Source organism: Sus scrofa, chromosome 6, assembly GCF_000003025.6.
Source record: "Sus scrofa isolate TJ Tabasco breed Duroc chromosome 6, Sscrofa11.1, whole genome shotgun sequence".
In the NCBI taxonomy this organism is placed as follows: domain Eukaryota; kingdom Metazoa; phylum Chordata; class Mammalia; order Artiodactyla; family Suidae; genus Sus; species Sus scrofa.
Window position 1 is genome coordinate 110,694,850 of NC_010448.4, and position 144,179 is coordinate 110,839,028.

The 144,179-nt window shown below is 37.9% G+C and overlaps 2 protein-coding genes across 4 annotated transcripts; one reads left to right on the forward strand and one right to left on the reverse strand.

Annotated features, from left to right (window-relative positions):
* On the reverse strand, positions 16,589-94,956 carry SS18 (SS18, nBAF chromatin remodeling complex subunit; the record flags this gene model as incomplete). The annotated part of the gene is given in 10 exon segments (NM_001244804.1): positions 16,589-18,346; positions 29,906-30,039; positions 33,856-33,978; positions 37,542-37,646; positions 38,463-38,630; positions 58,696-58,917; positions 63,294-63,447; positions 84,400-84,484; positions 91,837-91,913; positions 94,832-94,956. Coding segments are annotated over 10 exon segments (1,164 nt in total). The 5' UTR covers positions 94,901-94,956.
* PSMA8 (proteasome subunit alpha 8) lies at positions 104,216-142,088 on the forward strand. 3 transcript variants are annotated; one of them, XM_021096196.1, is made up of 7 exons: positions 104,216-104,789; positions 114,628-114,754; positions 121,241-121,365; positions 124,658-124,780; positions 138,916-139,035; positions 139,159-139,221; positions 141,588-141,668. In XM_021096196.1, the coding sequence occupies exons 1-7, from the start codon at positions 104,688-104,690 to the stop codon at positions 141,609-141,611; spliced, it is 684 nt and encodes a 227-aa protein (XP_020951855.1). In that variant the 5' UTR covers positions 104,216-104,687; the 3' UTR covers positions 141,612-141,668. The 3 variants fall into 3 exon arrangements, with proteins under 3 accessions (XP_020951855.1, XP_020951854.1, XP_020951857.1); XM_021096195.1 differs by having other exon boundaries at positions 104,218-104,789; positions 141,604-142,088; XM_021096198.1 differs by lacking the exon at positions 138,916-139,035 and having other exon boundaries at positions 104,219-104,789; positions 141,604-142,088.

Consider the following 144,179-nt stretch of genomic DNA (forward strand, 5'->3'; position numbering starts at 1 on the left):
TACAACTTTCAACAAAATATTTATGAAATGATGTTTTTAATTTCTTTTCCATCTATGTGTATATTTTCACTTGTGCATTGAGTTCCAATGGCTGACATGAAATTATTCTCTTCTTACTGATTAAAAAAAAGTATCAAGCATTTTTCTTTTTAAATTTAAAGAACTTGGAGTTCCCATGGTGGCTCAGTGGTTAAAGAATCTGACTAGTATCCATGAGGATGTGGGTTCGATCCCTGGCCTTGCTCGGTGGGTTAGGGATCCTGTGTTACCATGAGCTGTGGTGTAGGTCACAGATGCAGCTCAGATCTTGCATTGCTGTGGCTGTGGGGTAGGCTGACAGCTGCAGCTTTTATTCAGCCCCTAGCCTGGGAACTTCCATATGCTGCGGGTGCAGCTCTAAAAAGACAAAAAAATAAAAATAAAAAAATAAAGATTTATGACTCTATAATATAGAGAGCTTAGGTTTTTCTTGAGAAGTATTCCCCATGTGCTGAAACATTTTGATAGTGTCATTTGTGTATGTTACAATTTAACACCAAGATCTGGCCTTCAACCATAGAGGTGAATTCCATCTCCACAAATTTTGGAAGCATGTTGGACTCGTGAGGAGTGGGAGGTAGCAGCCCTAGAATTTTTTTTCTTTTCTTTTCTTTTCCCCATCATCAGTATTTATTGAGCATTTACAGTATACTAGGCACAATAGAACATACAGAAAACATTGTCCCTGCTCTTGAGGAGCTTACATTCTAAGAGAAAAAATATATATATACACCTCTTTTAAAATGGTATTTTGTTTGGCATTTAGAATTTCTATACCATCTTCATCAACTCAATAAAACTTACAACAGGCTCTCAAAAAAGTTAACTGCTAAAGACACTTTTATTTATTTATTTTTGCTTTTTAGGGCCACACCCACGGCATATGGAGGTTCCCAGGCTGGGGGTTGAATCAGAGCTACAGCTGCCAGCCTACACCACACCGCAGCAACGCCAGATCCGAGCCGAGTCTGTGACCTACACCGAAGCTGACAGCAATGCTGGATCCTTAACCCCCTGAGCAAGGCTGGGGATCAAATCCACTACTAGTCAGGTTTGTTAACCACTAAGACATGATGGGAACTCCCATATAGCTTTTTTCAACATCAACAAAAAACCCTTTTCAACTATTTTCACTTTCAGTGGCCTCAAAAATGACTTTTCAATGATTTTAACTTTATCTGGCCTCTGCCAAATTCCCACATGTGCAGAAACCAAAATATTCAGTTGAGTAAAATGTGTTATTTTAAAGTCCGTGAAAGGTCCAGGGAGCCTGTACAACTAACATACTTATTCTGGGTCAGGTGCTGGATCTAAATATGGTTTGGTTGAAGTCTGTTTTGTCTACTAGTCTAGGCAGGGTCTACCTTTAACTGTCATTAGCTACAATTCTGGGCTCATGTCTGGCTAGGATTTCAAAGGCAGTGCCAACAACCCCAGTTATCTCCTGGTTAAGTGGTATCCATTTCACAGCCATGGAAATAAGTCTTAAGAGACTACTGGGAATGGCAGCATATTCTTTTTGCCTCCCCACTTCCAAAGATGAAGTTACCTGCCACTCCCCTAGCCAGGTCTCCATCCCAACCCACTGCCACCCTCTTGCCCCAGTAAAAGAGGTTATGCCCCTTTATGAATCTGGGGCTGAGTAAGGACAGGAGCCAATGCCAACCACCCGATCTGATTTTACTTACTATGAATATCTTGTTGCAGGCTTTCCCATACTTCTAAATCGCAGACCTCTAACCAGACTGCATTCACACATTTTCTTCTCCATGCTTTCCCTACACCATCCCCTTTTCATTTTCCCTTGGAGATTTCCACTACCCCCCTCCTGCCCCCACTGGCCCTTCAAGAGGCAGTTCAAATGCAGCCTCTTTATGTGAAGCCATAAAAATATCCATCTTTAATTCTGAGAAAATTCTTTGCTCTTTCCTCTAATCTTACCCACTACTTTGTACTCACGTCATTTCACTGAGAACACACTGTCTTGCCCTGGAATGTACTGTGTACATTTCTGCCTTCACGAAATGTAGTAAGAGCTTTCAATAACTCTCACCATCATCCTCATGCCTCACCCTTTTCTGTTTGCACTACACTTACGAGCAAGATCTTAGCACTGTGTGAAACCAACCACCTGCCTTTGTGCCCCTACACAGAGACTGCCGGAGAATGATTGAATAGCGATGCAAAGTGCTGTCCTTACCCACCACCGTCTCTAACAGTAACTGGACCCTGACACTGCCCAGGGCAGCCTCTCTCCTACTGCCTACATGCGGCAGCTGCTCTAAAGCTTCCCACCCTGGTCAAGCTCTCTGCCCCCACCAGGAGCCTGCCTGCCCTTAGCAGTTAATTTGGATTGCTCTTTGGCAGAGTGGGAGAGCCCATTCCTCACAACTGTCCCAATCCTGCTCCCTTTCCACCTCCCCTCAACATATATCTATGTGTGTATCCACACTACAGAGGATGCTGCTAGTTCCTAGATCCCCTTTACTGGCAGGTGCTTTGGTCCCTCAACTGCTCTGAGAGCTTGTTATTTAAAATTCTCAGATACAGGAGTTCCTGTTGTGGCAGAGCAAAAACGAATCTGACTAGCATCCTTGAGGACAAAGGTTTGATCCCTGGCCTCGCTCAGTGGATTAAGGATCTGGCGTTGCTGTGAGCTGTGGTGTTGGTCATAGATGTGGCTCATATCCAGTGTTGCTGTGACTGTGGTGTAGGCTGGCTGCTGTAGCTCCAATTCGACCCCTAGCCTGGGAACCACCATATGCCATGGGTGCAGCCCTAAGAAGACAAAAAAATAAAATAAAATTCACAGCTACTGCCTTTCCTGGAGAATTGCCCTCGGACCAACAGGACCCACCTAGTCTGGAAGGCTCTGACCTATTCCCCTGGTGGACAAGCCTTAACCAATGAGTAATCAGAACAGGGGGAAAGGCCAGTCCTCTGTCTCAAGGTGGGTAACCTTGTGATGCACCCCTCCTTCCACCATCAGACTGGCATTAATATCCAGTCAAGATCACACTCTTGTTTAGCTTTCTTCCCTAGCCTATAGAGAAGTTACATAGTAGTATCAGAAGAGGAAAAGATTTTAGGAGAAAAATTCTGTTTTTGACATGTTAAATCTGAAATGCCTTTCATATTAAACTTGAAATGTCTAGTAGGCAAATGACATTGAAGGTTTCAGGAAGTGATGTGGTGGTAAATATCTGACCAGCTCTGGGGGCGGTGGGGGGAATGCATGCATATATATGTATATAAGTTTGTATACATTTTACTGATATGAAAGGTACTGCCCAATTTACAAATAATAAAGTATTTGACACTCTTTATTGTAATTCCATATCACCAATCCTCACAAAATGTTTTTTGTTGACTTTTGCCAACTCCTTGTATCCACAGCCAACTTATAAGTGCAGTTGATGAATGGGTGCAGTTGTGATGTGAATGTGGTCGATATTTATGTAAAGAAGTAAGAGAAAGTGAAACAATGAAGACATGGGTCAGAATGTCCCTTGTTCATCAATAATAGCAGTTTCTTTGCTGAACTGGACAATAATTTTGAATATGAGAACATTTCCTCAATTTTGGGTGTTACAGTGTTACAGGTATGGACATGATACACAATATTAAATTTAATCTACATTATTAACATTCTCAATCACCTTCCTAAGCCTAGACAATCAATAAAACAATAAATTAAGCCCTGATTTGAAGCATTTCCTGATTTCCATGACATAAATATTCCCACTGTGGCAGTGGATCAACCTGACATCATTTACCAAGTTACCAACATGACATCGCTGAATGTGAGTTGGGAAACATGCAATAATACACCAACATTGAGTCCTTTCAAGATGCAAATGCACACGGCATGCAAAACCTCGTGATCATTAACAGTTTGAAAATGTAGCAGAACTGTTAGGAAGTAATGCGTTTTAAGTATTTATTACCTTTGTTTTTAATATAATTTATTTAAGTGTAAGTTTATAATAATGGCTGGGTTTAGTAACTGGCTTGCAAAATCCCTAAAACATTACAGCTGGCTCTTGTGAGCTAGTACAAGCTGGCTACAGTACAACACTGGTTTAAAGTGAAGTAGAGAGGTCTGGGCTGAGACACTAAGTGTATAGGTGGTAGGCAAACCAGGGGTATGGATGAAATTCCCCCAGGGCGAGTCAATTTAATAAGATGGTAAGAGAAGGAAGTGAGAATGAAACCCTGGAGGAACCCATTTAAAGGCAAGCATTAAAAAGCATGGGGAGGAGAAGAGAAATAGCCAATGAAGGAGCGGAAGTGGAGGCAGCACAGGGCGGTGGGGATGCAGCGAGAGAGAGGAGGAATGGAAGAAAGAATGAGGGGTCAACAGTGTGGAATGACGCCAAGGAGCGATCCTGAGAAATGAAAATTATCTATTCATTCACAGGATCATTTGTTCTTTCAACATTGGTTGAGAATTCATTTCTGCTGAGCATGCTGGGGTGCTTGGAAATCTCATACATTAAAGCAGAACTTAGCTTACTTGAGGTCGAGAACCAAAGCACACTCCAAATAAGGGGCCAGCCCCCCAGATACAGTTTCGGTACGGTTTTGAGGAGGCAGCTGAGACTTTTTTTCCCCAATACTCACCATAAGGGCGTAGAAGTAAAGTTAGTAAAAGAATGAAAAGTTCTCTGAAGAGTTTTAGCTTATATGCTTTTACTCTCTTCACTTAAACCCAGGATGCCGGTCAGAACTGGTTTGGTTCCTGATGTTTGGGGATGTAGCAGCCTGGAGGCTGACTCACTCTAGGAAAAAGCGTATTCACGGAGGCTGGCTGTGGTGATCTACAGCCACAGAGCAGGAGGCTGTTGCCCCGCCTCCAGTAAGAACCCCAGGGCCTTTGGAAGTATGCTGAGGGTTTGGCCAGAGGGCCGGGCGGTCTCTGCAGAAAGCCTGGAGGTGTATGTTTGGATGCAGAGATCACAGCTACTCATTTTGTATAAAATCTTCATTCCTTAGTTTCTGTGACCTAATTTCTCCCAGTTCTCCTACCTCCTGATTTCTTAGTCTTACTAATCCTCCTCGTCCACCCACTGCCTCCACCAGTTTGTGTCTTTAGTTCATTCTTCCTTATATTCCTGAGACTCCTTCATGAAATCATCTTCAGAAATACTTCCTAGTTTGAGCTGAATATACTGTATTTCATCTAAGACTCATTTTAGATGGGAGTTTCCAAAATGAAGTGATATAATACTGCTTAACCTTTGCAGCCTGAATTTTCATACATCTTCCTTTCGCTGTTGTAGAAACCTTACTGATGTGTCGGCCCAAATCTGTGTTCGGATCCTATACATGCTTACCCAGGAGCTCCTGCTGTCTAATTTTCATGGAAGACAAATTATTAGTAATAACTATACATGCTAGGTCAGAAGCCCATCTCCCCTCGTAGGGGAGCTGTCTACTAGAGGAACTCAGAAATGCTTCAAAGCCATAAAATGTTAGGAAACAGACTTAACAGGCAATTTGATTGAAACAGACTTAACAGGCAATTTGATTGAACATGGTTGAGTGTTTATTATGCAGTAAGGAAAGCCGCTTGGAATGTAACAGAATGTTTGGGGATGGAAATATCAGGGTGTGAGGGAGAAGGACTAGGAAGTGGAAGGAGCATTGTTAAGGGGGAAATGAGCATGCAGCCAAGGCCGCAAAAGAGATGTGAAGCAGAGAGGCGGAAGGAAGGTCTTGATGGTAAGATCATTACCGGTATCGTATGGTTGGCTATATTGGTGAAGGAGTAAAATGGCACATGTTTTCCTAGCAAGCTGTAGAATCCTGATGGTTTAGCTCTGGGCACAGAACAGAGAGTAACAGAGACCAAAGTAAAGACAGGAATGTTGTCATCAATGTCATCATTCTTCCCACGAAAATATACTCCAAGGAGAATTTTTATTCACAAGTGGATATAGGACAAAGTTAGCTATGCTTACCATTTTATAACTATAAAATTATTGCAATGCTATAGAATTCATTAATAAATCACCAGTATAACCAGGCAATTACCCCTAGCCTACTTAAAAATGATATGTATCCTTCTATTACACAGCTTAAGCACAGACACACATGTTCACAATCCCTTATCTGAAACTCCTAGGACAAGATATATGCATATAAAATATCTTACATGGCACCTCAAGGGGAATCTGCATCAAAGACAGACTATAAATAATCTCACCATAGGTCAGGCCAGGTTTTGCAGTCAGGTGACCTCAGGATAGGTCAGGATTAGGGCATTTGTGGACCTGTGTTAAAAACCTGACATTTATCTTAACACATCTGTTGTATTAATTCATTTCTAATATATGATTCCTAAATTTCTGCATACACCCTAATTTATAACCAACACTCCTGATACTCTTTCAACTAATATTTTTGGAACTCCCATTACATATTAGGTATTATTCTAGGAACTGAGTGACTAGCAGTAAACAAAAACTAAATTCCTGCCTTCTGGGAGCTGACAATGACTCCCTTTGGGCAATAGGAAAATTCATAAATGAGTTATAAATGATTAAATAATTCATTTTGATTCCTAAATCTAGTCACAGTTCCTAAAGAGGCCAGAGACCACACCACATCCTACATCACACACACACTTTTTTTTTTTTTTTTTTTTGCTTTTTAGGGCCGCACCTGCAGCACATGGAAGTTCCCAGGCTAGGGGTCTAATCAGAGCTGTAGCTGCCGGCCTACACCACAACAGCAAAGAGGCATCCAAGCCACATCTGCGACCTACACCACAGCTCATGGCAACACTGGATCATTAACCCACTGAGCGAGGCCATGGGTCAAACCCACGTCCTCATGGATGCTAGTCAGGTTTGTTAATCACTGAGTCATGATAGGAACTCCCACACCTATTATATTTTGTAATGTGAATGCCAAGTGTAAAAAGTTCATAATCAGGCTTGTTATACAGCCCTTTAGTATAGTTTTAGAAAATACGTGGAATATATAGCACACTTGCAGTCATTCTCTTTTTCTAAAACTTCTTATTTGTGCCTTAATATTTTTTGTCAGTTTTTAGCTTTATTTTCAAAAACACAGATTTGGTTCTTTTTGATAAGCCTCCTTTTTTTTTTTTTTTTTTTTTTTGGTCTTATTTCATTAGTTTATGATCTCTTCTTTTATCATTCTCTTCAAAATTCTTATAGTACGTTGTTTTATCTGCATTTAGTTTTAGCTTCCCCATCTATATTCCTGAGTTGAATTTATTTTCCATCTTTTTTGTTCTTACATAAAGGCATTTAAGGCTATCATTTAACTTCTAAGAACTCTTGCATTAACACCTCACAAGTTTTGATAATGACAACTTTTATTAGCTTAATTCTAAATGTTTTAAATTGCCACTGTAATTTTCTCTTTAACTAAAGGTATTTATTATTAATAAATTTTCAAAGTTCCTAGCATACATACTGTTGTCAGACAGTGACTTATATAATATTGATTCTTTAAAATTTGATCAGGCTTCTTTTGTAAATTAGCATAAGGTCAATTTTTATAAATATTACATGTACTTGAAAAAAATTTATGCTCCATCAGGTATAGGATTCCATATTTACCTATTAGATTTTTTTGCACCAAGGCTACCCAGTATGGTAGCCATTAACCAGATGGGGCTACTGAGCACTTGAAATGTGACAGGTGATGTAAGTATGTTATAACAAGCTAGGTTTCTAAGACTTATTATGAAAAAAAAGAATGTGAATCAGCTCATGAATTTTATATCTTGAAATAGCATTTGTGGTACATTGAGTTACATCAAATATATTATTAGAAGTTTTGCCTCTTTCTACCATAGTTTTAAATATAGCTACTAGAAAAAAAAATGTTAATTACATATGGAGCTGGCATTACATTTGTTAGAATTGTTCTCTATCCTTGTCTGTTTGAGCCAAGTTTCTGCTAGATTAAAATCCTTCCACTGTGGTTTTGGAGTTTTATATTTTTGCTTGTAATTCTTGGTTTTTGCTTTATATATTCCGAAGTTACTATATCGAAGTGGTTTTTCTTTTTCACTTTTTTTTTTTTTTTTTTTTGGCCACACTTGCGGCATATGGAAATTCCCACACTAGGAATCAAATCCGAGTCACAGCTGCAACCTATGCCACAGCTGTGGCAATGTCAGTTGCTTAACCCACTGCACCCAGCCAGGCATCCAAACCCATGCCCCTGCTACAGTCTGAGCCACTTCAGTCAGATCCTTAACCCATGTGCAACAGCGGGAACTCCATCATAAATGATTTTCCTACTTAATTACTTCAGATTCTCTTATCCCTATTGCTGCTTTTGCTTTAAATTCTACCTTGATAACAATATACCTGGTTTTTTTTTCTACCTTTGTTATATTTTGTTTTAATAATATCTTAGTAAGAATAGTATAGTTGGGTTTCCCAATTTAATGTCTTTCAATAAACAAGCTTAATCTGTTCATACTTATTGTGACTGGTCTAATTCTGATACTCTTTCATGACTTTTTGCCACTTTTTCTCTTCATTCCTTCTTTCTACTAGATTAGTTCAGAATTTCCTCTATTTCTAGTTCTTTTTTCCTCTTCCTCCCTCTTTTCTAGTCTTAACATTTATTCTTATAATTTACCTTAAAATTTTCCAACAAAGTCTAAAGATTTTGTCTTTCTATTCTAAACATGAAAACCTTCATGCTTCCTATCTTGTACCTTGTTTTTCTATCAGCTATCTATTGCTGCAATAATGCTGCATAACAAAGAAACAGACACACAATCAGTGGGGTACAACAAAATTCAGGAAGTTCCCATTGTAGCTCAGTGGTACAAGTCTTAGTATCCATGAGTATGCAGGTTCGATCCTTGGCCTTTCTCAGTGCTTTGGGGATCTGGCGTTGCCATGAGCTATGGTGCAGTTTGCAGATGCAGCTCAGATCCTGCGTTGCTGTGGCACAGACCAGCAGCCAGCTGCAGTTCCAGTTCAATCCCTAGCCTGGGAACTTCCATATGCCACAAGTGTGGCCTTAAAAAGCATAATAATAAAAAAATAGTTTTACCTAGCTTAAGATCCTGCAGTGTCTGGCTGATCTGAACTAGACTTGCATCTCTGGTCAGCTGGCTGGTAGATGAGTGGCTCTGCTGATCTTGGCTGGTGTTGGCTGAGTTGATTTGGGTTTGCCTCGTATATCTCTCACATTCCTTAAGCAGGCTAGCAGTCAGATTTCTGTGGCAAAGGCAGAGGTACAGAGGGGAAGCAGAACTGCACCAGTGCTTTTATAAGACTCTACACACAAGTCACATCTGCTAACCAAATCAAGTCACATAGCCAAACTCAGAATCAAGGAGCAGGAAAATTAACTCTGCCTCTTCAATGAGAGAAATCAAATCACATAGCAAAGGTGCATGAATTCAGAGATAAAACACTGAGATCATAAATGCAACTAATCGATCTCATTTAGCTTTATCTTTTCTTTCCATCCCAAAAAGAAATGGTGTGTTTCCTATGAATAATTACAATTGACAAATTTTATGGGGTTTTTTTGTTGTTGTTTTTTGTTTTTTGCATTTTACACCTTCTTCTGGATTATTACTTTGCTGAAGTACACATTCCACGGATGATAAACTCTCTTGGTGTTTCTAAGTCGGAAATTTTTTCTATATTGCCCTCATGAAAGAATGCTAGTTTAGCTGGAAGTAACATTTAGGCCGACTTATTTAATCTTAGCACAGGACTCTTCTTCTATCTTTTAATTGTTGCAGAGAATTCTCTTGTCTAAATTTTATTTTATAGGTAATGTCTTCTCTCTCAGGCAGTTTCCATTTTTCTTTCTGAACATCATCATAATTTATCTAAATATGGATTCATTTTTCTTTGCCGTGGTTAGATTTAAGGGAAAGTTATAATCTGAGTATTAAGAGATTGAATTGTGGAAAACTGTCAGCTTTTATTTATATACATAAATAGCTTTTCCACCAATCCCTCTTATTTTCTTCTTTTGGAACTACCTTATTAAAACTCTGCATTCACTTCCATATCTCTTCCGTGTTTTTTCGTTCATATATATTTTAACTTTTTTGTTTGTAGTGTGACAATTTCTCACACTACAACCTAATTGATATGTCCTCTTCGCTTGTGTCTAGCCTAGTTTATGCCAGTTAAGCTTGTTTCAATGATTTTATTTTTTAACTTGTAAGATTTCTAAATCATTTTTACATGTATATTTTATTTCTCCATGTTTTTGTTTTGTAATTTCAAATCCATTTGATGATGTGAATGAATATACTTCCTTGAGCATCTTAAATGTTCATATTTTAAAATGTCAGACTGTCCTATAAAATTAATTTCACATGGCAGGAATACATTCTGCCAAGAGATTTGACATATTTTGAGATTTTAGTTCATGAGCTTATTTAAAGTAGGTTTTACTTGTATTTTACTTTTCTCTCTTCCTCACCCTTCCTTCTTCCTTCTGTACTTCCAGTTGTACTCCTGGACCCCCTGCAGGAAGTCCCGAACCAAATCTTTGAGAACTTCCTTCCATACAATGATTATTTTAGAGTATTTTAAGACCTGATTTCTAAGCTTCAGAATACCTTGGCTCTGCTCCAGTTTAAGATGCTAAATATGTATTTTCTATATCACTATACTCAGCTTCCTCAAAAGAAGGCTCAAGGGAGTGGTCAGCAGCAGCAAGTTTTTGTTGTTGTTTTAATTTTTTTAAAACCCTCCTTTTATTTGTGAGAACAGTTGGGGAGAGTTACATCCCAGCTGCCTCTGATGTCAAACAGTAAACTTGACTCCAGCATCCAATCTTGTGTAATATTGTTAGTTTCCATTACATCATAGGAGCTGACTTCTTAAGCACGCCCCACTTCCAGACACAGAACCTAGGTGGCTCATGGTTTCAGCCTCACCAATTTACTTTTTTTTTTCTTTAAACTCTATTTTTGTTCCACAGAGATGCTTAGTTTGTTTGAGACTGGCTATCTTTGTTTTGGTTCATTTTTGTTGTTGTTTTATCTAACAGTAGTAAAAGTATGTGTTATATGTGCAGAGATAGTACATCAAAGCATGAACTATGCCTATTATTATTATTTGCTATTTAGGGCCACACACGTGGCATATGAAAGTTCCCAGGCTAGGGGTCCAATGGAGCTGCAGCTGCTGGCCTACACCACAGCAACACAGGATTTGAGCCAAGTCTGCAACTACACCACAGCTCACAGCAATATTGGATCCTTAGTGCACTGAGTGGGGCCAGGAGTCAAACACGCATCCCGGTGGATACTAGTTGGATTCGTAACCTGCTGAGCCACAGTGGGAACTCCAACTAGGCCTACCTGATCAGAAGTCTACATGGAATTTTCAAACACACACCAAAACCAACAACCAACCCAACAAAAACCAACCCATACACATATTTCTGGCCTTGTGGGACCGATCTTGTTCATTTTCTATTTTGAAAGAAATTTTTAAGTCAATTGACATTTTTAGTGATACCAATGACTAAACGTAAACTGTTACCTTCCAAAAGACTAGTGTAAATTATGGTTCAGAGCCATTTAATCATGGGAACATTTAGGCAGATTTTATTTCAAAGAACCAAAGAGTTAAGTGCCAGTGATTTGCAGCTTGGAATTCAATTTCTTCTTATGAAAATCCAGTTATAACTTATTAAAACTCAAAATGCTTATTTTGGGGGGGGGTATGGAGGATGAATGACTTTCAGAATAGCCTGAGAGTCGTGAATAAAGAAAAACATTGCTGTGTTTATTTAGAGAGTATTACCCCTTGGAGCCAGCGTTTGCACTAATGCATTTTACATTAGCGTGCCGCATCAGGAAATCCTGACTTTTTGGTGCCAAGGGGGTAATTAATATCAGTTCATGTTTTCAAAATGGTTGTGTTTATGTGGGAATGAGGACTGAGCACTAACATGTTGAGCTTGAAGTATGAAAGCTTGCTGTGAAGCAAGATCTTGGGAAAGAATGGAATACTGAAATTAATGAATAGGAAATAGGATTTCTATGGATAGAATAATATTAGTACTGCAAGGAGAGCCACAGCCACACTTCCCTTACTCTTAATTTACTAAACATTAACAGAAATAATTACCTAGTGTAGTCAGGTATATTAGATAAAATCCTTAATAGCTATAAACAGTATTTTGATCCATGATGTCAAGAGTCCCGAAAGTTTTTTAAAAAATCTGGTGATGTGTATGAAAAAGTGTATGAAAAATGATCATTATTCAAAATATCCTTCCATAGCTAATATAGTCACACCTCCTGTAGATACTAAATTCTTTACATTTTCAACCAAAGGTAAATAATGAGCTACCATAGGTGTAAAATAAGAATAGTTTTAGTACATCCTTTTTTCTTTTTCCAAAAGAAAAGTTGGCAGGAAAACTAGAATCAAAGTACACACTTCATATAGCGAAAATCAGAAAACTAAGGAAATAGCAAGAAAGCATTACAGAAAAAAGTCCAAAGAACAAATTAAAGCAATGAAGCCAAAATAAAGTAAAAAACCTAAGAGATTTTATAAAGTCCTAAAATAATTCTCAAAATAAGTACTTAAGAGAACATGCTATTTATAAAATTTATAACAAAGATGCCAAAAAGATGATAAATATTAAGCATATTTTATCAATACTTTAAAATTAACTAAGTCTGTTGTTATTAAATAGCATTTACTTAAGTGATGGAAAGCAGAGGATGATCCTAAAGGAAGTACAATGAATTTTATCCTACTCATTAGTCAAGAATATGAACTGAATGACTATGAAGTATACTACATACGCAATACTATTAACTTGTCATTCCTAAAAACTATGACTCCAGCTGTCAATTCTCTCATGTCATCATCAGCCAAGCAGACAGGCAACAGAGGAATGGGATTCATGAGGCCCTCCAGAGATTTCATTCTATGTACTTGCACTGCCATTCTCTAGAGTATTCTCTAATTTCTTAAGGCCAAAGCTCCCCACTCATACTCAAATGCCAGCATTTGTGGAATGGAAAAGAGAAAATGGAGCATACTTTTTAAAATACAGTCAAGGAGTTCCTGTCGTGGCTCAGCAGTTACCAAACCCGACTAGAGCCCACGAGAATGCAGGTTCAATCCCTTGCCTCGCTCAGTGGGTTAAGGATCTGGTGTTGCCGTGAGCTGTGGTGTAGGTCACAGACAAGGCTTGGATCTTGTGTTGCTACGGCTGTGGTGTAGGCCAGCAGCTGTAGCTCCGATTCCACCTCTAGCCTAGGAGCCTCTATATGCCATGGGTGTGGCCCTAAAAAGACAAAGGATCAAAAAAATAATATAATGTACTGTCTCGGGAAAAACCTCTCAGTATGTTATCACATTTAAAGATTATAGCCTAAACACAAATGTATCACTCACATACCTAACTTCTTTATAGATCAGGAAAAAGATAAAGAATATATACACGTTTGTCCACATATATGCAAATTTTAAACACACACACATATGTACATGGGTGTGTACAATATCCCCTTTCATAATCAAAAGTTTCCCAGATTAAAAAATAAATGATCACCCTATTTATAGGTCTACTGACTTGATGAAAATTCTATCACATTGTCTATTTCTAAGACTGGGAATTTCAAACAATAAAAAAGATTCTGCACTGATTTTAAAAATTTTTTGGTAGTAATCAAACTGAGATACATGGGGATAATTTATTAGGGTACAAAAAGGTCCAGAGCTTGAAAACATCAGCAAGCAAAAATCTCTTAAGTCTCTATTCGTTCTCTATAAAAACACATTTCAGTAATTCTCCTATTATTAAGAAGCCTCTCATTATTTATACCATTTTAGTTAACTCTTATCCAATTTAAAAAAAGCCCTTGTGAGGGGGGAAAATTAACATCTTTATGCCAATTAAGTTATACCTAAATAAACGTGACTAGTCTTTGAAATGGCATAAACCAAACATGCCTTAATTATAAGTAATGTTTTAAATAAACAAAATAAGGTGACATCTTAAATCAGTTGGTTTATTCAATAAATGATGTTGAAACAAGTAGTTAACCATATAGAAAAAAAGTCAATGCTCTAAAGCACACCATGAACAATAAATTTTAGATAAGTGAAAACAAGGATGGGGAATATTTTTATAAATCTGGGAATCAGGGAGGTTGATAAGCTATGAAATTAAATATATAAAGTCTTAAACTTTAATACAGTGAAAGATAAAGTTAAAGAATAAAGAACAGACTGTAGAGATGTACAATATGTAGAGACAGAGAATTAACATTTGCATTTAGAAAGAACCATTATAATGTTATATATTTGTGTATTTTTATTATTTCCTTTCTCTCTTACACAACAAACGTGCCAAAAGCAAAATCGACAAACATTACAAGGTATTTCACAGCAAAAAATAATAGTCTTTAAATATGTGAAAAGATGTTCAAACTTACAAATAAACCAAATGTAATTCAGATTAAATTCTGAGGTAGTGTTTTTTTTTTCTTTTTAAGCCTACAAGAATTGCAAAAATAACAAGGCTAATAATCTGGTGTTAACAAGTATTATCTTTTAGGAAGACAAAAATGCATATAGCCTTACACCTAACGTATTAGGAATTTACTGTGTAAACATTTACGGTATATAGAAATACCCCAACTATCATACAAAAACAAAAAACCTTGCCAGATAGGTTATGAAAGCTTTGTTTTGCAATAGTTTAAAAAAATTAGGAAGAATACAGGAATAAGGAGCATTCAAGGTTTTTTTTAACTTAAAAAAAGTTGCAAAACAATATGGCTAGTATGATTTCTATTTCATTTCAAAAGACAAAAGAATAATATGTTGGCTTATGTGTGTAAAATCAAGCTGGAAGAAATGTATTAATAAGTATTACTTTTGACAGTAAAATTATGGAGAATGTTCACTTACTATATAATCTATATTTGCTAATATTCTTTTTTTTTTTTTTTTTTTGGCTTTTGTCTTTTTAGGGCCTCACCAGTGGCATATGGAGGTTCCCAGGCTAGAGGGTCGAATCACAACTGTAGCTGCCGGCCTATGCCACAGCCACAACACCACCACAACTTACACCACAGCTCACGACCAATGGTGGATCCTTAACCCAGAGAGCAAAGCCAGGGATCGAACCTACGTCCTCATGGATGCTGGTCAGATTGGTTTCCACTGAGCCACTAGAGAACTCCAAACTGCTTTTGTTTTTGCTAATATTTTAATTATTTAACAAAATGACTTTTTTAAATGAAAGACAGCAATTTAGTGATACAAATTCTGGTTTCTAGTTCACTGTTAACACTGAAAATACAAAATTTCAAGAGCAGGAAGAGTCCTGGCATCAAGGTGTTATTTAAAAGAGTCCTTATCTTTTAGAGATACTTATTGAAACAATGAAAGGACATAGAGTTTGCTTTAATTTGTGGGTGGGTGTATAGACGACACAAGATTGGCCGTGAGTTGCTAAGTGGATAAGGTAGGTTTCTGCTACATAGGGATCATTACACATTCTCTCCACTTTGGTGTATTTTTGAAAATTCCATTAAAAAATTAAAAACAAAACCAAAAAACGATTTGCCACCATAACTCCAGGGAATATAATAACATATTCCCAAACAATTAAACGAGCACAGTAAAATATTTTTATTTTTTTAATTTTAATTTTTTTCTTTTTGGCCATGCCTGTGGCATGTGGAAGTTCCCAGGCCAGGGATCGAACTCACAACATAGTAGTGACCCAAGCTGTAGCAATGACAACACCAGATGGGGTCAACCCTCTATGCCACAAGGGAATTCCAAATATTTTAAAATGTTCATCAGTAATCACCCTGCTCTCTTTTTAGAATATTTTGCTTCTGGACTTGCATGGGATGGTATGATACTTCATAAAAATGTATGTTGATAAAATAAAAATTTCAGTTTTTGAGTATATAATCTATATGGCAATGTCAAACTTGGTAGAAAGCTACTGGTAAAGTTATTCTTCTTACTAGGTATCAAAGGAGTAAGGTAATTTTTGTCACCACCAATTAAAAACTTTTACGAAATAGGACTGTTATAAAACAATTAAACCTTGCAAATGCACTAGTCTCCAGGAAGAAAGTCCTGGAGGAAATTCTGCTTATTAAAATTGCAATTTTAGTTTCCATTAAAAGGAGAATAAGACAACAGAAGATGGGCTGGCAAGACAAATTATTTCTTAATGTCAGTTGAGCTTATTTCAAATGAGATAACATATCTACACCAGGTTGGGTTCAGTACAATTTTGTCTCCTCAACTCATTTATCTAATTCCGTCATCTTGATTATAGCCTCATGGACTTCATTTTCAGAGAAAGAATTCTGTAACAAACAGCCCACACAACATGCTGATTACTGAACAGTTAATTCTAATTAACTTGGGCATGACAAGAGAATTTTGATAAAGTCCTAGAATACAAATATAGTCTGCCTATACAAGACGAACTTATATAAAAAACCCACAGCATGGTCTCCAGACAAAACAAGAGAGTCAAAGCGATCTAATTTAAAGAAACAAATGAGAAATTAAAATCACAAATAATTTATTCTTCCGTTAGAGTTGATACAGTTTTAAATAGCAACAAAGTACACAGTGGTGGAAAGTTGGCACAGAACCTATAAGCATTTCAATCACAATAAGGCTGTCCATGCTTTATCTGCTCAAACTCGATGTCCATTTTCTACTGACCATGTTGAAAAACACCCTATTCTGACCTTAAAACACACACACTCTCTTTCATACACACACAAAGACACACTGACATTTCTCCTTTTGATTACAGTACGTTGAAAACAGTATGTTTTGCTTATTCAAATTTATGGCACCCCTTCTGTTTTGTTTCCAGTTAGAAGTGGGAAAAAACAATTCAATTATAAAGAATATTCTTATTCCCTGGGCATAGGCAACTGTGATGAAAATAGCAACTTACCTTTAGGCTAGATGTTTTCAGATTATGCTTAAATAATTGTGGTTATACACTTCTCAATGCATGATTTCCTGCCCAATGCAATATCCCTGAAATTAGCTAAAACAATCAGGCAGAGGACAGTCTCAAATATGATTAAATATGCCAACCTAATAACAAAGTGATCTGAAATGCAACCTCTCTGCTTTTAATACAGATCAGAATAAACCTCATCAATAAGCATTTTCTTAAACATCTGTTATATTAAACAAAAAAGGGGAAAAACTTAAAAGTGTTTCCTTATAAATGGCATTATTTCCAGTAGAGAAAGTTGAAATAAACGTTTGTAAGTCTCCTGCATTATCATATAAACGAATTATCCTTCTAATGTTAAAAAGTAAAATTACTGAATCAATGTTGACTCTTCTTGGATACCATTTATAAAATGTTTTGATATTCCTAAGTTCCCTGATTATTCAAACAAAGTAAAATTAACACTTTCATTTTCAGTTATTGCTATTTTAGGAAAGGATTACCACTTCATTTACATGAAACTGTTACCAAGATTCTTCAGATCCAACATGAAGTAATTCTTATTGCCTCACATTTTAAAACTGTATTATAAATGATATTTATAAAAAGGTTTTAATCCACAAAACTGGAAAGCTTTAAAAAAATGTTTTACTCAAAACTGTATCACAGTGCCCTTGATTATCTAACAGATAAAAGGGATCTGAATCTCCTCTAAAGAACATAACAGTGGACATATGGTGCTTTGTCTTCTCCCTCACTTCGTCTGCACAGAACACCATTCTGAGACCAACACAATCAAGCATCCACCATGCTCCGATCCCCAGGAACGGAGAATTTCTGATTCTGTCCAGTGCGTAGTGTACTGCCTTGCATATTCACCACATGAAATAAACATAATATACAAAATATTGCTGCTGTAAAAAGTGTACATTTCCCTCTTCCCCTTACAAAAGAATCTGTGGAAAAGTATTAAATTCCCTTAACCTTCATAAACATACAAAGCTGTTCACACCTTCCAGTCTGTAACAGTCCATTTCAAACACAGTTCCGAAATCACTGCAAATCGGTTATGTCATTGTATTTTCTGTCCAATGTTGCCATCTAGAGTAGAAATGTGAAATCAAGAGTATTTTTGAGCTACTAAAGCCTTTTATAACTAAGCCACAAAAGGCTGCTTACTGATAAAACAGCCACTTATCCACAAGGTTTTTCCAAAAACTAGATGGAATGGAAGGGTCTCTTCACAGGGAGGTGTCCACAGTGCTGAGGTGACAATATGGCTGCTAATAGATACTGGCTATTGGAATGTAAGTACTTTTCACTGCTGGTAATTCCCATACTGTCCCTAAAAGATAAATTTCAAAATATAATTAGATCATCATTTGACCATAATAGTTTGGCACAGAGAACTACAAATCAATCTTAACAATGACATACTACAGAAGTAACTACATCTACATCAATCAAATATTGTTATATATTTAGGTACACAGTATCTCTGCAATTTCTTCTAATATTACATTCAACAGCAAATGGATTTCAAAGTCTTAGAGCCTGGAACAGCATCTATCACGGAGTGAGAATTTAAATATTTGGTGAAGTTTGTTGAACTGAATTAAGAATAAATGAGAAGTTCTCATTCTAAACTCTGGCATGGTATATATTAGTGTATAAATTATGCACCAGTGTAACAAATTTGTAACTGTTTAGATTAGCATAATGACTTGTGAAAACACCGAGGGTATTTGGGATATGTAGTAAGGATGGAAAGGGATCTGGGAGATAAAGGAAAAACAACCTTCTAGCCCACAATATAGTATCTGGGCCTTTCCCTGAGGCCAATGAAGTTATCAGCAGAGGTAGTATTCAGACAGGCAAGCTGCTACATAAAATCAAAGAAAGACTGTTTTGTTTGTGCTGCTTTAAATAAGATAGACTTGAAGGGCCTACAGGCTGACAGGGAAAGAAAATAAAGTACAGATATAAAAGAGGTAATGAATGAAGTAGCAAAATTCTAGAAGGGAGGCAAATAATGTCCAGTATACAACTGTCAAGGCTAGCTTTTGGAGAAGAAAGGAACATCTTTTCATCAAGAGAAAAAAAGGGACACTAGAAAAAAACATATTTTAAGAAAAATGTCTTAAATGTGTTTACAATAGATGCTCATAAAAGCACTTATTTTTTGGAGTTCCCATTGTGGCGCAGTGGTTAAGGAATCCGACTAGGAACCATGAGGTTGTGGGTTCGGTCCCTGGCCTTGCTCAGTGGGTTGAGGATCTGGCGCTGCTGTGAGCTGTGGTGTAGGTTGAAGACGCGACTAGAATCCCATATTGCTGTGGTGTAGGTCGGTGGCTGCAGCTCAGATTAGACCCCCAGCCTGGGAACCTCCATATGCCATGGGAGTGGCCCTAGAAAAGGCAAAAAGAAAAAAAAAAAGCACTTATTTTTCAAAAATAGCACTCACTGGAAGCACACAATCAGCTAATTATTTCCTTTGGCTAAATATCCCCCTCTAAGTTACATTAATTATTTCGTATCAAGCAAGATTGTCTAGGGAGAGTATAGTAAGAGTCCCTAGACTAGAAACCTGAGCAATACCATCTTTAAATTTCTTTCTTTCATTCATCTAATCATATGAAATTTTTAAATTATTCTGTCACAATGCTTTTAGGGATTTATTTCTCTATTCTTTTTTTTTTTTTTAAGGGCCGCACTTGCGGCATATGGAGGTTCCTAGGCTAGGGGTCTAATCGGAGCTATAGCTGCCAGCCTACACCACAGCCACAGCAACATGGGCTACCAGCTGAGTTTGAGACCTACACCACAGCTCATGGTGACACCGGATCTTTAACCTAACTGAACGAGGCCAGGGATCGAACCTGCAACCTCATGGTTCCTAGTCAGATTTGTTTCCACTGCACCACAACAGGAACTCCTATTTCTCCATTTTTAAGATCACTGTTCAAATTTAGGAAGTGAAGGCCTTGTATATTCACTCCCTAATACTTACTAACTACTGAATGCGTTCTACCAGGTGATAAAAAAACAGATACTGTGAGGTTTTTAAAGAACTGACATTCTAGGGGGAACACAGTATGATAATAAATAATAACTACCTAATCCATCACATGGAGATAAATGCTATGTTGAAAAATAAAAGCATCTAACATTATATTCAACTAAATTTTCCTGCTATGGTTAGAAATTTTTTCAACACCATAATGAAATTCCTAGTTTATGCAGTAAGGAAAGGAAATAGAGTTAAATAGATTGGGAACGAAGAAATAAAAACTTTTACAGATGACATTTTATCTAGGTAGAAAAGATCAAAGAATCAACAAAAAAAACCCCGAAACTAATAAATGAGGTTGCAAGGATAAAAGGTTAACAGACAAAAATTCAATCATTTTCATTAATACACCAGCAATGACAAGTGGAATTTGAAATTAAAAATGCACTACCATCTACATAAACATCCTATAAATTAAATATTTAGGTATAAATCTAATGTATACAGATCTATATGAGGAAAAGTAAAAAACTAATGGAATAAACCAAAGTACTATATAAAGGTAGAGATGTTCTATGTTCATCAATAGGAAAATCAATATTGTTAAGTCAGTTCTTCCCAACTTGACTAAAGATTCAACACAACCCCAATCAAAATCCCAGCAAATTATTTGGGGATATCAACAAAATAATTCTAAAATTTATATGGAGAGGTAGAAGAACCAGGAGAGCCATACAATATTAGAGAAGAACAACAAAGTTGACAATATCCAACTTCAGGATTTCCTATAAAGCTACAGCAATCAAGACAGTGTAACTGGTAAAAGAAGAGAAAAACACATCAATGGAACAGAACAGAGAGCTCAGAAATAGACCCACATAAATATAGTCAACTAATCTTCGGCAAAGGAGCAAAGGTAACACAGCAGTGCAAAACACAGCCTGTTCAACAAATGGTGCTAGAACAACTGGACGTTCATATACAAAAGAAGGAATCTAGACACAAATCTTAACAATAAAGATTTTTTTAACAGAAAACTGACTCAAATAGAATCTTGACCTAAATATAAAATACAAAACTATAAAACTCCTAGAAGATAACATAAGAGAAAATGTAGATAACCTTTTGCAATGACTTTATGGATACAACAAATGCATGATCTATGAATGAGATTAACTGATAAACTGGATTTCATTAAAATTTAAATTTTTGGAATTTGCTTGTAGCACAGCAGGTTAAGGATTCAGTGTTGTCACTGCAGTGGCTCAGGTTGCTGCTGTGGCATGGGTTTGATCCCTGGCCTGGGAACTTCCATGTGCCATGGGTATGGCCAAAAAAAAAAAAAATTAAAATTTTCTACTCTGAGAAAGAAAACAAACCAAGAACACAAGGCAGTGTTTGCAAAAGACATGAAGACATGCCTGATAAGGATTGTTATCTAACTATACCAAGATTCTTAAAATTCAACAACATGAAAATGAACAACCCAGAGTTCCTGTCATGGCTCAGTGGAAATGAATCTGACTAGCATCCATGAGGATTCAGGTTTGATCCCTGGCCTCACTCAGTGGGTTATGGATCTGGCGTTGCTGTGAGCTGTGGTGTAGGTCGCAGACAAGGCTTGGATCCACAGTGTTGCTGTGGCTGTGGTGTAGGCCAGCAGCTGTAGCTCTGATTCAGCTCCTAGCCTGAGAACCTCCATATGCTGTGGGTGCGGCCCTAAACAGATGAAAAAAACAAAAAAAAGAAAAAGAAAATGAACAACCCAATTAACAAATGAGCCAAAGACTTGAACAGACACCTTACCAAAGAAGACATAAAGATGGTAAACAAGATATGAAAAGATATCTATATCATATGTTACTGGGGAAATGCAAAATAAAAGAACAAGATACCACGAAACACCTACTTTTATGACCAAAATTCTCAACACTGACATCAAATGTTGATGATGATGTGGAGTGACAGGAACTCTCATTCATTGCTGGTGAGAATGCAAAATGGTACAGAAACTACGAAAGATAGTTTGGCAGTTTCTTACAAAACTAAACATATTATTACCATATAATCCAATAATCATGCTCACTCCTTGGCATTTATCCAAATGAGTTGAAAATTTATGCTCACAGAAAAACCTACACATGGAAGTTTATAGCCGTTTTAGTCATAACTGCCAAAACTTGGAAGCAATCAAGATGTCTTTCAATTAATGAATGCTATATCCAGACAATGGGTTACTATTCAGTACTAAGAAGAAATACAAATATCAAGCCATGAGAAAACTTTAAATGCATATTAAGAGAAAAGCCAATCTGAAAAGGCTAGCATGCTACATGATTCCAAGTACATGACATTCTGGAAAGGGCAGCCTGTATAGATCAGTAGTTACCAGGAGCTAGGGAGGAAAGAGGGGAGAATAAGAGGAACACAGAAGATTTTTAAGGCAATGAAACATTTTGGATGATATTATCATGGTGGGTACATGTCATTATACAGTTATCAAAACCCATAGACTGTACAACACCGAGAGTGAACCATAACATATATTATGGACCTGGTGTGAAAATGATCTGTCAGTGTACCATTCTGGTGTGAAATGTTGATAATGGAGTAGGCTGTGCATGTGTGGGGGTAGGGAGTAAATGGGAACTCTCTATACGTCTCAATTTTGCTGTGAACCTAAAACTGCTGAAAAAAAAATACTATCTAAAAAGAAATTATGTTTCCAGTCAAGATGAATTTATATTCCAGCCTGAAAAAAAAACTACACAAAATTTATGAAATATTCACATTCAGGACACAGGACAGAAGGTAAGAAAGAATAGTAACATATGAGATATGGGAAACAAATGAGGTGAGTGCCCCAGTTAATCACATCTTACTGCACTGAGAGTTTCTGTGCTGAAGTGTATGGAGGGGAAGTGAGGCTGAGTCTGAATTAAGGAGATAAAGCTTAGAGTCTGAAGAGAAAAAAGGAGCTAGAGTTCACAGGACATAGTATCTGAAAGGAAAGATCTGCAGAGGAAATCTCTCAAGTATTCAGCATAGTACTGATATGCAAATGCATGCAAGGAAAATACTCAAGTCTGAGGAAGAACAATCGAAAGGATTAGAGGAAACAATACCTGAGCTCACAGAGAAACAGAAATAGTGTTTATTCCCACCAGCCAGAGTGAAAAACCTCATAATTCAAGGGAATTGGGTGGAGTACTCAAAAGGGTCTTACCTTACTAGTAGGTATATTTAGCCCAAGACTAACCCTGTCTGGTTCTGCCTAACAAATCTTAAAAGCAATCCCCCAAAAATCAAGCTGTTTTTAAATTACTTAATTTCATCCTCCAAAACAAGCTCAAGAATATCTCTAGGAAAACAAATATATCCATCGCTCAACATATAAAAGTAATATTTGCAATTTCTGGCATCTAATCAAAGATTAAATACAATGTCTGAAATGAAACACACCTGGGAGTGGATTAAAAGCTGATAAGACAATGAACAAGAAAAGACTACTAAACTTTAAAACATAGCTATAGAAACTACCCAAAATAAAACAGAGAAAAAAATTAAAAATTAAATAAACAGAGGATCATTAAATTATGGTACAACTCTAAGCAGACAAATATACACATAATTGGAGACTGGGCAAGAGAGAAAGGGGTATAGTGTAGAGATAGGAAAAACATTTGGTCAGAATTTTTCCAAATCTGACGAAAACCATAGAGCCACAAATTCAAGAAATTATACAAACACCAAGCATAAGAAAACAGTCAAATAATTTGATAAAGGTAAAATCTTAAAAACAGAAAAAAAGATAGACTACCATAGGAGAAATATAAGAGTAACAGCAGATGCCTCCTTGAAATAGTGTAAGCAAGAAGACAGTGGAGACACATCTATAAAGTGCTGAAAGGAAAGAAACTATCAACCTAGAATTTTATACCCAGAAAAAAGATTTTTTTTTCAAAATGAAAAATTAACACTTTTTCAGACACACAATGGCTGACAGAATTTATCACCAGAAGCCCTACACTACAATGTCAAAAGGAAGTCCTTTAGGCAAAGGAAAAATGATACCAGATGTAAATGCGGATCTACCATAGGAATGAAAAGCACCAGAAACAGTTTAACTACTTGAGTAAATATATGACTCTTATTATTTAAATATCTTTAAAGGATAATTGATATTTTAAACAAAATTAATTCCATGTATTATGGGGGTTTATAACATATGTAGAAGTAGAAATTATAACAACACAAAGATTGAGAAGAAATGAAAGTAAACTATTGAAAGTTCCTGGAGTTCCTGTCATGGCTCAGTGGTTAACAAATCCAACTAAGAACTATGAAGTTGCAGATTCGATCCCTGGCCTTGCTCAGCGGGTTAAGGATCCAGTGTTGCTGTGAGCTGTGGTGTGGGTCGCAGACACGGCTCTGATCCCAAATTGCTATGGCTCTGGTGTAGGACGGTGGCTACAGCTCTGATTAGACCCCTAGCCTGGGAACCTCCATATGCCACAGGAGCAGCCTAGAAAAGGCAAAAAGACAAAAAAAAAAAAAAAAAAAAAGAAAGTTCCTTATACTATATGAAGTGCTATAATATCATTTAAAGGTACTGATACATGATACAACATGGATGAACTCTAAATACGTTATATTAAATGAAAGTAGTCAATCACAAAACACTATATCTTAAGTATTTAGATTAGGAAAATCAGACAGAGAGAAAGCAGCTATTTCCTGGGCCTAGGTGTTTGGAGGGAAATAAATGTACTAAAAACAAAAAACAAACCCACTGAATAGTACATCTTAAAATGGTAAATTAAATGGTATGTGAATTACATCTTAATAAAAATGATTTTTTAAGAATAGAAAAAAAATTCAGAAAAATAAAACAGAAAATGAGGAAAGGGAACAAAGAACAGAAGGCACAAACAGAAAAAAATACAAAGATGACAGACTTAACCATTATCCATAATCATATTAAACATATCATTCAAACCCCCTCCATTAAAAGGCAGAGACAGTCAGATTGGGTTAAAAAAAAAAAAACAAAAACAAAAACAAAAACAAAGCAAAAAACCAAACAAGTCCTAAGTATATGCTGCCTTCATAAAACACAATTTAAACAAAACACAAATGTGTTAAAAAATAAAAACATTAAAAATTGAAAGCATTACTACCTCAGACAGGCAGACAGTGAAGGACTCCTTGAAATGACACAGTGACATGACAGATCAGAGATCTGAAGAAAGTGAGGAAGCAAGCATTGCACGTATCAGGAAGAGTTTTAGGCAGAAGAAGGGGAAAAAAATGCAAAGGCTGAGGTAGAAACATGCTTAATGTGTATGAGGAACAGCAAACAGGCCAATGTGACTGAAGCAGAGAGAAAGAGGGAAGCTATAAATACAAGTGGGGTGGTGGGGACACAAGTCATACAGGGTCTTGTAGGCCATTATATTACTCTGAGTGGAAGTGAAGTCACTACAGGGTTAGGAACAAAGTGGTGGCCTAAACTAATTTTTTAGGTCTTTTAGGGTTGCACTCAGCATATGGAAGTTCCCAAGCTAAGGGTTGAATAGGAGCTGTAACTGCTGGCCTACACCACAGCCACAGCAATGCCAGATCTGAGCTGAGTCTGTGATCTACAACCACGCTGGATCCTTAACCTACTAAGCCAGGCCAGGGATCGAACCTGAATCCTCATGGATCTTAGTTGGGTTCATTACTGCTGAGCTATGACGGGAACTCCCCTGAAGTGACTAATATATTTAATAGATCACTCCTGGTCCTATGAGGAACATATCCTGGAGAGAAGCCAGGATGCAAACAGGACACCAGGAAGGAGGACAGCACAATGATCCAGAAGAGTGAGCATTGCGAGTATGACCTGGGCAAGAGCAGGAGGCTGTGAGACATGGCTAGATACTGTGTGTATTTTCAAGGAAGAGATAATAAGATTTGCTGATTGACTAGATGTTTGATTTTAAAAAGAACTGAGTCAAGGATGACTCCAGGTGTTCCGCCTGAGGAAGTGGAAGAATCAAGGTGCTGTTCATCGAGATGGGAAAGACTGACAGAGGGGCAGCAACCCCTCACAAAGCTCTCTCTCAGTGCTCCCTCTTTTAATGCATCCTGCACACTGCTACAAGAGGCACCTGCCTAAACCACCAGTATAATTAGAATTCTACTGGGATTAAATTCTGCATTGGTTTTCCATTACCTTAACTATCTCCATTTTACTTTTCCTAAAATGACGAGAACAAGAGGTGTTTGGGTTGGGAGATACAAATAAAGTAAAACATGAGATAGATGTGGGGAGACTACTAACACTAGAATAGCTAAAATGGTCCCCTCATTTCTAGTGAAGAAGTTGTGGTGGGCAACTACCCAACAACATGGGTCTTTTTCTACAGTACAGCCCCCAAATTCCTGAAAATTTTAAGGGGTAGAATAATTATAAAAGATACAGGAGTTCCCGTCACAGCACAGCGGAAATGAATCCAACTAGGAACCATGAGATTGCGGGTTTGATCCCTGGCCTCGCTCAGTGGGTTAAGGATCCCGCGTTGCCATGAGCTGTGGTGTAGGTCACAGATGCAGCTCGGATCTGACATTGCTGTGGCTCTGGTGTAGGCCGGCAGCTGTAGCTCCGATTAGACCCCTAGCCTGGGAACTTCCATATGCCATGGGTATGGCCCTCAAAAGATAAAAAAGACCCAAAAAAAAGAAAAAAAAAAGATGCATATTATATATCTGTCATTTATATCATATATCATGTTTATCAAGTGCCAGCCACTGCTAGATACAACTTAAAACACTTAAAAGGCTCCACATCATTATCAGGATAAAGCTCAAGTTCCCCAATATGGCTCAGAAGAGCCCCCTAATCTGGCCCCAATTCACTGCTCCACCTCCACCTCTTCTTTACTGAGTCACACCTTTTGGGGGGTGGGGGTGGAGAAGAAAAAGATACTTTTACTGCTTTGCAAGGCAGAGGGGGTCACAGCCAGCTAATGCCTTCAAGACTGTGCCCCCCTGTGGAGAGATTAGGAGGTAGTTTTATAGTTTGGGGAGTGGAAAACAGGGCCACAGATACGGATCAGGGTAAAGGCAGGCTTGCATTTGTTTTTCAAAACTGGTGTTTAGTGGTCCCAGGACCAGTTCTGGTGGTCCTCCTCCTCCTCAGAATGAAGAATGCCTCATCAAGTAGTTCTTCAATTTGTTGGGGGTTTTAGTTCTACAGAAAGACTCAAAGATGTTGTTAGGTATATTCCTTGAGGATGAACCAGGACCCTGCCCAAGGCTGTACTGTCGCCTCTTGACTGCTCCTCCCTGGTCTCTGCATCCCCTCCCCTCCCTGATTAGCAACTGTTTGAACCCACCCTTTGGAACTCAGGGAGGGTCATGGAGGTTGAGGCTTATTTCCCAAAAACAAGAAATGGAGGACACAGAAAGGCCCATGTGCCCAGGAGGCTCACAAGACCTGGCTTGGTTACATTTTCCCCCCTCCTCAATCATGAGAACAGGTATTGGGCAAGAAATGGAATGTTTGGGGTGGAGATGTTAATCATAACCTCGGCACAGGAACTCAGTTTTAGGGAGACTGAGTCACACATCTTAACACTAGTCCTTTGTAAATGTACTTCTTTCTGACCGAAGACCCTTCTACCCTTTATAACCAGCTGGCTAATACACTACTTACTCTGAGCTCTTGCACTTGTCTAATACTTCCCAAGGAACAGTTCCACATACCTGGGTTAGGAGTTCTCCGTCAAAAAAAATTCCACCTTTCCTCATACAAGTATTTCTCACACTATATTACATCGTCTGCTTACTTGTCTGTACGTCACCTAACGTGCACAAAGCCAGAGTCCTTGCTGATCCTGTTCTCCAATATATCCCCATCTTAGGTACCTGGCATATAAATATTGCTCAAGAAACATTTGTTTAATGAATGATGTTAAGTTTGGGGGATTTATTTATTTATTTAGTCTTTTTTGGGCCGTACACACAGCATATGGAGGTTCCCAGGCTAGGAGTCAGATTGGAGCTGTAGCTGCTAGACTACACCACAGCCACAGCAATGCCAAGCTGGGTCTGTGACCTACACCACAGCTCACGGCAACACCGGATCCTTACTCTACTGAGCAAGGCCAGGAATCAAACCTGCGTCCTCATGAATACCAGTCAGATTCATTTCCACTTTGCCACAATGGGAACTCTCAAGTTCTGGGGATTTAGAAATATGCTGATTTAGAGATAAAATGATGAAGCTGAAGAAAATGTCAAGACACCCAAAGAGAGATGTTCTATACACAGTTGGAAAAATGGAGCTGAAGTTGGGTTGAGAAGGGGAGCTACAGATACTGAAAATGTAAGACAGGGTGAATACAGAGACTGAGAAAATCACTAAGCCAAGGGTTGGTGTTTGGGTAAAAAAACATGAGTAATAAGTAAAAAATAAAGAAGGAGTCACTGAAAATGCAAGAGGAACAAAATAGGATGGTAACATAGACGCTAAAGAGGACCACATAATGAAAATAGGAACACTGTCAAATGCTAAAGTGAAGTCAAGGAAGATCAAGGCAGTTGCTCCACGAGCCATAAGGACCAGGTCTGTTTTACTTATCCAGGTGCTACCACGGTGTCCAGAACACACAGAAAATCAACAATATTTGTTAAATTAGGGAGTAAAAGACCACCTTTCAAGAGTTCACTTGTGGATCAGAATGAGCCTAAATTTTATCTGCTCAGGTGTTTTGTCCTTAAATACACACTAGTCAACACTTATTTTACTTTTAAAGTTTAGATAAAACTTCTGCCTAATCCTTTGATTTAGTTCTAGCGTATTTAAAAAAAACTATATATATATATATATATATATTATATATATATATCACTCATTTGTCCATACGCTTTTAGTTTAAGTCTCTTGTATCTCTTGACTGGAAAGTGTCAGTACAAGGAGGTTGTTCATAGGCTTGAGGTTGTTCATAGGCTTGAGATCATTGATGAAACTGCTGGTCATGCCTCAGATTCTAATCAGCTCTGAATGTGAATTGTTCTTCAAACCAGATTATATACACTGGTCCTTGAACCCTACTTTATTAAAAAAAAAAACCTATTTTAGGTATCTTAAGCTTTAGCTTTCACTAGAAGAAAAGTCAGACAAACCTGAAATCAATCCAAAAAAACCTGCCAACATAATAAATCATTCTAATAATGAGAGGATTATAAGAAGACTCATAAAACAATGACTATGGCATAGATAGTTAAGTCTGAGAAATTTACTGATGTTGGTTCAAGAGAATATAGGCATCTTAGGATGAGATACACTTCTACATACTTGAAGGTAGTAAAAGGAAAGATTAACAGAGGAGAAAGATGATTAATATCTGGGATAATGGAAATGTGATGGAAGGAGGCAATAGAGAGAGGTGGTAAATATGAATTTAGAAAGAAGGGATATCATAGGTGCGAAGGAAGTGTGGTGAATATGCTGAACGGAAAATGAGCACTAATGAGAGCACTGACTCAGATGGACTCCACACAGCAATGGGTCATGGGTAGTTCTGAGCAATGAACATGAAGGAAATCAGAGGCTTTAGAACATGGAATAACGTTTGAAATAGCTACGTGAGTATGCCTGGGGGATAAAGACCAGAGAGAGACTATGAATGAATGAGTATGAATGATCATTGGTGCCTAAGAATAAGATGTTTAACATGTTATAGTAACTGTGATTGACTGTACCAGCATGCCCTGAAAAAGACTCAAGAGTACATGTAGTACAAACAAGAGGAGGGAAAAATGAGTCTTCAAGTGAAAAATGTTTAACCTAATCAAGAGTGAGCAAACAATGCGGCAAGTCATACAACTGGCCAAATAACATACCTGGTCATATCCGTAAGGCCTCTGCTGTGGTGGCTGTGGTGGTCCAGGCTGTGTTGGTCTGTAACCCCCATACTGCTGACCTTGTCCCTGTGGATAGTTAGGATACTGAGGACCTGGACCACCCTGTGAAGGACCTGCAAAATAATTTACACAAACAAAAGCCCAGAAAAATATATAGTAAGTCCCTTGAATTCTTAGAAAGGATTCAGCATGAGATGTTATTATACTCTCTTTTTTTTTTTCCTTTTCTCTTTAGGGTCACACCCACAACAACATATGGAACTTCCCAGGCTAGGAGTCCAATCAGAGCTGCAGCCCACCGGCCTACACCACAGCCACAACCACAGCAACACCAGATCCTAGCCTCGTCTGCAACCTACACCACAGCTCACGGCAACGCCAGATCCTTAACCCACTGATCGAGGCCAGGGATCGAACCTGCATCCTCATGGATACTAGTCAGGTTCGTTAATCACTGAGCCACGAGGGGAACTCCTATACTCTCATTTTTAAACTAAAAAGAATAGTTTTATAACTTGATTTTCCTCAAATGGCTTTTGAAGTAAAATCCAAAAGTTACAGTAAGTAAAAAAAAAAAAAAAAAAAAAAGCAAGGAGACCACCATGTACCAAGATGCTTTGATTCAGTGTAACTATTGTGCTATGTGTTAGCCATTAAAATTTCACACGTCAAAATGAGTCAAAGAAAATCAGGGAGTTCCCGTCGTGGAGCAGTGGTTAACGAATCTGACTAGGAACCATGAGGTTGCGGGTTTGGTTCCTGCCCTTGCTCAGTGGGTTAAGGATCCGGCGTTGCCGTGAGCTATGGTGTAGGCTGCAGACGCGGCTCGGATCCCGTGTTACTGTGGCTCTGGCGTAGGCCGGTGGCTACAGCTCCGAATGGATCCCTAGCCTGGGAACCTCCATATGCCGAGGGAGCGGCCCAAGAAATAGCAAAAAGACAAAAAAAAGAAACTCAGGAGTTGGAACACAGATTAACTCCATGATGTTAAGGAAATTCACCTATACCTCTATTAGAAAGTTAACCAGTATAAGCAAAAGGTAAACGAAAAAGCAAGAAGCAGACTCAAATTAACATACTGAAGTAATTTCTGAATAAAGTTTAGAAATCTGTGATAGTTACAGCTGGATAGCTCTACGATTTATACTTGTAATCACTAAAGGAATCACAAAGAATGATTTTATGTGTAAATTCTAGATTTATATTCACAATCACCAAAAGAATGTTTTATGCTTTGCACTGACAAAAAACAAAAAAAAAAAACACAGTATTTTCAAACGAAAACTAAAAAAGATTTGAAAAACCACAGGCTGAAAGTGAAAAAACCTGATTCAAAAGTTGTACTCTGTGTACTCATCACCTTTAATATTTAACCCATATAAATGAATGATTTCAAATTCCAGAGGTGGCAAGGGACTAATTTGGCTTGCCAAACAAATGTCTATTTAATAAACTCTACTATTGTCTATTGTCAAGAATGCTTTGTAAACCATAAGTTGATGCTTTGATGCTTAAATGTTTTCTATCAGAGCCATTCAAAACCTGTCATAAAAAACACTGACTTCATAGGAAGGTGTCAAAGAGAACAATAAATTTTCAAGCTTAAATAAATTCCATCTATCTACTATTTAATTATTATACATCCAATTATTAAAATTCTTAAATTTTCTATTAGAAGTAAATGTGACAACTGAAACCTTATAGAAAAGCAAAACAGGGATGTCTCCTTTAGGGTGCCCAATGTCTGACAAAATAGCATTTAAATACTGGAGTTCCCTGGTGGCCTAGTAGTTAAGCATCTGGTGTTGCCACTACTGTGGCACAGATATGAACCCTGGCCCAGGAACTCCCACATGCCGTGGGCATAACAGGAAAGAAAGAGAAAGAAGGAAAGAAAGAAAAGAAAGAAAGGAAGGAAGGAAGGAAGAAAGGAATTAACTACTTAAACCCAAAAGCATTAAATTTCTTTTTTCTTTTTTGAAAATTACTAAATTCCTTTTACTCTCTTTCCACAGAAAATAATATTTTTTTTACATCAATACACTTACCTAATTGATCATATTCATTTTCATGCAATAACAATAAAACCAGACTACTCTATTCAAATAGGCAACAGTTGTGAAATGGAAATGCCATTTAAAATGAGCATGAAAGTAACTTTGTAAAGACAAGAAAGCCATGGAATATTTCTAATGTTATATCTGGAACTAGGGAACCAGGACTCATCATTTTGGGGAAAAAAAATGCCTGACTCCCAATACCTGACTGAATTTCAATGCTTATGTTGAAGGGGTAAGAGAATTTCAGCTTGATTCTAGATCTTAGATTTGCTATCACAGATGGAGAGAGGTGCCCATAGTAATAGCACAGCTTAAACCAGTGAATAAAAATAACAAGACATTACTGATCTTAAAAAAAGAGACCATGTCAGCAAAAGATAATGTCAGATTAAGCAGCTACTTCTCCTATTGTGGGAACCATATGTTCCTCCACTTAAAGCAGTTATAGAAGCCTGAAATTTAAGACTGAGATATCAGGTCTTTATCATTCCTCACTCCCTATCTAACAGTCAGATAGCCAATTAGTATATATTATAGTGAGTATGTCATAAGAAAAGATGGCTATACTTCCTCCAAACTCTGTAAGATACATACCTGCAATAAATATAGCCCTGTGGATGTGTATACTGCTATTTAAATTGTGAATGAGAAAAACATATTCTTTATGCATTCCAAATAGATCTCATTTGTACCCTAAAAGATCAATGTTACTGTTCATGGAGATAGTCATTAGTTTTAAAAACATACCTGCCAAGTAGATTATGTAGATATCTTTAATAACCACTCAACTCATCAGTTTTCCAAGTAGCACGTACAAAGCTACTGGCTGATCATGAACCCCAAACAGGTTTAAGAATTCATTTAAGAGTTCATTTTAGGAGTTCCCATCATGGCTCAGAGGAAATGAATCTGACTAGCATCCATGAGGACGTATGTTTGATCTCTGGCCTCGCTCAGTGGGTTAAGGATCCGGCATTGCCATGAGCTGTGGTGTAGGCTGGCAGCTCTAGCTCCGATTCGACCCCTAGCCTGGGAACCACCATATGCTGCAGGTGCGGCCCTAAAAGGACAAAAAAAAAAAAAAAAAAAAGAATTCATTTAAAATGACTACATACCTTACCTTTGGTCAATGAACCATCTCTAGCTTCTGTTTCTTTTTAAATGGATCACTAGTTTAAGAACAACATTCTAAATAAACATTCTAGTAATAGACTAAGCTAAAATTGTAAATTTTTAAAAATGCTAATTCTTAGAAAAATAAACATTAAATACCCACTTCCATATTATTTTTTTTCTTTTTAGGGCCACATCTGTGGCATATGGAAGTTTCTAGGCTAGGGGTTAAATCAAAGCTGCAGCTGCCAGCCTACACCACAGCCACAGAAACACAGGAGCCAAGCCACATCTGTGACCTAAGGGGCAGTTCATAGCAAGGCTGGATCCTTAACCTTCTGAGTGGGTCAGGAATCAAACCCACACCCTCAAGGATACTAGTCAGGTTCTTAACCCACTGAGCCACAACAGGAACTCCTACATTTTTTTCTCTTTCATTTTATGGCTGCACCTGTGACGTATGGAAGTTTCAGGGCTAGGGGTCGAATTGGAGCCACAGCTGCAGGCCTAACACCAGAGCCACAGCAACGTAGGACTGGAGCTGCATCTGTGGTTCATGCTGCAGCCTGTCGTAACACCAGATCCTCAACCAATTGAGTGAGGCCAGGGATCAAACCCACATCCTCACAGAGACAACATCAGGTTCTTAACCCACTAAGCTGCAGTGGGGAGGGGGGGGACCTCCCCATTTCCATATCTGAAGAGAGTACTCATCACATTTTTGGGTGAAAGAAATAAACTGCAGTGAGCTATTACCGTAGCCCTGCTGCTGTCCTGGGTAGCCCTGCTGCCCTGGGTACTGCTGCTGCTGGGGTGGATAGCCCTGCTGGGGAGGTGGTCCTTGGTAAGCATCCTGCTGTTGGCCGTACTGTGAGTTTCCTACAGGATAATTGGAGAAGAGGAAGAAAAAACTGAGAGGTTTGCTTAATTAACTTTTTTCCTCTAAGATGCTTAGCCAACGACACAAGAACAAAATGAAATGCCATATTGATTCTTAAAAGTTAACAAAACAAAGAAAAAACTCAAACCAAACAGAAGGATTTCGGCCAAACAAACTGCAGTTAAAGCCAATTTTGCAAGGTTGAACTGCAGCATTTTCAGCGTCTCTGCCATACGAGCATTACATTTACTGGAACATCACAGTCATAAGATCATGACTATGCTAAATAAAATAAAAAAGACAAAATTAAAGACAGCTACAAGAGCACACACTAGCTACACAAGATCAGCAAGCTGTTTCCTAAAGGCACTATACTTATATGTAAAATTATACATATGTAAACACACACAAGAAAAAAAAATTGGACTGAATGGATTTATGTTCAAATAGAAAGTTTCCACTGAGGAAAAAATTATTTTAAAATGTTTTAGTCTTTTTATTGTTGTTAGAAATGGCAAGTCATGGTTATACATTTGAAATATTTGTAAGGAAATTATTTTGATTGCTCTAGGCTCCCTGTAACTTTTAAAATAGCCAGCAACTAGTATTCTACGAGAGCTTTGCATGGGTAGAAGTTGTCTTATGCAAGAATTTTGGTTCCTGTAGAAGGGGATATATATGTGTATGTGTGTGAAGGTATATAGATACCTCCTTCGTAGTAATGTTGTGAGGAATCCTCATAAGGCCTATCGTAGCCTTGTTCAGGATACGACGGTTGCTGATAACCGTAATCATTATGACCTACATCAATTCGACAAGAGACAGGAAGAAACGTTAATGGCCACTGAGTGAAAACCCTAAATATATTTCAACTTTCAGATAAAACTGAAAAAAAAAAAGAAAAAGAAATGGAAAGACATAAAAACTAATTGCAATTGCATTAGCCAAATATTTACCAAATGTGATTGTTTTCATATGAGATAACGTGCAAGTATTTTTTTAAGCAAAAAAACAGTTTTAGAAACATTACACTTAGTCTTAACTCTGATAATCCTCAATCAAGGAGGGAAAAAAACTTTATCTTCCATTAAAAAAAGAGAGAGAATGAAAGCATTTAGGCCTTTCACATGTAAATAACTTGAATTAAATTAGAATGAACAAAGGAAGCAATTATCATATTTTGTCAAACACCTGTTCTGCTGGTCGCCAATTCCACAGCATATGCTAAAACAATGCAAAATATAGAAGAGCTCCATAAGTTTTTTTCCCCTGAAAGAAACTGAAGCAATTTTTTCACATTTTCTATTCACTTGCCTAAAGTATTTGTATCTCAAAGTATTTTCAGATGAAAAAATATATTGCTTAATGCTGCCATTTAGGAGCCTTTAGAAAATATTTCTAGAGTATCATAAACTTCATAAGATTAACACTGTGTTAAGTACTAGAGTACACCTTTTATTTTAAGGCATGATAAATTATACCAGCAAGATGACTGGGCTTTCATGAAATCAATACTCTAGTCCTTTTAACTAAGGTGCCCAAAGAAATTGCAGGAAATATCCTTTCAATTAGCTAAAACCTGAACTAAATTTTAGGAGAATAGCTAATTAAGGAAGGAGGAATATACTTAAGAATAAATGTAATATTCATTGCTCCAGTATTCCAATGTTCCCAAGCCACCTCAGCAAAGTCTACATTATGGATTGGCAAACTATGACCTACAGTCTAAATACAACCAGTGGCCTGTTTTGCTTCACTGGAACAGTCATATTCATTCATATTTTCTATAGCTGTTTTCATGCTACCACAGGAGTTCAGTACTTGAGACCAAGACCATATGACTTGCAAAGACTAAAATTATTTACTCCCTGGCCGGTTATAGAGAAAAAGTTTGCCATCCCCTCATCTACATATTTACTGGCATAAGTATCTGAACATAAGAAAATATCCAATGCTGTTTAAGAAAATTGTTATAAATGAATACTCTATGTACATGTGAGACAAATATTATTGATACACATCTATGCAAAAATGATACCATTTAAGTTTTAAAATTCCATTATGTAATAAAATAAATTACTTATAGCAACTTCAAAGTTCTGCTATTTATAAAAATAAGATCTATTTTGAATAGAAAGTTCATATTTATAACAATACAAATTTCATACTTCAGGAAATATTTAGGACGAAAATAAGTGTTAAATTCAACTCAATTCCTTAAAATCTATTAAAAATTAAACAAATCGATCATTTATTTTCAGCAGACTTCCTAATGTATAACATTTAACAAACTAGATTTCATTGCTTTGAAATAGCTATAATCTATATATGAAGTTTTTCATTAAAAAAACTAAAAAAATAATGTCTACATGTGAAAGGACAAAGAAAAAAAAGCAACAGTCTAAATTAATTCAGGGTAAGTAAAACAGATTTTAATAATACACTTTTTTCTAACCAGAATTATCCATATATATATCCACTGCCACTAATGAACATTTTGTGTGCAAAATTCTACAGGTGTTTGCTCTGCCTGTATAAGCAGAATCTCTGCAGAAAACACCTATGTCCTTATATTACTTATGCTTTACCCACTGACCAAAAAAAAAACTTCCTGTAGATTACATTAACTTCTGGTCAAATGGTCCTAAATGCTTTAGCTTGAAGTTCTTAGTTTTCCCCAAGTTTAAGTAGTTTACCTTAAATATGTGAAGGGAGCTTAATATAAATGAAGATTTTGGCAAATCCTTCCAAACGAGATAAATAATTTTACCATACGATCAACCTCTAGTTGATCAGTTTTATTTGTTTGGCTTATATATTCTTTAACGTTATATCATAACATTTTCGAACATACAGGAAAACAAACTATAGGGTGAAAGCCCACTTGCATGCTTGGATTAAAACTAAGCACAGTACACTTTGTGCACTTTTTCAAAAACCACCTTCCAACTAAAAAATAAAAATACCATTAACCTAAATAACGAAGATTAAAATGTGGTTTCCAAATGCCTTTCTATTCTACTAACCATATAAACAAACAGCTGTATTTTGGATATAATTTAGCCTCCAAAATCCTTCTCAAATGCAAATGCTAACATATCTAACCACAGTTCTTTGAGACATATGCAACAATGACCAACATAGTGAAACTTGGAAGAATACTTGGAAGAATACTTTGTATTTACACAATTCATAAAAGTAAACCAACAGGTGAACTTTATGGTATATGAATTACCTCAATAAAGCTGCTATTAAAAAAAAAATCAGTAACACTTGCTTTGGTTCAAACGAACAATTCCAAATATAAAAGGATCCTCTTTTAATATAAGAAAGGATTCCAATGACAGAACATCATTCCTGATGGTACTAATATGGAATATCTAAACAAAATATACTTTAAAATAGATTATAAACTAAGGCTACCATTGATGCTTGAGATTTTCTAAATTTGGAAGAAACGGATTGTTAGTTTCTTCATTCTCATTAAGATGTTTGGAGTAGCTATCTACAGGAATACTGGGCAGGGATAGAAAATGGGAAAGTTAACATTAGGAGAGATTACCATCAGGGTAATATTGCTGGTTCATGCCTTCTGGAGGACCTTGTCCACCATGACTGTACTGGTCCCCATAATAGTCTTCCTGGCCTGAGTACTGCTGTGGTGGGCCTGAAAAACCACAACCAGTCAAGATGTAAATAGTTTGTTCTCTAGGTCATCAAAGGCTGTCTTTCTAACCAGATGTTGAGATTATTTATTTCAGCTGTAAATTCCCTTCCCATGCTTCAGCATTTCAGATACTTTTGACCTTCTTTTATACACACACACAAATACACAGCAACAACACATGCCACATGTCACAAAAATTAATGGTAAGACCATACATGCAATATCAAATGACATCAACTCAAAAAAAAAAAAAAAAAAAAAAAAAAAAAAAAAACCACTAGCTTCTTTTGGGGGGGGGCACATCTGCAACATATGGAAGTTCCTGGACCAGGAATCAAACCTGTGCCACAGCAGCAACCCGAGCTACAGCAGTGACACCAGAGTCTTAATCCACTAAGCCAATAGGGAATTCCCAAACACTAACTTCTTAAAAATGGATTCAAAATAGTATAAAATTAATTTTCCTTTTATTTTGATAGTAGAGCAGCTTGAACTAAATTAGGGTTTGTTTCTGATCATATATTTAGAAACTTCTTAAAAATAAAAGTGTATTTTCTGCTGTAAATTATAAGCTTTTGATAAAATTTTACAATGTTATCTTTTCCCAGAGAAGAATAAAAGAAAGCTATAAACCAGGAAGTTCATATCCACTTTGTGATCCTTTGTACCCACTAACTGCACTATCTTTTAAGAAAAATGATAAAATATAATTTTAAATATCCAGAAACAAAAAGCTCTGGCTTTGCCTTGATTAAAAGTTCACTAAAATGTAAAGCCTTTCAACTACTCTTAAATCTTTTCCAAATGTAGTCTTACCCTGTTGAGGTGGTCTATAGGGAGGAATCTGTCTCTGACCCATCATATGATTGCCTTGGTTAACTTGACCCATCATTCCCATAGGTGGCTGCTGGCCTTGGTAATGCTGTCCACCTCCCTGTGGCATATTGTACTGTTGAGAGGGAGGTTGCTGATGCATCATTGGCCCTGAAAACAGATAAAATATTATGCACATGCTTTTTGCATATAATTTTAACATCTGAAGAGAAATACAAAAATCTTTTATGATCATGTAATACCTAAACTATGTAATTTATTGCAATATAAACTGACTTCAAGTAATAAAAACAAATCTTTGAATACAGTTCACATGCCTGCTATAATCTGCAAACAAGGGAAAACAACTAATTCAAATTCATCATAGTTGATTTGAATTCTATTGGAGGAATAGTCTAGCAATTTCTAAAAAAACAACGAATACAATATATGAATATCCTGAATGTATATAGTTTTCATTGGTACTATATAATATTTATCTATATAATCTTTCTAGGAAAAAACAGACTCTTTATGCTACGTAAGAAAATATGCCAAACAGAGTAAAGCACAAAATCACAAAGCAGATCAGCAAACTAAGAGAAAGAAATCTAATTTCTGGATATCTATTTTTTTTCCCCTTTTTCAATGCCCACTCATTATATCATGGTAGATTATACTATTTATATCAGTAAAATTTCATAAACTTAATTTTAAAACAAAAATTGAAGGGTCCTCCCTTTTTCCAACTTTAGGATTTATAAACTAAAACGGTCTTCTTGAAATCAAAGGGCTATACAAGTGCTTCTTATATGCTCTAATGCACATACACAATCATAAACACCTAGGCAGAGGACTACATACAACAAGCCATAGACTTAGATATCAGAACCATGAAGTTTCCAAAGTAAGCAATATTGAGGCAGTCAAACTACTACTACGACATCAATTGGCAACAGGAAAAATATATCACAATATAATCAACAATGGCCATAAAGTTCTGTGTTGCCATCTACCAAAGTAAGCAGCTCCTCAGAGGTTCGCTGGGCTAAGTTACAGTATGGAGAGCTTCTCATTCTGCCATTACAACCATTACTGTCTGAGAAGTATGTATGAGTCCTCTCCCAGTTCACTGTGTAAACAGCTACACATTCCCACTTTTACTGACTTGGGGAAAATTTAAGAAGAGAGTACAAAAGGCAAAGAAACTAGAAAAGTTTTACAGGCAAAACTGCCCTGATGAGCCAAAAGCTCATCATTTATTTATATAAAAATTCAAAACAAAACACCTCAACTCTTTAATATTACTGACCTATAATAGCAGCAGCAATGTAAGCAGAAAGAATTCACTTTCCCAATTTGAAGAACTAGTTATCTAAAGACGTTTACTTTAGATAGTTAGCTTTAGTTATCAGAGCTAACTTTTTTCCTCTTTACCTTCTTCTTTTCCAATTTTTTTCCTTCTAACTTTATCATAAATATAATCATTTCAAAGGTTACTCTGGGACTTCTTTTTCAACAATGAAATAAACTCTTAACAGGAGGGATAAATAAGGTGGCTCAGTGGAGCAGGGGTGGCAGGGAGAGGAAGGAGAACTTGACACAGAAGGCACCTAACTTTACCACACATGCTTTCACATTAATTTCATGTAAACCATTATTTCATGTAAACCACTAACACTTAACAGAGGTAAGGATCCTAATTTTCAAGTTTTTAGCCAAGGAATCCAAAGATAACATTATAGAAGCTCATAGATATTAACTGGGAATCATACAAAACCAAGTTTGATTTCAAAGCAATTTATTCCACTATTCTTCCCGGCCTCTACTCAAGCCATAGCAAATTTAGTAGTTCAGATCAAATTATGCAATAAAAAAGTTCCAATAGTTTAATTGAGGTTATAATTTTTAAAATATATCTTGTATATAATAAAGTGTTGAGTATGAGTGTTCATTATATAACAGGGAGCATGACTTGCCATTTATAGAATTCATTTTCAGTAAATGAAGGTTTTGCCTTGTCTTTCTTCTCCAACACTGATTAAAAACCTCTTGTTTTAACAGAAGATAACTATAAAACTAAAGCATATAATATGCACTGGAACCAAGATTAAAAATAAAGGAGAAAGAAAGGAAAAACATAACAGCCAGGGGGAAAATCCAAAAGGATACAATAACAACAAAATTCTAAGCTTTGCTATAAAGGAGAAAAGTAATTCTAGTTTAAGCCCTAGACAGAAAAGACCATGCCACTTGTGCTTTATCTTTTGGGACTGTCAGCAGTTTCAATCCCAAAGAGCTCAATTACCACCCAACCTCCTTTTATTCTCTGTCACTTCTCTCCCTCTAAGGATCCTCAACATCATTCAGGATCAAGCCTAAAACCACAGAGAATGGAGGAGGAGAGCACTGCTAAATCATAGGGCTTTTCATCTTCTTCCTTGAAGCCTTATCCATTAAAAAAATTATGACTTCAATTCAGACTGTTTAGGAAGCATATTATTTTTCTTATGATAATGAAATATGCTACACTGGCAAATAAATGTGTATTATCCCTTGAGATGCTAATGGAAATGAGAGCTAAATCTCAAAAGTTTACACCAAAGTAAGTTCTAAAAATTTTGTACTGCAGAGTGAAGATTACAAAATGAGTCTATTATAACCATTTTCTACCAACAGTGGCATCACGCTTTACACTATATGCTTAAAGGTTATACTTTATCTCTTAATAAATCATCTTGATGCTAAGATGCACTACCAATTGTGATCTTATATACATAAATATTCTCCTAATGTCTTATCTAGACTATGCTTCTGTGTTTGTAAAGGACATATAACAAATGTACCTCACCACATTATTGCTTTCCATCTTGAGCTTTATGCCCTAACAGACATCCTATGGAAATGATGTCTTAAACAGATGTAGAATATCCCCAAATCACCATATTTTTTACATTATTGGAATTTTTTGCTCCAATAAGACAGTTATACTAGTTTTATGTCATGATAGGGTTTAAAAAGAAGAATTTTTTTAAAGACTCAGCTATAAAGATAAGTTTTAAATAATTTGTGAAGAATTTATAATTGTAGAATTTTTAAAACTATATACATATAAATACATACATATGTGTGTATATATACTCACATCTTCAGGTGCAAACCAATATACTAAAACTATAAATCCTATCATTAAATCTATGAATTACTTTAAGTGAAGGTTAAAAATGATAGCTAACAGTTAATGAGCATTTATTATGGGCCAGACACTAAGCGAAGAGCTTTGTGTCTATTATTTATACTTCCCAAACTCTAGTAGTATTGTTACCAACCTCACTTTACAAATAAGAGCATTTAAGGCATACAGCATTAAGAATCTCACCCAAAGTTGCTCAGTTAGGAAATGGTGAGAACTCTAAACCTATGCTCTTAACCACTGTGTGTACTTGCATGTCAAACCATACCTCTCCCATGGAATATCTCCCAGGAAAACTCTTCTATGTAACACTATCAATAAAATCCTAGAAAATGAGGTTTCTTCACCTCACCTATTATCTCTTTGTTGTAAGACTGATTGTGAAACCAAGTAGATAATACCCACCCCCAAGTCTATTTTCTTATTCATATTTCATCTACTGCTCATGTTTTACTACTTGTTCCTTAACCACCCAATCTCAAATTAAACCATTTATAGCTTGCATTTCAATATATTACTTATGGTTTATTTGCAAAAAAAAAAAAAAATCCCTGATTTCCAGTAAATTCAATAAACTAGTCCTCTACTTAATAAATAGCCATTTAAGGAAAAATTCTTTACTTAGCTAAAATGTACATCTGCCCTCATCAAGAATTTTAAGTATTTCATGGTAAGACCTTTAGATATAATACCAAGGATAAAAGAACAAGAACCAAGTAACTAAGGAAGTTCCAGAAGTTTAGTAAAGTAACTGTAACTAGTACAAACTTAGCTGAGTTTACTAGCAACCAATGAAGGAATAGAAGAACCATGGTAGATTTTATCTAGTTAAAAAGAATAGTTCACTAAGAGATACTTTTCATATCATGAAGTAAGAAATATCATAAAGGTATTAAAAAGTATTAAAACATAACAGTATCAATAACTTGTTATTGTCATTTGCTTCTTCAGCAACACAGGCCATCCTTGCACATTATTCCTTACAATAATCTTATCTTAAAGCTGTGATTTTCAACTGTGGGGGATTTCGTCCCTAGGGGGCATTCAGAAACCTTGGAGACATTTTTGGCTGTCCTAACTGGTGGGGGGTTGCTACTGCCACCTAGTGGATAAAGGATAAAAGTACTGCTGAATATCTCAGCACAGGACAGGCCCCCACAAGAAGTTAGTCAATTCATAACGTCAGTAGTGCTGAGTTAAGAAACTCCGGATTCTCAAAGGCATTATTCTAAATCACAGGCATCTCTACAAACTAGTTTAAGAATGCAATTATGTATTCAGTTTTCTGGTGAGAGAAAATTAGAAAACGGATATATTGTGGCTTAATAAATCCAGCAAAGTAAAAAGCTTGGCAATTTCTTAGTAAACCCCTCTTACACAGTTTCAACTATACTATATAATAACATTAAAAAGTAATATTAAATAAAAACAAAGTCACTACTGAACATCTACTAGAGGAATCCCAAAAGCTCTAGATTTATGGGATACAAGGGACAATCTGTTGTGAGAGTTAAGATCCTATCTTGCCCAAGCAGAAAGCCATGGAGATGGGCTATATTAGAACACATGGCTTTGTGTCACTTACCATGAGAGCTGAAAAGTTACAAATCATCAAGTACAGAAGAGATTATCCTGCCCAGAAAAACTTCTGAGGGAGTGGACTATAAATAGGTATGACTTGGGATATTTATAAAATACAATTTCTAAAACGTACCCCTAGAAATTCTGCTTTAGGAGTTCCTGTCGTGGCGCAGTGGTTAACGAATCTGACTTAGGAACCATGAGGTTGAGGGTTCGGTCCCTGCCCTTGCTCAGTGGGTTAACGATCCGGCATTGCTGTAAGCTGTGGTGTAGGTTGCAGACGCGGCTCAGATCCCGCGTTGCTGTGGCTCTGGCGTAGGCCGGTGGCCACAGCTCCGATTAGACCCCTAGTCTGGGAACCTCCATATGCTGCGGGAGCGGCCCAAGAAATAGCAAAAAGACAAAAAAAAAAAAGAAAAGAAAAGAAATTCTGCTTTAGCCAGTATGGGGTGGAGCAGACAAATCTTGTTTTAACAAGTACCCCCACATGATTCTGATTCTAGTAGTCAGGTTCACACACTGAGATAGAGTTCTAAGGGAAAGAGTAACCAATAACCATTGTCCCCTTCCAGCATAAAAGAATATGGTTCATACAAAATGTTTAAGCTAGAGTAGAAATGCATCCCATAAGGGCATCTAGGATGTTAGCTATAAAATCAATCCTAAGGAATATGTGTTACATTAATACCCAGTGGATGATACACTTTAAGATTTGTGCATTTCATTGTATGTAAATGTTACCTAAAGGAAAAAACTATTAAAAAAATCAAACGGTGGGCTCTAATGATAAGTAGGCTAAGTGTTCATGAGTGAAGTGTACTAATATCTTCGAATTACTCTGAAATGCATTTTGGAAAAAAAGATGCCATTAATGGATGTGTAGAAGAGATGGATGATAAATAAATTTAGTAAAATATTAACTAGAATATAAAAGGCAATTATATAGTAACAAATGCCTTCAAGTTTTCTGGAAGTTTGAAATTTTATATTAAAAAATTGGAAGAACATTTTTAAATTAATCCTAGAAGAATATATAAAGATTTCTCAAAACTCAACAGTAAAGAAAAAAAAAAAAAATCAACCAGAAAATGAGCAAAAGACATTTCAGTGAAGAGCTATACAGATGGCAAATAGGCACAGGAAAAGTTGTTCAGTATCAGTTGCTATTAGGGAGATGCAAATTAAGACCACAATGAGACATTACTACACATTTTTAGAATAGCTAAGATAAAAAATACTTTGACAATACCAAATGTTGGCAAGGATTTGGAGAAAGCAGATCTCTCATGCATTGCTAGTGAGAAGGGAAAATGGCACAGCTATCTTGGCAATCAGTTTGGGCAGTTTCTTAAAAAACCGAATATATACTTATCATATGACCCAGCAATAGCACTCCTGGGTACTTATCAGTTATTTATCCCAGAGAAATGAACGCTTACATTAAATAAAAACACAATCATGTACACAATTGTTCAGAGCACCAAAATGTCCCTCAATAGCTGAATAACTAAACAAACTGTGGTACATCCATACCATGGAATACAGCAACAAAAAGGTATGGATCTCTGATACATGCAACAAATTGAATAAATGTTAGTCATGCTGAATAAAAAAAGCCCACCTCAAAAGTCTGCATACCATATTGATTCCATTTATGTAGTATTGTGAAAATGACAAAAAGAAAAGAGTAACAGTGGCTGCCAGGGTAAAGATGGCTGCAGGGAGGACACAGGACCTCTGCATATCATCTGTGCAACTTTCTATAAACCTATGATTACTACAAAATAAAAAGTGTTTAAAAATGAGTCCTAATGAAACTGTTTATAATCTGTTGAACAGAAATGCATCTGGATTCTACCTCACAAACCTGAAAGGCTTTGGTATAACTGAAAATCATCTGTTTTATCTGACAGTGACTGAATGGCAGGCAACGGACAACAATACCACAGAGAAGACTGCTAGTTTTCTAATTCGTTTCCGCAGCAGGAAATCTAGCTAATCAATCAATCAACAAATAGGATAAAACAGCAAAACATGACACAGTTCCTAACTTCATAGAACTTAAGAGTCTAGGAAAAATAATTAAACAGATATTTACAAATAATTATGTAATTACAACTACTCAAACTGACTCCTAGCCTGGGAACCTCCATATGTCGTGGGTGTGGCCCTAAAAAAAAAAAAAAAAAAAAAAAAAAAAAAAAAAAAAAAAAAAAAAACCACCTGCTGCTATGAAGAGCTTAAGTACAGGCTACTAACTACCCACAAGAGGATTGTATGCTGTCTTGTGAAGTAATTTAAAACTTAGGAAGATTAGAGGTGATTTTTATTTTATATTCTATGCTTGTCTTCCCTATCCCCCCAGATTTTTCACGTTAAATATTTTTATTACCAGAAAAATGTCATCATTGGGAAAGAAATTACAACCTTGAAAAACTCATCCAAAATAGCAATAATGATCAAGAATAAGTAAAACATCTAGTCTAAACTACAATGCAATGGCTGTATATACCTAACAAAAACAAACCTGAAATATTAGCAATATTTTATAGATTTACCAATTTTAACAGTGAAGAGAGACGAATGTATACATAATTCTCACTCATTCAAATCTACTACAGGGGTCAACATGACATATCTATGGAATAAAATACTTGAAATAATTCTTTTAAATTTTTCTATTTGTACTTTAAAGGAGAAAAATTCAGTGTAATATCACAGTATTTTTTAATATTGAAGGTTTACTAAATTTACTAAATTGAGGATTCCTGAAGCTCCTAAGCCAAGGGGAATGGGGGTGGAGGGGCTTTGGATCATGCCCAGAAGGACTAGAGACTGAAGACTGAGATATGTGAGCAATCCATCAACCAGTCAAATCTGCATAATGGAGCCCCAATATAAACTCTCAACACCAGGGGCTAGGGTGAATTCCCCAGGTTAGCAAGACTCTGTGTGTGTTGTCACACATCAGGACCAAAAAAGCAACTCATCCTGACTGCATAGGGAGAGAAACCACATTCATACATCTTGTAGATTTTTCCCTTGGCTGATACTAATACGTTCTCTTCGCTGTAATAACTGAGTATAACAGCTTTCAGTGAGTTCTATGAGTTTTCCAGCAAATCACTGAACCTGAGAGTGGTTCTGGGAACCTAGAACTTGTTATTGGTGTCAGATGTGAGGCCAATCTTGAGGACCATTCTGGGCAACTTGCAGTTGGCGAGATTCAGAGGAGAGGAGTCTTGGGGACTGTGCCCTCAGATCCTCGCAGCAGCCATTCAAACACATCACTCCTGCAGTGATCCCTTTCTTTCCCCTCTCTTGCAGCGTCAATGACCCCCTCTCCAATGGATCATTTCTATCAGTAACACAAACATGATTTAAAATCTTCCCATCTTTATTTTTTCTTTCATCTTAAAAAAAAAAAATCTTTAACCTATTACATCTTCTTCCAGCTTTGAATCCATTTTTGCTCTCCTATGTCAAAAAGTACTGAAAAAAAAAAAAAAAAAACCTGTCTTTACTCACTGTTACTTCTCTTCCCATTTTCTCTTGAACGCAATGCAATAAAGCTTTTGCCTCCATCCATTCCTCCACCAAAATTGCTCACCAGTCATAAAATCCAATGGTTACTTTTCAGTCCTCATCTTACTTGACCTATTAGCAGAATTAGACATGTTTAATGATTCCCCCTCTTTAAACTTTTTCACGTAGCTTCTGAGATACTAACTCTCTTGGCTCTGCTCCCACCTCACTGACTACTCGTGCTCAATGTTCTGAGTCCTGGAAGGAATCCATCATCTTCCTAATGTGAAAATGTTGGAGTGCTCAGGAACTGAATCCTCAGACCTCTTCTCTTCCCTGCTTTTATTCATTTTTTTAAATGATCCCATCTAATCCCATGGCTTTTAATTATCTAACCTCTCCCCTCAACTCTAGACTAATATCTCCAACTGCTGTTATATCCACTCAATAGGTCACTCAAATTTAACATGTGCCAAACTAAAGTCTTTATTCCCCTAAATCTGCTATTCTCCCTGTCTCTCAATCTTAATGAATGGCAATGCTATTCACTCAATTACTGACCATGAAGTTATGCTTTACTCTGTCCTCATGAACTCCACATACCAGCCATTAATAAATCCTAGCAAATCATGGCAACTCTATCTTCAAAATACATGGGAAATACCCTCAATTTTTTCTCATTTCTTCCACATTAGGACCCTACTCAAAATCACCATTACTTCTTACTCAAATACAGCAAAAGCCTTTTCTGGTTTTTGGGAGTTTTTTTTACGGCCACACCTGAGGCATATGGAAGTTCCTAGGCTAGGGGTCGAATCAGAGCTGCAGCTGCTGGCCTACACCACAGCCACAGCAACATTAGATCCAAGCTGTGTCTGTGACCCATGCTGCAGCCTGCAGCAATGCCAGATCCTTAGCCCACTGATCAAGGCCAGGGATCAAACCCACATCCTCAGGGAAACTATTTCAGTTTCTTACACCCACTGAGCCACAAGGTGAACTCTTCAAATACAGCAAGAGCTTTTTAAAAAGTCTCCTGCTCCCACATTTGTCCAACTACAGTCTATTTTCCATTGTAGCCAACAGTATCTTTTTAAAACATACATACAAATCATTTTATTCCATTGCTCAAAACTTTCCAGCAGTATAGCCACTCTCCCAGAATAAAATCTAAAATCCTAATGGACTACAACACAAGGTCTCTGATGGCCTGGTTTCCTACTCTATCTTACATCTTCTCCCTACCTCCACTCACTCACTCACCCTCAGCTATTGCTCCTTGCTATTCCTCAAACACAGCAAGTGTGCTCCAGCCTCCTGACTGCTGTTCCTTCTGCCTATGCAATGCTCTTCCCAGTGTCAGCTCACCAGTGAAAATAGCACCCTAAAATAACACATAAAACCTCAACTTTCTCCTTCCCTTCACTTAGCTTATTTATCTTTATAGCACTTACCATTATCTGTCCCATTTCAATCTTATATATTAGTCTTTACAAAGAATAGGAAGCTCTTCTTCACCTAACAATTTTTATATAAAGTTAGCAGCTTAATAGCATTTCACAAAGTATACTCTATAAAACTTTATAGTCCTCACTTTGTATAGCAATATGGGCTATATAAATGACCTTGCCAGCCAAAATTATGCAAAATGATCTTAATAATCAATGGGGAAAATAAAATTGTTCCATGGTTTTAAAATTCTCCATCATGGAGTTCCCGTCGTGGCTCAGTGGTTAACGAATCTGACTTAGGAACTATGAGGTTGCGGGTTTGATCCCTGGCCTTGCTCAGTGGGTTAACGATCCGGCATTGCTGTAAGCTGTGGTGTAGGTTGCAGACGCGGCTCAGATCCCGCGTTGCTGTGGCTCTGGCGTAGGCCGGTGGCCACAGCTCTGATTAGACCCCTAGCCTGGGAACCTCCATATGCCGCAGGAGCAGCCCAAGAAATGGCAAAAAGACAAAAAAATAAATAAATAAAAATAAGTAAATAAATAAAATTCTCCGTCAAAATTTTAGAAACTCTACTGATGTTACAAAAAAATAGTATAAAAACACTAATATTTATTTAGTACACTATAACATAAAACATTAGAAATATAGAGAATTACAATGTTTCATTTCTTGGATTTTATTTCCAATAGTATGACTTTTCATTTCTCTAGTAGACTTTTATCTTTGTTGGCCACATCCTTCTTTGAATTAGCTAACTTTGTGAAATAACATGTACTGCTGGGAGCCAAGAAAGCTGCACAACTACATGCTTTGTTGTATCTGCATAACTGATGGATTCACAGGGATCAACCACTGACAGAATCTGAAAGTCACATGAATGGTCATCAATGGTGACACTCATAAATGCAGTGATTTGTGGACTGAAGAGACAGCAGCCAAGTTGGTACTTTATGCAAGTATTCACAGTTAACATACCAGAGCACATGAACTACTACTCACCGTTAATATACCATAGTTCGTGAACTGTGAACCATGTTGCTGGAAAACAGGTATTATTTAACTAAACTGTAACACATTCATACATATTAGAACTGCGCAATACCCCGCCTGCCTGTATTTCCATAGGATGTGTTTCCTCATATACAGAATAAGGACAATAATAGTAGCCACTAAAAATGTTGTGGGGATTAAATTAAAGACATGTAGAGGCATGAGTGGGGAGTTTGGGATGTAAACTGTTATACACAGAATGGATAAACAACAAGGTCCTACTGCGTAGCACAGGGAACTATATTCAATATCCTGTGATAAACCGTATGGGAAAGAAGATGATAAAGAATGTATATACATGTATGTATACCTGAATCACTATGCTGTATAGCAGAAATTAATATAATACAGTAAATCAACTATAATAAAATTTTTTTAAAAAAGATCTATAAAGCACACTTCATCACAGTATATGGCACTAAAGAGCACTCACTGAAAATTAGTTCATATTTTTGATAAAGTAATATGAGAGAAGGGGAGAGGAGGGAAGGAAAAGGGATGGGAAGACGTCTCAGACCTTTCAAGACAGCAGCAAGAAACATGCTGAGTCCTCCAAAGTACTTTATGAGTAATTATTACAGAAGTCTATCTGGACCCTAATATACCAAATGTTGGACCAAAGGCCTGATATAACTATATTTGAAATAACTATACTTTCATAAGAGTAACATTACCATTTCAAAATTCTGAGAACAAACCATTTTAAAAATTTAAAGTCCTATGTCATAAAACTTACCAAATGTTTCCACGTGTGCTAAGTAAAGGTAATAGCCTCAATCTATAAAGATCTCCTTCAAATTAGTAACAGACAAACCACAGAATAAAGGACACAAAGAGGGACTTCAAAGACAAAATGCAAACAGCAAGTGCTACAGTCTGAATGTGTCTCCCCCAAATTTATATGACAAAATCCTAATGCCCAAAGTGAAGGTATGAGGGAGGAGGTGTTGCAAGACATGTTTCCTTGAAAACTCCATCTTGTCCTTCTTTACTTTATCCCATCTTCTTGTCTTACTTTATCCCATCTTCCTTCTTGGAGAAACAGTCACAGTGCTGGTAAATGACTTAAGCTTAAGAGCAAAGACCTAAAGGCATAAGTGACTTAAGCTTAAGAACTGTTATGTGCCTAGAGGTCAGAGTAAGAGCTTAACCCTTTACCACCTAAGTGGCTTTCTAAACAAACCCTGTATCATCCACCCATAGCCACTCCTCACTTGATCTCACAATAAAAGCAGTGTGGTTTCTTGAGGCAGGGCTCTTGGTCCCTGAGATCTGGAGTTCCCCGGCGCTCTTGGTCCCTGAGATCTGGAGTTCCCCGGCGCTCTTGGTCCCTGAGACCTTGAGTCCCTGGCTCCCACCTTTACTTAAGATAAATGTCTCTGTGTCTTGTTTTATGTTAACTATTTTTCCTTAAGTTCCACAGCACCCGTTCTTCAGCCCCATCCTGCTGAGCTGGTCCCGGCAAGGAGGTAAGGCCTTTAGAAGTGACTGTGGGGTTAAAGTCCTCATAAAAGAGGTGTAGGAGAACTCTCTTGCCCCTTCTACCTCATAGAACATGAGAAGCCTGAGACCAGGAAGAGGGCCCTCATCCAACCATGCAGGTACCCTGTCTCACACTTCTAGCCTCCAACACTGTGAGAAATAGACTTCTGTTATTTAAAAGCCAGTCTGCCGTATTTTGTCTAGGAGTCCAAAGGGATAAAATGGTAAATAAACATATGAAGTTACTCAACCTCACAAACGAAAATATATAAATTTAGACCAGATTACGTCTTTCCTATCTTTCCTTCAAAATTTTCCTTTAGCAAAGATGAAGAAGATCAACTGCCACTGGGTATGTAGTAAAATAAGAACTCTCATATCCTTTAAGGATGTGATATTATGCAACTTTTGTGTAAAGCTATTTAAGTATTCATATATTTTACCTAACAATTTTATTTCTACAATTGATTCTACAAAATCTTAGCTCAAATATGCAAAGATATATATACAAAGATGTTTGCTCCAGAAGTATTTGCATTAGTAAAAGACAAGAAACACCTATCAAAGGGGGATATGGTTTTGTTAAATAAATTATGCTATATTCGTATAATAAATGCTATTATTTTAAAAATGAGGTAGACCTACACAGGCATCATAAAGAATGAGGGAGATCTCATACTGATAACAAAGAGACACAAGGAAATACATTACTACAATACATATGTGCAACTGAAGGCAAGGCTTATCCCAAGCACATCTGCATGGTATAGCTTGGATCAGATAACAAACCACTGTATAACATTAAGAGTAAATGTAACAGTCCTAGATATAAAAATGTATATCCTTTGCCCTTTCTATTTACGTAATAAAAGTACTAAAAGAGGAATTCCAGTCATGCCACAGCAGAAACGAATCCAACTAGGAACCAGAGGTTGCAGGGTCCATCCCTAGCTTCGCTCAGTAGGTTAAAGATCTGGCACTGCCATGAGCTGTGGTGTAGGTCACAGACGCGGCTCAGATCCTGCATTGCTGTGGCTATGGCATAGGCCGGCAGCTGTAGCTCCAACTGGACCCCTAGCCTGGGCACCTCCATATGCCGTGGGTGCAGCCCTAAAAAGCAAAAAAAAAAAAAAAAAGTACTAAAAGAAAAATTTCCCGCTACTCTAATGTCAAGCCTCTAGATCATATTATTATCATCGGCAACTTATGAGATGAATGAACCAGGATTTTATTAACAGTAGTCAAACAAAATAAAACCAGAAATAAATTAGATATTGTAGTTAAAAAAGCAATAGCCAGAGTTCCCGTCATGGCGCAGTGGTTAACGAATCCGACTAGGAACCATGAGGTTGCGGGTTCGATCCCTGCCCTTGCTCAGTGGGTTAACGATCCGGCATTGCCGTGAGCTGTGGTGTAGGTTGCAGACCCGGCTCGGATCCCGCGTTGCTGTGGCTCTGGCGTAGGCCGGCGGCTACAGCTCCGATTCGACCCCTAGCCTGGGAACCTCCATATGCCTCGGGAGTGGCCCAAGAAATGGCAAAAAGACAAAAAAAAAAAAAAAAAAAAGCAATAGCCAACAAACCAATCTCAAAATTTTTGTTATTACCAAAAAACTCTCATATATTCTGACCAACTGGGTTTTTGTCTTTTTTTTTTTAAGGGCCATACCCACGACACATGGAGGTTCCCAGGCTAGGGGTTGAATTCAGAGCTACAGCTGCTGGCCTGCACCACAGCCACAGCAACCCGGGATCTGAGTTGCGTCTGTGACCTACACCACGGCTCACAGCAATGCCAGACCCTTAACCCACTGCGCAAGGCCGAGGATCAAGACTGCATCCACATAGATGCTACTCAGATTTGTTTCCACTGAGCCACGACAGGCATTCCCCAACTGATAAACTATGCAAACCGCTGAATTAGGATTTTTATATGCATCAAATTAAGTAATTTAGTCAAAGATCCCACACACAATAATCTATGGGGCCAAGTCTTGGATCTAGCTCTGAAGAATTATAAACCATACCTGGAACTTGTGAAATACATGCTTTAACACAAATATAAGAATTTGTGAAAATCTTTATATCTAAACACATAATACATAAAATGGTGTTAAATGAGGAATGCTATAATAACTAATGCCTGGGAATGAAAAACATACTGATTCTGTCAAATTTAACTGTTACTCCAGAAAGCCTTACTATGCTCCAGAAAGACTTACTATTTTTTTTTTTTTAATTATAGTTGATTTACAGTGTTGTGCCAATTAAGCCTTACTATTCTAATTTGACTCTTAAAGCAACATCTTTAAGAACTAACTCTGTCTTTCCAGGTTATCCTTTAACATTTGGTTTCAAATCATATTCACTGAAGAAACAGACTTGTATGCCTACCCTCAGGATTTGTTCTGAGCACCAGAACAAAACAGTGTGAACAAAAGAGGCCAACTTCTTCCTTTCTGGAGCTTTTGAATTCTAATGTTGTTGATGCTCTCTATATGAATGAGCAGATCCAACACATAAGATGGCAATCAATCTGAACAGTCTTACAGTTCAGACTGATCATCAATGAACTTAATCTGGATAATAGTGAAAATGAATGGAAAGTTTGCTGGGTTGACTGTTTACATTTTGCTAGCAATTTAAGAAAGAAATTAATATTAAAAACTTGTCAAACCTTTAATCTAAAAGCAGTAGTCCTCATAAGAGAAAACAGAGGAGTTCCTGTCGTGGCACAGCGGAAATGAATCTGACTAGGATCCATGAAGTTGTGGGTTCGATCCCTGTCCTCACTGAGTGGGTTAAGAAGCCAGCATTGCCGTGAGCTGTGGTATAGGCAGCAGATGCGGCTCAGATCTGGTGTTGCTGTGGCTGTGGTGTAGGCCAGCAGCTGTAGTAGCTCTGACTGGACCCCTAGCCTGGGAACCTCCATATGCCACAGGTGAGGCCCTAAAAAGACAAAAAGACAAAAAATAAACAAACCCAAAAAACACTTTGGGGAGTTCCCCTTTGTGGCAAAGCAGAAATGAATCTGACTAGTATTCATGATGATGTAGGTTCAATTCCTGACCTTGCTCAGTTAGTCGCAAATCTGGCATTGCCATGAGCTGTGGTATAGATAGATCATAGACAAGTCTGGGATCCCGAGTTGCTGTGGCGAAGGTTGGCAGCTATAGCTCTGATTTGACCTCTAGTCTACGAACTTCCATATGCCTCAGAGGTGGCCCTAAAAAGCAAAAAAAAAAAAAAAAAAAAAAATTAGTTTTTGTCTTTTCAATTCACAGATAGGGATAAAACATGTACAACTAAAAGTAGGCACCAATTACAAAGCCATTGTCATATAAGCTCATTTTTTTAAAGAAAAAAATAGTAACTTAAATATTTTTTAACGACCATAAACAGAGTAATATTATTCTGTAAATGTAATGGGGCTAACTTTTTGTATAGCCCCCCTTTTTTGAGTGTGTGTGTGCCTTTTTAGGGCCACACCCACGGCATATGGAGGTTCCCAGGCTAGGGGTCCCATCGGAGCTGTAGCCGCTGGCCTACACCAGAGCCACAGCAACATGGGCTCTGAGCCACATCTCGACCTACACCACAGCTCACGGTAACACAGGATCCTTAACCCACTGAGCAAGGCCAGGGATCGAACCTGCATCCTCATGGATGCTGCTTGGGTTCATTAACTACTGAGCTGCGATGGGAGCACCTGGGGCCAACTTTCTGAAATGACATATTTTGTGTAGTAGGTCTACATGTTTTTGTTATATTAATCTTTGCATCAATTCTATTTTTTTAAACTATAACCCTAGTACACAATATGCCTTTTTATATTGGAACTGTGAGTATAAATTAGCACCATACTTCTTTCTTTTTAAATAATCAAAATGATAAATTGTAAGTGTATGAGATATCTATTCTTAAGATTAATTTCAGTTAGACTCTCAAATTACAATGACAAGATTTTTAGACAAGATACTTCTTTTCCCTTTAATTTCATTCTCAGAGCTGAGAGAGAAAGAAGAAAGGAAGAGGGCGAAAAACAAAGCCACTTCAAAACTGCCAGAATAAAACATCTAAATCTTGACCTGCAATGTTTTGTTTAGAAAATTACTATGACATCATCAAATCAAATTCCCAAATATGTCAGTTAAATAATTAAAAATTACTAATGTGACAATATGATTAAATAATTGCCACTTAATTGTTCCATTTAAAAAAAATTCTCTGGGAGTTCCGTTGTGGCACAGTGGTTAACAAATCTGACTAGGAACCATGAGGTTGCGGGTTCAATCCCTGGCCTTGCTCTGTGGGTTAAGGATCTGGTGTTGCCATGAGCTGTGATGTAGGTCGCAGATGCCGCTTGGATCCTGTGCTGCTGAGGCTCTGGAGTAGGCCGGTGGCTACAGTTCGGATTAGACCCCTAGCCTGGGAACCTCCCTATGCCGTGGGATTGGCTCTAGAAAAGGCAAAAAGACAAAAAATAAATAAACAAACAAATAATTTTAAAAATAAACAAAAATTCTCTGGATTTTTTTTTTCCTCTTGTTTTTGGTCAGTTGACAGAGGCTTTGTTTTTTATAGCTGCACCCTGGCATATGGAAGTTCCTGGACCAGAGATTGAATCCCAGCCACAGCTGAGACCTACACACAGCTGCAGCAACCTACACTGCAGCTACAGCAATACTGGATCCTCAACCCACTTTGCCACTGGGCCAGGGATGGAACCTGGGCCTCCCCAGGGACCTAAATTGCTGCAGTTCTGCAGCTGGATTCTTAACCCACTGTACCACAATGGGAACTCCTGACAGAGGTTTAATCTAAGAAATCTCAAAAGTCTGTTGGTGGAAATAACAATAAAAAATAAGTTAAAAAAAAAAGAAAGAAACCTCACAGATATTTCTTTTCCTTGACTAATAAATTCCATTATTAAAAAAATCACAAGTGACTATTAACATTTTTTTCTAATTATCTTGACACAGATATATGTATATAGAAATATGGGGATAGCCAAAAGATTTCAATATCCTGAAAACTAAATTAACTCAAAGAACTTCTAATATCTCAACAAACATTAACAAAAATTGTTAAAAGTCAAAAATGTTTCTTTTTATAGAATTTTGGTATTTTTCAAGCTTTTCTTTAAGAAAAACTATTTAAAACGTAGTCTCCAACTTTTTTCTATTATCAAAACAGAAAAAAACTAAAAATATGTAATTACTTTTATAAAACTACCTAAGGAAATACTTTATAATAAAATGAATATTAAAACTTAAGCAAGTACTACTATAACCTCATATAAATTTCTCATTATTTTTTCTGCAGTAATTACTACACAGTCTTTTTTTTTTTTTTTTTTTTATCTTTTTGCCTTTTCTAGGGTCGCTCCCGCAGCATACGGAGGTTCCCAGGCTAGGGGTCCAATCGGAGCTGCAGCCACCGGCCTACACCACAGCCACAGTAACTCGGGATCCAAGCCGCGTCTGCGACCCACACCACAGCCCACAGCAATGCCGGATCCCCAACCCACTGAGCAAGGCCAGGGATCAAACCCGCAACCTCATGATTCCTAGTTGGATTTGTTAACCACTGCGCCACGACGGGAACTCCACAGTCATTTTTATATACTATTTTCTTAAGAGAACAAAGCAAAAAGTAGTATAACTTCTATAGTATGAGGAAAAACTGTGCATTAACAAAACATGTTTCTAAAAAGAACAATTGGGGCAGTTTGGGGAAGATGATGAAATAGGTAAAATAGATTAAGAGGTACAAACTTTTGCCAGCTATAAAATAAGTTACGGGAATATAATATACACAGAGTGAACAGTCAATGATATTTAACAATTTTGTTCGCTGACAAACAGTAACTGGACTAATCATGGTGATCACTTCATAATGTGTAAAAACAGAATCATTATGCTGTATACCTGAAACTAATATTGTATGTCAATTACAACTCAAAAGAAATTTTAGTTAAAACCATAAAAAGAATAATTGGTCCCTCTGTTCTGAACAAAAAATTCCTATAAATACTTCAACTCCTTTCTCCAAAAACAGAAACTATTTTCTACATGCACTTGGCTGCATGTATTTTTTTTCTCTTTCAAATCTTATGATGTCATATCAAACCATGCTGTGACAAGACCCATTTTTGCACACATCCTGTCTTTCTTTAACTACAGTTTCTAAGAAGTGTACCATCATTAACGTAGTTGCAGTAAGCATCATTATCAATTTTCTTGCTTTCTTTCCTGGTAATCGAACTATGAAGAAACATCTGAACCCCCTTCTAATCTACCACTAACTGGAATTTTTTTGTTGTTTTGAAACTTTAATTGACATAATAAAAAAAAAAAATTTTCCATCATCAGCACTAAACAAAGTTCGGGGTGAAAACATGAAGCAAGTGCCAGTTTTGTGAAACTATATTCATTGACTTTTGTTCTGTTATCTCTCTTTGCTTCTGGTGTATTTTATCAAAATTATAGAAAATATCTTAATATTTTAAAATCAAAATATATTATTTCATAAAAAATAACCATCAACAGATTAATATCAACTTCATTTGGGTGTACTTTGGTGATTTGTTTTTCATAAGCAAAAATCTAGAAAATTTAACTGCAAATACATTTAATTCTCTCTTATACTCTTAACCTCACCACATTTTGTAACTGAAATAGCTTTAGGCTGGCAACAGGCCAAATGTTTTAATAGGCAATTAGCAGAAGAGAGCGCCACTTACTGGTTTTTAGTTATTATTAACTGGACTTATCATGGTGATCATTCCATAATGTGTAAAAATATGGAATCATTAATCATTTAAGTATTCACAAGAATACTTAAAAGACAAACATGATAACAATTTCATTCTCTGAGACTGGTAATAAACATTAATAGACTTCACACCACTCTAAGAATAAAAGAACATAGCAGCACCTTCACTGAACATTCTCCTAACAAATTATGTTAAAATTACCATTAATGCTGAGACACAGCATCAGAAAACAACAAAGGGAAATTCTTAGAAGTTAAAATATCCCTCACAAGCAAAATGAGCCAAAGCCTAGATGTTTTATCAGGAGTGTACATACAAAGATAAAATTATATTTTCTCAATTTTCTAGTTCTAACCAAAAGTTCGGGTACTCATTGATTAGCTTTAAAAAAAAATAAAAAATAAATAAAAATAAATATATCAAAATCAGGAGTTCCCATCGTGGCTCAGTGGTTAATGAATCCGACTAGGAGCCACGGGGTTTCAGGTTTGATCCCTGGCCTTGCTTGGTGGGTTGGGGATCCGGCGTTGCCGTGAGCTGTGGTGTGGGTTGGGAGGTGGCTCGGATCTCAGGTTGCTGTGGTTGTGACGTAGGCTGGCGGCTATGGCTCCGATTGGACCCCTAACCTGGGAACCTCCACATGCTGTGGAAGTGGCCACAGAAAAGGCAAAAAGACAAAAAAATAAAATAAAATAAAAAATCAAAATCAGGAGTTCCCATCATGGCACAGTGGAAACAAATCCAACTAGGAACCATGAGGTTCCTGGCCTCACTCAGTGGGTAAAGGATCTGGCATTGAACTGTGGTGTAGGTTGCAGACGTGGCTCGGATCTGGCGTTGCTGTGGCTGTGGTATAGGACAGAGGCTACAGCTTCGATTCAACCCCTAGCCTGAGAACCTCCATGTGCCACAGGTACGGCCCTAAGACAAAAATAAAAAATTAAAAATAATAAAGAAATAAATAAGAAATATATAGAATCTCAAATAAACTGTCCAAAAGACCTAAAAACAAATAAGTTGAAAAAAGGTTAAGTTGGTTTCAAACTCAAAGTTCCTTTTCTAGGGATATGATTGTTACTTCAAACTTATGTAAATCAGCAAACATTTTGAAAAAATTGTCTGATTTTCAAAGGCTAATATAGAATTCTAGTCAAAAATTATATAAAGCTTACTTACCTTGGTTTGGTTGCATATTCATATTTGGTCTTGGGCCATAGTTTCCCATTGGCTGCCCTTGACTCATTGTCATCTGGTTCTGTACTGGCATGCTCTGTGATGATGGCACGGAATGGTTGTAACCTCCCATGGATCCATGGCTACTTGAAGGCATGTTCATGGAACTGTTTGTCATATTGAGTTGATTGGGTCCAGGTCCCTGCATAGGCATATGGTTAGGCCCTTTGAAGAAAAACGATCAGAAGCAAAAGATGAAGGTTAAACAGATGATCTATACGAAAATACCTTAAAAAGCTTTTACATAGTTTTCGCATTAATACAGTAATAATGCCAAACAATTACTTGAGTATTTAACCAATAACACATAAAGTAAATACTTTATATGAATGACAGCAAACACTGTGAGGTAGACATTATTATTCTCGTTTTACAGATTAAGAAACTGATACTTGTGAAAAGCTAGGAACATTCTGGGGAAAAAAAAAAAAAGAATAATGAAGGAAGACTTGCTTTTTAAGACACCAAAACATATAAATCTAGAGTAATTAAACAATCGTAGGACTAACACAAAAATGAGTTGATTAAGAGATCAATAATCCCAGAGCACGGTCTGAAAACTGATCCAAATGCATAATTTGGTAAATGATATGGCAATGATATTAAGTATCAGTGGGTAAAAGATAATTCAAGAAATGATGCTGTGACAATGGAGTATACATCCAGAAAAATACAGCGTGGATCCCCACCACATTCCTTCTACCACAAATAAATCCAGATGATAAAAAACCTAAACATTAAAAAAAAGAAGAAAGAAAAAGCAAAGAACCATAAAAGAATACTTCAAAATGGGGAATTTTTAAAATAATCTTTGAATGGAAGGGGGTTCTTAAGTGTGCCAAAAAACCAAGAACCATAAAAGATCTTAAACTATGGCACAGGAGTTCCCGTCATGGCTCAGTGGAAACAAATCTGACTGGTACCCATGAGGACGCCGGTTCGATCCCTGGTCTTGCTCAGTGGGTAAAGGATCTGGTGATGCCGTGAGCTGTGGTGTAGGAGGCAGACATGGCTTGGGTCCCAACTTCTTGTTGCTGTGGCGTAGGCCAGCAGCTACAGCTCTGACTGGACCCCTAGCCTGGGAACCTCCATGTGCCCCAAGTGCAGCCCTAAAAAGCCAAAAATAAATAAATAAATAAAACTATGAGACCCTGGATCTCCCATTGTGGCGCAGAGGAAATGAATCCGACTAGCAACCATGAGGCTGTGGGTTTGATTCCTGGCCTTGCTCAGTGTCTAAAGGACCTGGCATTGCCATGAGCTGTGGTGTAGGTCACAGATGTGGCTCGGATCTGGCATTACTGTGGCTGTGGCTGTGGCTGTGGCTATGTGGCTGGCAGCTGTAGCTCCAATTAGACTCCAAGCCTGAGAACCTCCATATGCTGCGGGTGCAGCCCTAAAAAGCCAAAAAAAAAAAAGAAAAAAAAAAATATATATATGAGACCCATTTTTCATCCTTCAGATTTGAAAAAATCAAGTTTGTTCCAAATATAGTATAAAGAAAAAAGCACTTTTATACTTTGTTGAGAGAATATAAATGTATAAATAAGTATTATTTCTACACAGACCAATGTGACAAGAACTACCATTATTTTAAAATGCTTATACCTTTAACCTAGCCAATTCAGTTCCAGGAATTTATCTTATAAATACATAAATTTTTGTGTACATACGTATATGGATGCAAAGTTTATTTATTTACTTATTTATATTTTATAGACATATTCAAAATAGCATAATTTTTAATAACAAAAGACTAGAAATAACTTATACTTCCATTATAAGAGATCTGGACAAATAAATTAGAGTGCTGGAGTTCCCATTGTGGCTCAGTGGGTTAAGGATACAACATCATCTCTGTAAGGATGCAGGTTCAATCCCTGGCCTCCCTCAGTGTCTTAAGGATCTGGCATTGCTGCAAACTGCAGCATAGGCTGCACATGTGGCTCCGATCAGGTGTTGCCATGGTTGTGGTGTAGGCCCCAGCTGCAGCTCTGAATTGACTCCTAGCCCAGGAACTTCCATGTGCTCCAGGTGCAGCCATATAGAGAAAAAAAAAAAAAAAAAAGAAAGAAAGAATGTAATACAGTAACCAAAAAGAATGAAGCATACTGGTTGGTCTCCAAAATATATCTTTATATCCTCATGGTCTCTAAGATAAATCCTTTACCTTTAAAGGCTAAAAAAAAAAAAAAAAAAAAAAAAGACATGTAACACCACCTAATGTATGCTACCATTTGTTTTATTAAAAAACTAGAAGAAAAAGCAATGTATACATGCATATGTTTTAAGGATAACTAGAGGCCAATGACTATCTAGAACAAAGAGTCTAGGTAGGTAGGGCTATATGCCTTTTCATATCTTTTGATTTTGCTACCATATTATTTAATTTTTAATCAGTTAAAAAATTTTTAAAAGGAACCTGAGACTGACAGGATATTTGACCAAGATCAAACAGCACAAAAGTAGCACTACAGCTTAAGTTATAAAATATTAAAAACAAAACTAAAATCAGAAATTAAGATCCTAGAAACAAAGTTGTGTGTATATCAGGCTTTCGTGTGGCTCACAACAAAGTTGTGTGTATAAAAATGTTGGCTAAATATAGCAAGAAACTTATTAAATAAAAACAATTTAGGAATTCCCGTCGTGCACAGTGGTTAACGAATCCGACTAGGAACCACGAGGTTGTGGGTTCGATCCCTGCCCTTGCTCAGTGGGTTAACAAGCCAGCGTTGTCAATCCACGTTGAGCTGTGGTGTAGGTTGCAGACAAGGCTCGGATCCCGAGTTGCTGTGGCTCTGGTGTAGGCCGGCAGCTGCAGCTCCAGTTGGACCCCTAGCCTGGGAACCTCCATATGCTGCGGGAGCGACCCAAGAAATCGCAAAAAGACAAAACAAAAAAACAAAAAGCAAAAAAAAAAAAAAAAAACAATATAAGTAACTGGACTTCCAACTTCTCCTACACCTAATTTAAACTCTCTAACTATAAATTGTTTTAGATGCTCCACAGTATTCTGGACAACAGAATTCTGTAGAATTCAGTACAGTATTCTAGGTCATAATGGGTTGAAAATTTCTGGCTCATAAAGACTACAACTCACTCCAGATGGCCTTACACAAAAGCCTAAACATAATGTTAACATTTAATTATATTTCTGCTCAATGCCTTCCTCAGCTTTAGGCTTGAATGTTACCTGGAAAAGATGAGTCAAAATCCTAATTAAAGGTACCACCACAGAAAGTCACAAGACTCCCCTAACTTCCTACCTGCATTAGCACTACCCTACCAGTTTTAAAAATAATGTGTCCTGATGACCTCAGTGTAGACTGAGCAAGAAGCTTCCTTCTGACTACAATCTGACAAGCAGTTATGTCTTCATCCCTACCCCTATGTGGAGTGAGGGGCACATAGGCCTTCACCTATGGAAACCCTGGCAGGAAATAGAAGACGGCCACCAAAATACCATGACCCTCTTACAGAACCAATCACACACCAATCTCCTATATACCAGCTACCTGGCTTCTTTTACTCTGTGCTCTCTTCTGCTTCATTTTCTACACCCATAGTCCCTGGACAACAATGCTACCAACAATCACAATCAGCAAAGATGACACTACCCTAAGGGTGCTAATTACTAATTTTCAAAAGAAATTGATCTGTTACTTTAATTTACCCACACTGTCGCTATTTGTATAATACTTTCTTTTTGCTAATGAAAATAACCTTTGCCTTTAGAAAGTAAAAATATTCTTATACAAATGTAGAAAATGCCCCTCCAAAAATTATGAGCACAGGTTGTGGCTGACATTACAAAAACAAAATAGTTTAACTACTTTTCAGATTAAAAAATTCAACCAGCCAAAGGTAACTAAGTAAACATCCAATGGTCTGAAAGACATTTTAAGTGGCTCTAAATTTAAAAAGGATAAATAGTAAATGGTTCATTATATAAGAAAGCTGATACAGCTCAGCTTTTAATTTTGCTTCAATATCAATTTCCATGTTTATATTATGCTATAAACATAGGTATTCATAAAAATCCATACCCAGTTTCAGTAGATCAACGAGGAAATATTAAATACATTAGCACTTTTAGAACTGTTTTGTTTCCTCCCCCATGTGTTTTTTCCAGCAATACTACGTCTGAGATCAATAAATTTTTAAGTAAATACAAAACTCAGGGAAATGTTATAATACATTTTTATAAATAGATTTTAATTCTTAAGCCATGGCACAATGCCTTTTTTCCCCCAAAAGCTTCTAAAGTCAGCTGTATTGCATAGTTTCAGACAGACTAAATTTAGCCAGTTCTGTTCATCAGAGGAATGCTGTGTGTCAGCTACATCAAAGCCCAAGGGCAGCCTGATAAACACTGAATACAGGTCACGTAGCTCTGTAGCTAACAAACTCTAAGAGAGCTTGTACTCGGGGGCATTCAAAGCAGTTTTGTCATCAACAATCTAGTATCCCTTGAGCCCCCATGTCGTTTCAGTTGCTAAGCAACTCTGGTGTTAATGTCTTAGAGGAGAAAAACTTACCAGGCATCTGGCCGTTCATCTGGTTCTGCATGTGTGGTGCAGGAGGACCCCCACCTACCATTCCATCTGAAGGCATGTTGTGAGAGCGTGGGGGTGGGGGAGGGCCGCTCTGATTCATCCCTCCAGGACCCATAGGCATATTCTGTGTGGGTGGCTGAAAGAAGACAGTTTAGGAAAACAAGAAAAACAGTTAGACTAATATATTAAAGATGCATACGGTATAACAGTTGCCTATATTATTCTATTGAACAGAACAAAAACACAAATGCATGTCAACTTATCCCAATGCGTTTTAATCATGACCTTATTAACATCATGTTTAAAATGTCCAAAAACTTGACAGGATCATTAGCATGAATATATTATCTGACCACCTTAGACCAAAAGAACAGCACAAAGTATATTTTACTTTACAGTGGAAATTAAAAGTTTTAACATTCTATACAAAAACTATTTATATGTAAGGATTTCTTATGTACCTCCTATTGTTATTTAAATTATGTTTAAAAAAATTAAGGCTCCTTTCATTATTAATATATTTGGATATATTTACTATTAATGACGGATTTCACCTGAAAAAAAATAGTAACAAAAACCTACAAAAGGACCAGAAGGTTCAAAATATGATTTATTTTACAGTTATGGGGGGGTTGGAAAGGCAATGTTTTAAACCACAAAGATTCAGCCAAACATTTTTGTGCCGACTATTCCTATAGATCGGAAACATTACTGATGGCCTCCAAGGGTACAGAGACAGCTGCCTCAAAAGGATGCCTTTGGCAAATTTCCTAATGAAAGTGTGAAGAAAATCACTGACTAACCTTGAGAGTTCACAAAAGGGCGAAAGGAAAAACACAGATACAAGGGGCTCTGCAACACCTGGCTCCCCTTCTTGGGGATACTTGTGTAGAGAGAGCACACAGCTTGTTTCTTTCCAAACCTCCATTTTTTTTAAGTGTGCAAGAAGATAGGGGAGGACTGTTCTTTAGAAATCATTTTCTTTTTTCTTTTTTGGGCCATGCTGCTATGGCAGTTGCCAGGCTAGGGGTCGAATTGAAGCTGTAGCTGCTGGCCTACACCATAAACACAGGATCCGAGTCACATATGTGACCTGACCTGTACAACAGCTCACGGCAGCACCAGATCCTTAACCCCCTGAATAGGCCAGAGATTGAGTCCGTACCTCATGAATACTAGTTGGGTTAGCAACCCACAGAGCCTCAAAGGAAACTGCATTACAAATCAATTATTGCCTTCTTTCTCCACTTGGCTACATTCTAAACACAGTGTCCATTCCTATAACTTGTCATACCCTTCTTCCCACATTTACTGGGTCTGTACCACCCAGATTTTGCAAACACAATCCTCCCTGGCACATTCACTGGATAGACACTGTTCTTCAGACATCACATGTAAACACTCCAGTCTCCAACCACCTCATAACCACTAACACTTATAAAATTAACCACATGCTACTCTAACAGGGCCCATTTCAAATTCATAACCTTAATTTTTTCACTACTAAATCCAATCCAGTAATTGCTTATTAAATATTTTCTCTTTAATTATCTTAAATTCTTTTTCTAATTTGCAGTCTTTAAACACTTAATGACTTTGTTCCATTTTCAAAAAAATTACTAAACATCAATTCAGTATCACATACCTCACTTTTTAATCATCTTTTCAATGTGGCTACCTTGATCCTCTTGTTTGAAAATAAAATTCCTTCTATATTCTTATCCAAGTTTTCTGCTGAAATTTTACTCTCACTCTCAATAGGTATCAGTTTTTCATTTTTTTATGATGCATTCATAAGTCAGTATTCACAGTTCCCATCATAATAGAATAGTTTGCATCAAACTAACCCTCTTACTAATTTTGTTATAAAATCCAGACAAATGTGGAGACCATTTGAAGGCACTGAGAAATAATGTACACAGAGAGGAACAGGACAGGCTACAACTCCTGAAAGGAGGAAAATGGAAAAATCAGCTTCACAATCACCTTGGCTTTTCCCTGACTTTGCTGTGTAACAGGAAAATGGAGCCTAAGTAGAAAGTGGTAGTCCTACTGGACTTGAGATAGAAATAGAGTTTTTGGCTACCAGAGAGCTGGAAACAAAAAAACCAAGTCCCAGAGAGGGAAAATCACAAAGAGGGGGAAATTCAAGAAAACTAGCAGAAAACAGCAGTTAGGAAGCAAAAGAGCTGAGCAGAGATTTCAGGTTTCACCCAGTTCAAAGGGAGAGAAGAACTGGTGTATAGACCCCATCAAATCAGAAGGGCCTTCATAAACAACTCAAGCTCTCTGATGAGACTTCAAAAAAAAATCTCTCCTTGGATTAAGGTCAAAACTGAAATAGATCAGCCCTAAGAAATCTATAAAACCTCAACTAAAAAGTTACAAGGTATTCTAAGAAATAAGAATAAACGGCCAACACCCATTAGGATAGCCATAATAATTAAAAAAAAAAAAAAGGGGGAGTTCCCATCATGGAGCAGCAGAAACGAATCCGACCAGAACCATGAAGTTGTGGGTTCGATCCCTGGCCTCACTCAGTGGGTTTAGGACCCAGCTTTGCTGTGAGCTGTGGTGTAGGTTGCAGACGCAGCTTGGCTGTGGCTGTGGCGTACTTAGGCCAGCAGCAATAGCTCCAATTCGACCTCTAGCCTGGGAACCTCCATATGTCACGGTTGCAGCTCTAAAAGGACAAAATCAGAAAAAAAAAAAAAAAAAACCCAACTAGAAAAAGTAATAAGTGTTAGCAAGAATTCAGAGAAAATAACTCTCATACATACTGATCAGACTAAAATGGTGCAGCTGTTGTGGAGACCAATTTGGTTGATTCTCAGAAAGTTAAACACAGAGTTAACATATGACCTAGCAATTCCACTCCTGGTATAGACCCAAGAACTGAAGACACTCATTTACACAAAACCTGTACATGCTGCCCACAAGCAGTGCTATTCATAATAGCCAAAAACTAGAAAAAAACCTAAAATCAACCTAAATCTGAATCAACTCCTAGACTGGGAACATCCATATGCCGAGGGTGTGGCCCTTAAAAGAAGAGACCAAAAAAAAAAAAAAAAAAAAAAAAAAGAAAAGAAAAGAATACATAGCAATAGGAATGCTAGTCAAGGAGTTCCCATCATGGCTCAGCGGTAACAAATTTGACTAGTATCCATGAGGATACTGGTTCGATTCCTGGCTTCACTCAGTGGGTCCATGATCCGGTATTGCCGTGAGCTGTGGTGTAGGTTGCAGACTCGGCTCAGATCCCACATTGCTGTGGCTGTGGCCAGCAGCTGAAGCTCCAATTCGACCTAGCCTGAGAATGTTCAAATGCTGCAGGTGTGGCCATTAAAAAAAAAGGAAGAATGCTAATCAAGAATTTTCCGGAGTTCCCGTCGTGGCGCAGTGGTTAACGAATCGACTAGGAACCATGAGGTTGAGGGTTCGATCCCTGCCCTTGCTCAGTGGGTTAACGATCCAGCGTTGCCGTGAGCTGTGGTGTAGGTTGCAGACGTGGCTCGGATCCTGCGTTGCTGTGGCTCTGGCGTAGGCCGGTGGCTACAGCTCCGATTAGACCCCTAGCCTGAGAACCTCCATATGCAGTGGGAGCGGCCCAAGAAATAGCAAAAAGACAAAAAAAAAAAAAAAAAAAAAAAAAGAATTTTCCAAACCTAACAAAAGACATGAGTCTCCAGCAAATGTACAAAGCTCTACAAACCTCAGCAGGATATGAAGAAAACCACAACTAGATACAGCAAAGCCCTAACAACAAAAGTTGAAGTAAAAAATCTAAAAAGTAGGCAGGAAAAATGACTGCTTCAGAGGAATGACAATTAGACCAAAACCCCCCCTTTTTTATCAGAAACAATAGAAATAAAAGACCAAAAAAAGTGACATATTTAGGAGTTCCCGTCATGGCTCAGTGGTTAACAAATCCAACTAGGCACCATGTGGTTGTAGGTTCGATCCCTGGCCTTGCTCAGTGGGTTAAGGATCTGGCATTGCCCTGAGCTGTGGTGTAGGTCGCAGACGTGGCTTGGATCCTGCATTGTTGTGCCTCTGGTATAGGCCAGAAGCTACAGCTCCGATTCAACCCCTAGCCTGGGAACCTCCATATGCCGCGGGAGCAGCCCTAGAAAAGGCAAAAATCCAAAAAAAAAAAAGTGACATCTTTAAAGTGCTAAAACAGAAAAAGAAAATAAGAAAATAAACGAACCAACCTAGTTATCTATACCAGGAGAAAGTGTCCTCCAAAAAAAAAAGATGAATAATAGTTTCATATGAACAAAGCTGAAATAATGCATTATGAGTGAAGAGAATTCATCAACCTAAAATAACCCCAGACGGAAGCACAGAACCAATGGAATTAATAGAGAGGAATGGAAAGATAAATATGTAGGTAAATAAAAATATTAACATTTAAAATAACAATAACAATGATTTGTATAGCTTAAACATATGTAGAAGTATAAAGTATGACAAGACTAACATAAAGGACAGCAGGATACACAAAGTTAAATTGTTGTAAATTTCTTATATTTTTCAAATTTAGGAATTCCCAATGTGGCTCAGCGGTAAAGAACCTGACTAGTATCCATGAGAATGAGGGTTCACTCCCTGGCTTCTCAGTGGGTGAAGGATCTGGTGTTGCGGGAGTTCCCATTGTGTCCTATCAGAAACGAACCTGACTAGTATCCATGAAGATACAGGTTTGATCCCTGGCCTCGCTCAGTGGGTCCATGTCTGGGTTGTGATGTAGGTCACAGACGTAACTCAGATCCAGAGTTGTTGTGGCTGTGGCAGAGGCCAGCAGCTGTAGCTCCAATTCAGCCCCTGGCCTGGGAACTTCCCTATGCTGAGGGTGTGGCCCTAAAAAGCAAAAAAAAAAAAAAAAGTAAATTTAGACTGGAATCTAATAACTCAAGGGTGCACACTGTGATATCTTAGGCAACTACTTAAAAATGCATACACACATATAAAAAATGTATTGCTAAAAAATTAGTTGAGAGGAACAAATGCTTGATTAATTCAAAGAAGGACCAGAAACAGACAAATAAGAAACTAGTATCAGGATAACAGACTCAAATCCTACGACAGCATGTTCTATGTTAAATGTATATGGACTCCTCAAATCAGTAAAATAAAAAATATTATTAGACTGAACTTTAAAATATCAACTACATTCTGTTTAAAAGAGATCCACTTTATTTATTTACTTGTTTTTTTGTCTTTTGAGGGCTGCACCCATAGCACATGGAGATTCCCAGGCTAGGGGTCTAATTGGAGCTACAGCTGCTGCCCTACGCCACAGCCACAGCAATGAAGGATCCAAGCTGTGTCTCCGACCTACACCACAGCTCATGGCAACACTGGATCCTTAACCCACGGAGTGAGGCCAGGGATCGAACCCAAAACCTTATGGCTCCTAGTCATATTCATTTCCACTGAGCCACGATGGGAACTCCAGGAAGAGATCCACTTTAAACTTAAAGACACATATGTGTTAAAAGAAAAAGAATAATATGCAAATACTAATCAAAGTATATTGATGTCACTGTATCAGATGACTGACTTAAGTCAATAAATAGTACTAGAAATACTAGAGGGACACTTTATTATGATAAAAGGATCAATTCAACAGGAATATAAGAATCATAAATGTACACGTATTTCATATCACAGCTTCAAAATCCATAAAGCAAAAGCTGACAGAACTGAAAGGAAAAACAGGATAATCCATAATAATGGTTGGAGATTTTAATACACTTCTTCCAGTAACTGAAAGAACAGAGAGACCAAAGTAACAAAAAAACCAAAGAAAAATTTTTTTAAAAACCCAAGAATATAAAAGATTTGACATCACTATTAAGAATTCGATGCATAGACTACTATACACAACATATGCATAATATACATTCTTCTCAAGTACTCAAGGAACACAGACCAAACTAGACCACATATATACTGGGCCAAAGAGCAAGCCAACAAACAACAAATGACTGAAATCACACGTTGCATGTTTCTGAGCAGTGGAATTAAACTAGAAATCAACAACAGAAAACCAATAAACTGTCAGTCAATGAAGAAATGACAATAGAAATTAGAACACATGATTAACTGAATGATAATGAAAATGCAACATCAAACTTTGTGACATGTAGCTATAGCTATGTTAAAAGGACAATTTATAGCTTTAAAATGCCTATTTAGGAGTTCCCGTCATAGTGCAGTGGTTAACGAATCTGACTTGGAACCATGAGGTTGCAGGTTTGATCCCTGGCCTCGCTCAGTGGGTTAAGGATCTGGTGTTGCCATGAGCTGTGGTGCAGGTTGCGTTGCTGTGGCTCTGACAAAGGCCGGTGGCTACAGCTCTGATTAGACCCCTAGCCTGGAAACCTCCATAGGCCACGAGCGTGGCCCTAGAAAAGACAAAAAGACAAAAAAAATTTTTTTAATTAAAAAATTAAAAAAAAATAAAATGCCTATTTAAAAAAAGTTGAAAAAATTAATACATAAGCTTCCATCTGCAACAATCAGGAAAAGACAGCAATTAAACCCAATGTAGTATAATGAAAGAAATAAAATAGTTAAGTACAGAACTCAGTGAACCATATGCAATCTTTCAGAAAACACAAAAATGGGGGACAATTCCCAATTCTTAATAAGGTCACCAAATTCTGATACCAAAACCCGACAATGACATCACAAAGAGGAAATTTACAGGCCAGTATTTCTCATGAACAGATAGAAAAATCCTAACCAAAATTTTAGCAAATAAAATCTAGACTATACTAAAAAAGACAATGCATTATATAACCAAAGGAATTTATTCCAGGAATACAGGTTGCTTTAACTTTTGGAAATAATCATTATAATTCACTAAATTACCAAAACACATATAATCATCTCAATGATGGAAAATTATCTGATTAAATTTAACACCCACTCATAATAAAGACCTTAAAAAATTAAGAATAGAAGCATCCTTAATCAAACAAATCTCATTTACAAAACATGTATACTCAGTATTACCTTACTGATGAGATATTGAACTTTCAGGATACAAAACAAGAACTCAGGAACAAGACAAAAATATCCATTAACACCAAGTCTATTCATAATAAATCCATAGTATTAAAAAAGAATAGAAATAAAATAGTGGGAAAAAAGAAATAGACTGTAAAAGACATGTAATTATTCATAGATGACATGACTGAATGCATTAAAAACCCAAGAGAATCTTTAACAAATATTAGAATCAATAAGGTAACTAGAGAAAAAGATCAATATACAAAAATCAACTGTATTTCTATATATTTCCAATTAGAAAATTAAATTTTCAAAAATATCATGTATAATAGCATTCCAAAAAACTGAATAGCTGGGAATAAATCTAACAAGAGATGTGCAAACTCCATATGCCACAAGTATGGCCCTAAAAAAAAAAAAAAGACAACCCAATTAAAAAATGGGCCAATAAGAGCTCCCTTGTGGTGCAGTGGATTAAGGAATCCAGCATTGCTGCATTCCTTACAAGCATTGGTACAAGTCACAACTGCAGCACAGATTTGATTCCTGGCCCAGAAACTTCCATATGGCTTGGGTATGGCCTAAAAATGGTGGTGGGGGGGAAACACAGGCCTCAGAAAATTTTTCAGAGTAACAGCACTGTTCCATATCCTGATTGTAATGGTGCTTACATGGATTGGTCAATATTCATCCATCTATACAATTAAAATGAATGAATTTTTTAAAATTATACCTCAAATGTCATTTCCTCAGGAAAACCTTTCCTGACCACAGAATCATTAGGCCCCATTATCTGCTCCCACAATCCCAGATGCTCTTTCTTCATCACATTCACAACTGTCACTTAAAATGTCTATGTAATTATTTAATTAATTTAATCTACCACACTATATGTTTTTGGTTTTTTCCCTTTGGAGCTACACCTGCGTCACATGAAAGTTCCCAGGTCAGGGGTCCAATCCCCAGGCTAGGGGTTGAATTGGAGCTGCCGCTGCAGGCCTACACCACAGCCATGGCAACACCAGATCCAAGCTTCATCTGTGACCTACACTGCAGCTTGAGGCAACACCAGATCCTTAACCCACTGAGCCACAAAGTGAGGCCAGGGATCAAACCTGCGTCTTCATGGGTACTAGTAGGGTAGCTGCAACAGGAACTCCTACCATACTGTATGTTAATTTCAGTGAGGGCGGGGTCCATAATTATAATTGCTTAGTACTATAGCCCCCAGTCATCTAGAATCAAACAGAGGTACTCAATAAATATTTGTTAAATGAGAATATGTTTTTAAAATATAGGCAGCATTTCAAAATTAAATTAGGGGCCAGTATCTTGTGGTAAGTTTCGTAATTTTTTTTTTTGGTTGGCCTTGCAGCATGCAGAGGTTCCTTGAGCCAAACACTGAAAGTGTACCACAGCAGTGACAAGGCTGGATCCTTAACCCACTGAGCCTCTATAGGAAACTCCTTTCACAATGCTTTTTCATTTGTCAAGACTTCCCATTCTACCTCCACATCTCTATTTAGAAGACAATCATACCTCTCAAATTTCAAGTCTACAACACTGAATCCCTCGGCCTCAAATCCCTTTACTCAATAATATCAGCTGATGGTGATTCCATCCTTCCAGCTGCTCTGATGAAAACTATGGGATGATCCTTGACACCTCCCTTCTTACACTCTGTCCTCTACAGCCGATTTTCAACATATCCTTTGGGCTCTACCTTTAAAATATTCCCACAATTTGACCACATCTACCACTCCCTCCTCCATCACCCTCGTACAAGTCACCATCACCTCCCTCACAATGATTACTGCAAGAGCCTCCCTGCTACATTCAATCCACCATGCTCCTCCACCATAAATTCTCCACACAGTAACCACATGAGCTTGTTAAAATCCATCCATTCACTCTTCGGCTCAGATTCCTCCAAGAGCTTCTGATTTCAGTGTAAAAAAACTAAGTACTTAACAATGTTCATACAACTTGGCTACCTTATCCTGTCCCAGCCACAAGCACCTTCATAATGTTCCTTGAACAAGCCAGGCATAGTTTCACTTCAGGACCTTTCCACTGCTTTTTTTTTTTTTGGTCTTTTTGCCTTTTCCAGGGCCGTACCTGCGGCAAATGGGAGGTTCCCAGGCTAGGGGTCAAATCGGAGCTGTAGACGCCGGCCTACGCCACAGCCACAGCAATGCCAGATCCGAGGTGCATCCGTGACCTACACCATAGCTCACGGCAACACCAGATCCTTAACCCACTGAGCTAAGCCAGGGATCAAACCCGAAACCTCATGGTTCCTAGTCAGATTCATTTCCACTGAGCCACAGTGAGAACTCCCACTGCTTCTTTCCTTTGCCTAAAACACTCTTCAAGTCTTAGCTCAGATGTCAGTCACCTTTTCAATGAGGCCTACCCTGACCACTCTATTTCACATTGCAAATGCCATCCTTGCCTCCAGCATTCCCAGTACACCTCTCCCTGTCCTATTTGTTTTCCTTTCCCTTAGCTTTTTCCATCTTCTAATAGGCTATGTGATTTAATTATTAATTACGCCTGGCTTGCTTGCTAGAATATAAAACCCAAGCAACACATCTGTGTTTTTGTTCACTGATGTTTCAAAAAGTAACTATTGCCTGACACAACAGGCACTTAATACTTAGTAAAAAATTAAACTATCAAATTTAAATAATTCATTATAAATCTAAAAATAACTGACTATAAAATTATCACTATTTCTTTAGCATATAAAACTATCACGGCAAAATACAAATTTTATTTTAGTCATCCTTCATTTGAAAAAAAAAAATCCTTCATCTGTGTAACTATCATTAAAATAGTTCCCCAAAGGGGGCACTAAAGTGACTCACAGAAACAGAAGATTTAAAAATTTAATGATTTAAAAATAAATTATTACTCAAAATAGTATATGTATACATCTGTGTGTGCATAAATATATATATATTTATATATACATACATATATATACACACACACGCACACAAACATAAATACTTTCAAAGACTGATAAAGAGATGACTCCCATACACAAGAGTTTTAATTAGCCAACTAAGACTGGATCCTAAAGCCCCAACAATATCATATTTGCCTTACTTCTTAGTCCTAAATCAGTCTCCTAAATATGAGTTCCACATGTAAACAGTTAAGGTGTCCTGGATTCCTCACTCAGGCCCACAAGAAATTTCAGGATGCCAGCACAGATAGCCTTGAACTGATGCAGGCTTTCAATCTCATCAATTGATTTCTTCAATTTAATAATCTCAGAAATTGTCATCATGGCATCTTGGCCCCCCAAAAAAGTTAATACAGAATTCAGTCCTCTTATAAAATCTGACCAGTTTAACTTTCATAACTAATATTTCCCAGTTATTTTCACAGCATCATGATTCTCCAAATTTCCTAAGAGTTAAGGCCCCAGAATACCTGGTCTACTGACAATTCTCACCTCAGTTTTATTGAGTGAATCTTTCTCTATTTTATGAAAGAGAAAACATGCCCATCATCACAAATTCAACATTAGACCCTGATGATGTCAATTACTAAACAGTCACTGCAGAACCATATAATCTCAAGAACAAAAAGTAAATGCCCTTTTCTTCCCAGACCAGAAGAATTCTCTAGGATATACTTCCAAAAGAAAATAAACTAATCCATTCCTGAAACATTGGGAGATAGGATTTTAAGCCTTTTTCAAAGTTGTAATAATACATCCCATAATAAGAAAGATGTATTTTCTTGACCTTGGATTTTTTTAATATCATTTTTATATCTACACCAATCTGGCTAAATTATAAGAGTAATATGTAGTCATTATAAAAATAGAAACAATACAGATGAAGATTACTGATAAAAGCTTGGTCTGCATATCTCCAGAAACTTTTTTTTTGTCTCTAAGACCACACCAGCAGCATATGGAGGGTCCCAGGCTAGGAATCTAATCAGATCTGAAGCTGCCAGCCTACGCCACAGCAGCACCAGGATCCAAGCTGCATCTGTGACCTACACCACAGCCCACCGCAACACCAGATCCCCAACACAGAGCAAGGCCGGGGAACAAGGCATCCTCGTGAACACTAGTCAGGTTCGCTAACCACTGAGCCACGACAGGAACTCCATGCAGAAACTTTTTAAAACTTCACATTTAGTCACTATCCTGTGATTAATCCCACTGTAGGTTATTATTCTATATCAGTATACAATTCAATCTCATTTAAAAGTATAGAACTGCCATCCTCATTACTGATAGTTTTTTTTTTTTTTTTTTTTTTTTTTTTTTTTGTCTTTTTTTGCTATTTCTTTGGGCCGCTCCCACGGCACATGGAGGTTCCCAGGTTAGGGGTTGAATCGGAGCTGTAGCCGCTGGCCTACACCAGTTGCCGGATCGTCAACCCACTGAGCAAGGGCAGGGACCAAACCCGCAACCTCATGGTTCCCAGTCGGATTCGTTAACCACTGCGCCATGATGGGAACTCCTCTAGTTTTGTTTTTATTTTTTACTTTTGCTAATAAAAATAATGCTTAAACTGCCTTGTACAAATACTTTCCTGTAATTATTCTATGCAAATAAGGGTAAAATACTTAATTTCCAACATTCAGGTTCTTTTTCTTCCTTAGCTATATGGCAAAGAAATTCTGCTCTCTGAGAATAGAGGTAAGCTAGATACATTTATTCTCAATAACATAAGGACAACTTTTAGTTTCCTAAGTACATTTGTAAGCTTCTTTCACTAATATCGTCCCAAACACACACACACAAAAATTACACACACACACATACACACTTATATTTCTGGCAGTTAAGACATAGCCAATATCTTTACATATTTGGACTCAATTAGACAGTCTTCTGAATTTTACATATGCCAGCAAATAGGTAACACAATTTTTCCTAGGATTCGGAAAAGGCAATTAGGCAACAATGTTGGCAAAGTGTTCCCTATAAATATATTAATCTATGAGAAATACCCCCCATAAATCAATTCTGTATGAAATATAGAGTTACCTCCTTTGTGAAACCTTCCCTATTTCTCAATAGCTGAACTACTCACTTTTACCATATTTCAAATGTACATTAAATATACATAGTTCCAAAACAGCATATAATTATACTGCAGAATTACTATCTGGTGTCTTTTAATTTCATTAATAGAACATCTTGGCAAATAAAAGGTTTCATTTTACATTTTTAAAGTCAGTATCTTCTCTATAGTTTTCCTTTGCTTTTACTCTTGCCTCAAGATTAAATAAATATCGATGCCTTAATTTACACTAAATCCCCTATAAATACATTTCAGAAGTCCACTTCACATGTAGTCTTGCTTGTTTTTAATACCACAATATCTTAATTAGATGTCTTTTACTGTGTATCACTATATCAGTACAAGAGAAAGAAGACAGTGTGGTAGGGGAGAGAAAGGGGAGTGGTCTGAGATGATCACTTTTCTAACTAAAAGAACTCTGTGTTTATAATATTACTTGAGACAGGAGATGTGAAAATGTAAGCTGTGCATCTTTATTTTTTTCCTTTAACAGCAGGAAACAGAGAAAGAACCGAGAAAAGGTTTTGCCAACACTGTGTTGAAAGGCCTGTGAAATATCCATACTGGTTATTTCTAATGGAGGCTAGATTCACTCATGCAAGCCAAGAACATAAAGAGAGGGAACCTGAAATCAAGAATATGAAAAACCAGGAGTTCCCATCATGGCGCAGTGGAAACGAATCCAATTAGGAACCATGAGGTTACAGGTTTGATCCCTGGCCTCGCTCAGTGGGTTAAGGATCCGGCCTTGCTGTGACTGTGGTATAGGCCAGCAGCTGTAGCTCTGATTGGACCTCTAGCCTGGGAACCTCCATGTGCCCTAAAAAGACAAAAATAAATAAAAATAAGTGAAATTAAGACATGCTTGGACACTCAATCTTACTGAATGGCATCACTATCAGTGAAGCGTCCCCTAAAAAGACAAAAATAAATAAAAATAAATAAGTAAAATTAAGACATGCTTGGACACTCAATCTTAGTGAATGGCATCACTATCAGTGGAGCATCCAAACTCTTTCTCTTTCAACTGTATTCAGTAATTCAATCCCGCTGACCTTTCAAATACTCCTAAACCTGACTTCTCTTTCCCCTTTATATGGTCCAATTGTGTAAACTTTCAACTTCCATCATCAATATTTACGAAGTACCTCCTACATACTGGACACGTTGAATTGTTTTATTTAATCCTTGTAATAATATTGTAAATATGAATTATCTTTCTCATTTTGTCAAAAATGTTCATGGTACACAACATCAAGTGAAGCTGATACTATAGAAACAGTAATCATATTTTCCCAAAGTTTTATATATTCTCAAAAATCACAGAATATTCCATTTGAAAAGCATGGCAATATAAGATCCTCAATTCCTAGTTACACAATAGAATTACTTGAAATACTTTAAAAATGTGCAGCCAAGGTAAAGAAACTCTAGACTGCAATTAGCCAGGTTCCTTCCAGCTCTAAAATTTTTAATTCTATAGAAATATTTCCAGACTATAGGATTTTGAAATGATTTTATTTACTACAATAAAAAGACTATTTTCTTCCCAAGTGTTTCCCAAAGAAAAATTAAATCAATCGATAAAAGATTTTATTGTTTTAAATTCTTCTCTCATAATTCTTTGCCTAAATCCATGGGGGCATATCTCTTCATAATACTAGCAGATGACAAAAATAAATTAATAATAACTAATATTAGTCAAAAACCGAGAAATGCAATTACTTCAATGTATGTTTGCAGAGAGGAGTTACACATAATGTAGTTATATTTTCTACTGGTAATATTGTTCCTAGTTCATATGATGAAAATAATTATGTCAATAGTTTATGATGTTCAAAAAGTAAATACCAATGCAGAAAACCAATATTGCAATGATGCCTCCAACATTTACCAAGTTAGATAAGACTCTATATACCTACACTGAATGGAGTCAGAATAGTATACATTTTGAGTTATGAAGCTTTGTATAAAAATATGCAGTCTCTTTCAATGCCACCTGAGCTGTTTCTAAGTATGCCGGACTAAAAAATACACTCACCAAGTTCCGTTATGTGATTTGCTGACTCTTGGCTATGGGCTTAAAATTGAAAAAGCAAACCTCTTAAAATATGTAGACGATTAAGAATAGTTTCTGTTACAACCTAAAGTGCCTTTGAAATAAGAAAAGAATACCCAGGGCCTAAACTAAGAAGTAAATACTGACTTTGTAAGATATTTTTCTCCTTTGAGGTCTTTCTCCATTTATTCCTAGTTTAAGATTACAGGAAGAATTTAAAAAAAAAATCAGTAAGACTATACAGAATATAAGATAGCCCTTGTACTCAGAGGCTAAAGAATACATGGAATATTTGTAAAAACTGATCATAAGTAGACCATAAATCAAATCTCAAGGAAGTCCCAAGAACTGAAATCATACAAAGTGTTACCTAACTACAGTACAATAAAGTCACAAATTATTAAGAAAAAGAAAACAAAAAAATCTCCCTACATTTACAAACTAAGAAACATATTTATCTGGTGTTACCATTGTGGCTCAGTAGTAATGAACCCAACTAATATTCATGAGGATGAGGGTTTAATCCCTGGCCTCGCTCAGTGGGTTAAGGATCTGGCGTTGCCATGCAGCTCAGATCCCACATTGCTGTTGCTGTGGTGTAGGCCAGCAGGGCACAGCACCTGAAGCTCTGATTCGACCCCTAGCCTGGGAACCACCATATGCCATGGGTGCGGCCCAAAAAAGACAAAAAAATAATATATATATATATTTATCAACCCATGTATAAAGAAGAAATAACAATAGAAATTAGAAAATATCTGGAACTGAATAAATATGAATATACTATGTAACAGAACTAATCAGATGGAAATTTATGCCCCTAAATGCATATAATAGTACAGAAGAATGAAAACTGATGAAGCAGCGATTTATCTCAAAACTCACAAAAAGAACAGCAAAATACACTGGAAGAAAATAAAATGAAATAATAAAACTAAGAATTACTCATATACAAAAACATAAAAAAGAGCAATGGTTCACAAAGTGCAGCTCTCAAGATTCTTTTAGGGAATCCAAAAGGTCAAAACTGTTTCCATAACAATACTACATTTGCCTTTCAGGTTGTTTTGATATTTACAATATCATCATGCAAATCAAAAGTGGATGTAATTGATGGAGCTCTGGCATACATCAAGGTATCAAGCTCTACCATAAATCATATTACTGACTGCCACAGACTAGCAGTTAAAAAAAGAAAAAGTCATTTTCACTTAAGAATGTCCTTGATGAAGCAATAAAAATTACTGATTTATTAAATTCTCCATGTCAGTTAAACATTCTGTGTGACAAAATGAGAAAATAAATATATCCGATGCAAATCAAAGTAAAAAAAAAAAAAAAAAACACTTTGTGATTGAGCTACTTGCTGATTTTAGGCACTGTTTTCATGGCACACCAATTTTACTTGAAAGAACGATTTCTAGACAAATTATACTGATCCAAGCTTAGGTATCTGGCAGACATTTCCTCAAAACTCAACACAGTGAGCCTGGGAAAACAAATGACAGCACTGGCCGCCAATGATCAGATTCAACTTTTCAAGAACTGGAATTTGGCAAACACATATATATATATATATATATATCTACTGTCTTGAGCCTGACAGCATCCCAATACTTAGAGACTTTTCTGATTATATTGGTGACCATTTCAACAAATACAGTTTTTGGTATCATATAATGAAATACATCAATATTTGTGCATAACTAAGTGAACATATATTTCCCAAATGACCACCGCATGATGTTACAAAATTATGCATGAGTAAAAGACCCACCCTAGTTTCAAGACAGACCAATGAACTTTAATGTACCAGAATAAGAAAAATGTACTGATATAACTTCAGGCTTCACATGGCAACTAACCTTTAAAAGTATATTTGTTGAGATCTGCTATACTATCAAAGATTATCCTTAACAATCTGAAAAGGCTATTATTAAAATATCTTCCCTTCTAAAACTCCATATCTGTGTGGGATTGGATTTTCTTCTATTTCAACCAAAATATATTATGCTAGAGTGAATTCAGAAATAGATGAGAATACACATGTTTCTATTACGCTAAACATTTAAAAGAAATTTGCAAAATCATTAAACACTAAATTTGTCCGCAAAGATAGTTATTTTTTCAGGAGTTCCCGTTGTGGTGCAGCAGAAATGAATCCGACTGGGAACCATGAGGTTGCAGGTTCGATCCCTGGCCTTGCTCGTGGGTTAAGGATCTGGCGTTGCCATGAGCTGTGGTGTATGTCGAAGATGCGGCACGCATGGCATAGGCCAGCAGCTCCAACTGGACCCCTAGCCTGGGAACCTCCATATGCCATGGACGCAGCCCTGAAAAGCAAAAAAAAAAGATAGTTATTTTTTCCTTTAAAGAATGGTATTTATATTAACATGTAATGGGTTTATTATTGTTACTTTAAATGAATAATTAATATAATAAGTACGGTAATAAATACAATAAATAAATACACTAATACATATATATAAAACCCACATAAAGCTCCCCGGAGTACTTAATGTTTAAGTGTAATGAGGTTCTAAGAACAAAAAGTTTGAGAAATGCTGTTGAGAAAGATCAAAGCCAAAAATTGATTCCTTAATTAGAACTAAAAGAAAAAAATACAATAAACACTTGGCAATAGTAAACAAAAAAAATTTTTAACAAGAAAGTATATATATGTACTACATTAAGAATGAAAAAAAGAGGAGTTACCATCGTGGCTCAGTGGTTAACAAATCCGACTAGGAACCATGAGGTTGCAGGTTTGATCCCTGGCCTTGCTCAGTGGGTTAAGGATCCAGCGTTGCGGTGAGCTGTGGTGTAGGTCGCAGATGCAGCTCAGATCTGGTGTTGCTGTGGCTCTGGTATAGGCTGAAGGCTATGGCTCCAATTCGACCCCTAGCTTGGAACCTCCATATGCCGTGAGAGCGGCCCAAGAAATGGCAAAAAGACAAAAAAGAATGAAAAAAGAGCAGAAGTTCCCATAGTGGCTCAGCAGAAAAAATCGGACTATAATCCATGAGGATGCAGGTTCGATCCCTGGTCTCACCCAGCATGTTAAGGATCTGATGTTGCTGTGAATTGTGGTGTAGGTCACAGATGTGGCTCGGATACCAAGTTGCTGTGGCTGTGGTATAGGTCAGTAACTACAGCTTCCATTTGACCCCTAGCCTGGGAACCTTCACATGACTTGGGTGCAGCCCTTAAAAAAAAGAAGAATGAAAAAAGAGGGCGTTCCCATTGTGGCTAGGCAGCACTGAACCCAGCTAGTATCCAGGAGGACAGGAGTTTGATCCATGGCCTCACTCAATGGGTTAAGGATCTGGTGTTGCCATGAGTTGTGCTGTAGGTTGCAGACACGCCTTAGATCTGGTATTGCTATGGCTGTGGCTATGGCCAGCAACTACGACTCTGATTTCACCCCTAGCCTGGAAACTTCCATATGCTGTGGGTGCAGCCCTAAAAGACAAAAAAAAAAAAAAAGAACGAAAAAAGAAAATATCACTACAGGTCCTATAGACATTAGAAAAAAGAGATTATTTCACAAACTTTATGTCAATAAGTTTGAAAATTTAGATAAAATGCTAAAAAGCCCAATTTACCAAAATGGGCAACTCATAAAATATAAAATGTATATAAAATGTCCTACAACCATAAAGGAATTGAGTAAGTAAATAAGTCTTCTCAAAAAGAAAATTCCAGATCCAGATGACTGTACTGAAGAATTATACCAATCGTTTAAGAAATAACTATGTTATGCAAATTCTTTCAGACAGGGAAAAGTGGGAAAATTCTGCAGCTCATTTTATGAAGCCAGCATAACTTCAAATAAAAAAAAAACAGATAAATACATTATAAGAAAGGAAAACTAAAAGTCAATTATATTCTTGAACAAAGACATAAAAATCTTGATCAAAATTTTAACAAACTGAATACAGCAATTTTTTAAAAGACCATGACCAAGTGGGTCATGAAAAAAACAGGTTAATTACAAGAATGCAAGACTGAGCATTAAGAAGTAAATCAATGTAATTCACCACATTAACAGATTAAGAAAAATCTATGATCCTCTCTTAAGATGTAATAAAAGTATTTAATAAAATTTAACATCCATTCAATATATAAATTCTTCGCACAACAGAAACAGGAGGGAACTGCCTTAATTGGATAAAAGACATCTACCAAAAAAAAAAAAAAAAAAAAAAACTACAGCAAATAGCATACGTAATGGTCAAACAGTGAAAGTTTTCCCTTTGTGATCAGGAGCAAGATAAGATGTCGTCTATCATCACTTCTATTCAGGAATGTACTGGAGGTCCTAGCCAGAGAAGTAAGGCAAGAGAAAGAAACAAAAGGTGTGAGGATTGGCAGGAAAAGAACAAAACTCATTATTCGCAAATGACAGATTCGTGAATATAGAAAACTGAAAGTATCTATAGAAAAACTGTTAGAAATAAGAGTTGAACAAGACTGTGAGATTCAAAATTAACTATATTACTATGTAAACAGCAACCTCAGTTACAAAATTAAAACTTAAAAAACAAAGACTCCATTTTAAATTGCCTCAAAAAAAAAAAAAAAATACAAGGTACCTAGTGATAAGTCCAATAAGAGATTTACAAACCCTCTGTGGGAAAAAAAATCATAAACTCCACTGACAAATAATAAAGGACTAAATAAATCAAAACACATGCAACGACCATGATTTGAAAGACTCAATATTGCAGAGATATCCCTTCTCGCTCCCTGTATTGATTTATAATCAAGGTCATCTCAATGAAAACCAAAATCACAAGCAGATTATGGACATGTTGATGTTTAAATGTACATGGAAATGCTAAGGACCAGTAGTCAAGACATTCTTGAAAAAAATGTAAGTCAAGACCTTCTCTAATACAACATCAACACTTGTTAGACTATGATAAGTGTGACAAGATAGTGGAAATTATAAAAACTGGCAAGTGGAACAGAATAGAAAGATTAAACACAGACCCATACATATATGGACACTTGATATATGATACAGGTGACATGACAACACAGAGAAAAAGATATTTTGTTTTGTTTTTCTGATAGACAGTGCTGGGAAGAACTATCTACATGGAAACAAATAAAATTGAAACTATTCTTCATATTTGCAGATAATCAGGTTCAGGGCAAAAATCACAGGAGCGTTCTTTCAGATTCAAAATCGAACTTATTAATTACATAGCCCTACTGAAGTATATCTAAAGACAAGCATATTACTGTTAGTGGTAATCCTGGCATTGTTACACTGAAACTGTTACATATACAGTAGTATAAAGCAAACAAGCACCTATAATAATGTCATAAAGGTACCAACATTTTTAGAGTAAGACAGAAGAGATATTAATTCATAAAATCAAAGCTAAGTTACAAAAACCTTTCCTGAAGTGGAAATATCACTAATTCAATATTTTCTTTCCCTTTTGAAAAAGTGTGTTTACTACCTCTGTCCACTAAAAATTCAAAAAATGGAAACTCAGTAATAAAGAATCCCTCAAACATCCAAATTGTTCTCTCTATATCAATCCCCTTTGAAAAAAGAGTAGTTGAAAAAATAATTGGAGCAGAATAAGTTCTGGGGCAGAAAACATAATCGGCCTGATCTCTCTCTAAAATTCTGAAACAAAGAAGCTATACAAGAACCCTGGAATCATATCATGACACAGGAGCCAAATGAAGAGGTTCCCACCAAAGAGGAGATATATATGTAAGTTCAGATGATGACAAAAACAAAGTCAAAATCCTTGGTCATCCTTCGCAGGTTGCTAGACCAACTTCTTCCGATAATTGATAAAGGAATAGAATCAAGCCTTTATCATGACTTTCCTATAGGGATTTTCTACTTCAGGATAACCAAATATTTGATGAAAGGAAATTTTCCTTTTTAAAACAAGTACAATTAATCAATGCAGGAGGAACTGTAAAATTTAGAAACCCATGGTTCTGAGATCCCAAAATGAAACAACACCTGGTCAACAAGCACACATGACTGCTAAAACCCTTAATTGAAAGGTAGATGGGGCATCTGATAATGGAATGACCAGACTGGTCAGTGTGCACTGATCAATAATAACACCACTAAAAAATGGGACAAACAAATACGTTCCTCCTGACGAGTTACAATGAGCAATACACAGCGCTACCGATGAAACACACAGAACTAAACCTAATTCTAATGGAGCCTCTCTACCTATATATATTATCAGTTTAGAGGAAGTAAGAGAGATGAGATGGAGGAACATGTTAAAGGGCCATGAGGATACAATCCACAAAATCCAGAATGTGAGAAATTCTACAAAATATATGATCCAGGTTCTTCAATAAATAAATGGGGAATAAAAGAGATAAACATCCTGATAGAGATTAAAAAAGAGTCAAGACACATATCAACCAATGCAACAGGTGGACCATGTTTGGATCCTGTGGCAACCAACCATTAAGATGTTTGAGGGTTGTTTTTTCTTTTGAAAATTGGTGAAAACTGAAAACATCCTAGGTATCATAAGACATTAAGAGATTTTGGCTAATTTCATTGCGAGGGTTAACAGTCCTTATCTGCTAAAGATGTTTATTAAATTACACAGATGATGTTTGAGGATTTGCTTTAAAATATGAAATTTACTCCTAAAAAATTGTGTAATTATCAATCTAAATAAATAAGTGACTGGATGAGTGGGTGAGTGAACTGATGGATGGATATAACTTTCTTGTGGAGGGAATCGATTCTAGGTGAATTAATTCAAATTAAATATAAAGACAAAACAATAAAGCTTTTAGGTCACAGAGAATACCTTCACGTTCTCAGAAAAGGGCAAAATTTACTAAATAAAATTCAGAATCATTAAACAAAAATGTGTTATTTTCAACAGAACTCTGAAAATTATCCAAATCACACTATTTTAAAGGTACTTACTGCTGGTAAAAGAGACTGCATATTTTGATTAGAATCTGCTATTGTAGCAAGGTAGACCAAGTTTGTATGCAACATCTGCTGGTACCTATTAAAACAAAACAAATATCCACATTAAAAAATAATGTTCTTCCTATTTACATACATACAGCATTCCATTTCTCAAGGTTAATAAAAGATTTGTTACCTGAACATCAATAGCACTTCAATTTTTTCCTAGTTCCTCTGCAAAATAATTCCAAATAATAAGTACATTCAAAGACAAAAATAAACAGCTCTTACCATGTGCTAGATATTGCTATAGCTGTTTTAAATACTTACACATCTCAGTTAATTCTCAAATCAACAATATGAGGAAAGGTTCTTATTTTCTCTATTTCACAGATGAAGAGACTGAGGTTTAGAAAGGCAAACAAATTGTGTAAGAGTGTATGCCTTAGTAAACGGAATAAATGAGAAAGGTAACGGCTCCATAGGTACTACATTTGCTTTTTTGAAAGAGATCTAGAATGAAAGGAATTCAACAAAACCAATATATTTATTCCCTTCCCTCTGCCATTTTCATGTTGCCAAAAACCTCAACCCAAGTACAATCAACATACTATGCTAAAATGTCAGAAAGGTGGAAATCACACATTTTTTTCCATCTCATTCTTGCAGCAGTGATCAAAAATTTATGGCTGCTGTGGCTATGCTGCCCATCTATCAGGACTTGGTATATAAAGAGAACAATAGGTATCTTCAATTACAAAAGAAGTAAAAGTATATGCTAAAGCATAGAGATGGAGGAAATCTTAGGAGCATTATTAATCATCTTTAAAAAATAAAGCATTGTTGGAGTTCCCATCATGGCACAGTGGAATCCGACTAGGATCCATTAGATTGCAGGTTCAATCCCTGGCCTTGATAAGTGGGTTAAGGATCTGGCATTCCATTGCTGTGAGCTGTGGTGTAGGTCAAAGACACGGCTTGGTTCTGGCGTTGCTGTGGTTGTGGCACAGGCCAGCAGCTGAAGCTCCGATTAGACCCTAGCCTGGGGAGCTCCATAGGCCACAGCTGCAGCCCAAAAAAAAAAAAAAAAAAAAAAAAGGAAAATAAAAAATACAGCAAATTCTCATAGGAGTAAAGTGGTTAAACATGTTTATTGTGATCTTATTTACCTATAATTTAATTTTGCTAAGCTTGTCTCCATAATTTTAAAAATTAACTCAGGAATTCCCATTGTAGTGCAGTGGAAATGGAATCAGACTATTGTCCATGAGGATGTGGGTTTGATCCCTGGCCTCACTCGGGTCAGGGATCCAGCATTGCCATGAGCTATAGTGTAGGGTGTAGATGCTGCACAGATACCGAGTTGCTGTGGCTGTGGTGTAGGCTCCAATATGACCCCTACCCTGGAAACTTCCATATGCCATGGGTGAGGCTCTAAAAAGCAAAAAAATAAAATAAAAAAACAAAAAATAAAAATTAACTCAGATGAAACCAGATTAAAATTAGCAGTAATCCAATCATCACTAATGTTTGTACCCACAAAATACAAACTTAAAACTTGTATCTACTTGTTCAGCTTTCAGAATTTCATTCACCAATAAATAATGAATACAAAGTAAAATAATAAAAATAAGTCACAAGAACTTTATTTGGCCAAGCAAAGTTTTCTAACACAGATCTCAAATGAAGTAATTTCTCAAGAGACACCATAAAAGGAATCCTAATAAATTCTTTGCTGCATTATTTTTGTGTGTGTGTTAGGAAAATTGGTTTCACTACTTTTTTCTTATTGTTAGGGAAAAATCCTTTATTCTTCACTGAACTTATTAAAGTTTCTTCACTAACAAAATAATGTTTTTCAGTTTGCTTGTTTGGTTTTTACAGATTTATTGAGGTATAACTGATATAAAGAACTTTACATATCTAATGTGTACAATTTGACAAGTTTGGACACACACACAAAAACCAGCAAAACATAACCACCATCAAGGTAACTGACATATCCAGCACTTCCCAAGGTTTCCTTGTTTCCCCTTGTTTTTGGTTTTTGTTGTTTAAAACCAAGTCTATGTTCTTTTTTTTGTTTGTTTTTTTTGGGGGAGGGGGGTTGCTTCTTAGGGCCGAACAGGAAGCATATGGAAGTTCCCAGGCTAGGAGCTGAATGGGAGCTGCAGCTGCTGGCCTACACCACAGCAACACCAGATCCGGAGCCACATCTGCAACCCACACCACAGCTCATGGCAACGCCAGATCCTTAACCCACTAAGCAAGGCCAGGGATCAAACCCGCATCCTCGTGGATACTAGTCGGATTTGTTTCCTGCTGTGCCACAACTGAAATATAGACATAAGTCTATGTTCTTAATGATCCTCCACATCCATACACTATGTTGCTCAATCATACATGGTATATTGTAATAACAAGGACCAAGAATTATTATTTTGTACTGAATTATTCATAATGGTTAATTATGTTGCTGCAACTCTTCAAACAGCTCTAGTAGGCACCAATAGCTGGAATTACTTCATTACTCCATAGAGATTATGAATGGATTTTAAAAGACAGGATTCTATAATCTTGCCATTTTTTAAAAACCAATCAACCATTTTTGAGTAGAACATTAACCTATTTCAAAGGTTACTCCTTCAAGCTTTCCTTTTTTTCCTGAGTATTATTATTGTTCTATCACATGTATGCAGGTATGAGATTTGCTGAATGCCCTATCAAAAATAAAAATACCTTGGAGTTCCCATTATGGCTCAGTGGAGACAAATCTGACTAGCATCCAAGAGGATGCAGGTTCGATCCCTAGCCTCACTCAGTGGGTTAAGGATCCGGCATTGCCGTGAGCTGTGGTGTAGGTCCCAGACGCGGCTCGGATCTGGTGTTGCTATGGCTGTGGTGAGGGCCAGTAGCTATGCTCTAATTCGACCCCTAGACTGGGAACCTCCCTATGTTGCAGGTGTGGCCTTAAAAAGACAAATAAAAATAAAAATAAAAATACCAACTCTACTAGGAGACTCCTAACCTTTTAAGAAAAATGTCATTTATGCTTACTAGTACTCAGTAAGTCAGTGTAAAAATGCTGTTAAATCTAATCTGCTGCAGTCTTGAGGCCTCATTTATAAAATAATAGCAGTTGGAGGTCTCTAAAGTCCCTGCTGTTCTAAATATCTATAATTATACAGCAAATTTTATGAAGTACTTTAATTTTAAGACATTTTCCCAACTATCAAACCTTAACATTTAATCTTGAAATAATCTCAAATTTACAGTTAAGAATAGCATAAAGAATTCCCAAATATCTTTCTTCCACACTTCCCAACTGTCGGCAACCTATGTTTGTCTCTAAACATATACTTCAACATACCCATTCTCTCTCTCTCTCTCTCTCTCTCTCTCTCACACACACACACACACACACACACACACACACCCCTTTACCCAAAACTATCTGAGAGTTAGTTACCGCATAATATCCCATTATTCCTAATACTTCAGTGTCAGTCTCCCCAAAACAAGGACATTCCCCTATCTATAACCACAGTACAACTATCATAACGTGGAATTAACACTGACAATGTATTACCATCTAATTCACAGAACTCATTCAAATTTCTAGAACTGTCCAAATAGTCCCCAATTTTTTTTTACCTAATGTAAGGGGGAAGGTAAAAATGATCATTTTTTTAATCGGTCTTCTGTAACTTTAGGAGGTTTGTTTTTCGTAAAACTGCATTCTTTTTACACCATTGATCAAATAAGGTCATTCTAAGATTCTTCTACAAATATTAAAAAAACATTTTTCCTGAGAATCTTTTTATTTTTTTATTCTATAAATACTATTGTCACTGAAGCAAACTAAGTAATTTTAATGTAAATGCTTATTACTTCTAAAATAGTATACATTAATAAAACCTAGTACATAAGTGAAGGACAGATACAAAACATATTCAACATTTGTATCGATGATGTAATTTCCTAATAAATACTGGCAAATGTTTCTAAATATCTTAATTAGTAACCTATTAAATAAGAGGCAGTTCACTTCGCAAAGATTCCATGCAAAGATTCTACTACAAGTCACTATATCAATTACCTTGAATAAAGTAAAATAACCACTATTAAATTTATCGATATTATTACAAAATGAATCCCAACAAGTAGGATTTCATTTTAACAAGAAACCATTACCTAGGAGTTCCCGTCGTGGCGCAGTGATTAACGAATCCGACTAGGAACCATGAGGTTGCGGGTTCGATCCCTGGCCTTGCTCAGTGGGTTAAGTAAGGATCTGGCGTTGCCGTGAGCTGTGGTGTAAGTCTCAGACGTGGCTCGGATCTGGCATTGCTGTGGCTCTGGCGTAGGCTGGCAGCTACAGCTCCGATTTGACCCCTAGCCTGGGAACCTCCCATATGCTGCGGGAACGGCCCAAGAAATGGCAAAAAGAAAAAGAAAAAAAAGAAAACATTACCTAGAAGCTATGAAGCGTGTATTTATAGGTCAACAGAAACACAACTTATAAAAGTTATCTTCCTAAGTAGTAATTTAAAACCAACCCCTTTATATTATGAATACAAATTTTTTTCTTTAGAACTATTTATAGCACACTCTGAAATAGTTGCACTCACCATGAAATACAAAAAATAGGGCTGATTTAAACAAATACACAGGATGATTTAGAAAATGTTCAAACCAAACACCACAAGAGAACAATAATACATTCTTACATGTATGTGGTCAGAATTTGAAAGGGATCTGGGCATATGAGCTCTACAAGTGACTCACTGACTTAAATGACTGTGAGAGTGAGTGAGAGCGAGAGTGTGAGTATGTGAGTATAAGAGTGTGTGTGTGTAGATAAGGATAGAGCAATATATACAAAGATGACACCAGCAAAAAAATCTTTGCATGGTAAGGTTATGGTGTTCGTTCTCTAAATTTTATATATTGTGTTTTCTAATTTTCTACAATGTTTATACTGCTTTCATATAAATAAAGTTATTTTCAATTTTACAAACCACTGCTTCAGGCAGTTATCTCATCTTAAGAAATTGTTTAATTAAAACTGAATTATCAATTCCTAGATGACTATCATTGATGTTTTTATTTTCCTTTCACTTCTCCTCCTATGAGAAATAAGAACACTTACTAAGGTTGAAAGGAAGAATTTTTTCTTTTAACTCACAAACCAATTCTGACAACTTAAGAAAGAATATCTGAAGAGCTCTAACAATGAAATTAAATACAACAGAAAGGGCAGAATTTAAGAGTCTCCGTATTCAAGTTAAGTCCCATTTATATCAAATACATATATGTAAGCAAATAAAGTCTATGCCAGTATGCAGAGAAAGTGGGAAAAGATCATATATACAAAAAAAAAAAAAAAAAAAAAAGGCTGAGAATATAAAGAATAAAAAAAATAAACTTTTGCTGACAGTTGGAAAAACGGGATCTTTTTTTTTTTTTTTTTTTTTTTTTGCTTTTTAGGGCCACACCTGTGGCATATATAAGTTCCCAGAAAAATGGGTTCTATATTGGACTGTGTCCTTTCCACATCATGTACTGCTAGGGCCTATAGGTAATTTAACCGGTCCTATGTCCCTTGGCTCTACCCAGCATTTTAAAAAGCCATAGGTGTGATGGTCATTTTGTAACATATAGAAATATCAAATCACTAGGATGCACACCAGGAACTAACAGAGTATTGTAGGTCAATTACACTTCAAACACAAACAAACAAAGTCACAGAAAAAGAGATCAGATTTGTGGTTACCAATGGCAGGGGGGTGGGGAGAGATGGAGTTGAAGGCAGTAAAAAGAAAATAAATAAAAAGCCACAGGTAAAAAAATAACTCTAGTCACTACTTCTCAGTTGTATGGCTGACGTAGGGTGGTGGGATCTCCTTACCACTGATGATTATCCAATTAAGCTAAGGAAGTAGATCAACTAGTTAATTTTTTTAAAAAATATTTTCACATAAACTGACAAGATTCATCAAAGGAAATATATATAAAAGAAAAGGCAATAGTCACATAAAATGTAAAATGTAGAAGTGATTATAAAAAAAGATATCCTAGCATTCAGATCTTAATTTCTAAATATTATTCTCCAAAAAATGAACTAGGCCTTAGAGAAATGGATGATTCCAGACTGAGAGGAAAAAAGTACAAGATGAGCCTGGAACATTTTGTCATGCAAGAAAATAGGAAAATGCTCAAAAAATAATGGAGAAGCCAGCTCCCAGTGGCCAGCACATGGGACAATTTAAAAAAGAAAATAAATAATAGACTAACAAATTATAACCCAGAGAATAAAAATCCTTAAGTCCATACAGATATAAATCAATGAATGAACGAATGGGAGCAGGGATTGGGAAATTTCTTCCTTAACGGTAGAATTCCAAAAAACTATAGAGGAAAGACGGATTTAGTAACCACTGGCAACCACCACGGTAATAACTGTTTTAGTTGTTCAAGAGTCAACTGGACACAGATATATCTATCCTGTACATCAGAAGATCTAACTTTTCCACAAATGAGTCTATACAAATTTGAAGTCATTATTTTATAATTCAGGGTAAGAAGTGTAAGAAAAAAATGATACTCGCTCCATTTAAACAACAAATTTTTTCTTTTATAAAAATCAAGAATTAGGAGTTCCCGCTGTGGCACAGTGGAAACAAATCCGACTAGGAACCATGAGGTTGAGGGTTCGATTCCTGGCCTCACTCAGTGGGTTAAGGATCCGGCATTGGCTGTGAGCTATGGTGTAGGTCGCAGACTCAGCTAGGATCTCGTGTTGCTGTGGCTGTGGTGTAGGTCAGCAGCTATAGCTCCAATTTGACCCCTAGCCTGGGAACCTCCATATGCCATGCGTGCAGCCCTAAAAAGACAAAAGACCAAAAAAAAAAAAAAAAAAAAAAAAAGTCACACAAAAAATTGTATACAGATGCTCACAGCAACACAATTCATTAAAGCCAAGAATTGGAAACAATGCAAATGTCTATCACTAATGGATAAATAAAATGTGGTATATAAGCATGAAACATTATTTGGCAATAAAAAAGAAGGAAATACTGGAATAAGCTTCAACATGGGTGAAACTTGAAAACATTGAGCTAAGGGAAAGCAGTCGGTCAAAAAAGATAACTGTATGAATCCATTTATATGCAGCGTTTGCAATAAACAAATGTCCACAGACGAAAGTAAATCCATGGTTATCAGGAGGTATAGGACTAGGAGGTGAGAAGGGAAGGTGACTGCTAATGGGATAGGATTTTTTTGGAAGGAATGAGGAAAACGTTCTAAAACTTATTAAAGCAATGGTAGTACAACTCTATGAATGTACTAAAAACCCTTGAATTGTACACTTTAAAATAGGTGAGTTATATGACATGTAAATTAACCACAGAAAAAGACACAAAAAAACCTTCATATGAATCTTACTGAGAACACTCTGAAGTCTTTCCTTTATTCTGATAGTCCATTATACACTGAATAAGATGGTTATTTTCATCCAACATCTGAAATAAAATTAGAAAAAGTTTATTGTAAATCTAGTGATTCAAGTAAAATTAATAAAAATTCAGATTTCTAGAAACATTTATCTATACAGGACCCAAATCCACACAGGTCTTTTTTTACATTCTATATAAGCTCAACACAAAAGATCTTATACCTTTGGAATGTAATCATGTTTAATCAACATTTTCTCTTTTCTTTTCTTTTTCGTTTATACAGCCATACCTGTAGCATACAGAAGTTCCAAGGTTAGGGATCAAATCAGAGCTGTAGCTGCTGGCCTACACCACATCCACAGCAACGTCAGATCCAAGCCATATCTGTGACCTACACTGCAGCCCACAGTAATGCCAGATCCCCAACCCACTGAGTGAGGCCACATGGATGCTAGTCAGGTTTGTTACTGCTGAGCCACAATGGGAACTCCAATCAACATGCTTTTCAATACCTCTATTTCAGTTATTCTCTCTGTGAATTATTACCTGAAGCCCAGCACAGAAAATTTGGAGTTTCTTTTCTATTCAAATATTTAATTACTTCTATTATCTGAAATATAAGCTTTAGCCTGTTAAGATTAAAAGTTAAGATTCCTGTAAGTTCCCTGTGGCACAGTGGGTTAAGGTATCTGTAGCTGTGTGGCTCAGGCAGTAATGGCAGCTGAAGTTCAATCCCTGGTGCGGGAACTTCCACATGCCACCATAGTGCCAAAAAAAAAAAAAAAAAAAGTCCAAGTTGGCTTTGTATCATTGCAATGCTTTGTCTTAGTGAAAAAAAATTCTGTCCTTACCAGAATAAACACATGAAAACTTCAGCTTATAAGGCTTAAGGAGATAAGCCTCAGCATAGTATTATGATTTTCCAAATTATGCATTAATTATAATAATTTCTATGTTAAGTACTATAATATTTATTATAGATTACCTTATAATTAAGTTGTCCCAAAAGTTTAAAAACAAGAAGCATATCAATTTATCATACTATCATCTTTTAACAATTCAAATCAAAACTGATTTTAGGGTTAAATAACTCATTTAAGTAAAGTGGCACTGAGAAAAGAGCACTGATGTAGCGGTTAAACGGCCAGTTAGTTTTAGTGCCAGCTTTGCAATCCTGTGCAAACCACTGAAGATTTCAGGGGTTCAGATTTATCAGGGAACAAGAATGTTCCTCCTGAAATTGCCCCACCCTCCAGGATTCAATGAAAGCACCAAATATAACAACATAACCACTCTTTCTCAATACTTCAGTTAATATAATTCTTTTTATTGAACACGAAGATCCATTTAATACAGTGACTTTTTTCTGCATATAAATCATAATCTTCATTCGGTGGGAAAAAATATGAACATTCCTTTCTAAACAGTGCAGTTTTTTCTTATACAAAATTAGATGCCCCCCAAAATTTACATAAAATTCATTAACACACTCTCCAATGTAATGATGTCACAACGTATCTTCTCAGTAGACTCCTCAACCTAACAAACTTCATTATTAGAATCTATGTCTCATATGGAACATCAATCTCTCACACCACTGAATGAAGCACTAAATTTGGAATCCATTTTCTCTTCTCAGCTGAGAATGAAAATTTTAATTGATCAGCACCTTCTGAATTAATCACCCATGATAAATAGTTTAAGATGTATGTAACAAAAACTCTTTAAAGAAAAAAAGAAAAACTCTGATCTTTTTTCTCAATCCAAAAATAAAAGTAAACCCTTCCAGAAACATTTTGCCTATTTGTACTTGAGCTGTTTGCCAGACTGTAGACTTAGCCCAGAACGCTATACGAAAAGCATTGCATTTTCAGGCATTGCCAAGCCGGTTTGTTCATAAAATAAAGCAACAGTTGGCAAATGTCAAATGCCACATTACAAAGAACTTGAGAGTCAACAGAAGCCGATTAGCATCACCTACTGGGCATAATATGATGTCCTGAGTGGTACTAAAAGTTAACTTTTCTTTATTCATCTTAGTTCCACTGTATGAAACAAAACAGAAAAACTTAAGGTAAACTGCGAAATTTAGCAAGTCACTTTTCAAAGTCTGATTAAAACTGAGAATGCCGCCTTGCTCATAGGCAACAAGGGGTAGAGGACAATAAAGAACCTTTGTGTCCCCAACTGGGAAGTAACAGCAGGGACAGCGCAGCTCCCTGTGTGTTTACCACGACTTCTGCAATTCGTCACGAGGATAAGACTGTGTCCACCACTCGACAGTAAGCTCCATGAAGGCAGGGACCTCAGCACTGCAGCCTCGGCGCCTACTCTAGGCGCCCAATGAATATTCGCAGAGTATACAAATGGGTAAGGGGTGGATCGGGAAGGAAGAAGAACCCTGAGAGTGACCCCGAAGTCCAAAGGGTTTTTCCTCGCCCGTCCTGAGCCTCGACTAGGGTTCCCTGCGGCGTCCCCCAAGTTCTGCTGAGAGCTCCCCAACTCCTCCGGAGTTTGTAGCGCGACGTGAGGAGCTAGCAAAGCTCCCACTACCCCGTGGCCCCAGCGACCCGAGCCGCCCCTCGGCACACGGGGCGGGGCGATACCAAAGTAACTCTGAGCGACGCGCGGGGCCCCGGGGGGCGCCGGCCGCGGAGAACAGCCTTTCCCCGAGCGGCCGCCGCCGCTGGACGCACGCGCCCGGCCGCCCGAACGCCGCCCCATCCCTGGAGCAATCCAGCGGCGGTTACTCCGGCTTTTGTGTCTGTTGGAAGGAACGCGAGCGCGCGAAGGATTCCGCGACAGAACCGCTTCGTTCCCTTCCGCCACCCACTCGGGCGCAGCCCGCGGCTCGGGTTCCCACACCCGCCGGCCTCCCAGCAGGCCCACCTCCGCCCCCCCGGCCCGGCCGACTCCTGGCTCGGCCCCCGGGTCCCTCCCAAACACGGGCCGGGTCTGGCATCCCTGACCCCACACGGTTTCACCTTCTGAATCGCAGCGGGAGTGATCTCCCCTTTGCCTCGCTGCCTCGGGGCCGCGAAAGCCACGGACATGTTGGCGCCGTCAGCACTATCGGCAAGTCCCGAGCGCTCCGGGTGAACGGCAAACTGGGGGATAGACGCCGGCCTCTCGGGCCGAACCACGTCGCGAACGCGGGGAGGGGGGATGCTCCAGCCCCGACGGACGGACGGCCCGCCGGGCTTGAAGGAGGATCTCCGGCTCGTACAGGTCCAGTGTCTGCACGGTCCTTGGGAACCACAGTCCCAGCAGAACTTTCCTGTTCTTGACAGCCCTCTCCTCCCTCGGCCTTTCCTTCCCCGCCACCCCCGGCCCTCTGCGCTCGTGGTAGGGCCGCGCCCCAGCCCTCCCTCCGCTTCAGCGGTTCAGGAAATGGTCCCGCCGCCGCGGGAGAGGGAGCGGCTAGGGCAGCCCCTGTCACAGGAAATGCGAGCGCCCAAGCCGGCCCGCCCCTTTCGCGCGGGGCCACTTACCTCCCTTTCCGCGTGCTGGAGCGTTGCTCCGGCCGCGTCTCGGCGTTCTGCTCTAGAGCGCATTCAGTTTTTCCAACTTCGTCCTCACCTCTTCCTGGGATGCAGTGGCAGCCACGAGCTGTCCGGGCACCCCGCAGAGGGGAGGAGGAAGGTCAGGAGGCGGGAGTTCGTGCAAACCCGTGGAGCATCTGCCGAGAGGTGGCAGAAGTGGGAGGACTAGGGGAACGCGGATTCGCGCGTTTGAATGGCTCGGCTACGCCCCAAGTGCGCACCTCCGAGCCCACCGTCTCGTGCTCACGTGCAGTCGTGCCTAACAATCGGAAAGTAAGCGCGGCCCAAAATCGAGAAATAAAGGCTGTGTGCCATACTCAGAGACAGTTAGCCAACTTGGCTGGAGCTTGCAAGTTGAGGAGTTTGCCTCTTAGGACAAGGCCTTGGCTGAGATGTGGGTCAGTTTCATCTGACTTGCATTTTTGGAGTAAAAGTTTCGAATTAAGCACCTCGCTTTTTGTTCCTTTGCAGTTACATATTTAGTGGCTTGTAAATTTTAGGCCCAAGCTACCAGACTTCCAGTCAGTGTGAGGGAAAAAAGGCAAAGCTTTCAAATTATGTAGGGGACATGGGCATAATATGTTGGTGTGGGGTTCAATATTGTCCTGTAAATTTAGACATCCATGTAACACAAAGGAAAAATTTTGTTTTAGGAAAAGTTTTTTATAAAATGTCGCCCAACATCAGTGAGGCTCAAAAGCTAATTCCTCAGTTTATGTATAAACTGGGAAAATAAAGGGAAAATGCATATTTAAAATTTCACATTTCAAATAAATGCTCTTCACAAAAAGGTCATGAGTTTCGTTAATGAAGCAAATTTGGGTGCATTTTATGCACCAGGCTTTATGCTAAGCAGCTAGGACACAACTGTGAACAAGCTGCCTGCTCTCAAAGAGCTTAATTCCGATAGGGTTGAAAGACCAGAAACAAGTAAACAAACCTGTACATATGTAAAGTTCTTAGATAGACTAGCAAACTGGGGTCTGAAAGAAAGTGACAGAGGGTTAGGGTGGGAAGTCCTCTTGGTTATATTTAAATTGAGACCTAAAGGATGAAAAGACTCAAAGCATCCTAAGAATAAAGGGAAGATGATTTGTACTCCTACAAATAGTAGTTCTTCTTAGGAATTTAATTGTCTTTCACTATCCTAAGTGTTGAAAAAGAATACTCTGCTATACTCACCTATATTTGGACATAATGTAATCACATCAATTTAGAAAACCTATAGAATTCACAACAGAAACTAAGTCTTGGCCTGGCTTCCATCATTGTGTCTTGATGTTTACACAAATGGGCCTTAGTAGTTAAGAACAATATTTTAGTGGGAGAAATAAAAAATGGTCTTACTGCTTCAGTTCTATCTGCTGGTCAGATAGCACAGAAATCTTAAAAGAATGACATGAACCAGTAGAAACACTATCTGTATTCCTACATCCCAGGGAAAAATAAAATAATGTGCCAAGGGGACTGCTATTCCAAGCAGGTACCCAGAGGTAGGTATCCTTTTTTTGTCTAAGTTACAGTTTCCCAACAGCAGAAAAGGAAATCAATTGAGAATAGGTAAGATGTGCTCAAGGTGTTTATTCCTGTAGAGTAGCAGGGGAGGGTCTAGGGCACCTACAGCTTCTACACATGGATAACTAGTCTTTTTTCTGATACCACGTGTGCCATCAAAATACCAGCATTTTCTGGAGTTCCCTTCATGGCTCAGTGGTTAACAAATCCAACTAGGAACCATGAGGTTTCGGGTTCGATCCCTGGCCTTGCTCATTGGGTTAAGGATCCGGCGTTGCCGTGAGCTGTGGCGTAGGTGGCAGACATGGCTCGGATCCCGCATTGCTGTGGCTCTGGCGTAGGCCAGCGGCTATGGCTCTGATTCGACCCCTAGCCGGGGGAGCGGCCCAAGAAATAGCAAAAAGACAAACAAACAAAAAAAAACAAACAAAAAACCCAGCATTTTCTATGTGTCTATCACATGAAATCAGTTGGGAAGCATTCGTGTAAAGGTCCATCCAAAAATACAAATGATTTTTCCGAGAACACACTTTAAAGGGACCTTATCTTACTCTTAAGTGCCCACTGCAAATCCAATCAATCAGCTTTGACCTGGAAAAATAGAAAAATTCAGAACATAGTAAGGAAGGGTATAGCCTGGAGGAACTTTCTTAAAATCTTAGAGCCCTGAGTTAGGACAAAGATAGGTGCATCTAGTAAATCCTGTCTCACTTCACCATTAATTAAAAGAGAAGAATCTCAAGGTACAGACTTTTTTTTTTTTTTGGCCGTGCTCACAGCAAGTGATCCCAAGCCAGGGATCGAACCTGCACCTCGGCAGCAACCTGAGCCACAACAGTGACAATGCTGGATCCTTAACCTGCTGAGTCACCAGGGAGCTCTGTACCTCAGGGTTCAGACTCAGTGGTAGCAGAGGTGAGAGGAAAAGAATAGAGTCTCCAACACTGAGAGAGAAAACAGAATGAATACAGGCAGTTGGCCCAAGTTTGAGAAATGATTCTGGAAACTTAAAAATTAGCTACCCAGGCAACCATCTCCCAAACTAGAAAATCAGTCCCATTATTTAAACTGCTCTTGAATTGAGACATCTAAAAAAGGAACTGAGATTACATAACGAAGAGGTGAAAGTTTTTTTTAGAATACACAGTAGCTCAGAATAAAATATCTGCATGAACAAGTCTTGACTATTCACACTAATGAATGCAGATACACTTAACAATAGTAATAAGTTGCCCATGCTTGATTTACAAATGTTTCCATTTTTATGTTTTACATGAATTTGTATTCTTTCTTTCTTCCTTTCTTCCTTCCTTCCTTCCTTTCTTCCTTTCTTTCTTTCTTGTCTTTTTAGGGCTACACCCGCTGCATATGGAGGTTCCCAGGCTAGGGGTCGAATCAAAGCTATTGCTGCCGGCCTACACCACAGCCACAGCAATGCCAGATCTGAGCCGAGTCTGCGACCTACACCACAGCTCACGGCAACGCCAGATCTGTAACTCACTGAGCAAGACCAGGGATCAAACCCTCAACCTCATGGTTCCTAGTCGGATTTGTTTCTGCTGCACCATGATGGGAATTCCCTGAATTTGGATTCTTTAAATGTATTTCTCCAAACTGATAAAGTTAAGTGCTCTAGAAATATGCTCAATATTTAGTGAAGGGAGTTTCCCTTATGGCACTGTGGAAACAAATCCAACCAGTATCTGTGAAGATGTGGGTTCCACCCCTGGCCTTGCTCAGTTGGTTAAGGATCCATGTTGCCGTGAGCTGTAGTGTAGGTCACGGACCTGCATGGGCTCCTGCGTTGCTGCGGCTGTGGCGCAGGCCAGCAGCTGTAGCTTCAATTTTGACCCCCACCCTGGGAATTTCCATATGCTGTGAGTGCAGTCCTAAAAAAGCAAAAAAAGCAAAAATTAGTGATACTATATAGTCATGGCATTAAAATTATATCTTAATCCACAAAAAACATGTATTTGCAGTTAATAGATTACTTTCATACATGCATTTCTTTAATACTTATTTTTTTATAATTAGTAGAATCTCTGTACTATCAAATTACCTGATATTTTAAGCCCCTGTGCTGCCATAAATTCTTACAATACATAGGGAAGGCATAGACCAAGTCTGTCTGCTTGTAATTGGGCTCAGAGCAAAACCCCTCAGGTAGTATCTTTCAAAATATTTCAGCTCACTGTCACCATGGCATTTGATGAGTCATTTTGAGTTGTGGCTTCCACAGATTTCAAGACTATAAGGAGAATAGTATATATCAATATATGTAATCATTATTCCAGATAAGAACAAATCACCTTTCCCAATTCTCCATAAGACTTTATTTTCAATACTCCAGAAGATTTCAAAGTAGACTATAACTTAGCCTCTCTAGCACATTTCCATCTCTTCTTACAGTATGAAACATTGAATAAATTAAGGGGGGGAGCTGAATGAGTTATATCTGGGGGGTTAATTTTACAAAAAAATATTGCTTAAAAATTAGTTTTTATGTGAAGCTCTATGCAATCTTAACTCACTGTGAAAAATGCAAAAGTTCAGAGTTCCCAGTTCTTCCACCTATGGCATGATACTGGACTGGATATTTCTGTATTTCACTTACCTTTCTAAAAGGCTATTAGAAATAATAAGATGTTTAATTATTTAGTTAGCATTTATTATGCACAGCCACTGTGCTAAGCAATAGTCTTAACATTAGATTCTTTAAGAATGTGTCTATTTGAACAGGTAAAATATGCAAAAACACTTTCAGGTATTGTAAATTACTTAACAAGGGTATGATTTGTACTTAATACTAAGGAGAAAAATACATACTTCAAGACTAGAAATGGTCCAGCATACTTGATAGTGCAGCCTACCCTTGGTATATTTTCTGGCCATAATTTAGAGATCATATGATTTTTTTTTCTTGTTTAACATGTTTTCTGATCTTGCACATGATGTGCAGTCATTTTACCTCTAATAAAAGAATATAATAACTGTTCTTTTTTTTATTTATTTTTAGGGCCGCACCCACGGCATATGGAGGTTCCTAGGCTAGGGGTCGAATTGGAGCTGCAGCTCCCGACCTATGCCACAGCCACTGCAGTGCAGGATCTGAGCCGTATCTGTGACCTACACCACAGCTAATGAAAACTCCAGGTCCTTAACCCACTGAGCGAGGCCAGGGATTGAACCCAAAATCTCATGGTTCCTAGTCAGATTCATTTCTGCTGCACCACAACAAGAACTCCCTATAATAACTGTTCTTGAACTGCTTCACAATTTATAGAGAACTAAGCTCCCTATGAATTAAGTTCCCTATGAATGGGTATGGTAGGCACAGTAATTTCATCCTCACAAAGTAAAGATGACTACTTCTCAGTCCTCAGCATCTGCGAATATGATCGCTTACAGGCAACATGGAATTAAGGTTCCAGATGGAATTAAACTGGTTAACCAGCTGATCTCAAAATACAAAGATTACACCACAGCTCAGGGCAATGCTGGATCCCCAAGCCACTGAGCGAAGCCAGGGATCAAGCCCCGAATTCTCATGGATGCTAGTCAGATTCATTTCCACTGTGCCAAAACAGGAACTCCTTTATAATCCAGATTAATCTCTGTACCCATGCCATGATCTTTGTAATTAATACAAAGGTTAATCTGGATTATATGAGTGAGCCCAGTGGAATCAAAAATATCCCTAAATGGAGAAAAGGAAAGTTGAAGAATCATAATCAGAGAGATTGCATCTTCAGAAAGACCTGACCAGCCATTGCTGGCTTTTAAGGTAGAAGAAAGTCATGAGCCAAGGAATGTGGGTGGCCTGGAGATGCTAGAAAAGGCAAGGAAGCAGATTCTCCTTTGGGGCCTTCAGGAGGAACAAAACCCGGCTAACACCTTAACGTAGCCCAGTGAGGCCCATTTTGGACATCTGACCTCTAAAACTGTAAAGTAATTTGTGTTGTTTAAAGCTATAACTTTGTGATAATTTGTTCAACAATGACAGGAAACAAATATAATGTTTTTCCCCCAGCTAACATTTATGATTATGCAATGTGCACTAAAATAGTGATGTTATTCAATGTTACAAACTACTGTCTCAATTATAGACTAAGTTAAATCACATTTACTGTATATTTTCTTTAAAATAAAAATAATAGCTTATCGGAGTTCCCGTTGTGGCTCAGTGGTTAACGAATCCAACTAAGAACCATGAGGTTGCAGGTTCGATCCCTGACCTTGCTCCGAGGATTGTGGATCCGGCGTTGCCGTGAGCTGTGGTATAGGTCTCAGATGCGGCTTGGATCCTGTGTTGCTGTGGCTCTGGTGTAGGCCAGTGGCTACAGCTCCGATAGATCCCTAGCCTGGGAACCTCCATGTGCTGTGGGAGTAGCCCTAGAAAAGGCAAAAAGACAAAAAATAAAATAAAATGAAAAAAAATAAGATAAAATAAAATTATAGCATAATATTATAATGTAGTCATGTAGACACAATGATTTCAGCCTTCTGGCCTCCAGAATTGTGAGAGAATAAATTTCTGTTATTTTAAGCCACCAGGTTTGTGGTAATTTATTATGGCAGCCATAGGAAACTAATATAAATGTCAAGATAATTCAATTGAGAAAAGATTGTTTTAGAACAACAATCTATGTTTTATCCATATTTTTAAAAATGAACTTTCATCTTTTCCTTACATAGACATAAAACTTATCTTGAAACAGACTGTAGGGAGTTTCCATCATGGCTCAGTGGCTAACAAACCCAACCTAGCATCCATGAGGACTCAGGTTCGAACCCTGGCCTTGCTCAGTGGGTTAAGGATCCGGCGTTGCCGTGAGCTGTGGCGTAGGTGGCAGACATGGTTCGGATCCCGCATTGCTGTGGCTCTGGCATAGGCTGGTGGCTACAGCTCCGATTAGACTCCTAGCCTGAGAACCTCCATGTTCCATGGGTGCGTTCTTTTATTTTGCATTTCCCCAGTGACATATGATGTAGATATCTTTCCATATCCTTGTTTGCCATCTTTATGTCTTCTTTGGTGATGTGTCTGTTCAAGTCTTTGGCTCGTTTGTTAATTGGGTTGTTCATTTTCTTTCTTTCTTTTTTTGGTCTTTTTAGGGCCACACCCATGGCATACCACAGCTCACAGCAACGCTGGATCCCCAACCCACTGAATGAGGCCAGGGATCCACCCTGCGTCCTCATGGATACTAGTCAGATTCGTTTCTGCTGAGCCACGATGGGAACTCCTATATACATATTTTCTACCAAGGTCAATTTCCTGGTTCTAATATTGTACTATAGTTACATAAGATGTAACATGTTGGGTAAATTAAGTAAAGGGTCTAAGAGACCACTCTATATTATCATTGTAACTTTCTGTGGATCAATAATTATCTTTTTAAAAAACACAAAAAGTTACATACTGTATGATTCTATGGAAAATTTTTGAAATGATAGAATTATAATGATGGAGAACAAATGAATGGTTTCCAGAGATTGGGGAGGGGAATAGAGATGGGTATGACTGCAAGTGGATAGCACTGGGGACATCTGTGGTCATGGAATAGTTGTATATTTGATTCTGGCATTGGGTATACCAATCTACACATGATAAATTGCATAGAACTATGCACATATACACAAATGAGTATACGTAAAAATGCTGATATCTGAATAAAGTTGTACCAATGTCATTTTTTTTATTTTGTTATTGGACTATAGCTCTGTTAAAATATTACCATTAAGGGAAGCTGGATAAAGGGTACAGGGGACCTTTTTGCACTACTTTTGAAATTTCCCACGATCTATAATTATTTAAAAAGATAAAGAAAAAAACCATATTATTTAACAAGAATATCATGTCACTTCCGGCATCCAGAAGTTCCTAGGCTAGGGATCTAACCTGAGCTACCATAGTAACCAGAGCCACAGTAGTGACAATGCCATATCCTTAGGCCACTGAGCCACTAGAACTCCCCAAGACACTTCTTTTTTTGCTTTTTAGGACCGCACCTGTGGCATATAGAGGCTCCCAGGCTAGGGGTCAAATTGGAACTATAGCTGCTTGCCTGCGCCACAGCCACAGCAACACAGGATCTGAGCCAAGTCTGCCACCTACACCACAGCTCATGGCAACGCCAGATCCTTAATCCACTGAGCAAGGCCAGGGATAGAACCTGCAACCTCATGGTTCCTAGTCAGATTCCTTTCCGCTGCACCACAATGGGAACTCCCACACTTAATAGCTGCTTGCAGATGATGGTTTACCATAACACTGTAAAATTTAGAAACTCCTGAAAAGTTAAGAGTTTGGTTAGTAATTACTTTTTTTTCCCCCAATAAAACCAGACTTTTCAAGGTTCTCCAATGTTAAAAAAAAGATGGGGCTGTGAGAACTAAATACAAATTGCTTTTAGTAGTCAACTAAAATTCTGAATTAAGTATTTGGAGTTGAGGGTATATAGAGTTCTCCTCTTTTGCAGATATTTACTCTCTTTTAGTTTTGTTTTGGCTGCACCTGTGGCATGCAGAAGTTTCCCAGGACCAGGGATCTCTTTTCAGGGCTTCATTGGCCAAATACGGAGGTTCCCAGGCTAGGGGTGGAATCAGAGCTATAGCCGATGGCCTAAGCCACAGTCACAACAACAGCAACAGCAGAGCTGAGCCACATCTGTGTCCTACACCACAGCTTACGGCAATGCTGGATCCTTAACTCTCTGCTCTGAGCGAGGCCAGGGGTCGAACCTGCATCCTCATGAATACTAGTCAGATTCGTTTCCACTGAGCCACGATGGGAACTCCCTCTTTTCTTTTTTTAGTTAAAGTTGGCTTCACCAAGTTTAATAGCCTCCCCAATGGAAAACAACAACACATGTGAAGTAATGATAACAGTTAAACTTATCTGGCTATCACTATCCACTAGGCACCATTTTAAGTCCTTTATACCTATAAACACATTAAACCTCAGAACAACACTTTGCTACACATTTTTGAATATTCTCATTTATTGATGAGGACAAAAAAGACGAGCTGTTTCACAGGTAGTAATGTACCAGGTTCTACAGACTTTCTAGCATAGTTAAATTTGCAAATATCTTCCAAGTGGCAAGATTTGGGCTTTTAAAAAACTTCTTTAGTTAAAATAGTATCATCTTAACTTCTATCATTAGCATTAGTCTGATGGACAATTTGCTCTATACAATGGACTAGTTGCTCCTTTGCTCTATTTTGATCACAAGGCAGAAACGGACAATAATGTTTTAAGTATGTATATAGAAGATAGGAAGGAAAAATGAACATTTGGAAATTATATTTCTCTCCTTGGGTTAAAATGACATAAGGGAGGGAGAGGAAGGGAGAGGCAGAAAGAAATTTCGAATTTGAAGCCAAAAAGAAGAGATTGAAAATTAACTTACCGCTGGTTCTCTAGCAGGTTTGCAAAAACAAAAACGCCAGATCTTTTAAGTTCTCACTGTAAATCCTTAATCTTGAAAGCCATCTTTATAACCCTACCCTTGGTTCGACATCAGGGTGGAAAAACTGCGACACACGCACCAGGCACTAAGCGTGGCGGAGGAAGATGCCAAGACGCAGGAAGCCTCACCCAGGAGCCGACAAGCCGACTCCTCAGCGGCAGGGAGAGCTGAACACAAGCACTTCCGGCGGAGCTTGACTGCCGTGCGCATGCGCTTCCAGGTAGCACGTGGTTACAGGCACAGCTTATCTGCCGGCCTCGAGCGAGGTAACGTGCGATACTCCGCAGGAATTGCTGTACTACAGCGCGATGGCGTCTCGCTATGACCGGGCGATCACAGTCTTCTCCCCTGATGGACACCTGTTCCAAGTGGAATATGCCCAGGAAGCCGTGAAGAAAGGGTCCACAGCGGTGAGCGAGCAACTTATTGACCACCAACCCCTGCCCCGTGTCAGGCCTTCTTTACCCCGCTGTCCTGGCCCAGCCCTTGGAATAGGGGGACAGGTAGAGTCTCCTGCTTGAAAATCGCTTCATTCCTGGATTGAGGGAGATGCTGTTTCTGAAATTTGGGCTGGAAGGGGCAGAGTTAAAAAAAATCAGTAGATTTCATAGGTTTCCATTGTGCAGCTGACTTTGTTTAGCAGTAGCCATAGATGCGTAACTAGGGTTTGTGTGTGTAGGGAGTGTATGTGTGATAGCCTTAACTGTAGAAGAGATATTAACACTGAGCCTTGCAGTAGGAAAGAAAGGATTTCTTTTAACCTGTAACAGACTACCTGAATGCACACTGCCCATTTCTTCCGGATTTGGCAGAAACATGGAAAAGTTTCTTCACATGAGGAGCTGCTGTTTATTAACAACTACACTAAAAATCGGAAATTGATCATGGCTGTCTGAAATATGGCCTAAACAGATGTAAAATAAAACCTTTGTTGAGAAAACAGTTGAAAATGCCAATCTGCTCAAACACTTTCACCTGTTTAAAATAAATGCCAAAAATTTGCTACTCCTAGAGACTCCAAGCCCCCAGATCTCCACTCTTGTCATTTACCACTTCTTTTGGTTTGGTTTTTAAATAACACTGGAATTCCTTGAGAGATTATGCCCTCCTTTAAATTGATATATCCAATTTTCTGAAAATCTTTAAAATGCTCAGGGTAGCAGTAATGCTCCTGCCAAGTTTTAATTATATTTAATAATCTTAGTGATTTATAACAATTAAAAAGGACAAAAGTGCCCTGGTGACCAAAGATCTGTTACCTCACATCTTCCAAATCCTGGCCTTAGAATTCAGGAGAATCTGATTTTTAAAAATCTTTCAAATTGCATGAGCATGTTTGTTGTGTATCCTGGAAATTGAGACACCAGCTATGAGAATACCCAGTGCATGTCTAAGTCTAGCAATATCTGTATATTCTCCCACTTTCCATACCAACTTAGTTATGGTAGGAAATAATTCACTTTTGTTATAAATCCATCAAATGTGAAGTGGTAAAAAAATAACACTAGAAAGAATCATATCATTTAAAAAGTATTTTTCTATTTAATTGGGCCCTCTAGTTTTACTTCTGTTTTGCAAGTAATTTTTTTAGAATTGTAAATTTAAGAAAAGCCTGATGTAGCTTAAACCAAAAGGGTACCATTTTGATAAAAACAAAAAGTTATATAATCCCCAGCATGGCATGAAGCATATGGCTAGAAAATAATGCCCAAGTTTTAGAGCCTAAAATAAAGGGAGTAATGGGAGAAGATTGAGGTGTAATAAGAAACCACATTGGCTATTTAAAATGTTTTAGGAATGCTATAGAACTGATTGATAGTTCCTTTGTAATGAGCCGTAAAAGGGTAAGGATATAAAAATACCTATAGTGGGCCTTTTTAAAGATACATTGGAAGGATGAGACAGTTTTGTCTCAGGATTCTGAAATTATAATTTGCATTTTTGTATGGAGTTATTCATTGTATTTCCTTGAGGGTGCTATGACCTTTTACGTGGGATAAAGTTTATAATGGCACTTGTTTATTAAGGTATGTCACAAAATATTCTATTTATAAGTGACAGTTGATATGAGGAGTTATAAATAAGCCAAAGATGGCCAATTTTGATCAGTATGTAGATGTGATATTATTTAGTAATACAGAAAGTTATATGAGCACAATTAGAGTCTTTGGGTTCTGCTTCATTTTTGATGATTATCTTACAGCATGAAGTAAGGCGAGAGGCCTGCTTTCTTTTTGTTTTAGTTCCCTTTTATATCGATGAAAAATATGTTTGAATAACATTTCGGAGAGGTAATACCTTTCTTTTTAAGGAAGAAAAAAATGAACCCTTCACAATATTCCCATGAAAAAGAAAAGATTTATTACCATTCCTCCTTCTGTCCTTTCCCTGACCCCAAAATGTTATTAGCTCCATTTTCCTGCTTTATCATATCTCAGCTCCACAGTCTGGCCATCAAAGTCTTCTATGACCCACATTCACCTTGTTTAATTAAGAGGGAAGCTTCATGGTTTTCCCAATATATGCTTCTGCTCTTGTAGGTGGAGAGAGGAGGAAACAACTTTCTATCACTCTCCATCTTATTTATCCTCTAAGGGTTTCTGCATGTTTCTCTCCTTTTTGGAGCCATCTTTGATCCACCCCAGTCATGGATGCCTTCTTCTGAATTTATCATCTGTACCAGAGATCAGTGTGTAGTATTTACTATTTGACCTTATATTCTCTTTAACTTTAGGTATTCTTTTTTTTTCGCCTTTTTGCTATTTCTTTGGGCCGCTCCCGAGGCATATGGAGGTTCCCAGGCCAGGGGTCAAATCGGAGCTGTAGCCACTGGCCTACGTCGGAGCCACAGCAACTCGGGGTCCGAGCCGCGTCTGCAACCTACACCACAGCTCACGGCAACGCCAGATCGTTAACCCACTGAGCAAGGGCAGGGACCAAACCCACAACCTCATGGTTCCTAGTCAGATTCGTTAACCACTGCGCCACGACGGGAACTCCTAACTTTAGGTATTCTTAATGGTCTTCTCACTCCAACTGAGATAGTAAGATCTTTGAGAATCTAGATGATGTAATTCCTTTTGTACTTCTGCAGGATATATGGTGGAGGAGCTTGGAATGAAATAAACTATCATTAAGTAATACTTTTTTTTTTTTAACAGCCATACCTGCAGCACATAGAAGTCCCAGGTGCCAGGGATTGAATCTAAGCCACAGCCGCAGCCTACATGGCAGTTGCAGCAATGCCAGATCCTTTAACCCACTGCACTGAACCTGGGCCTCCTCAGGGACCCAAGCTGCTGCAGTTGGATTCTTAACCTACTATGCCACATTGGGACTTACAGTAATACCTATTTTGTACCACATATTTCATATATGTTTTCTAATGTTAAGAACAGTATTTAGGGAGTTCCTTTCGTGGCTCAACAGTTAACATACTGGACTAGGATCCATGAGGATGAGGATTTAATCCCTGGCCTCACTCGGTGGGTTAAGGATCTGGTGTTGCTGTGAATTGTGGTGTAGGTCATAGATGTGGATCGGATCCCACATTGCTGTGCCTGTGGTGTAGCTGTAGCTCTGATTAGACCCCTAGCCTGGGAACTTCCATATGCCAAGGGAAGTTAATCCCCCCCCCTTTTTTTTGGTCTTTTCTAGGGCCCCATCCACAGCACATGGAGGATCCCAGGCTAGGGGTCGAATTGGAGCTGCAGCCGCCAGCATATGCCATAGCCACAGCAACGCCAGCTCTGAGCCTCATCTGCAACCTACACCACAGCTCATGGCAATGCAGGATCCTTAACCTACTGAGCGAGGCCAGGGATCGAACCTGCAACCTCATGGTTCCTAGTCGGATTTGCTAATCACTGAGCCAGGACAGGAATTCCTAATCCCCTTTTTAATGTATGTGGAAACTGTGATTCAGAAGCTTTCATAGCTTGGTGAAGGCACCTATCTAGAAAGTGATAGAGTCCATATTCTCACTTAAGTTTTTTTAGTTCCAAAGCCTCTGCTCTTTGCACTGCACCATGCACTTTATTCCATAAATATTTGTATGTTAACTATCTGTCATCATCATGAATGTGGAAGCCAGGTATGTATCATGTAAAGCAATTAACTTCTCTAAGCTTCAGGGTTTTTTTGTTTCATTTTGTTTTGTTTTGCCATTTCTTGGGCCGCTCCCGCAGCATATGGAGGTTCCCAGGCTAGGGGTCGAATCAGAGCTGTAGCTGCCGGCCTACGCCAGAGCCACAGCAATGCGGGATTCGAGCCACGTCTGCAACCTACACCACAGCTCACGGCAACGCCGGATCCTTAACCCACTGATCGAGGCCAGGGATTGAACCCGCAACCTCGTGGTTCCTAGTCGGATTCGTTAAGCACTGAGCCACGACGGAAACTCCAAAGCTTCAGTTTTTGGTTTTTGTGAGTTTTTGGTCACACCCACAGGATATGGACAACCCCAGCCCGGGGCTCTAATCCAAGCCTCACCTGAGACCTACACCACAGCTGCAGCAAAGATGAATCCTTAACCCACTGCACTGGGCCTGAGATTGAACCTGGCTGCTACAGAGACAATGCCAGGTTCTTAACCCACTGACCACAGCAAAACAACTAAGCTTCAGTTTTTTAAATAGTAAAATAGACATCAAAATAGTGCCTGCTAGTGTTGATGTGAATGAGGCAATACACATTCAGCATCTTGCAAAAATCTGGTTCACGGCAAGTGCCTAATACATGGTAGCTATTATTTGCTATCCCTTTGTTTTCCCTTTTTCCTTCAGTTTTGTCTGTAGTTCTTCAAGCACTTTTATTTGTTATTTTAAGACATTTTTGTTAAACACTTACATCTGCCTAACCTAGTGCTGGGTCCTAGAGCCCACACACAAAATAACTCAGTCTCTGGCCTTAGAAAGCTTCCTTCTAACAGGAACATTAGATGACAGTGAGTAAATAGTCCTAACAAGGCTTATCTGAGTATTGTAATGGAAGAATGTGGGGCATTGTGGGAACTTTAGGTATTAGGGAGGTCCCCATGAGGAAGTATGTAATATTTAAGTAGACATCTGAAAGATGAAAAATAGCCAGGTGAAAAAGTGAAATGCTAAAAAGAAGAGTATTTTAGAGAAAGGGAAGTAGCATGTGGAAAGATCATGCAGACAAGGACAACTATGATTTACAAATCTTGAGGGCATTCAGGATTCCTGAAGCAATGGAAAAATGGGAAGAGATGAAGCTAGAAACGGGAACCAGATTATGGAATGCTTTTAAGGGAATAAGGGGCCTTGAAGAGTTTTGGTGTGGCTATTGCTGTTCTGTCTTTCTAGTATCAGACCGCATTTGACCCACCACAGAGGAACACACGTGACCTGAGCAGAATCATTCATAGTTTCTGTCCTCCTGGACACAGCAATGAGCATGTGACTCAAATCTAGCCAATAATAAGTCCATCCTCAGAACTTTTCTAGCCACAGATAGTAGTAGCTTTTTCCCTCTGGGAGAATTGTTGGGATTGATTGAGATCAAGGTTGTCAGTGGCCATATTTTTTTCTGTACAGATAAAAGCCTGTCTGATTAAGAGCAGAAGGCCAATGTGCAGAAGCAAATATTATAGTTCCTAAATCCTGTGTTATCTTGGCTCGCCTAGTGAGATATGTTCCCTACTAATAGAAGTTTTAAGTAGAGAACTGCCACATTCAGATTTTCTTTTCACTTTTCTTTATAGTTTTGTTTTTTAAAGATCTCTCTCTTATAAATGGATTCTTTCCTCTGAGCCTTGAGACGAGTGCAGCCTTGTGAGAGACGCTGAGCCAGAGAAGTTAGCTAAACTTTGTCAAGATTCGTGACCCACAGAGACCATGAGGAGGCTGAATATATACATGTTTGGAACTCAGGAGATTGACCTGGGCTGGAGATAATAATTTTGAAGTGTATCCTTTCTCTCACTTGTTTAAACCTAACCTACTTGAAGGTCAAGTAAATGAATATTTTGAGTACTATTTTTCACTTGAGAAGGCAAAATATAGACTTTATAGACTATGTAGAGAATAGACAACCTTAAGAGACCTTCACCACCTATGTGTAGTCTGCTCTGGCTAAACACTGGGAGGAGTGGAGTAGAAAAGTAGTTGCTGTAAGCTGAGGATTGATGATGATATTTGGCCTTAAAGAGGTTGAGAGAGAGAGAGAAGCAGGATGAAAATGAAGTGGTTTTTAAGAGTTTGTTTAAGATAGACTTGAGCATATGTTTAAATGTTGGTGAGAAAAACTGTAGAGAAAGTTGAGGTTTATTTGTTTTTAGGTTTATTTGATTTATTTTAAATGTTTTATTATGGAATATTTTAAACATACAAAGATAGAAAGGAAATAGCATAATGCACTTCTGTATACCCATTACCCAGTTGTAGTAATTATCAACATTTTATCAGTCTGTTTAATCTTTCATGACTTTTTCCTATTTTCAATGGAGTAATTTCAATTGAAATTTTTATTGAGATAATTGTATATTCACATGCAGTTGTAAGAAATAAAACATAGGGATCCCTCATATATGTACTCCATCTTCTGCCAATAGTAACATTTTGCAAAACTATAGTATGATATCACAACCAAGATATTGATACTGATATAGGCCACCTATTTTATCCAGATTTCTCCAGTTTTACTTGTACTTGTTCATATGTATATTTAATTCCATCAGATTTTACTGCTTATGCACATTCGTGTATCCAGTCAAGATACTGAACATTTCCAACTCTACAACAATTCCATATGTTGCTCTTATTTAACCACACCCACCTTCTTGCCTACCCCCTACATCCTTCTATTCATAGCCCTAGTTCCTGGAAATATTCATCTGTCCTGAATTTCTAAAATTTTGTAATTTCAAATGTTGTTTCATTGGTATCATACAGTATGAAACCTTTTGAGATTTTCTTTCTTCTTGTGATTCATCCCAAGTTGCTGTATGTATCAGCATTTTATTGTGAGTAGTGTTCCATAGTATGGATGTACCACAGTGTTTAATTATTCATGTGTTGGAGAACATTTGAGCTGTTTCCAGTTTGGAGTTATTATGAATAAAGCTGCATTCATAGCAGGTTTTGTGTGAACATAAGTTTTTATTTCTCTGATATAAATCTCCAAATGTGCAATTATTAGATTGTATGTAATTTCATGTTTTATTAGAAGCTACCAAATTGTTTCACAGAATGGCTGTACCATTTTACATTAATGCCAGTAGTGTCCAGTGATGCAGTTTCTAGACATCCTTGCCAGCATTTGGTGTTACTATTTTTTTTTTTTTTGTCTTTTTGCCATTTCTAGGACCGCTCCCACGGCATATGGAGGTTCCCAGGCTAGGGGTCGAATCGGAGCTGTAGCCACCAGCCTATGCCAGAGCCACAGCAACGCGGGATCCGAGCTGCGTCTGCAACCTACACCACAGCTCACGGCAACGCCAGATCGTTAACCCACTGAGCAAGGGCAGGGATCAAACTGGCAACCTCATGGTTTCTAGTCGGATTCGTTAACCACTGCGCCACGACGGGAACTCCCTGGTGTTACTATTTTTAATTTTAGCCATTCTGGTAAGTATGTAGTGATACGTAATTGTGGTTTTAATTAAATTAGCCACTAATGGCTAATAATGTTGAGCATATTTTCATGTGCTTATTTTTGCTTATCTCTGGTGAAATGTCATTCATGTCTTTTGTTCATTTTCTAGCATCTATAGACTGAGCTTTGATAGTTCTTTATGTATTCTAGATTCTGGTACTTTGTCAGATAAATGGTTTGCAAATATTTTCTCTAACTTTGTAACTTGTCTTTCTATCCTCTTCACATGGACTTTCATAGAACAAAAGTTTGTAATTTTGATGAGGTCCAAAAAACAATTTTTTCCTTTTTATTTGGTACCATCTTTGCCTAGATCCAAAAATTTTCTTTTTTTTTCTAAAAGTTTATAGCTTTGCATTTAAGTCTGTGATTCATATTGAGTTGATTTTTTTATATGGTGTGAGGCTTACATCAAAATTCATTTTTCAATGGAGTATTTTAAAGTAAATCCCAGATATTATGGTATTTAAATCTATTAATATTTCAGTATGCATCTCTATTTTAAAAGATGTTTCTCAGAGTTCCCATTGTGGCTCAGCAGGTTAAGGACCCAACATTTTCTCTGTGACGATACAGGCTTGATCCTTGGCCTTGCTCAGTGGGTTAAGAATCTGGTGTTGCTACAAGCTGTGGCATAAGCCCCAACTGCAGTTCCAATTTGACCCCTGGCAAAAAAAAAACGAACAAAAAGACATGTTTCTTAAGACCATTATTACTACTATTGAACAAAAACTCCTAAATAGTTTGTAATAATCTACATTCATCTACATTCTAAATCTTCCTCATTGCTTACAAAATATCTTTTTATAGTTGTTTGGAGTCTGAATCTAAAAGCCATGCATCGCAGCAAGCTGTTAGATATCTCTTATTCTTGAACAGCATCCTCCCCTTATTGTCACGCCTTGGTTTTTTTTTTTTGGCTGCGGCTTTGACATGTGGAAGATTCTGGGCTCTGGGCCAGAGATTGAACCTGAGCCACCGCAGTGACAACACCAGATCCTTAACCCTCTGTGCCACAAGAGAACTCCATGCCTTGGACTTCTTGAAGAGACTGGGTTATTGTTCAGAAGTGTCCCCATGTCTAGATTTGCCTGTTTTTTTGCCCCTATAGATTTAACAATTTTAATCGATAAGTATGAATAAATAAACAATTATAAATGTGTTGATTGCAGGAACAGACAGATTATTTAGAGAATAATAGAGAAGGACTCCTTGAGGTGAGATTTAAGTTAGAACCTGAAGTAAAAGAAGTTTTCCAGGCAGAGGGGATGTAACACCACATGCGAAGGCTGAAAGGAGGGAAATATTTGTGTTTGAGAAAGTCTTGAAAGAAGTAGTGTAGCTTTTGCTTGGTTAACAATGACGTATTATTGGAGAAGTATACAGGGGTCAGATCATGCCCAGACCTCTAGGCAAGACTAACGAGTTTGAAAAGTAGCTAGTACAGTGGAGAAATATTCAACTGGAGAGTATTGATGTTTTTAAATGCTCATGCTGGCTGCTTTGTGGAGACTAGATAAGGGTACAGTGAAGGGGGAGGAAGTAGGGAGGAGGATGTGGAGAAGTGGGGAGCAAGGGAAGAAACTGGAAAACCTATAAGGATATGCAGTAGTGCATAGTCCAGGCAAGAAATGATGGTTGCTTTTCCTGGAGTGATGATAGGAAGAAGTGGGTAGCTTTTACAGGTAAAATGGACAGAAACTTGGTAATGGACTGCAAGTGGATAGTGTGGGAAAGGAGTGATTAAAGGATGATAACCAGGTTTTTGGCTTGAAGATTTAAATGGATGGCGATTCATATTTTGAGATGATTCTGGCTGCTGGTTTGTGATACTTTTAACAAGTTAAGAAATAGTCTTCACAGATAATCTTCCTGCTTTTCTAGTGTTGTTATTTTTAATTTAGACATAGACATTGAACTTTATCACCTCTTTGTGTTCTTATTTTTTACTTTTTATTTTTACTATTTGATTGTTTTGTTAGTACTGATTCACTTACAAGTACCCTTGTACATTGTTCTTTAGACTTTTGTGTACTTCCTTCCCTAGGGAAAGAGTGGAGGAAGAGAGGAGCAGGAGTGGTTCTTCTTGCTCCATTCATGTTTGCATTGAGGTTTTGTTTATCACTAATCTAGTATGGGGGAAATTTGGTCTTTCTCTTGGCTGTTTATGGCCTCTAGTCGTTATCCCTCCAAATTGTGAGATATATGGGAGAGCTTTCAGGATTTTATCTACTTGGCTTTCTATACTACTTCTGCTATCACCAGTACTGGTACTGCCCATTCTATAAGGGATTCACATGTATTCCCAGCATCTTCTTTCATTTTGGTTAAAATTGTTCAATATTTAGATGGTACTTCTATAGGTGTATTGTATGAGATTAGGACACTCATTTAGTTTCAGCATTGGTGGTATATTCTTCTAGTTTACACCTATTTGTCCTCCTTGCTTTCAGTTTGGGAAATGGACTTCCAGTAAGCCTGTACCCATGAACCCATTTTCTTAGACGTCTACTGTTCTCATTTTTATTGAACATTTAAGGAAAAGTCTTTTCCTATATAAGTCATATGTTAGAGTATTTTGATTTTAATCTTAAAACTTAGAAGTCATTATGTGTTTTAAATACTCAACAGGTTGCAATTCGAGGTACTGATATAGTTGTGCTCGGGGTTGAAAAAAAATCCGTTGCCAAGCTTCAAGATGAAAGAACTGTGAGAAAAATTTGTGCCCTTGATGACCATGTCTGCATGGCTTTTGCAGGTACTTAGGGACTTACTGTAATGATACAGAGCATCTTGGTGTAATAGGGTAACACAGTTGACCCTACTATAGCTGTTATGCTATATTAATACAACATAAAGAGCTCTATTCCACTTCTTATTAAACATAAACAGTATGCCTTATATTTTCTGGGAAATCACAACTCTGTAAACCAGGATTTCTGATAATGAACTTTAATAAAACATAAATGTTAAAAGGTATTAATACCTTAACTGTAACATTAGATAGCTATTTTCTTCTTAAACTTTTCACTTGTTTTTTTGCTTTTTAGGGGCACACCTGCGGCATATGGAGATTCCCAGACCAGGGGTCTAATCGGAGCTACAGCTGCCAGCCTACACCACAGCCACAGCAATGTCAGATCCAAGCCATGTCTGTGACTACACCACAGCTCACAGCAACACCAGATCCTTAACTCACTGAGCAAGGCCAGGGATCGAACCTGCAACCTCATGGTTTTTAGTCAGATTCATTTCTGCTGTGACATGACAGGAACTCCTAAACTTTTTACTTTGAAAGAATTATATTCGGGAAGTTAAAAAAAAAAACACTGGGACATCCCCTTTACCCAGTTTCCTCCAATAGTAACATCTTTAAAACTAATAAATTGACCTTGGTAAGAGTTTATTTAGATTTCATTAGTTCTCCATGCATTCACTTGCATGTATGCATGCATGTGTGTGTGTGTGTGTGTGTAGGTTTAGTAGACTTATAATGTGTACATTCATGTAGCCGTCACAAAAAAATTAAGATACACAGGGAGTTCCCTGGTGGCTCAGCAGGTTAAGGATCTGCCGTGGCTGCGGTTACTGCCATGGCATAGGTTCAGTCCCTAGCTCAGGAACTTTCACATGCAGTAGGCATGGCCAAAAACAAAAAAAGATATACAGCTTTTTGTCACCACAGGGCTATAACATGCTATTTCTCCTTCTACTAATCTATTCTCCATCTCTATAATTTTGCATGAGAATGTTGTTGTATGAATAGAATCGTGGTATATGATCTTTTCATATGGGCTTTTCTTGTTCGGCATAACTCCCTTGTAGTCCATCCAAGTTATTGCATGTATCATTAGTCCATCGCTTTTCCCTTTTTTTTTTTTTTCTTTTTTGGCTGCCCCATGTTACATGAAGTTCCTGGGCCAGGGATCAGATCTGAGCCACAGTTGCCAACTCATGCTGCAACTGCGGCAACACGAGATCCCTAACCCACTGTCCCGGGCCAGGGATTGAGGTTGCATACCAGCATTCCAAGATGCTGCCAATCCTGTTGTGCCACAGAAGGAACTCCCCATTGCTTTTTTTTTTTTGCCATTTCTCGGGCCGCTCCCACTGCATATGGAGGTTCCCAGGCTAGGGGTCAAATCGGGAGCTGTACCTGCCGGCCTACGCCAGAGCCACAGCAATGCAGGATCTGAGCCGCATCTGCAACCTACACCACAGCTCACAGCAACGCCAGATCCTTAACCCACTGAGCAACCTCATGGTTCCTAGTCGGATTCGTTAACCACTGTGCCACAGTGGGAACTCCACTCCCCATTGCTTTTTATTGCTGAATGGTATTCCATGGTATGGAGTATATCAAATACTGCTAATAGCTCATCAATTAAAGGACTTTTGATTATTTCCAGGTTGTATCTATTACAAATAATGCTGATGTGAACATTCATACACAGGTTTTGTGTGAACATAGGATTTCATTTTTCTGGGATAACTACTTGAGTACAATTGCTGGATCATATTATAATGTATATTTAATTTAATAAAAGACGGCCAAATTATTTTCCAGAGAGCATATACTATTTTGCATTCTTGCTAGCAATGTATGAATGATTCATTTTCTCTGTATCCTCATTAGCATTTGGTCTTGTTACTATATTTTATTTTAGACATTTGTATAAGTATGTGATATCTCATCGTTGAGTTTAATTTGCATTTGCCTCATGGCTAATGATGTTTAACATATTTTGATATGTTTACTTGCCTCTATATAGCAAACAAGACATGTTTATTGTAACTTTTCTTTTTTTCATTTGCTAATTGTGTTTTTTCAAAAGCAGAAATTTATTCTGAAGTTTAAAAATGTTATTTAGCAAAAAATAGCCTTTATCTTACTATCTTAAAAAAGGAATCATCTTACCACAGAACAAATCTTAATAAATTTAAAGATTGAAATCATGAAAGTATTTTTTTCTGACCAAAATTGGATAAAACTAAAAATCAAGAGCATAATAAAACTGAAAAATCCATAATATATGGAAGTTGAATAGTACCCCTAAAAAAAAAAAAAAAAAAGCCCCATGGATCAAAGAAGAAATCACAAGAACTTAGAAATATCTTGAGACAAATGAAAGTGAAAACACAACCCACAAAACTTATGGGATCCAGGAAGAGAAATGCTAAGAGGAAATTTTGTAGTATAAATGCTCGTATTAAAACAAGAAAAGTTTCAGTTAACAACACAACTTCACATTAAAAACTAGTAAAAGAGGAGTTCCTTTGTGGTGCAGCAGAAATGAATCTGACTAGTACCCATAGAATGATCCCTGGCTTCCTTTGTTCAGTGGGTCGGGGATCCAGCGTTGCAATGAGCTGTGGTGTAGATTGCAGACGAGGCTTGGATCCTGCATTGCTCTGGTTGTGGTGTTTGCTGGCAGCTGTAACTCTGATTTCGACCCCTAGCCTAGGAACTTCCATATTCCATGGATATGGCCCTAAAAAAAAAAAAAAAAAAAAAAAAAAAAAATTCCTAAACAAAATACCAGCAAACTAAATTCAGATTCAGTATATTAAGGGGATTATGGATTAATTCCTGGAGTGCAAAAGTAGTTCAATATATGAAAATCAATCAGTGTAATATACCACATTAACATTATGAAGGGAAAAAAACTACATGACCATCTCAGTTGATTCAGTAAAAAGAATTATATAAAATTGAACATATTTTCATGATAAAACAGTCAACTAGTAGGAGAAGGAAATACATCAAGAAAGCCATATATGAAGAACCCACAGCAAACACTATTCAATGATGAAAGACTGAAAGCTTTTCCTTTAAGATCAGGAATAAGACAAGAGTGCCTGCTTTTCCATTTCTATTTAAGGTAGTAATGAAAGTCCTAGCCAGAACAATTAGACAAGAATAAGAAAAAAAGTATCCAAATTGAAAAGGAAGAGGAATTCTTTGTGGCTCAGTAAATTAATCTGGCATTGTCACTGCGGTGGCTCAGGTTGCTGCTGTGGAGTTATTCCTGACCCTGGGACTCCTGCATGCTATGGTTATGGCCAGAAAGGAAAAACAGAGAGAAAAGAAGTAAAATTATATGTGTTCACAGACAACATGATCTTGTATGTAGAAAATCCTAAAGATTTCACACATACAAAACTGTTAGAGGTAATAATCAATTTAAAGTTGCATAAAACAAAATCAGAACACAAAAATTAGTTGTGTTTTTATACTGAACAATCTGAAAAGTTAATTAAGGGAAACAAGGAACAGGAAAGACTTGTACCCTGAAAACTGTGAAACATGGCTGAAAGAAATTAAAGGTAAATGGAAAGACCTCCCCTGCCATGGACTAGAAAATTTAATATCAAGACATCAGTACTATCCAAAGCAATCTATAGATTTAATGCAATCCCATTAAAAATCCCAATTACTTATTTTGCAAGAATAGAAAAATCCATTCTAAAATTCATATGGAATCTCAAGGGACCCTGAATAGCAAAAGCAGTCTTGAAAAAGAACAGTCTGGGAGTTCCCATTGTGGCTCAGTAGGTTAAGAACCTGATGTGGTATCTGTGATGTGGGTTTGATCCCTGGTTTCCCTCACTGAGTTAAGGATCTGGCATTGATGTGTAAGTCACAGATTCAGCTTGGTTCCACCATTGCTGTGGCTGTGGCATAGGCTGGCAGCTGCAGCTCCAATTCTACCTCTACCCTGGGAACTTCCATGTGCTGCACTTGCAGCCCTGAAAAAAAAAGCAAAAAATAATTTTAACTTCACTTGTGATAGTAGAAATTTTACATTGTGATAGTATTTTAAGTTAAAGTTATATACACTTAAAAGCAGTACACCAACTCATTTTTTTCTATAGATTGCTTATTTATAAATTGAAATTGCAATTTTCAATGTATCTTTAAATACAATTTGTTCTCTCTTTCCTACTACTTGGTATTGATTCATACTTCTCATGTTAAAAACAGACACAAACACATTATTATGCTATTCATATGGTTTGACAAGTTTATCACTAATATTTTTCCTTGAAGTAGTTATATTACTACTTTGTAAGTATGATACTTTTATTTTCTGTAATTTTGGACCATATTTACATTGTAAAGGGGATATACTGTATTTAGAAATATGTTTTCTGATTTTTTTTTTTTTGCCATACCTGCAGCATGTGGAAGTTCCCCAGTCAGGGATCCAGTTCTCACCCCAGCAGCTACCTGAGCTGCTTCAGTGATCCTTAACCTGCTGCACCACAAGGGAGTTCCCTGATCATATTTTTCAATAAGTGAAGCTTTTAGTCTATAGGGTTGGCTAAATCAACCACTTCCCATTTCTTTCTCTCAGATAACATTTGCAAAGAGAATCAGTTCCTCTTCCTTTAATTAGCTGTTTATAATTTGCACCCTACTCACAAATGTTAGAGTGATCCCTAACAATGGCATATTATGACAAATTCTTCATTGTTGGTTAGTTAACTGTGTTCAGTAGCTGACAGTTCTTCCAGCTTTGTAGAAACACATTTTGGAATGGTGTGGAAGGGGAACAAGAGTTTGTGACTGCAGAGGACTAATGGTTATGTGAGAAATGGCTGTTTCAGAGACTTTTTTTTTTTTTTTTTTTTTTTTTTTGTCTTTTTGTCTTTTTGCCATTTCTAGGGCCGCTTCCACGGCATATGGAGGTCCCCAGGCTCCATGTCTAATCAGAGCTGTAGCCGCTGGCCTACACCAGAGCCACTGCAATGCAGGATCCGAGCCACGTTTGCAGCCTACACCACAGCTCACAGCAATGCCAGGTCCTTAATCCACTGAGCAAGGCCAGGGATCGAACCGCAACCTCATGGTTCCTAGTCGGATTCGTTAACCACTGTGCCGCGATGGGAACTCCCTTTTTCAGAGACTTGTAAATGAATTTTTTGGCCAATGTGGTATTAAGAGAGTGGAGAAAGGGAAAAAAAAATAGTGATAGAAAGGTCAAATGCCGAAGAAGTTTAATAGAAATGTTTGTAACTGTGGCAGTCTATTTAAGTTTTGTCAGTTTGTTTTTCATTTGCAAAAAACAAGTTCTGTCCTCTTATAGAAGTGTTGAGAATTAATGACATTATGTTTGGTATGACAAAAATAAGAGGAAGTTTTTTGCTTTTTCTGTTTTAACATTCTTGATTTTCAAACCCTTAATCTTAGAGAAAAAGCTGAGTGACATATCACGGTTAAATGGAATGCACATTGAATTCAGTATTTGGTAATGAGGTAATACTTAATTGTTTTCATAAGAAATCCAGCTTACTTCATGGTTTAGGTAATAAGTATATTGATTCTGGAGTTCCTGTCGTGGCGCAGTGGTTAACGAATCCGACTAGGAACCATGAGGTTGCGGGTTCGGTCCCTGCCCTTGCTCAGTGGGTTAATGAATGATCCGGCGTTGCCGTGAGCTGTGGTGTAGATTGCAGACGCGGCTTGGATCCTGCGTTGCTGTGGCTCTGGCGTAGGATGGTGGCTATAGCTCCGATTCAACCCCTAGCCTGGGAACCTCCATATGCTGCGGGAGCAGCCCAAGAAATAGCAAAAATAAATAAATAAATAAATAAGTATATTGATTCTGGAATCAGGATAGAATGTCAGCCTTTGAACAGTCTGCCATTGATATCTTCTCAAAAAAAGTTTTTAAAAGTATGACTGAAGAGATTTTTTAGAAAATTAAATAAAACCTAATAATCAAACCAGCTGTAGTGAATTAAGTTATTTTGATCTTTGGGTGATAGATTACTTAATATTAGTATTTAAACATTCTCTAGGATTTCCCATTGTGGCACAGCGGAAATGAATCTGACTAGGAACCACGAGGTGGTGAGTTAGATCCCTGGCCTTGCCCACTGGGTTAAGGATCTGGCATTGCTGTGAGCTGTGGTGTAGGCAGGCAGCTGTAGTTCCAGTTAGACCCCTGGCCTGGAACCTCCATATGCCATGGGTGTGGCCCTAAAAAGCAAAATAGTAATAATAATTAAAAAAATATTATTCTCTAAAACAAGTTTCCTTAAAAAGTAAGAAAGAATGGATTAAATGAAGGAAGTAAGTCAATTTATGATGAGTGATGCTCTAGTTTACAAATTCTTTATCATGGACATATATTGAAAATAAACAGAGGATTTTATAAGAAAAATATAATGGTGGCCAAAACCCTTTTGACAAGGAAAAAAAGTCATTCTTTTTTGTAACATATTGACTACTTTATAGGACTGACTGCTGATGCAAGAGTAGTAATAAATAGGGCCCGTGTGGAGTGCCAGAGTCATAAGCTTACTGTTGAGGACCCAGTCACTGTAGAATATATAACTCGCTTCATAGCAACCTTAAAGCAGGTAAGCCAGTATTCCAACAGACTTCTTTTTTTTCTCATGATCTTTTTGCTATTTGTTTATTTTTAATTGAAATGTTGTTGATTTACAGTTTTCCAACAGATTGCTTCATTTTCTCCTTTTCCATCATTATGAGTCCTGTCATAGGAATACTACAATCACTCTAACCGTTTAGTCTATTAACATGTACTAAAATTCTTATTCTCTCTCACACTTAACTTTGTACTTTTTTTTTTTTAGGGCCATACCTATGGCATGTGGAAGTTCCCAGGCTAGGGATCAAATTGGAGCTGCAGCAGCTGGCCTATACCACAGCCACAGCAATGCAGGATCTGAACTGCATCTGCAACCTGCACCACAGCTTATGGCAATGCTAGATCCTTAAGCCACTGAGTGAGGCCAGGGATTGAACCCACATCCTCATGGATCCTAGTCAGGTTCATTTCTGCTGAGCCGCAACAGAAAACTCTTAACTTCATACATTCTTATTCCAGTGGAGTGGATTGATTTGATCACTAGAAATCTTAATCAGTATCAATTCTGGGAATTATGTTAAATTTTAAAGAAGTAAACTTTTGGGAGTTCTCAGAATAGCGCAGCGGAAACAAATCTGACTAGGAACCATGAGGTTGCAGGTTCAATCCCTGGACTTGCTCAGTGGGTTAAGGATCCTGTATTGCCATGAGCTGTGGTGTAGGTCGCAACACAGCTCAGATCTGGCATTTCTGTGGTTCTGGCGAAGGCTGGCAGCTATAGCTCTGATTGGACCCCTAGCCTGGGAACCTCCATATGCCATGGGTGCGGCCCTAAAAAGACAAAAAAAAAAAAAGTGACCTTTTAAAGAGATTTCTACAGTTCTAGAGATGTAGTAATGAAAGACATTTTTCATAGTTTTCCATATAAATACCTATGATCCTTATGATTCTTTCACCTACAAAGCTAAACAGAACTAATCAGGCTTAGATACAACTTCTTGAATCCATGTGTAGATACATGATTTGACATTAAGTGTAATCATGATGCAAACAAGTATTTTTTCATTTATTAGCATTTCCTTTGTTCTTTATATATGTCAACATAGTTCTTATGCTTACTATTCTTACTGACTATATCTTACTACTTCTAGTTGCTATCTGGTAATTATCTAGGTTGTTACCATTTTCTTTTTTTTCCTTTTCTCTCTGTCTCTCATTTTGCTACTGTAATAGCATTATCTTTGTCACAGCTTTTATTTTTCTTTTTTAAATTATATTTTTAAATTAATTTTCAGTGTGGGATTACTAGATTAGATATTGTAATTAGTTTTAAGACTCTTGTTATATGTGGCTAAATTGCTTTCTAAAAAGATTGAATGAATTTTTATTGTACCACCAGCAAAGCATAAATATATCCCTGAAGAATCATCAGCACTGGGTTTTTCATTTTTCTTTTATTTTGCAAATAAATTAACATAATACTGTAATAGGTGTTTTAATTTGTATTTTATAATTAGCAAGGTCGATTTTTTTTTTCCACATGTTGGTTATTTTCATTTCTCCTGGTATAAACCATCTTTCCTTTTGACAGGCACTCTAGTGATTAAGAATGTGCTCCCAGGAGCCAGAATTTTGGGCTTTGAATTTGGCTTTGGTATTTTCTAGTTAATGCTTTGGGCAAACTAGCCTCTTTTGACTCAATTTTCTTATTTATAAAATGAATATTACAATAGTGTTTTTGAGTTGCAGTATAGATTAAATGATTTAGTGCATGGAAAGCATTTAGAATACTTCCTGGAATGGATTTTACCATTTGCCTAGGTAGAGATTTTATTCGTAGACGCTATATATTCTGGATATTAAACTTTTAGATTACATACTTATAACAAATTGTCCTTTTTTTTAATTTAATTTATGTTGCAAGGAGGTTCAGCGTTTTTATATTCTACTTTTTTATTTGCTTTGATTTTCCCAGTAAAAAACTACCCACCAAAAAAACAAGGTACAGAATATTGTGTATAGAAGGTTCCTAGTTGTGTTTTTTGGTTTTCTTTCAGGAGTATGAAGGCATAGAACCTTTGTAGAAATATACACTGTAAATCTGTAACAGTGGGGTTACCACTGAAGAGGGACCTAAGATCGCTTCTTGGCCTTTTGGCTAAGATCAAGTGAAGAGGGGCCTAGGGCTCTGGGACAAAAGAGAGTTATCCTTCATATTCATCTTTTGTTCTTTGAAATGATTTTAACCCTGTGCATACAACATTATTTTTTCATTAAACAAGTGGTTGCTTAAGCCACTAAAGTAAAAATTTCTCTCCTCCAAGGTTTATTTACAGAACATCTACTTCTTACCTAGGTGTGAACTAGGAACATTAGGAAATACAGAAAAAAAAAAAGAAAAATTCTATTCTGTAAGAGTTTATATTGTAACTCAACTATTTGCATTCAATATTTAAAGTGGCTTGTAAAAATACATATAATGGAAAAAGAGATATGTAGACAAATCCAAGAAGAAAACTAGTACAAAGCTATCTCAAGCTGCAGAGATATATATATACACATCCTATAGTTGCCTGTTAATGCAGTCCTGAGTTTTCTGCCAGAGCTGCCTCTTTGCACAACTTCTAGGGGTGTCAGTCTCAGAATTAGTGTGAATTCTACTCCCTAGGGCACAAATCCAGGGAGTTCCTCACACTAAAGTAAAAAGAAATATAAGTGGTTTCTAGTGCCCCATTGTTAGGAGAAAGCATACTTTTTCTTCAAGAAAAACAAAGATTTCCTTGTCTTGGGACTGAAAGAAATGTCTTAGTTGGATTTTTATGTAGCGATAACTTGGTATATAGTAAACAGAATATACTTGATAATAATAGTGTCAAATAAGAATATTTGATAATAATAACAAAGTGTCCCTCAAAATAAACCAAGGACATGCTTCTAAAGTACAGCTCATTGAAGTCAGCTTTACTGGGAACCAAAATGGTGCAAATGCACAGTTCTCCACAATAGTAAAATGTTACAATCTAGTTATGTTACCGAACCTATAAGGCAACAAAAGTACAAACCTAAGACTGTACATAAACAAGCTAAGATTTTATTTTACAGATTATGTACATTAACTTCTTAAAATTTTCATTATGGATTGAGGTTAGTACAGAAAAGGACAGGAAGAGAATCTTGAAATTATACAGAATAGGAATTAATAAAATCATTTTGCTAGGAATACTTTATTTACCACTAGAATTTGTTATTTGACAAGTAATAATTTTGTCCGTTTTTTGACCTCATACAGAAAGTAGTTATGAAAACATTTTATTTTTCAGAAATATACTCAGAGCAATGGACGAAGACCTTTTGGTATTTCTGCCTTAATTGTAGGTTTTGATGATGATGGTATCCCAAGATTATATCAGACTGATCCCTCTGGTACTTACCATGCTTGGAAGGTGAGTCTTGAATTTTTGAATATATTTTAGAATTTGAGTAAACATATTCACTGTAAATGCTTTATTACTTTCAGGGACATGACACAAAATTATTTTGTATTAAAATATTGGAATTCCTGTGTGGTGCAGTGGAGACAAATCCAACTAGGAACCATGAGGATTCAGGTTCATTCCCTGGCCTCGCTTAGTGGGTTAAGGATTCGGCGCTCCCATGAGCTGGGGTGTAGGTAGCAGATGAGACTCGGATTCTGCGTTGCTGTGGCTGTGGTGTTGGCCGGCAGCTGTAGCTCCGATTGGACCCCTCGCCTGGGAACCTCCATATGCCACGGGTGCAGCCCTAAAAAGCCAAAAGATAGATAGATAGATAGATAGATAGATAGATAGATAGATAGATAGATAGATAGATAGATAGTATAAACTTTATGTAAGCATTTAGCTAGTCAGAAACTATGATGTGGGTTTTGATGGATAGAGAAACACTTTGGTTTTGGTTTCTTAGTCATAAGATCTTTTCCTTACTTTTGAAAAATTTGACAAACCTAAATGTATATAAGTGGCAAAGTGAGATAAATATCCAGTTTCTATTCATCATTCATTTTTCCAAGCTAGTATTGTATCATATGAATGCTTGCTTGAGTAGAAAGCCTTTTTGCTCTTATAAAGAATTAAATGAGCTTTGTGTGTGTGTGTGTGTGTGTGTGTGTGTGTGTTTGCCATTTCTTGGGCCGCTTCCACGGCATATGGAGGTTCCCAGGCTAGGGGTTCAATTGAAGCTGTAGCCGCTGGCCTACACCAAAGCCATAGCAACTCAGGATCCAAGCCTCGTCTGCAACCTGCACCACAGCTCAAGGCAATGCCAGATCCTTAACCTACTGAGCAAGGCCAGGGATCGAACCCACAACCTCATGGTTCCTAGTCGGATTCATTAACCACTGAGCCAGGACGGGAACTCCAAGAATTAAATGAGCTTTTAAAGCCTATACTGAAATCTTTAATGCACCCTCTATTCTAGAACTGTCAAAACATCCCAACTATGAATCTACACTTAGGTTCAGTACAGTGCAGTTGTATCCACATAATTCCTGGGATATAGTTTGTTTTCTGAATAAGTTGTCATTCTTGTTTTAGTATCCAAGTGCTAACTTTGTTTAATGATACACTCAAATCTAATACAAAGTCTGAGGCCTAGGGAAACTAGTAGCAGTTTCCAGAAGTAAATGTTTGTATATTCTCATATGTAAGAATAAGACTAGACTGTACACTACAGAATCGAATAGAATCAAATCGAATCTAAGTGACTTTGTTTTTATTAAAAGTTTAGGAGTTCCCGTCGTGGCGCAGTGGTTAACGAATCCGACTAGGAACCATGAGGTTGCGGGTTCGGTCCCTGCCCTTGCTCAGTGGGTTAACGATCCGGCGTTGCCGTGAGCTGTGGTGTAGGTTGCAGACGCGGCTCGGATCCCGCGTTGCTGTGGCTCTGGCGTAGGCCGGTGGCTACAGCTCCGATTCAACCCCTAGCCTGGGAACCTCCATATGCCGCGGGAGCGGCCCAAGAAATAGCAACAACAACAACAAGAAGACAAAAGACAAAAAAAAAAAAAAAAAGTTTAAATGCTTAGGCTTTTGTAAATTTATCTTTATGGCCACACCTGTGTGATATGGAAGTTCCCAGGGCCAGGGATTAATTACGAGCCACAGCTGCACCCCATGCCACAGCTGCTGCCATGCCCGATCCTTTAACCCCCGCCCAGGGCTGGGGATTTAACCCCTGCCTCTGCAGTGACCTGAGCTGCTGCAATGTGATTCTTAACCCACTGTGCCACAGTGGGAACTACTAAATGCTCAGGCTTTAAATAATTTTATAAAGAGTTTACTGCTTTGGTCTTTAAGCACATATTAACTAGAGGATTTGATTTGAGCTGATAGTACTCATAAGATGCTGTTTTATATACCAGTTAACCTGGCCAGTAAAACAGTGGATTATGTTCTTGCCACAAAAATCTGAATATATTGTGTTTTTAGCTGCACATCTTTAAAAGCTACCTAAAGAATCTACTTGATAACCAGAAGCTATGAATTTACCCGAGGCAAATACCAGACTTTTTTTCTGCCATTTGAAAATCTTTTATAGGTACTAGATTTCTTGTGCTTCCCAAATCTATGCCCTAAATAAAACAAGTTATTACACTCAATCTTTCTCTAAATATTTTGAAGTCTGCCATCTTCTGTTTACATTTATCATTACATCATAACCTTCAATTTCAATATAATAACACAATTTCCAAGTTTACATAATTTTCCATTTTAATTTGCTCTCTGGGGGTTATATAGAAAAGCATTTTTATTGTATTTCAAAGTCAATTATTTTGGAAAATTAGGAATTTTTTTAATCGTTGGAGATTTCACTTCTTATGTAGGTCTGAAACTATGCTTTGCTCTGGTGTTGTAAGGCAGTGTGGTGGAGGGAAGGATTTGGCACTTTCACACCTGGGGCCAGGGTTCAGTCCCTGGGCATGATAATATACACCCCATTATCATTTTACAGATTTTATACATTACACTTTCTCATAAGATTTTGGCTGAAGGAAGTATTATGCAGCTTTTAAAAATAATTTCTGGAGTTCCCATCGTGGCCCAGTGAAAACAAATCTGACCAGCATCCATGTGGACATGGGGGGGACTATAGCACTTTAACCGTGAGATCAAGATCCCTGGCCTTGCTCAGTGGGCTAAAGATCTTGGCATTGCCATGAGCTGTGGTGTAGGTCACAGATGTAGCTCGGACCTCATGTTTCTGTGGCTGTGGTGTAGGCCAGCGGCTGCAGCTCCAATTTGACCCCTAACCTGGGACTCTGCATATGTCACAGGTGCGGCCCCAAAAAGACAAAAAAAAAAATTTCTAACAAAAAACGTTTGAAAGCTTTTTAATTTAGTATATTTGGTAGGTGAGACTTAGGACTTCAGTGATTTTTTTTTTTTTCATATTCACAAGACTAGTTAATAGCAAAACTGGAATTAGGGAGTTCCTTTTGTGGCTCAGCAGAAACAAACTGACTAGTATCCATGAGAATGTAGGTTCGATCCCTGGCCTTGCTTAGTGGGTTAAGGATCTGCCATTTCCCTGAGCCGTGGTATAGGTCGTAAATGTGGCTCGGATTCCACATTGGTCTGGCTGTGGTGTAGGCCAGCAGCTATAGCACTGATTCAACCTCTAGCCTGGGAACTTCAGTATGCTATGAGTGTGGCCCTAAAAAGCAAAACAAAACACCTGGAGTTGGAACCCAAGGTCTTCTGCTTGTTAGTCCAGTGTTCTGTCCACTATATCATGCTACCTCCCTTAAGCCAAATGATTCTAAGTACATGTTAAATAAAATCCAATAGACAGTCTTTAAAGGTAGAGTAAAATCTTCTGGTTTTATGTTTATTGTGGGGGGGGGACTATAGCACTTTAACTATAAGATCAAGTTTTTTCTTTTTTGTTCATTTCTATCTTTAATTTTTTCATTTTGACCTACTATACCACATAGCCTAATAAAATGGTACAGTGATACAGAGAACATAGCTGTGGTACCTTGTGATGACAACACTTTGCAATGCTAGGTGCTAGATTCTACATTACGAGATGCAGGTAGAGGACATGTGAAATGGGTAGTAGAGATTTTTGCATATTAGAGTAGCATCATCTGCTTTATATTCTAAAAGTATCTCTCTGGCTGCTATATTGAGAATAGATTTTAAGGGTAGAAGCAGGCAAACTAGTTGGGGGGCTCTGACCAATAATTTAGGCAAGACCAGATTTAGATCAGGAGCACTGGACCAGTAAAAAGTGAGGAAGAACCCAGCATAAATTCTATAAAGGAAGAGAACCCAAAGAGCAATATCCTGTATCCCAAGTGAAAACAGTATTCCAAGAAGAGTTGATCAGCTAAGTCAATTCCACTGATGGATCAGGTAAGAAGACTATGAAATAATTAAATTTGGCAACATGCAAGTCATTGGTGACCTTGGTAATAAAACCAGCTTGGATGGAGTGGTGGTGATGAGAGCCTGATTGGAGTGGATTTAAAAGAGGTAGGGAGGAAAGATTAAGAAATATCCAGGGAGTTCCCGTTGTGGCTCAGTGGGTTATGAACCTGACTATCTATGAGGATACGGATTTGACCCCTAGCCCTAATCAGTGGGTTAAGGATCTGGTGTTGCTGTGAGCTGCGGTGTAGGTCATGATCTGGCTCGAATCTGGCATTGCTGTGGCTGTGGCATACGCCAGCAGCTGCAGCTCCGATTTGACTCCTAGCCTGGGAACTTCCATATGCCGAAGGTGTGGCCCTAAAAATCGGGGGAAAAAAATCATCTAGGGGAGTTCCTATCATGGCACAGTGGAAACGAATCTAACCAGGAACCATGAGGTTGCAGGTTCGATCCCTGGTCCCATTCAGTGGGTTAAGAATCCAGTGTTGCCGTGAGCTGTGGTGTAGTCACAGACACAGCTCAGATGTAGCATTGATGTGGCTGTGGCTTAGGCCAGCAGCTATAACTCTATTAGACCCTTAGCCTGGGAACCTCCATATGCTGCGGATGTGGCCCTAAAAAAAAAAAAAATTCATCTAGGAACACTAAAGTAATCAGGTAAAGAATGGCTAGGGAAAAGGATATTTGTCTGGTTCCACATATTACCTATTAGTCACAAAGGAGAAGAGATATCTTTTCAGTGGAGAGATTTGGTGGTCACTACCATAAATATCAAATTTAGCATCACTTATAATGGGAATTGCCCTAAAAAGACAAAAGACAAAACAAATAAATAATTAGTAGTGATGTTGAATGACAAAATAAAAGCAGAGAGATTTTTTCTGGTTTAAAAGAGACTAGGAGTTCCCTAGAGGTCTAAAAGATTCGGTGCTTTCACCGCAGGGGCCTGAGCTCAGTCCTTGGTCTGGGAACTGAGATTCCCACATCAAGCCACTGCATGCCATGGCCAAAAAAAAATAAAATGAGAGACACTAAAGAGACATGCAAGCCATAGTCTTTGATTGGATCCTGGATGCGGGAAAAACAATCACAAAAGACATTTTGGGAGCAATCAGAGCTATTAAATGTGAGGTATATGTTAGTAGTATTTTATCAGTTTTAAATTTCTTGGATAAGAGAACATTCTTGTAAGGGGAGAGATGCTGAGGTATTTAGGGATGGGTAAACTTGCAACATTAAAAAGTGTGTGTGTGTGTGTGTTATTTTTTTTGGCTGTGTGCAGAAGTGTCTGGTTCAGGGATCAAACCTTAGCCACAGCAGTAACCAGAGCCACAGCAGTGACACACTAGATCCTTAACCTGCTGAGCCATCAGGAACTTCGTGTGTGTGTGTGTGTGTGTGTCTGTGTGTGTGTGTGTGTGAGTGTTTAAATGGAGACAGATAAAAAAAAATCTCAAAATGTTAAGATTTCATGAATATAAGTTACAATAAATAGCTGTCAGTTGTACTCTCAGCTTTTCAAAGGTTTGAAAATGTTCAAAGTAGAAAATAAAAAAGGAAATAGGAAGGAAGTGAAGTTAGTTACTTTAAGAAGTTTAGCTATAAAGTGGAGCAGAGAAATGGAATAGTAGCTAGAGGAGAATATAGGTTCAAGAAAGGATTTTTTTTTTTTAGGTCTTTTTTAGGGCCACACCCTTGGCATAAGGAGGTTCCCAGACCAGGGGTTAAATCTGAGCTACGACTGCCGGCCTACACCACAGCCACATGAACTCAGGGTCCGAGCCATGGCTGTGACTTACACCACAGCTCATGGCAATGCCAGATCCTTTAAGCCACTGAGCGAGGCCAGGGATTTAACGTGCGTGCTCATGGATGCCAGTCGGATTTGTTTCCGCTGCGCCACAGTGGGAACTCCAAGAAAGCACTTTTCTTTAAGATTAATAATACTATATAGGAGTTCCCGTCGTGGCGCAGTGGTTAACGAATCCGACTAGGAACCATGAGGTTGCGGGTTCGGTCCCTGCCCTTGCTCAGTGGGTTAACGATCCGGCGTTGCCGTGAGCTGTGGTGTAGATTGCAGACGCGGCTCGGATCCCGCGTTGCTGTGGCTCTGGCGTAGGCCGGTGGCTACAGCTCCGAATGGATCCCTAGCCTGGGAACCTCCATATGCCACGGGAGCGGCCCAAGAAATAGCAACAACAACAACAACAAAAGACAATAATAATAATAATAATAATACTATATAGGATTCATTCACTCAACAATAGTATTAAGCTTTTACTGTGTGATAAGCTTACTTCTGGACACCGGGGATAGGAGAGACGAAAACAAAATCTCTACCCTAAGAATGTGCATTCTAGAGAGAGGGGATAGAAAACTAAGTACATGGTTCTGTTAGATGGTGATAGTAACTCGTGCCACTCAAGGGGTGGGTCAAGAACCAGCAGCATCAGCATTACCTGGGAGCTTATTAGACATGCAGACTATCAGGTCCCACCAGACCTTCTGAATCTGTTTTAACAAGGTCACCATAGAACTTTAAAAATTCGAGAAATATTACTCTAGAGATATATCAAGTCAGGTAAAGGGGATGGGAAGGGCAAAGGTTGCAGTTTTATAGAAGGTGGTCACAGAAGAAGAGTATTTGAATGGAGATCTGAAAGAAGTGAAGGGAGCAAAGTATGAATGTATCTGGGGAAGCACATTCTGGACAGAGGGAACTTTAGATGCAAATACTCTGAAGTGTGGCTTCTTTATGTGGCAGAGGATAGGAAGAGGATGAGTGAGATGGAGAGTGGTAGGGCATGAGAAGGGTCTGTGGAACAGAGGGAATCATGGAGGGCCTTAGGCTCCATTTTAAGGTTATGAATTTTCCTCTTAGCAAGACAAGAGGACACTGGAAATTTGTTAGCAAAACAGACAGGAAGTAACTTTTTTAAAGCACCCTTCCACCTGCTATGAAAAAAGTTTTGAGGGGGAAAGGGGACCAGTAAATACTAGCCTGGTAGTAGTGCTGGAAATGGTGAAAAGTGGTTAGATTTTGGATTTATTTTGCAGGATGAGGAATAGTATATGACTTTATTGGATTTAAGGAGTGAAAGGAAGGAGTACAAATGACTAAAATATTTTGCAATTTTTATAAATTTATGAAAAAGATATAGTAGAGAGGGAAAATTTGACAATGTAAAGTAGGACCATTTGTAAGAGTAAAGACAACTAGGTACAAGTGCATGGAACCCAGTGTGAAAGTGATCAGGTAGAAGCATGGACTGTTTTTTTAAGTTTTATATTTAAAAGAAATAATTGTTTTTAAGGGAACATTTCAAACATATACAAAAGAATGCAAACAATATAAATACATGCATGTATTCATTAAGTTTAAATAGATGTTGTTTTATTATATTTGCTTCAAAACACCTTTGAAAGTAAAATATTTCAGACTAATGAAAATAATAGTAAAAATGCCTATTTAATCACCAGTCAGCTTGAATGTCAGAGAAGCTTCTTGTGTATCCTTCTCATCTCCTCCCCCTCCTACAGCATCTCCTTCTACCTGCTTTGGGAAACCAGTATCCTAAATTTGATGTTTAATTTTTCTGTGTCTAACTTTACACTTTTACTGCATATGGAAGTATCCGTAAATAATAGGAACTATTTTGCATTTTAAAAATTTAATATAATTGGTATCATGTTATGTATATTATTTTACAACTTGTAATTTTATTTGTTAGTTTGACATTCAGTAGAGGTAAGTGCAATGATGAAACGAAGCTGCTGCATAATGTCCTAGAGTGTAAGACAGAGCTGCTTTGGATTGTGTGTAGAGGAAGTGATTCTCTGAGAAGGTAGCCTTGCCCACGGCATGTGGAAGTTCTCTAGCCAGGGATTGAACCTGTGCCACAGCTTAACCTGCTAAGCTGCAAGGGAACTTATATATCTCAGTTTTAAAGAATATTATTTAAAAATATGACTCATACATACATCTTTTAATATTCTGGATGAAATGGAAACATGCTTTATGGAAGCACTTGGACTGTGGGTATATTGGTTGTTTTGAGGAAAAACAGTTAAGCAGCTGTTTGAGTTACAAGCTGAAATTCAAGCCCATTTTTATGGAACTTCATTTTTTCTTGATAGAACGATGGACGGAATGACTATGATTATTCAGATTTGAAGATCTGTCAGGACATCTTCTCAAGAAAATGAGTGATCCAGGTCTATTACTTTAAGGAAACAACTGACAGTATTTGTTTCCAGTGATAAGATTTCAAGCTTTTAAGCAAAATTAAAATTTTAGAAAACCTATATTTGCCACAGTGAGCTTGACAATTTCTTAGTCCTTAAAAGCTTACCTGATGATATTGGTGGTGAAATTAATGAGCATAATTATTTGATGTATCAGAAATCAAATGACTCAACATTTGAAAGATCTACATACTTTAGTGAAACAGTGTTTTCAAATGACCAAAGCTAGATATTACAAAACTAACAGTGGAGTTCCTATCATGGTGCCGCAGAAACGAATCCGACTAGGAACCATGAGGTTGCGGGTTTGATCCCCGGCCTCGCTCAGTGGGGTAAGGATCCAGCGTTGCTGTGAGCTGTGGGGTAGGTCACAGATTCAGCTCAGATCTGGCATTGCTGTGGCTCTGGCGTAGGCCAGCAGCAACAGCTCCGATTCAACCTCTAGCCTGGGAACCTCCATATGCCGTAGGTGCAGCCCTAAAAAGAAAAAAAAAATTAGAATCCATGTAATATGCTTAATATCCCTGGCACATTAAGTGCTTTGTTAATATAAATTACAAATTTTAATTTGGGAGGTGTGGCCCTAAAAAAGAAAAAAAAAAAGGAACAAAGTTAATATGCTGTGTACAGTTAATATGCTGTGTACTGCAGAGCCATGTTTCTCAAAGTGTATTTTTTTTTTTTGCCTTTTTTTTGTCTTTTAGGGCCATACCTGCATCATATGGAGGTTCCAGGCTAGGGGTCCAATCAGAGCTGTAGCCACTGGCCTGCAACACAGCCATAGCAATGCCAGATCCAAGCCACATCTGTGACCTACACCACAAGCTCACGGCAACACCAGATCCTTAACCCACTGATCAAGGCCAGGGATCAAACCTGCATCCTCATGGATGCTAGTCAGGTTCGTTAACCTCTGAGCCACAACAGGAACTCCCAAAGTGTATTTCTTTTTCTTTCTTTTTTTTTAATGGCTACACTTGTGGCATGTGGAACTTCCTGGGTTAGGAACTGACCCGAGCCACAGCTGCAGCAACACCAGATTCTTTAACCCACTGCATGGGGCCAGGAATAAAACCATGCCTCTGCAGCAGTCCAAGTCACTGCAGTTGGATTCTTAGCCAACTGCGCCACATTTCGATGTTAATAGATGTAAGTTAAAAAAGTTCTCTAATTGATTTTGGAAGATGTTTTTCTAAAGAAATTGATTAAACTTGGTTAGGTTCTTCATCTCTGTTTTTTGTTTTTTTTGTTGTTTTTTTGTTTTTGTTTTTTGGCTGCACCCACAGCATGCAGAAGTTCCCAGGTCAGGGATCAAACCCGTGCCACAACACCGACCTGTGCTACTGCAGTGACAATGCAGATCCTTAATTAACCCACTGCACCACAAACGAACTCCAAGTTCTGCATCTTCTAAAAAGTGTCGTAAATATTCTAGAAGCAGTTAAATTAGTGGTCCCCAAGATTACTTGAATTTGGAATCATTTTATCTTAGATCCTCTCTTCACTCTGATGTTCTTTGGAAAATATTATAAAGGTTTTTTAACCATCATGTTTAGGACATATATCAGGAAGTGCTATTGGGATCAGCATTTGTTGAGGGGCAGGGAACAAGGTTAGTCCAAGGGAAAAGCTGGACTGCATTGCAATCTCAGTAAAGCCCTCATCAACCCCATGGGAAGCCCTGTAACTGGGGTGGCTCTTCCAAGTTGGGATGAGAGGACTGGACATTAATAGCTCTTTATCAGTCAGTTGTTGGATTTGCCCCCCCCCCCCGGCCCGGACAGTACGTGACATTAGATGAGGCAGTTCTGATTAACAAAGGCATCTCTCAAAGTTAAGAGCTGAGGGTTATGTACCACTGGCACTTTCGACAGCTGTAGGGATCAGTCAAGCTTTCATTTCTGAAGGTGGGATGGGCAGTGAGTGTCACGGGATCCACTCATAGGTGTACTTGTAAGGTATTGTTCTTGGCTCCTAACAACAGAGATGTGATGATTCTTAATACATTAAGACTTACTTTCCCAACATAATGAGAAGGTTGAAGCAGGCAGTTACTGGTATTTGCCTCTTTGTTATCTTAGTCTTATCCATGCTCTCCAGGTGGTTACTAGACCTCCAGCCAGCGTGTCTGCATTACAGGCAGCAAAGATTCCTAGAAGTTCCACCCAGTTGCTTCCACTTGTATATTCTTATTGGTAAAAAAGGCTAGGATATGACATCTTTCAGCAGGCACATTGCCTAGAGTTCTGTCACAAAGGAAGAATGGATATTGGGGTTGGCAGCTAATATTCTTTGCCACAGAAAATCATCATTAATCTGGATAGGCAGTCAGGAAAAACACTGCAAAACCATCAGAGTCTATTGAGATGAGCTGGAGTAACCTATGGGGTTGGAGAAAGGGTCGGGCTATGAGTGTAGCAGGAAGCAGCTAGATTTTAGGAAACCAGTCACATAGGTTAAGAATTAAAGAATTTTGACATCAGCAACTGGGAGAAGCGGACAGGAAAGTCACCAGGAATTTACAGGGTGATTTTTAGAGGCTCTGAGATTTTTAAATAAACCACTACCTTATGTACTTCCTCTCTGAACCGCAACCAGTTAGTTACTCAAAGCAAACTAGAAACTAATAAACTCCAAAGTTGTACCAGGCTGAAAGCTTTATCTTTGATCTTAGTGAAATTTCAAGTCCACAAAATCTAATTTAAAATTTCACAGCTATTTAATCTTCTGAAATTTAAAGGTATCAAAAAAAGTTCTATAAAGTATCAGAACTATATACTTACATAGTACAAAGGGTGTATTTTCATCCTCACGTCCTAAAAAAAATCTCCTCTGAGATCTCTTCTCAGTAATCATAATACCTACCAGTTAGAACTGAGACATTCCCCATTTCATGCCAGCATCCTTCAGTGAAAGGATGGGCCTTTCTGCAGGTTCCTTCCACTCTTTAGAGACATGGAAGCAAAGGGGCATGTGGCAGCATGATGTATAGAGTTCAAAGCTTGGATCCTTGATCCAGTCTACTTGGTTTCAAAGCTCAGGTCTTTTACTTACCCTCTAAGTGATCTTGGACAAGATTACTTAAGCCAATGTTTCACAAATAGGGGTGATTTTGTTCCTCCCAAGAGACATTTGGCAGTATCTAGAGACAGGTGTGGCTTTCACAACTGAGGTAGGGGTGCTACTGGCATCTAGTGGATAGAAGGTGCTAAACATCCTACAATGCACAGGACAGCCCTCCACAACAGCGAAGAATTATACAGCCAAAATGTCAATAGTGCTTATGTTGAGAAGGCTCATTTTTACCTTTCCACCCTTCGTTTCTTCATCCATGAATCGGAGTCGGTAATAGTACCTATTTGTTTTTTTGATGATTAAAATTAGATAATCCAGGCGTGGTGGAAATGAGTCTGACCAGGAACCATGAGGTTTCAGGTTTGATCCCTGGCCTCACTCAGTGGATTAAGGATTCGATGTTGCCATGAGCTGTGGTGTAGGTCGCAGAGGCAGCTCGGATCTGGCGTTGCTGTGGCTCTGGCATAGGCCGGCAGCAACAGCTCTAATTAGACCCCTAGCCTGGGAACCTCCATATGCCATAGGTCTGGCCCTAAGAAGAAGAAAAAAAAAATTAGATAATCCATGTAAAATGCTTAATAGAGTCCCTGGCACATTAAGTGCTTTGTTAATATAAATTACATATTATCATCATTATTATCGCTAGTACTAGTCTGGATATTTAAGCTGAATTAAAAGAACATGCCTCCGGAGTTCCCATCATGGCTCAGTGGTTAACGAATCCGACTAGGAACCATGAGGTTGCGGGTTCGATCCCTGGCCTTGCTCACGGCGTTGCCGTGAACTGTGGTGTAGGTCACAGATGCGGCGTGGATCCCGTGTTGCTGTGGCTGTGGCATAGGCTGGCGGCTACAGCTCCAATTCGATCCTTAGCCTGGGAACCTCCATATGCCGAGGGAGCGGCCCTAGAAAAGGCAAAAAGACAAAAAAAAAAAAAAAAAAAAAAAAAAGAACATGCCTCCTCACTCATGGCATATGAAAGTTCCCAGACCAGGGGTCAAATCAGAGCTACAGTTGCTAGCCTATACCACAGCTCACAGCAATGCCAGTTCCTTAACCCACTGAGCAAGACCAGGCGTCAAACTTGTGTCCTCATAGATACTAGCCGGGTTCATTACCACAGAGCCACAATGGGAACTCCAGTATAATTTTTTTTTTTTTTGTCTTTTTGCCATTTCTTGGGCTGCTCCCGTGGCATATGGAGGTTCCCAGGCTAGGGATCTAATCAGAGCTGTAGCCGCCAGCCTACACCAGAGCCACAGCAACGTGGGATCCAAGCCGTCTGCAACCTGCACCACAGCTCACGGCAATGCCGGATCCTTAACCCACTGAGCAAGGCCAGGGACCAAACCCGCAACCTTATGGTTCCTAGTCAGATTCGTTAGCCACTGCGCCACGAAAGGAACTCCAAATATAATTTTTAATGTAAGGAAATGAACTCATTGATTTAAAGATTATAATTAAATATTAACTTTAAAACTTTTACCAACTTGAAAACTTGAGCAGTTACTACTTAGATTTGGGGGGGAGTATATTTTAAAATAAATATTTCTGGGAGTTCCCATTGCGGTTCAGTGGAAACAAATCTGACTAGTATTCATGAGGACACAGGTTCAATCCCTGGCCTCATTCAGTGGTTAAGGGTCTGGCATTGCTGTGGCTGTGGTGTAGGTCAGCAGCTATAGCTCTGATTCAGACTCTAGCCTGGGAACCTCCTTATGCCATGGGTACAGCCCTTAAATAAATAAAGAAAGAAAGAAACAAACAAAATAAAGCTTTCTTACACAATAGTGTATTTTGTCACTTTGACATATCACCTCGAAGCTAATAATAAGCAAAATGAAATGGATGACCACATTTATAGTATTTAACTATATTAAATTTTAGTCTACTGGTAGGATTTGGGTGGAAGAGATGTTCCCAGATGTTCCTTCGTGGATGGTGCCATATAAATAACTAGAGCTCTCAGAAGGCTGTGAGGGCTTTTTTCCTCTTTTGAGATGGTCTAGGGTGTGTTTTGCTAGGCTGTAAGAAAGCCAAAACTACCACTTGAAAAATGGTTCCCTTCTCTTATCTGAAGCAATTTTTAGTTTGTGTTTTCATCTAAAAGTTGAAGGATTTTTGCTTCTGCATTATTGAAAGCAAGCCTCTTTTTGTTCCAGGATAATGATTGATCATTAACAAACATTTGAGTGCCTGTTATTTACAAAGATGAATAAAATTTTTCATTTATTATAAATAGAAAAAAGAATATACTATATATCACCTATAGCCATGCAGCCAGGGAAATACATTTGCCTCCTCCCTTCATCTGATGAAAATTTTCAAAGAACAAAGAAAAATCAGGAATGGAACAGAAGAAGCCCTTGCTTATAGTCAAGATAATGTAATGAATCAATAATTGGCATATTTATTCTAAATTCTAAGAAAATAATGTACAGTCCTATTCACATAAAAAACTTTTTGTCATATTAATGGCCTCTTATCCCTTCTTTTTGAATCATATTACAAAGTTGTAGCTTCTTTTTTCTTCACATCTTTTCAAGTTTCAACTCTTGAAACTTTTCTGACTACCAAGGACTTGGAAGCCATTAAAGAAATAGAAAGCTTTGGGCAAGACAAAGCATTAATATATTTGAAAATAAATTGTGCCATTATCACACATTATTCATGTAGTAATCAAATGAGGTGTTGAAATGTTTGCTAAATTTTTGAACCTACTATTTTCATTTAATAACTATGCTAAGAAATATTAAACTCTAAACCTCTAAACTTTACTTAGTAACCATAAGTTAATTCATAATTCATATTGTGGTGATGTGAATAATTACCTTCTGTTTTTAAAGGCAAATGCAATAGGTCGAAGTGCTAAAACTGTCCGAGAATTTCTAGAAAAGAATTACACAGAAGATGCTATAGCCAACGACAATGAAGCTATCAAATTAGCAATAAGAGCATTGCTGGAAGTGAGTGATCTAGTAAATAATAAAGCATATTCAGAAAAGCATGTTTTTTTCCCCTCATTCATTTGTTCATTAAAACACAGAATTTCCTGACATAATTCTAAAGTTGCACTTATTTTACATTAGGTTGTCCAGTCTGGTGGAAAAAACATCGAACTTGCTATAATAAGAAGAAACCAACCTTTGAAAGTAAGTCATTAACGTAAGAGGAAAGAATATCTGTAGTATAGGTATTTTGACAAAAGTTAATATGTTGTTGACATCTGTGAATCTTTATTACAAGCCTGAAACATCCATTAGCATCCATCGACTCTATGATGACTTCTGTTTTGTTTCTGTAGGCTACTATTTACTAATTATAACTTATTGCACGGAGTTATCTATCCCTAGTCTTTGGTGAATACCTGGAGGTGCAGGAATATTCATATATAGGCCTACCCCATTTAGTATATGTTCTTACAAGTAGGAACCCCTACTGAGACAGTCCTGTGTAGGGTCAGTATAGCATATTCCCCGTGGACAATTCATTCTTGGCACCATGTAGAGAACAGTTACGCTTCCTGTCTTTTTAGATCTTCTGAAATCAAGATTAGCTTCTAGCAAGTGTCATTCAGCTGCCATTTATATAATTGTTGGCCCTCGGGGCTTCCAATGTAATGTTATCCTTCATTACGTCAAAACCCACCCCTTCTAGATTGCCTACTGGTTTTTTTTTTTTTTTTTTTAAATCTGTTTTCTCTACTCTGCACTTCGGTAAGATTTACATTTTAATGTCTAGTGAGATAATATTTCCACATTTCTTTATAGCAAGTCTTGCATTATTATTTGTACACCTTTTCTCAGCCACAGTGAGTCAAAATTGCTGTACCACAAAAAAAGTTGTCCAGAACAATGAGATAAATTTTTCCAAATATTGTGATGGAGGACTGACTGGCTAAAGAGCATTTGAAATGTGTTCATTTTTGTTCATTAGGTAGAACTTCACAGTATAGTTTGCCAACTACCTCTTCTTTAGCTGAAAGTGTACAAAAGCACTTGCATGGGAAACTATATGACAAGTGTGCTAAAAAGAAGGATCATTTTACACATACCTTTTCTCTTTTCTTTTTTTTGTCTTTTTTTTTGTCTTTTTGCCATTTCTTGGACCACTCCCGTGGCATATGGAGATTCCTAGGCTAGGGGTCCAATTGCAGCTGTAGCCGCCAGCCTATGCCAGAGCCACAGCAACGCAGGATCCAAGCTCCGTCTTCAACCTACACCACAGCTCACGGCAACGCCGGATCCTTAACCCACTGAGCGAGGCCAGGGATCGAACCCACAACCTCATGGTTTCTAGTCAGATTTGTTAACCACTGAGCCACGATGTGAACTCCCCTTTTCTCTTGTTTTAAAGAAAATATTTCAGGGAGAAATAGTGGTAAAATCAGTGCTATGGGAGCAATGGAGTTTTGGGTTTTGTGTTTATTTGGCAGTTTGTTGTTATTGTCTTGACACCTTTGGATGGGGATGCAATAATAGGGCAGGAGCAAAGTTTCAAAGAACAAGAGACATGAGGACACAGTAGTTGGGTCTGCCCCTTCACAGCTCCACATAAATAACCAGGGTGCTGAGCACAGAGTATGGAGATAGGAACTGGGTTAGGTTGTCACCCCTGCTGCCAAGGGCTCAGGGGCAGATGGCCAGCACCACAGGGACACAGAACCGTAAGTCCAAAGTCACCTCCCCAGCCTCTTCACATACATATGTACACACCTGGATGTACACACACACACTTATATATATACATATACTTTGACTTATGAGTGGTAGGATGGTATGTGTACTGGCAGCAAAGTTACACTATTCTTCTACATAATATTTCAGAATAGACTGTTTCCTATTTCCTACCTCTTTAGCTAGTCTATGAGCTGTTAAAATAGACAAACCCTATAAAGAATCACAAAATAGGAGTTCCCGTCATGGCTTAGCAGAAATGAATCTGACTAGCATCCATGAGGATGCAGGTCCAATCCCTGGCCTCGCTCAGTGGGCTAAGGATCCAGCTTTGCTGTGAGCTGTGGTGTAAGTCACAGATGTGGCTCGGATCTGGGATTGCTGTGGCTCTGCTGTAGGCTGGCAACTACAGCTTAGATTCAACCCTAGCCTGGGAACCTCCATATGCGGTAGGTGTGGCCCTAAAAGGACAAAAAAGAAAAAAGAATCACAGAGTCAGAGTGGGGTAGGAGCTCAGTAATGAGTTATTTGCTCGTGAATAGAGTAATCCTTGCATTAAAATTTTTTCAATTATATACGTATTATATATAGGAAATGTGATGCAGTATTGTCCTGCTTTCTGTCTTAGCACAATCATAATGGAAATATCATAGAGTTCTGGTTTTGTTCATAATTGTTACAAGTATGTTGCTTTTGAACCATCTGAAGTATTTCATTATATATTTGAAGTCATAGAATATAAAGTTATAAATAGAAAGTTAAAATGTATAAGATATAATTAGTTCCCTTCATATTATAAGTATTCAGAAATTACTGCTGTAATTGAAATTTGCTTTTTAAAGTTTTTTCTCTTTTCAGATGTTTAGTGCCAAAGAAATTGAATTACAAGTAAATGAAATAGAAAAGGAAAAGGAAGAAGCAGAGAAGAAAAAATCAAAGAAGACTGCCTAATTCTTAGGATAAACAATGAGAGCTTTTTAATGTTTTGTTGCACTCCTTAGAATTATTTAGTGAAATTTTAAAGGAAGTAAGTTAATTGCAGCATTACATTGAGTAGTTCCATATAGAGAATGCCAAATTTGTGGCTATCTTCAGTCAATGTGAATGGGCAAACATACATTAATATGAAGATTTTCTTTGAAAGGAGAGTTTAGTAATTGTTGAAAGCATCCATGATTTTACATAAGCCTGAGACTATTCTTTATAATTTGCTCAGTATGTTACTTTTTTCATATATACACATTTAATAAAAAATTTTAGTTAATAATTTGGTGCCATTTGAGCATTGAGTGTCAAGTAGAGATAGCTATTCCAAAATAAACTGCATGTAATATTGAGTTGGATTTCCTGATGAATGATAAAAACATCCTTGTTGTCCATATGCTGCAGGTGCAGCCCTAAAAAGCAAAAAAACAAACAAAAAACCCAAAAAACCAAAATACTTTGTTTTGGTGAATTGCCAAAGTTTTGTCAGAGCCATCGTTTTAAAATATCTTGTCATATTTATTTTACTTTTGTTATTTTATTGGTTTCAGTACAGTCATCCCTTGGTATCCAAGGAGGATTGGTTCAGGGACCCCTTGGGTACCAAAATATGCAGGTGCTGAAGTCTCTTATATAAAATGGCATAGTGTTTGCATTAACCTACACATATCCTCTTGCGTACTTTACTTTTTCTTTGAGTTTTATTGAGATAGTATTGACATATGGCACTGTATAAACTTAAAGAGTACAGCATAATTATTTGGTTTTTGTACATTATGAAGTGATTATCACAGTTAAGTTTAGTGAAATCATCTCATATAGATATGAAATTAAAGAAATAGAAAAAGATCTTTTTCTTACAAAGAACTCTTAGGATTTACTCTCTCTCTCTCTTCCTTTTTTTTTCTTTTTTTTTTTTTGACCTCCCCACGGCATGTGGAGTTCCCAGTGGCAACATCTGTTCTTTTAACCCAGTGTGCCAGGCCAGGGAGCGGAAACTCCAGGATTTACCCTCTTAACAACTTTCCTATGTAAAATACAGCAGTGTGACTTATATTTATCATGTTGTACACTACGTCCATAGTACTTACAATGAGAAGTTTATGCCTTTTGACTGCCTTCCTCCATCCCCTGCCTCTGCTGTGAGCCGTGGTGTAGGTTGCAGATGAAGCTCGGATCTGGCGTTGCTTGGCTGTGGTGTAGGCTGGTGGCTACAGCTCCAATTTGACCCCTAGCCTGGGAATTTCCATATGCCATGGGTGCAGCCCTAAAAAGACAAAGAATTGCAGGGTCAAAAATAGACAATTTATGTTTCTCCTGTCAGTGAGTGAGGGTGGCTCCTCTATACCTTTCCCATTGTAGTTGCACTGGGTTTGTATGGTGTCAACTCAGCAAACCTTAGAATTATTTCCCAGAATATTCTTTCATGTATGGCTCCAAGTTCAAGTTGGCCACAAGAGAAATTTGGACAGTATTTGAAAGGAAGAAGAGAAGCAGCTCAGTGTAGCATGCCAGCACTGTAGCAGCTGGCAGAGGAGGCTGGTTTGATGTCTCACTTTGTTGGTATGGGGAGGCATCCAGGCCCATAGCAACTCCAGTTTCTCCAGATCCTACAGGGTCTCTTCCTTCATATTCTTTGTTAACAGATCCTTTGCATGAAGCTTCATGGCAAAGGACACTGGCTTCTCTTGCAGGTCACCAGCATCGTCAAGCCTGCAGATGGTGAAAGATACATGAGGGCACTGTTTGTTCTGATGGGTTACAGTCTGTTCTCACCCTCCACACTTTACATCCAGTTTTACTTCCTGACCATCAGAATGAGCCGACTAGAGACAACAGCCTTGCACAGACTTCTCCATCAACTCCCACAATTGGATGAGGTCTAATTCCTATAGAAAATCACTTACTCAATATCACAGTGGTTTTGCCTCTCTAAGTGAACTCAAACTGATACAACAGTGTTTCAAACGTTTCTGCCAACAAATAGATGAAATATCAATATATAATTTCATAGTTTTTTACTTTTCATTTTTTTAAATTCCCCAAATAGTTTTGACTTCCATTTCTCTTATGAAATGATGTGTAACATCTTTATGGTTTCTTTAAAAAATGTTTGATCTCATTTATTGTTCATATCTTTTGCCTAATTCTTCCAAAGTGTTTTGGCATTTTTCCTCATTGATTTGTAAGAGCTTTTAATATATTTGAGAAAATACTCTTTTGCTTATGTGTTAAAGCAATGCCAGCTACTATAGTAGATAAGCCCATATGGTAGAAGTTTGTTTCTTAATAACAAATCCCATTGCTGACAGCAGTCCTTCAAGCAAAAATCTAGGAAACAAGACCCCTCCCAGTTTGTGGCTCTGCCCCGTTCAACATCCATTTCCAAGTACTCCCAAGTCTTCTGTGTCCATGTGCCCAGCCACCAAATGGGGAAAGGGTTTGGAGGA

Excerpts from the sequence above, each read along its gene's own strand:
- PSMA8 (XM_021096195.1), top strand. The coding sequence starts at position 104,688 with ATGGCGTCTCGCTATGACCGGGCGATCACAGTCTTCTCCCCTGATGGA. Across the intron at positions 121,366-124,657 it reads TCATAGCAACCTTAAAGCAG|AAATATACTCAGAGCAATGG; the intron begins GTAAGCCAGTAT and ends TTTATTTTTCAG. Across the intron at positions 124,781-138,915 it reads GTACTTACCATGCTTGGAAG|GCAAATGCAATAGGTCGAAG; the intron begins GTGAGTCTTGAA and ends CTGTTTTTAAAG.